Genomic DNA, 144,179 nt, shown 5'->3' with positions numbered 1-144,179 from the left:
CCTGCTGTAAAATTGTGTCCTGCTCTCGACTCCTCTCTATTCAACTACAAATTCCAGACAACAGACATTGGAATCAACTGGCTGAATGCTAATTTTGCTGCCACTGTTAAATTTGCTATTTGCTAACAGAGAGAATTGGCCCTCTATTTGAATTTTGACGAACACAACCTGTTGGTTTGTGAAGGAATTCCGCTGCATATTTCCCTTACTTCAATCAACGGGCATGTTAGAGTACACCATCCTATAAACAAAAGGGATGTGAATGTACAACTCTGCCTATTGAGACAGGAAAACAACACTTTTACCTGATTTGAAGGAGTCAGAACAGATCTGCTTAACTCCCATTTGAAACCCCGTGGGCAGTCTGGGCTCATTTAACTCTAGACAGCAGCTTCTCATCTAATGTATGAGGATGTACCAACCTCCCGTTAACCTCCATCTTACTGTTACTTTTCATTTAGATAGGAAAACAGACCTAATTGAACCTCCAGGCTGCAGTCAGTACAAATCAATGAATTGTTTAATAGGCAAACAGAGATCACTGATACCGCTCTTAATGGTGTGTGTTGCAACAATACGGTGGGAAACGACATTGACGGTTGAGGTGCAAGTCAATCCAGCAGATAAGTGAGTAAAACAAACAAAGAAAATGTTTTCTACTTTATCTGAGATGCAAAAACCTGCCTCTGAAATTGCATAAATAAATCAGTGTTGTACTACACAAATGTATCCTTCATGACAGCCCTGCATGTTGAACACTCCACCCACCAATATTTCATAGCAGCTCGGTAGGTTGTAACAGATGTTTACATTATTCTCAGATTAACACAGACTGGTTCCAAAAGGGCTCAGGTCCCACCCTCTGCAGTATCTCAACTGAAGCGAAATAGTCTCAGTTCTTTGGCCACACAGCATTTGTGAGTTATATTCTTCGAGAATAGATGCAATGTAACTTAAAGCAGGAAAACTTTCAGACGTATGAACAACTGACTTGATCCACCCATTCAAAATTGACGTGAATTATTTAAAAGTTCTGGTTGTCATGTTGTCTGGTAACCTTTGTGTTGACTTGGCGCAGTCTTAAGCAATGACAACATTCTCAACTGTTGGTCTCACCATTGTGCACATGAGATGAATGTTGTTACCTGGTTCCATCGAATGCCACCTGGCTGAGTTCCCTGGGGACAGTGAACAGAGGGGCTTTTAATACTTGAGCAATTCGCTGAGAGCACAGTCAATTGAAAAATGATTATGTCCCAGCATCTGCAACTTGCTGTCACCATTCAAACAGCGTTACAGCAGCTGGCACGAGGACACCTTGTTTTACAGCTGTGCTTGGAACTCAGAAAGCATTGCTGTCTTTTTGTGTGCATTTGATGAACAAAATACATCTGTAGTCCTCAGCAAATTAACCAGCATATTTGATTACACAACAATCAGCCCTGCATGTTGTAGACATTACATTTGAGTTGTTTTTTGGTGAGACATAAAGCCCTTCTAGTGCCTATTACAAATATTAAGCAGAAATACATTCAAGGTAATGCGATGATGGCGGGGCAACTTTCCCAATGGGCACAGACGTCATTTCAACATCTATTCCACGTTGGTTCAACGTAATTTCATTGAAATGACATGGAAACAACATTGATTCAACCAGTGTGTGCCCAGTGGGTTAGCTCACCTAAGCAAGGTCACCCTTTCCACCAGTCAAAGGGGAGGGAGTGTTCACACGTCTCCTAGGGACATTTCAAACTGCATTTTTGTTTAAAATACAACACAGAGTGGACAACAAAACAGGATCCGGAGGACATCTCTCATTTCCTTCCTAAGTAAAATGAAAGCCTGACGTACCAGCATTATAGGGCAAGCACTGAGATCTGCTTTAAATGTCAAGAATGATCTGTTTGAAATGGTTTGGAGATGGTTTGGAGCCCTTTGTATCTTCTAATCGAAGGACTTGTATTGCTCCCCTATGGCTGTCCTTCCACTACAGCTTTATCATTGTGAGTGACAGGGAAATTATTACACGGTACATAAAAGTGTCTTATCAAGACCTGAGAACAATTGCCTGCCGAAGAAATATCTTATTTCACGGGAGGAAAGTCGCATGTGATCTCACTTCCATCGTTGAACTTAAACTTGAGGAGATGTAACTCCTGAGCCCTCTGTCACCCTTTTTTCATGGCACCTGCAGCTGGGGCCCTGAAATTACTCCTATGTCTTTAGCAGCTCAGGAAGTATATTCTGCGTGAACACAGCAATCAAGAGCAGAGTCATTTCCATCCCAGGGTTCTCTATCAATCAACAATTCTACCTGATTACTATTGTGGGTTTTTTCCATTGCATTTCAACGTGTTCTTTTGTGGAGTCTGCAGCAACGGAGAATCATTTGACACAATTCTGAAGATTTCTATGGGTGTCTGCATGTAGCTGATTCTCATGTCATTTCAGTTTAAGATGCACCAAGTGTCTCTGTATTGTACATCTTGCCAGTCTTCTGTTCAAGTCATCAGGACACTGACACATCATAATGGCATGACAATGGGGCTGCTTTTGCTTAAATAAGATCTACTCAATTCACTGTTACTTATCCCAGGTCTCCACAAAGCAGGCCTTGAACATTGGTTTTGAGTTGTGAATAACAAACGCTCATATTTGTATTTTAGGCAGGTGGAAATAAAGGACCAATCTGAATTTTGGTGTCAGAATAATGATTATATAACACATTTGTCTGTCATGCGTCATACTTCAGGACAGGAGTGGTAAATTAAAACCCATCAAGCATTGCAGCAATATGACAGACAACCACCTCTTGAAGAGCTTAAGTGCTCAATGCAATATGTATGGAAAATATTTTCCACCAGAAGAACATGATGAGCTTTTAAGCAATGGAAAGACATTGAGAAAGTATTAGTGGTTTATGAAATGAGTTTTATAACTGAATACATTATTATGTTTATAGGGAGCAGATGTGGGGATGAATCCTTAACTGACATCCTCATGTCCTCCATCCGCCATGATGTCACTCTGGCATAAGAATAAAGGGAGCCAAGTACTAAGTGTTGACCTCTCTCAGTAACAACATGTACTAAGTGTTGACCTCTCTCAGTAACAACATGTACTAAGCGTTGACCTCTCTCAGTAACAACATGTACTAAGTGTTGACCTCTCTCAGTAACAACATATACTAAGTGTTGACCTCTCTCAGTAACAACATGTACTAAGTGTTGACCTCTCTCAGTAACAACATATACTAAGTGTTGACCTCTCTCAGTAACAACATGTACTAAGTGTTGACCTCTCTCAGTAACAACATGTACTAAGTGTTGACCTCTCTCAGTAACAACACATTCCCCGACCACAACAGCTCTCTCATCAACCTGTACAAAATAATGGACAAATACAGACCTAATTTCTCTGCAACACATTATTATTCTGTAAAACACATTTCCTTAATGTTTCCAGGAACATGACAATATCTCCAACCCTGAAGGAAAGGCATAGACAGTTTTACAGATGGTTCAATAGCCATGTAACAGAGGGGATCGGTGGTGTTAAAATGCATCCATATTAACATTCTGGCTTCTGTACATCCTTCTTTGAGGCATAGAATCTATTTTCTATTCTGTAGCTTTCTCACAGGCACAGCACAACATACTTGTAAATGCATTATCCTGCCAACAACAATAACATGCAAGATGGGAACATTATACACCAGGCCAACAGCCTAAATTCTTGTGCTGACTCACTGTCTATTAACACCTTCTAGGTACTAAACCTCTTTTTACACCTAGTTAGTACTGGACCATTTGGAATCGACAGCGATTGGGCAATAGTTGCTGCATTCTCAAACTATATTCAGCTAAAATTATAATAATTAAATACAGTGTGCAATTTTCTAAAAATATATTTTTTAAGAAATATGTTTCATGAAATACAAGATGCATTTTCATACTGAAAAAAAGGTGTGCACTTTTTTTAAATTAACCTTTATTTAACTAGAAAAGTGAGTTAAGAACAAATTCTTATTTACAATGACGTCCTACACCATCCAAACCCTAACTCGGATGACACTGGGCCAATTGTGCACCGCCCTATGGGATTCCGTCCGGATGTGATACAGCCAGGGTCTGTAGTGATGCCCCTAGCACTGAGATGCAGTGCCTTGGACCACCGCGCCACTCAGCAGCCCCCAATGTCCACTGTGCTCTGTCCACATGTACATTTCAAGTGCTAATTTGTTTTTTATTCCAGTCTGTATCTTCCCTTTCATTTCTCTGTGTACATGTTCAGAAGAGGAACGACAGAGAAAATATATACAAACAGAAGTCAGTGGTGTCTGGTTGCTTCCGATGTGTATTAGCTTAAGCCCATCTGATTGGAATGGAAGACACACCACGTAGGAAGAGGCATGGGAAAGATGTGGGCTATGCCGGTGGTGGGCGGTTGTCAGAAGATATAAATGGTAGTGCGAGTAAGAACCCTTAAACCCTGTGCACACTGGCGGCAGTGGAGCACAAATATAATATATGCAATTCAATGGATACACTTCCACTGACAGAGGGATTACACCGCAGACAAGCCCAGCAGATAGCCTGGAGAGCAGTACTTTCACAGTATTGACCAGTGGCTCTCTCTGTTAGCTCTGTCAGTCACCGGGCAGCTTTGCCAGGCATGTGACATCAGTTATAAATTGTGTGACGAGGCATCCTCATGCTAGATTCTATGCCAGATGTAGCATGGTAGAATGTCAAGTGACGTGACTTCAAATGTGTTTTATGAAGTATGACCTTTGTGTGGTTTTGCATTGCAACTCTTCATTTTCACTCAGGCTGTAAAAAAGGATGTCAATACCTTCTCAATATACACAAAATTCCAATCACATATTATAAGTTTACAGGTATGTAGCTAAATGCTTTTGCTGTCAGATATTAATCACATTTAGAGAAATAGACTTACCTGACTAATTAATAGAAGTCTTATTGGAACAGACACGTATACAACTGAGCTTCACAGCCAATATACAGAAAATACAACTTGAGGTTCACCTTGAAATCCTGACAGATAATTAAGAGTTGTCTCATGTTATTAAAGGTCCAAAGCAGCTGTCTTCATCTGAATATCAAATCATTTCTGGGTAACGATTAAGTATCTTAATGTGATTCTTTCAATTAAAATGGTCAAAAATAAAGAAAAATAGCAATTTATCAAACCCTCCCGGGTGGCGCAGTGGTCTAACTGATGTCACATGCTGTGCCACCAGAGACTCTGGGTTCGAGCCCAGGCTCTGTCGCAGCCAGCCACCACTGGGAGGTCCATGGGGCGACGCACAATTGGCCTAGAGTTGTCCGGGTTAGGGAGGGTTTGGCCGGTAGGGATATCCTTGTCTCATTGCACACCAGCGACTCCTATGGCGGGCCGGGTGCAGTGCACGCTAACCAGGTCGCCAGGTGCACGGTGTTTCCTCCGACACATTGGTGCAGCTGGCTTCCGGGTTGGATGTGCGCTGTGTTAAGAAGCAGTGCAGCTTGGTTGGGTTGTGTTTCGGAGGACGCATGGCTTTCGACCTTCATTTCTCCCGAGCCTGTACGGGAGTTGTAGCAATGACACAAGATAGTAACTACTAACAATTGGATACCATGAAATTAGGGAGAAAAGGGGGTAAAATTTAAATAATAATAATAATTTAGCTAGGACTGGTCTGGACCACTGGAGTGGTCTGAGTGGGAGTCTGAAAACTAGCTGTTATTGACAGGGAGGTTTGGTACGCTTTGTTATTGGTCTATTAACTAATTTATCGCTTGGTGATGTCACCAGGCAGACAAACTCCATCCCATCCCTGTTATGACAGGCTGAAATTCCAGGTGTTTTTTCAAACAGCTCTCACACTAAAAGGGCATTATCATAATTGTCACGTTATTATTCCAACCTAGTGTGCAAATGTAGAGTTGAAGTCGTAAGTTTACATACACTTTAGCCAAATACGTTTAATCTCAGGTTTTCACAATTCCTGACATTTAATCCGTGTAAAAATTCCGTCTTAGGCCAGTTAGGATCACCACTTTATTTTAAGAATGTGAAATGTCAGAATAATAGTAGAGAGAATGATTTATTTCAGCTTATATTTCTTTCATCACATTCCCAGTGGGTCAGAAGTTTACATACACTCAATAAGTATTTGGTAGCATTGCCTTTAAATTGTTTGACTTGGGTCAAATGTTTCAGGTAGCCTTCCACAAGCTTCCCACAATAAGTTGAAAGAATTTTGTCCAATTCCTCCTGACAGAGCTGGTGTAACTGAGACAGGTTTGTAGGCCTCCTTGCTCGCACACGCTTTTTCAGTTCTACCCACATATTTTCCATAGGATTGAGGTCAGGGTTTTGCGATGGCCATACAATACCTTGACTTTGTTGTCCTTAAGCCATTTTGCCACAACTTTGGAAGTGTGCTTGGGATCATTGTCCATTTGGAAGACCCATTTGCGACCAAGCTTTAACTGATGTCTTGAGATGTTGCTTCAATATATCCACATAATGTTCCTTCCTCTTGATACCATCTATTTTGTGAAGTGCACCAGTCCCTCCTGCAGCAAAGCACACCCACAACATGATGCTGCCACCCCCGTGCTTCACAGTTGGGATGGTGTTCTTCGGCTTGCAAGCCTCCCCTTTTCCTCCAAACATAACGATGGTCATTATGGCCAAACAGTTCCATTTTTGTTACATCAGACCCATGTGTAATTGCAAATGGTAGTCTGGCTTTTTTTAACGGCGGTTTTGGAGCAGTGGCTTCTTCTTACTGAGCGGCCTTTCAGGTTATGTCAATATACAGTGGGGCAAAAAAGTATTTAGTCAGCCACCAATTGTGCTAGTTCTCCCACATAAAAAGAAAGAGGCCTGTAATTTTCATCATAGGTACACTTCAACTATGACATACAAAATGAGAAAAACAATCCAGAAAATCACATTGTAGGATTTTTAATGAATTTATTTGCAAATTATGGTGGAAAATAAGTATTTGGTCACCTACAAACAAGCAAGATTTCTGGCTCTCACAGACCTGTAACTTTTTCTTTAAGAGGCTCCTCTGTCCTCCACTCGTTACCTGTATTAATGGCACCTGTTTGATCTTGTTATCAGTATAAAAGACACCTGTCCACAACCTCAAACAGTCACACTCCAAACTCCACTATGGCCAAGACCAAAAAGCTGTCAAAGGACACCAGAAACAAAATTGTAGGCCTGCACCCGGCTGGGAAGACTGAATCTGCAATAGGTAAGCAGCTTGATTTGAAGAAATCAACTGTGGGAGCAATTATTAGGAAATAGAAGATATACAAGACTACTGATAATCTCCCTCGATCTGGGGCTCCACGCAAGATCTCACCCCGTGGGGTCAAAATGATCACAAGAACGGTGAGCAAAAATCCCAGAACCACACGGGGGGACCTAGTGAATGACCTGCAGAGAGCTGGGACCAAAGTAACAAAGCCTACCATCAGTAACACACTACGCCGCCAGGGACTCAAATCCTGCAGTGCCAGACGTGTCCCCTTGCTTAAGCCAGTACATGTCCAGGCCCGTCTGAAGTTAGCTAGAGAGCATTTGGATCATCCAGAAGAAGATTGGGAGAATGTCATATGGTCAGGTGAAACCAAAATATAACTTTTTGATAAAAACTCAACTCCTCGTGTTTGGAGGACAAAGAATGCTGAGTTGCATCCAGAGAACACCATACCTACTGTGAAGCATGGGGGTGGAAACATCATGCTTTGGGGCTGTTTTCTGCAAAGGGACCAGGACGACTGATCCATGTAAAGGAAAGAATGAATGGGGCCATGTATCGTGAGATTTTGAGTGAAAACCTCCTTCCATCAGCAAGGGCATTGAAGATGAAACGTGGCTGGGTCTTTCAGCATGACAAACACACCGCCCGGGCAATGAAGGTGTGGCTTCGTAAGAAACCTTTCAAGGTCCTGGAGTGGCCTAGCCATTCTCTAGATCTCAACCCCATAGAAAATCTTTGGAGGGAGTTGAAAGTCTGTGTTGCCCAGCAACAGCCCCAAAACATCACTGCTCTGGAGGAGATCTGCATGGAGGAATGGGCCAAAATACCAGCAACAGTGTGTGAAAACCTTGTGAAGACTTACAGAAAACGTTTGACCTCTGTTATATACCCTTTGTTGGCAATGACAAAGTATTGAGAAACTTTTGTTATTGACTAAATACTTATTTTCCACCATAATTTGCAAATAAATCAATTAAAAATCCTACAATGTTATTTTCTGGATATATTTTTCTCATTTTGTCTGTCATAGTTGAAGTGTACCTATGATGAAAATGACAGGCCTCTCTCATCTTTTTAAGTGGGAGAACTTGCACAATTGGTGGCTGACTAAATACTTTTTTGCCCCACTGTAGGACTCGTTTTACTGTGGATACAGATACTTTTGTACCGGTTCCCTCCAGCATCTTCACAAGGTCCTTTGCTGTTTTTCTGTGATTGATTTGCAGTTTTCGCACCAAAGTACGTACATCTCTAGGAGACAGAATGCGTCTCCTTCCTGAGCGATATGATGGCTGAGTGGTCTCATGGTGTTTATACTTGCGTTCTATTGTTTGTACAGATGAACGTGGTACCTTCAGGCATTTGGAAATTGCTCCCAAGGATGAACCAGACTTGCGGAGGTCTACAATATTTTTTCTGAGGTCGTGGCTGATTTCCTTTGATTTTCCCATGATGTCAAGCAAGGAGGCACTGAGTTTGAATGTAGGCCTTGAAATACATCCACAGGTACACCTCCAATTGACTCAAATTATGTCAGTTAGCCAGAAGCTTGTAAAGCTATGACATAATTTTCTGGAATTCTCCAAGCTGTTTAAAGGCACAGTCCTTAGTGTATGTAAACTTCTGACCCACTGGAATTGTGATACAATGAATTATAAGTGAAATAATCTGTCTGTAAACAATTGTTGGAAAGAAATTACTTGTGTCATTCACACAGTAGATGTCCTAACTGACTTGCCAAAACTATAATTTAGGGATAGCCCCCTTTTAATTTTTTTTTTTTAATCCTAAATGACATTCCCAAATCTAACTGCCTGTGGCTCAGGCCCTGAAGCAAGGATATGCATATTCTTGGTACCATTTGAAAGGAAACACTTTGGAGTTTGTGCAAATGTGAATTGATTGTAGGAGAATATAACACAATAGATCTGGTATAAGAAAATACAAAGAAAAAACCAACCGGTCTTTTTCTACCACCATTTTTGAAAGGCAAGAGAAAGGTCATAGTTCTAGTCATTACTCTGGTTGTAACTCCGATAGTGTCCACAAGATGGCAGTAGTGTATGTGCAAAGTTTCAGATGGATAACTTGAAGAATGAGTAAACAAATAGACTTTCAGTATAATGTCCCAAGGTACATTTGGGCAAATCGTGAAGGAGACATTCACATTCATATTCAGTATCGTCAAATCTGTATACTTGGACTTTGATTTAGCTTTCCAAGTATTAGTAGCCATATTATAAGTACAACATTTGCAAAATATCCAGTTTTCATTTATAACTCTGAATTTCCTTATAATTTTTGTCCAAAATGAAAAGTCGTACAAGTTAGTAGCTACATTTTACGGCATAAACATGGTTTACTGATACTCCCGTCAAGCCCAGCTCATTGGCTAAAGCTAGCTAGCTTTGTTTGACCCCGATTGATGCTTATTCGACAAAGATACAGTTGTTCAAGTGATGGTCGCCCGTGTCATCGACATGCCATGAAGGCGTCGCTCTCTGACCAAATATCGTGTCCTATAGGATATACTACACCCCTAATGAAATAGTGAAGTCTTGTTACATTCTAGATACTCTGAGGAATAGATACAAACATCATTTGACTTGTTGAAACAACGTTTAGGGTGAGATTTTCACAGATTCCTTTCTTTGCAAATTGAACGAGTGGAAATACAAAATCGATAATGCATGCTATATGGACCTTTTTAGGATAGGAAAAAGGATTTTATCTAACAAAACGACTCTTCATGTTATCTCTGGGACCCTTTGGGTGATAAATAAGAGAAAGATTTCAGAATGTAAGTACACATTTCACCTTCAGATGTGAATTTATCAAACCTATCGCGATGAAAAAGTATTTTGTTAAGAGCTCTCCTCAAACAATAGCATGGCATTTTTTTCGCAGTAATAGCTCCTGTAAATTGGACAGTGCAGTTATATTAACAAGAGTTTAAGCTTTCAGCCGATATAAGACACTTATATGTACCGACATTTGTTATTTCTCTAAAAATCTGCAATCTTGACAACGCGCTGCATGATTTACAACTGTCCCGTTGACGGAACGCCGATCCTTAAGAAGTTTTAACAAGAAATTTGTGGAGTTGTTGAAAAATGAGTTTTAATACACAACTTATGTGTATGTAAACTTCCAACTTCAACTGTATATGAAATACAGGGAAATCACGTTTTTGACTGAACTGGGCCTTTAAGCTTTGTCGTTAGTTGAGTAGATACTCAGAGGGATCTTAGCAAATGTCAATTTGCTGCTAATGTTAGACTTCAAGATCAATTAGAAACTTAAACAGATTCTGTTAGTGTCGGTGTTACGGATACAGGTATCCTGTGGGTGTGTGTGTGTGTGTGTATGTATCCTGTGTTCTTTTCTCTCCTTCTCCCCTCACAGGTGAAAATCATCACTCCCCAATCAGTCACCAATCGATCATCAATCAGAAGACACACCTCCTCCTGTTTCCTACCCAATCACAGTTCCTTTCAGTCCTTTGCTCTAGAGCTTAATCTCTCTGTAAATGCCATATGTCTGTAGATCGCTCTGTTTCATTCTCTCCTACTATGTCTCTCTATCGCTCTTTATGTATTGAGCACCTCCATATCACTTTGTCCTCACCTGTGAGTATTGTTTTTGGTTATGGTGTTTGTTTGCTGGTGGGCAAAGGGGGTACCAAGACAAGTCGCCCATGGGCATACACTACCCGTAGGTAAACTTTGTTAAAAACACTAGTTAGAACTGGACGGACCACCCACTGTATTTTTGGTTAGTTAGTTAGCTGTTGTTGAAATAGGCTAGTCTAGCTCAGGGGTGTTTTGGATGCTTGTTGTTTCTTTCCTTGGGTCCAGCTCAGCCCCTTTTCCTGCTCCCCCCCCCCCCCCCCATTACCGTGTTTTCTAATAAACCATGTGTTTGACGGTAATTTAGTTGTCTGTGGTTATTTCGTTCTCACTTTTACTTTTTCACTATTATAATTTGCATGAGTTATGTTACGGGTCTCGTTACCATCCCCCCCTAGACTGTCGGCCCAAAAGGGATTCGTAACAGTCGGCATTAATAACCAGGATCAAGATGTCTGTGGCCAGAACATGTGATATTTTCTTGGCAAAAAATAACAAGTAAAAGTTTGTAAAACATTGAAGGAAACCGCATATCAACTAATCAACTAAAGGACAGGCAACCTTATAATACGTCAATCATCAATAATAGTTTATTCATACTTACATTAGTGGAAATACAAGTTATTGAAATGAATTCAACCATGTCAAAGTATCTTGTGACTTGATGAAATATAGTAGATGGCAGTGCACCATAACGCCCGTTGTAAAATGAAGTGTTTTGGCTAAGATGCACATGAGTATTTGTAAATGGTCTAATAGGTGTTTTAAAAAAAAAACGGCAATAGCTGGAACAGTTAATTTTTTTATAAACCATGTCTCTCATAGTGAGTTTCTGATTTTCTTAGATTCTCTGGGGAAGGGTCAATCAAAGCAACTTCAATCTTCATATATGAATGTTCTGCATGAGCTGTGCCTATTAAAAGTCATACATAATGCATTGAAAATATAGCTGCAAAATTCTGAGAAATAACATTTGAAAATTAGACCGAAGGTCAAAATGGTAACATTGATATAATTTGATGCAGAAATGCTTAACTTCAATTTGAAATGGGAAATATCCGACTGAATATTTTGCTTGTGCGTATGCATATGCTGAATAGAAAATCAAAGGGTGCAGTAAGCATGATGAATATAGAAGAGATGTATATATGCCTGACTATTTTCCACCCCCTATTTGTGAATGACCTTTTTTGAACTTGTTTTTCATTTCGTTAAAGAATAGGTCACCATATTCAAAGGGTAGAGACCCCGTTTAAATTAATAATAGCTTTGGTATATTGTAGTTCAGTACAAACTCCTCATTCCACCTTTTTTGACACTTTTCATTTTGTCTTGTTAGAAGGTAGCACAGGTGCATACAAAGCTTTATACTATTTTATTGGTTGGTCATCTTCATCGTTGCTCAGTCTCAACTAAAGGCTCTTCAAAATGAACATTTTGGATTTGGTTCATGGTAGCCTAAATGACCCATTGGGGGCTGGCATAATAGACACTGTATAATATTAGATGATGTCAATCCTGTCAACTGAATCATAATAGTTTTCAAGTTCGCTATGTCACTTTCAATTGCCTTGCACCTCACTGCACAACTGTGATTGTCTTGGATGGGAAAGTACTGTTTCATCACCTAGACCGAGAGACGGATTGTTCCCAGCAGGGTATGCAGTCCTTTTGCTCTTACCAGCCACAGGGAGAACTAGGCTTTGGTAAAGGGACTAGGATACTACCCTGACAAAACCTCTGATTTTATCCGCACAATTATTGACAGTTATTTATTAAATATGTTTTGTTTCTCTCTGTGTACTCCCCCCCCCCCCCTACCCCTCGAGACATTAATCCATCCTAGAATAGACAGTCAAATGTTAGATGAGAAAGTTCTCCAGTAACCTAAATGTCAGGCCACCAGTGGTCTAGTTTATTCTGTGTGATATCCTAAAGCATAAAGGAATATAGACTTTAAAATTGAGGTCAAAGTGTCTCCAACTACTCTCAAAGAGGAACTTGGATATATTCTTATCTCAGAGGAGGAGTAGCTTGCACAGCCAAAGTAATGGGGGAAATGATGAAGATAAACTACAGCTTGTGACCAAAATATACTGTAGAGGTGAGACATTTTCATTAAGATTGGTGTTTTTCATTTTAAAACCACGTAACCACATCCTCTTAAAACAATGGCAGTGCATCGGGAAGATACAGCATTTAGTGTTCCTTCATAAAGTTGACAATATAACAAACATTTATCCTAATGTTCTAGGAATGCCATTTTTTTTCACTTTTGTAATCTTTTACGTCTGCATTCCTCTTTATCCGAAAAGAAGAATCTGTCCCTGTCTGACGCATTATCTCATATACAATATGTAATTTATTACGGGTTACATCACACCATAAGAAAACAGGCAACAATGTGCCATCAGCTATAACCATTTTCCCTAAAGTTAATCTTCCAAAGGACATGTTACATTTGAGTTGAGACATAAATTAATGTGGTCCTAATTTAGGAACAAAAGCAGCGTAAACTGCTGTAGGACACATTGTTTCGGTCAGCTCATTAATTGGCTGGCAATTAAGGGAACAATTCCCCCCAGGAAGTTTTTTTCTTCAGCAAATGTACAGTATTTCTGCGTCATACTGCACTCTTTGATCTATTAGTCAGTGTTGTGTCAAACCAAAAAAAAAATGGCTTTAGCTTGAAGACTTTGTGATAAGTCAGTCATCATTTCAATTCATGCAAGTAAATTGGAGGCACTTTTGTGGATTGAGCCAGCTAATGTGTGCAGTGTTCCTCCACTGAGAAATAAACAGAACCAAAAAAAAGGTGAGGCGTATCATACTATATGATTACTAATACGAGCTCCCTTTGGCGATGAACTCTTATATCGATGCCAACATGAACAACAGTATCCAATTAACACCAAGACAGCAAGCACAGGGAACGAGATGGCATTGGCAGGAGAGTATTGAGTGTCCAATGGATCACATTGTTTTTCATTTTAGGCTTTCATTCGGAGCCAATTGGACTTTAATAACAGGGTTTCATTGCAGGGAAATTAAACCCGAAAGCACTAGAGGAGTGGAGTCTGAAAAATGATGAAATTAAATCTGTGAAATTGGTTGACAATTAAAGTAAACAGTGAGCCAAGTCCCACTCAGGCCTTGTTATGAGGAAAGGGCAGTTTGTTATGTGGAATTATATTCCACATTATAGGGAGGCAACTTAAAATCAAAGTGTTCATTCTATACAAAACACCACTAATTGACTACTCTGTGGTGTTGGAATATGACAATAGTAGCATGTCAGTTCTTTCTGCAGCGATCTTCAGAGGTGTCTATCGCCATTTTTGTTTCAGACTCCCTCGACGGGACTTTTCTATGTTGATCCCACATTTTAGTTACGACCGCCTCGGTATTCACTCTGTATTTACTCCTTAAGTGAAAAGTGAAGGTGTGTCAAAACTCTAAATGTGTATGATAAACTTCAAACCTGTGGTTCTAAATCTCGAAAGACTAAGAAAACAAATACGGCTGCAACCCAACTCTTAATGAGAATAGTTTTACAATAAGCATGCACTTTCACATACTGTAGTAAATGACAATATGACACACGATTTTAATACAGTTCCATGTTTCACATTTGACTATAACTGCGATCCATTGGAGGTACTGTATCACCCTCAGCCCCCTCTCAGTCAATGCCTCAGCATTAGTATGGAAATAGTGAGAGGATCCAAGGATATGACAAGCAGGAACGTCCCTGTAATTAACTCTAATCCGCTTTAGACCTGCTCGCCAATCTGTTCCCCAAGTCTGGTTGGTACATCCGGCATACAAGCTAGTCACAGCAACCTGCACATTTCAACAATGATTTGAGCATGATTCATACAACACAGAAAGCTGCGGACAAATTGTAAACATGGGCGACTTGTTCACCCTTCGTATCTGTGGTGTGGAGTCTGCAATAACCAGCTCCTAGGCTTAATGAGAACAATAGCAGGATGTTCAAGATTGCACCATATATATATTACCTTGGCAACATTGAGTTCCACTGATGATTGTTCGTACATAACACTTCTGAAACGCAAAATGTTTGTAATTAGCTGTTGTTGACAGTGACAATGGCTGCTATTTTTTTCTTCATAATATTTTTAACACTGGCACTCAAAAGACTTGTTTGTGGCATTTGAAAGTACCCAGGACATGGACCTTCTCAAAGCCATATTTATATTTAATCATAGGGTTCCGTTAGAGGTGAAGGTGTGTAGAAATGCCTAGCTCCTAATTACAGACTGTGAAAGCCCCGTAGCACCTAGATAACACTAGTATCGTTGACTGTTAGACATTTTTTTCAAATTTAGCAAAGGCAATAAAGAGGGCCTGTAAGTCTGCCCAAGTTTCATTTGTTTTGAGAAAACATGGTTGGGTTCACAAACCCAACACGTTTAAATAAAATATTCCATCCCTGTTTCCTTTTTGCATTCTACAGACTAAACATCATCATCATCATCATTATCATCATCAGTGCCTGCAGGCCATTGTTTATTTCAACCACTCTCTTGTGTGCCATCGCTGTATTAATTATGTTTTTAGGTCAACTACTGTCGTAGTGTCTGTGTGCTTTATTTTAGGACAAAGGTGACCACAACCTCTACTTTGACAGGGTGAAGAGTGCAGTGCTTGTTGGCCCACTTGGTCCTCTGAGCCCGAACAAAGTGCATGGCTGTGGAGCCTGAGATGTAGTTCCTGGATGATACATACACAGGGCGATGCAGGCATTCATTATAAACAACCTGCTGTATTTATATTCAGCAACAGAACATTATTCACTCATTGTTTCCTCTCAAATCACATTCATGCGCTATCTTCAAAATCAGATATTGACAATTGTTTCAGGAATATTGACATTTCTTTTTTTCACACACCCTTAGGCATTAACGCACAGGGCTGCAGTTACAGAAAAACAAAGCGAGTGTGCTGCGACGAGCATGCAATTCACGCAGTCAAACATCACTTCCTCCTCAGGAAAATCAAATGGATACATATTGACAGAAGGGAAATGTGTCCAGATTGAGTGAAGGAAGTGAAAATGAACTCCCATGCCACATGCTGCATCTGAACAAATTCAATGTGAAGGCCAACAAACACTTCTCACATTTACTGCATACTCTTCTCAGAAACATGGGTATTTTACAACAATGGGGAAGTACAGCTTACAATTCGCAAAGTGAAATATCTTTTATACACGTTTAAATGCAAATCAGGATATCAGCCACAAGACGGTTTTCAGCCATAGTATAGAAAAGTAGCTATATCCAGCTATATGCAAGTCATCCAACCAGAAGGGATTTGTTTGTGTTTGGCTGTCTATTTTAAACCAGCATCCTGATGATTCGTTATTCATCCATTTCCACTGTGATTGCACATCCTGTGCGACAATATAGACTGAGCTCATTTCAATTTTGTCATGGATAATGCTACTTCAATTTCTGTCGCTGAATCACAACAAAACATCCATCAAACTACCCTCATAATATCATCCCTGACAAGGCATTTAAAAACAAATGCAGAAAACACAGGATAACTCTCAATGCTTTGGAAGTGCATTTGACTCAATCTCAGCATCAGTTATTGGACATTAAATTCACATTCAGCACCAGCTATTCTCCAAATGTATCTCCATCATTACCCAAGATTATACTGATTAACACTGACATTTCATTTCGGTTCTGTAGATGACTTGCAATTGCAATGTTTCTGTGTAACTAAACAAATGTGCACAGTACAATAAAGAGCACAGACAGGATCATTGTGTCATAAAAATCCATATCTTGGGTCTTTGTGCATGCGTGTGTCACTAGCTGACAACTGAGTACCATTGGTGCATTTTTGACACAGCAAGCAAGGATTTGGAAAAGATTTTGCAACGCTATCTGGTTCTAGAGACCAGAATGAGAAACCACCCTCAGCTTTATGGGCCATGTTTGGATGAATATGTAGAATCATTGTTTCGATAAAGACTGATGCAGCCATGCCTTGCATACAGATTTGCTGTGCTTCTTGTCTGAGAAAGCCATGGCCTCTGTGTACGCATAAATCAATAAATCTGAACTAACAACTACTCCTGAAACAAACCTGAATGACTTGGAATAATGCAGACGCCCTGACAAGAAGTAAGAGCAGTACACTGCCTTAGAAGACACACACAGATAAATGCTCAATGCCTGTCTTGTAGCGAAAACAAGATAATAAGGACGCTGTAACGTATACACTAGGACTCATTTAATAATGAGTATAAGCAGCTAAACAAACCAGGAGACGCGCACTGATGTAAAACTGAGGGCTAAATAAAGGGGAAGTAATCAAGGTGATGATGAATTCCAGGTGTGCATAACGATGGGGAACAGGTGTGCGTAAATTGGGTTGCCTGGACCAGTGGTTAGTAGACCGCGAAGTCAAGTGCCGGAGAGATGGACCTGGAGTAGGCCTGACAGAAACTCAGCCTATTGACATAATTAATAATGTACAGTACAGCAAGCACATACTCTACTCTACAGATATATGTCATGGTAAACAAGCAGCACCATCAATTGTTTCCCATGTATATCTATCTATCTAATAGAGCAGGTGTTGTGCCTGATAAGAAAATGAAATATTAGCCAATAACTCACGATATTGGCAACCAAAACTGGAGGCTTTTTATTTTTGATTGTATAAAATGTATATTTATAACTGAGGCCTAATATGGACAAAGGCCCAGCGGTTATCATTTGAGGAAAACCGCTCTCTTCTTGTACCTACTTGTCTCCCCTCCACCATGTATTAATAGATCACGATAAAGTGCTTTGGCTCTCTGCTGATCCCTTAGATATCAATAATAGGCATTTTAAAGTCAAATCAATAACTTAGAGCAAAAGGAATATAATTGCCTCCATGTTATCATGTAAAACAGACCCTTGAGTCCAGCTACATAATTCAGCTCAAACAAACAGTGTCCAGTTCTGTACAGTGTAGAGATAATATAGCTAATCAAGAGGTTATTGAGGGACATAAATTAAGAACGGTACGTCTTTGTCTCGTTGCCCATTCGATCTTGAGCTTTAGCTACAATCATTTTCTACTAAGAGAGGAAAAACGAACAACCAAATTACCAGATCCTGTTAAAGGACTAGTTCACTATTTTACAATTTGATGTTAGATGGTTCCTTAACCTGAAAGTAGTCTATGGACCAGGAGAAACTGTCATCCATGGTTAAGTTATCTTTAAACAGCCATTATGAACTTTAGCCACCGCTAAAAATCTATGGAAGTGATGGGGGTATATGAGCATGTTTAGAAAAACAATGCTCAAATCAACTCCATATTTGGTTTGATGTTACTTAATTAAAGTTGATTTGGCCATAAACAAACAAACAACATGCTCACAAGCCTCCCATCACTTCCATTGATTGTTAGTTAATGCTGGCTAAAGTTAACTCAAGTTTGTAATATATAAAGAAAACTGTACCCTGGATTACAGTTACTCCCGCTCCCTCCCTCCAGTGCTCGACGTCGCAAGTCTACTAACCACCGGTCCTGGCAACCCACATTGCGCACACCTGGCAACAATCATTGCCGCACACCTGCTCCCATCACTACGCACACCTTCTCATAATTTTCTCCTTGATTACTCCCCCTTTATTTAGCCCTCAGTTGGTATTGTTCTCTCTCACGTTCAGTACACTTCTTATGTTTGTTCTTGTTTATCCTTTCATTATTAAACTCACCTGCTTCCTGGTTATACATAGACTACGTTCAGGGTGAGGAATCATCTAACATCAAGTTGTAAAATAGTGAACTACTCCTTGAACAATAGCACCATAGGCTAATAGTGGAAATGACTACCCTGTGAAAACAGGGGTGCCCTGTCAAAATGTAAAATATGTGCCTCTTATTTATGGAACATCGATAATATGGACGTTCTGTCTGCAACTTGGCCCTTTGATTAACTCACTTCATTTGGATCATCTCTCTGGGGCTTGCCCTCCGACCCCAGCTTCAGAATGCACTGCAAGCTGGCTATTTGTGGCTTTGCCCGTAATAATCACTTTTGCAATGGCATCGGTTAGAGCTACATAATGCACATCATTAACTTATTGTAGGCATTTATGAGAATCAAATCTCCTAAAAATATGAAACAATCTCATACAAAACGTTTTAACCATTTGTTATTCTTCTTGAACTCACAATGCCTGATGTTGTTGGGCCAGACGACCAACAAGGGCAACGACATTACAATGGCAGTTTCAAGGGTAACTTCAATAACAGAACCAATGAAAGTATAAAGCAAAATGTCTCCTTACTCAGAACGTGTAACAGAAAAATGCAGCAGATTCCAAAGTAGAGAACGTAATAGACCTTCAATCTTCTCTCTACAGAGGCAACCCTAATGACTCCTCATCGATACGAGGGAGGATCCTCTGAAGCAAAATAGAGTAATTACTAAGAGACGTTCTCATCATTAAAATAGCTACCTTTGACATGGGTACCTACTTTATTGATCCCCTGGACTTGCAGACTGAACCACTTCAAAGTCTAGGCCTGGTGAAAAAGCAAGATGTGTCAATATTGTCGCTTATGGAATATTTTGGGGGATTTTTCAATGAGAATTCCTGTCTCCTTGTTTAACTTTATCACGTTTATGCAAGACTAATTATCTTTTACTTTCATGCATCGACAGGGAGAGAGCCTTTGAATTACTTGCTCAACTCTTGTCAAGTTCGGCCTATCAAGAGGCAACAGCATGCATTATTCATCTCTACAAAACTCCCTGTGCCGTGTCAGAAACTACATCAACAGCCATGACTAGTCCTCTGATAGCTACAGTGCCTTCAGAAAGTATTCATACCTCTTCACTTTTTCCACATTTTGTTGTGTTACTACCTGAATTGAAAATGGATTCAATTGAGATTTTGTGTCACTGGCCTACACACAATACCCCATAATGTCAAAGTGGAATGATGTTTGTAGACATTTTTACAAATGAATTTAAAATGAAAAGCTGAAATGTCTTGAGTCAATAAATATTCAACCCCTTTGTTATGGCAAGTTTAAATAAATCACATAATAAGTTGCATGGACTCACTCTTTGTGCAATAACAGTGTTTGATTGTTATGATCATTATTTTTGAATGACTACCTCATCTCTGTACCCCACACATACAATTATCTGTAAGGTCCCTCAGTCAAGCAGTGAATTTCAAACACAGATTCAACCCGGAGGCGCCTCTTCACTGTTGATGTTGAGACTGGTGTTTTGCGGGTACTTGGATTAGCTAACACAACGTGCCATTGGAATACAGGAGTGATGGTTGCTGATAATGGGCCTCTCTACGCCTATGGAGATATTCCATCAGAAATTAGCAGTTTCCAGCTACAATAGTCATTTACAACATTAACAATGTCTACACTGTATTTCGGATCAATTTTATGTTATTTTAATGGACCAAATATGTGTTTTTCTTTCAAAAACAAGGATATTTCTAAGTGACCCCAAACTTTTGAACTGTAGATTTGACAAAAATGCTTTATAATTTTGACAAAAATTGTACAAAAAAAACCCCCATCTACATAACGACACTATAGGTCTATATCTATTCAGCATTCATCTTAAAAACACAACACTTATACAATTCAACATACTTTGCTTGTATCAAAAACGTTTTTCCGGCCCTCTTTCTCTTGTTGTTTCATTGTAAATGTGTTGAGGTCTCTAGACATTGATGCTCACATAATGTTCTTATGTGTTTAATGTTGCTTTGCTCCTAACGTTGTGTGTTTGCCATCGTAACCATGCAAATAGTTTTTTATTCAATGAAGATGGTCTTGTATAATTAACGGGCATATATTCTGTGGAACTGAATGTATTATGATGACTTGGCCAGTAGAGCCTGGGTCTTTTACATTAGAAGGTGCAAGCTTTTCCCAAGTCATCTGACTGTCAGCTCAGCTGTTGTTACCATGGCACCCCTGGCTGGTATAGGAGGAACCACAAACTGATGCAGACAGCAAATGCAAGAATAGAATAAGAATAGAGAAGAATGGTTGTGTTCTTTGCATAATTTGGAGGCCATTTTGTGAAGACTCTCAAGAGTACAATGTGCCAAGTCCAGTTAAGTGAATTCACCTCAATATGTGAATATGAAATAAATTGACATGCCATATCTTTGAGACAGAACTGTTCAAATGATGTACATTACACAGTTATCGTATCCAACTTTGCCACATCATTTGGATAATTGTGTCAAGATAAAGAGAGTATATAGTAGATAATTAAGTTCCGAGAAGGGCAGGATATGAATTGAAACAGGCTATCATAGAGAAACCTTGCACAATAAAGTAAATGGAACTTAAGAAGAATAGAACAAAATAATAACTGGCTTATTTCATTAAAAATAATGCATTAACAATTATTTATTTCTGTTGAGTAATTTTCATAAATGTTTTTCCTTTTGCTAAAATTCATTAAGGGAATACAATTCAATTACAGCTGTAAACAGTTTAGAATCACAAAGGACAACAATAAAACAGAATTATCTCAGAACCCAAAGTCTTTGAGAATACTGCTGAAACGAGAGATTCTCCAAGCCCACTTTCTTCGTCACATGTGTCTTTGATAGACATGGTGCTGGATCCAAAGAGTTAGGGAGCTTTTCACCGGAGTTTGAGGCAGCTTGTGGAAACCATTTGTTGTGTGGAAAGTATTGGCAGCTCCCCCCCCCCCCCCCCCCCCCCCCCCCCCCTCGAGGACTCAGCAAACTCCTCCTTAATGAAGGGAAATATCAAACACCATTCCCAGTGGTACTCATTGCCTGTAGAGGCTTTCACTTGTTGTTTCACAGCAGTAGAATTACAGTGGAGCTTTTTAGTCTCTTACCACCAGTTAGCAGTGTGCATTGCACAGCGCAGAGTGTAACACGCCTGCGGGGTCGAATTGAAGTCCGAACAACAGATTGTCTTTGCTCATCCTTCCAGGTGGAGTGAAGTACGCAGCGATCTCAATGTCAGTCGCTGGAGCCAAAACCTTTGTCTAATCAAAAAGTCGACCTAACGACACCTCTCACAATGGAGGAAAACCAAGCGATGGCTTTCTGGCATCAGAACATACATACTAATTGTGCCCCCTGGACTCAGACAAATAGTGACATAACTAAAAACATTAGTTTCAAGTTTTAATGTCACATGGACAAGTACAGTGAAATGCCTTTCTCGCAAACCCCAAAACGCAATAATCAATAACAATGTAATACTAGAAAAAGAACATAAGAAATAAGAAGAAATATGAAGAACACAATAAGTAAGTAAGTAAGTAAGCATACTATATACAGGGTCAGTTCCAGTACCATATTTACAATGTGCAGGGATACTGGAGTGATAGAGGTAGATATGTATAGAGGTAAGGTGTGTAGGGCCCTGTGAATGTGTATAGAGACAGTGCAAAAATAAAAGGTCAATAAGGATACAAGGTTAACTCAGTCTGTGTAGCTATTTTGTTAGCTATTTATCAGTCTTACTACTTGGGGATAGAAGCTGTTCAGGAGCCTGTATCTGCTTGCCATGCGGAAGCATAGAGAATAGTCTATGGCTTGGTGGTTGGAGTCTTTAACGATTTTCCGGGCCTTCCTACCACACCGCCTGATATAAATGTCCTGGATGGCGGGGAGCACAGCCCTGTGATGTACTGGGCTGTCTGCATCACCCTCTGTAGCGCCGTGCAATCAAGTGCGGTGCTATTGCCATACCAGGCAGTGATGCAGCCAAATGCTCTCAAAGGTACAGTTGTAGAACTTGTTGAGAATATGAGGGCCCAAGCCAAACTTTTCCAACCTCCTGAGGTGGAACAGGCGCTGTCGCACCTTCTTCATGACTGTGCGCGCTTTTGGACCATTTTAAGTCTAGTGATTTGGACACAGAGGAACTTGAAGTTCTCAACCTGCTCCACTGTTGCCCCATCGATGTAGTCCACGATCAGCTAATTGGTCTTACTGACATTGAGGGAGAGGTTGTTGTTCTGGCACCACACTGCCAGGCCACTGACCTCCTCCCTATAGGCTGACTCATCATCTCCAGTGATCAGGCCTACCACCGTCGTGTCGTCAGCAAACTTGATAATGGTGTTGGAGTCGTGCGTGGCCAATCAGTCCTGGGCGAACAGCCAGGGACTAAGCACACAGCCCTGTAGGGCCCCTGAGTTGAGAGTCAGCGTGGTGGAGGTGATGTTGCCGACCCTCACCACCTGGGGTAGGCCCCTCAGGAAGTCTAGGATCCAGTTGCAGAGGGAGGTGTTCAGACCCTGAGTCCTAAGCTTGGTAATGAGCTTGGAGGGGACAATAGTGTTGAATGCTAAGCTTTAGTCAATGCACAGCATTCTCACATAGGTGTTCCTCTTGTCCAGGTGGGAGAGGGCAGTGTGGAGAGCAATTGAGATTGCGTCGTCTATGGATCTGTTGGGGCAGGATGCAAATTGGAGTGTGTCTAGGGTGTTTGTGATGGTGGAGTTAATGTGTGCCATAACCAGCCTCTCAAAGCACTTGATTACATGAATACAGAAGTGAGGCCAGTAGTCATTGTAGCATGAAGTCTTAGAGTTCTTAGGGACAGGAATGATGGAGGTCATCTTAAAACATGGGGATTACAGACTGGGACAAGGAGAAAATTGAAAATGACCGTGAATATGCCTGCCAGCTGTTCTGCGCATGCTCTGAGATCGCACCCTGGAACACCGTCAGGCCCTGCGGCCTTGCGGCTGTTGACCTGATTAGAGACCTTTCTCACATCGGCCTCGGAGAGCGAGATCACCCAATCCTCTGGGTCGGCGACGGCCCTCACACACAGCACGATGCCATCGTTGTCAAAGCATGCATAACATGCACTGGTTGGTCTGGTAGAGAGGCATCGTTAGGCAGATCACAGTTGGGTTTTGGTTTGTAACCCGTATTAGCTGTAGCCCCTGCCACATGCGGCGGGCATCGGAGCCCGTGTAATATGATTCAACCGCATTCCTATATTGTCCTTTTGTTTGTTATACCTCAGATTCACATCACTCTATGTCATCCATAGGTTCATATCCATACGCATTAATGAATGACTTGCCTCGTAAATAATGCAGCAATATGGTTAATGCCCTGAATGTTAATAATGTTCACAACTTTATAACTCTCATGTGCGACGCAAAGGCAAGCTCATTTGACTTGCCAGTTGTCATCGACTATCACCAACAGTGTTCTGTTAAGCTGTGATTTAAAGGCCCAATCTGTAAGATTTCCCACTGTTCAATGGCGACTTAATGATATATATATATATATATATATATATATATATATATATACACCAGCAGGATCAACCTGCTGAAATAACAGATTGTGCCTTTAGGAGGGATATCTGGATTCCTCAGTAAGGGCTTCAGGGTGATTCCCTTGAGTGAGAGACTCTGGTTTGATTCTCATCCAGCTCATTCCTGGCATTTCTGAGTGTTCGGCAGCCCCTTATGCCTGTCACCCATCCATCATTTCTCGACAATCGATTACAGTTAAAGTTCAATGTAATTAGTAATTATTCTTAACGTTTGAGCTGAGAATAATAGTGCATCTTAACCCTAATGGAAGAATGTACCATCTCAGACAACCTTTCCTGAGTGAATGCATGCGTTATTCTCACTAATGTAGGATAAAAGGAAACGGTCATTTGTCCACTCAACTTGTTTTGTTAAAAAAAAGTAACACACCCCCCCCCCCCCCGATCCAGATAGTCCCTTGTCAAATAGATGTTGGATTGAACACTCATCAGAGCTGTCTAAATTAAAGAGTTGCTTTGAGGGCATCAATTACATGATACACCTATCGTGGCCTCTTGATTTCTATACTCCCAGTGCCACGCGATAACAATTCAATGTCAACTATCTTCAAAGCTATGGCTGAAATGGAAAGGCTATTTAGCCAATTTCCATTGAAAAGATGAAAAGACAGTCAGTGTCTGTTTATCCTGACATTTTAAACCCCTTCTTCTCACTATATGATTGGCAGCAATAAACAAAATATATGGTGCCGGATGCTGCAGTATGGTGCTGGATGCTGTAGAGCAGATATATGATTTTTATGGGATGAAAAAGTTTTCAAAGATTTCATGAACATTAAGATCATGCCTTAGATTGTTAGCAAGTGAACTTCAAAGCCAAACCCGAATGCCTTTTTTTGTAAGTTCCTGTGGCAATTAGACAAAACAAGAAACATCCCTGAGCAAATCATGTTTATGCCACTCTGTATACACACACACTTTCAGAATATCTTATTAAACACCAGTTGATTCTTTTCCCGAGGATAAAACGGGTTTGAAATGGAATTTCTCTGCATGTTTTATTTATTTTACTGCACATATACATTAAGATTACGTAGTAATTTGCAGTTATCCCCTTTTCCTCTTTGCAAATGAATCAAAATATCCGTGGCAGAGGCAATGCAACAGACAGATTAAGTTTAATTAAATGCTCCATTTGGTTAAACATCGGGTGAATAAAGTAGCGATATGCAACTTGTTTTTTTTTTTTACTTCTTCATATTGAGCCATATGCAGTGATGACAAACTGGTACTGCATATCCTATGGTGTTGGCACATTCTGACACATTCGGATTCTGAAGAAAAATCGGTCACGCCATGTTTAAATTCAATTCTGATTCAAGTGAAGTGCTGTACCTCAGAAATGCAAATCTTAAAAATAAAAAAAATCACAGCTAAACAAGACCAAAGTGTCATTTAAAACAGGTCACATGTATAATTCAAAGCTCTTGTGTAACAGCAAGAAGAGTCGTTTTCCCCCTTCATTTGTAGACCTCCCGCTGCTTTCCCTTCTGAGAGAAATGTTAGATGTCTTAACAAAAAGTCTTGTCTCCTGCTGCTAGCCTGAGAACTATCACCAAAGGTGAGTCAACAGGAATGACCAGCAGAGCACCGTGGGAGCTCTCTGGTTCTCTAGACAGCCAGTCAGAATGGTTTAGCAACCAACACCCCTCCATAAACACAGGGGAGGCTGTTACAACATACACTCTGTACTGATTCAGGCCATATAGTGGAACTTACTGTAGTGCTGTGTCAAGTTCTGCCTTCACCATCCTTAGAGAGATGAATGGCTACATGTAGTCCAAAAGACTCCCTAGTTTACACTGTGAGTTTCAAAGTAATCCAGGAGAGCATCCAGCTATAACCAGAGACGCAAAGTGAGGGAATTTCTCTTCAAAAGGGTTTGGATTTGATAGGCAGAGATCATTTAAAGCAATTAAGACTTGGCATGAAGGTCTGAAGGGGATGAACATTTGTACGCTTCAGTGATTTGTCAATAATATTATTTGGGGGGAAAATGAGTTCTCTTAACCACCAGTGAATTTTAAACAGGAACATTTTCAACTGTACATTTACTTACAAATCAGTCAGGGTTAGAATAAATTATCTGTTCAAATATTTTTCTTGCCCTGAGAGGTCTGTTCTATATCATGTTCAAATGACATGCCATGGGCTAATTTGTAGGAGATAGTTAGAAAGTGCAGATAATAAATGTACTTGGTCCGTTTTTGTGAATAAATCATCAACACCTCCCATGTTTTCCTTGTAGTGGGACCCAACTAATTTCCCCTGTCTTGACAGGTAACGAAGCAAGATGCCCCAGAACTAGCCCTTGCACCATCTGTCTCACCACACGCTCCATTCCAGCAGTAACTTCTCATTTACACTGTCCACCAGCCTGCGATCCAGCCCTGCAACCCCAGAAACCAGTTACACACCTGTCCCTTGACAAGTTAATTAAATGAAAGGAATAATTGGTCCATGGCAGAGGATCCTAATAGCTCTGTCAAACTGTCATGCAATTAAAAGAGAAACTTCTAATGGGGACTGTATGGAGGTCCATGTGGCGTATAGGTACTTTATACAGTAAGAACATATGGGGTTTCAGATACTACCTGAATTAAAGAAGAAACTGCCCTCCATCTCTCTATCTCCTCTCTCTCTCCAAAGATGGAATTCAATTGATCTGCCAGACTAGCTGATGAGGAAAGCTAACCCTTGAGTACTCCCGGACGGGTGTAATTGTGAACATTTATGCTAGAAAGAGAAATGTCTAATTGAAGAGTGAAGTCTGGACACCTGTCTGAAGTCTTTTGCCTGATTTCAAGACTTCATGGTGTAGAGAAAGCTACTTAAGCACCTACTGTTGTATATTGGCAACCTAATGCCTGAACAGGTATAAATATTCAATTGCATGCCTCATTGTACCCTCCCGCATCCTTCAGGAGGGCCTGCACCTAGATTTTGCAGACAAGTCTCTCAGTGTGTCCGTGCCCAAATGGTGTAGCTGAACCATCAAAACTATGAACTGTGTCATTGATAACACAAAGAAAGACAAACATACAGTGCCTTGCGAAAGTATTCGGCCCCCTTGAACTTTGCGACCTTTTGCCACATTTCAGGCTTCAAACATAAAGATATAAAACTGTATTTTTTTGTGAAGAATCAACAACAAGTGGGACACAATCATGAAGTGGAACGACATTTATTGGATATTTCAAACTTTTTTAACAAATCAAAAACTGAAAAATTGGGCGTGCAAAATTATTCAGCCCCTTTACTTTCAGTGCAGCAAACTCTCTCCAGAAGTTCAGTGAGGATCTCTGAATGATCCAGTGTTGACCTAAATGACTAATGATGATAAATACAATCCACCTGTGTGTAATCAAGTCTCCGTATAAATGCACCTGCACTGTGATAGTCTCAGAGGTCCGTTAAAAGCGCAGAGAGCATCATGAAGAACAAGGAACACACCAGGCAGGTCCGAGATACTGTTGTGAAGAAGTTTAAAGCCGGATTTGGATACAAAAAGATTTCCCAAGCTTTAAACATCCCAAGGAGCACTGTGCAAGCGATAATATTGAAATGGAAGGAGTATCAGACCACTGCAAATCTACCAAGACCTGGCCGTCCCTCTAACCTTTCAGCTCATACAAGGAGAAGACTGATCAGAGATGCAGCCAAGAGGCCCATGATCACTCTGGATGAACTGCAGAGATCTACAGCTGAGGTGGGAGACTCTGTCCATAGGACAACAATCAGTCGTATATTGCACAAATCTGGCCTTTATGGAAGCGTGGCAAGAAGAAAGCCATTTCTTAAAGATATCCATAAAAAGTGTTGTTTAAAGTTTGCCACAAGCCACCTGGGAGACACACCAAACATGTGGAAGAAGGTGCTCTGGTCAGATGAAACCAAAATTGAACTTTTTGGCAACAATGCAAAACGTAATGTTTGGCATAAAAGCAACACAGCTCATCACCCTGAACACACCATAACCACTGTCAAACATGGTGGTGGCAGCATCATGGTTTGGGCCTGCTTTTCTTCAGCAGGGACAGGGAAGATGGTTAAAATTGATGGGAAGATGGATGGAGCCAAATACAGGACCATTCTGGAAGAAAACCTGATGGAGTCTGCAAAAGACCTGAGACTGGGACGGAGATTTGTCTTCCAACAAGACAATGATCCAAAACATAAAGCAAAATCTACAATGGAATGGTTCAAAAATAAATATATCCAGGTGTTAGAATGGCCAAGTCAAAGTCCAGACCTGAATCCAATCGAGAATCTGTGGAAAGAACTGAAAACTGCTGTTCACAAATGCTCTCCATCCAACCTCACTGAGCTCGAGCTGTTTTGCAAGGAGGAATGGGAAAAAATTTCAGTCTCTCGGTGTGCAAAACTGATAGACATACCCCAAGCGACTTACAGCTGTAATCGCAGCAAAAGGTGGCGCTACAAAGTATTAACTTCAGGGGGCTGAATAATTTTGCACGCCCAATTTTTCAGTTTTTGATTTGTTAAAAAAGTTTGAAATATCCAATAAATGTCGTTCCACTTCATGATTGTGTCCCACTTGTTGTTGATTCTTCACAAAAAAATACAGTTTTATATCTTTATGTTTGAAGCCTGAAATGTGGCAAAAGGTCGCAAAGTTCAAAGGGGCCGAATACTTTCGCAAGGCACTGTACATCAAGAGATTTCTGGATAAGCGCATCTGATAAATGTGTCAAATGTCAATTCAAGTTCATTTAACTGTCAGTGCAGTTATGAATGCTTGGCCAGTCAACCATAATTTGTGCTTGCTTATAAAATTGGATAAGTGGATAATGGCCTAAAAGTCTATTCAACAAGCTAGGGGGTGTGTGTTGGTAATGTCGTTTAACTTCATCCATTTCTTCTTCCAAGAAGTGAATGCAGCGTCCTGATGCAGTGAACTGATTATTGAGTCAACTGTGTTGCTCTAATGCAGTCACATTTGATCTTATGCTTTCTTTGATGTCATACAGATGTGAGCACTGGGATTCAATGCTCTAAAGAAAGTTTTTTTTCTGCTGTGTCAAAGCAAGATGAGGTGACTAGAAAATAAATACCTTTTCCAGATTTTGTATTTTTATTTTTTTTACTGTTTGCACATTAGAAGTTTCACATTTTGTTAAGCAAAGGTAATCCTTTAACAAATAATAGCCACGTGTCAGGATCTGCATGCAATGCTTGGTTGGCAACTTTCTTCGTCCTTCTCTAAAGGCCGAATCCTAACTTGACAAGCACCAATTTCTCATGTGTCATCCAACTCTGAACTCAAATGACTGCAGACAACATCACTTTACGTTCAGGCCCAAGCCACTTCCTGAATTTAACCACTAAAAGAGAGGCTCCTAATCTCCCGGATACAGGCTTTTAGCATGAAAGCAAATTAACTCATTGCTGACGGAGCCAGGTAGCTACATCTATTAGCAATCCCCGTGGGAATACATTTCCACCACAATCCATGAGAAAGTTTATTGGAAATCCCTAGTGCTGGCTGAAAGAAAGGAAACACATTAGAAAGTTAACTTCAAACAGTTCCTCTAAAGCAGTGGAAGTCTGTTCACAAGCCAGATGATTAAAGAGGTGATCTCATTTCCATAATTGAATTTGAAGGAATTTATAGTGCCTCCAAATGATTCTTATTTTTGTTTCGCTAAATTGGCTACTATTTACGTACAAGCCACCAGCTGTCTCCACAAAGGTAAATTAACCCGCAAGGCATTATGCCTAGCCCTTTCAGCAACAGCAGTAACAAGTGCAAAGGGATTGTAGGATTGCATCTAAATACGTGTCAGCAGCACACAGCGTTTAGGGAATAATATTAAAATGTGATCTGAATACCAAAAGAAGTGGATGATCAACAAGTAAGGAGGAGAAAACAAAAAATGGGTCAGCTTTTCACATTTCTCTCCATCAACGGAAGAAACAATTGGGATTCAAGAAGGTTTCTTCTTTATTAACGTCATTTCAGCATGGCCAGAAATGTGTTCAACAAAGTATACTCAGTCATCACTCCTAAATAAAAAGTGACATGTTGCCTAAAGGAAACCAAATAAGCAGATGTAATTAATACATTAACATGAACTATCTATTTCATTGGTGCCATAAATACATGCAAATCAAGTCATAATTAGGTTTAAAAATTCCATTTCATGGGATAATCAGACTTCAAAAAACTCAATTTTAGGTATTAATCAGATTTCAACAAGGATATTAACTCGGTGGTAATTTGAAGGGCATTTATTCATGTAGAGTATATTCAGCCTAAGCCTGAGAGCAGTTGATTAATTAAATAAAATTAAACCGTTGAGAGCTTTTATTCAGTAGAAATGTTAAAACACTGTTAGGCACTACGCTAAAAGAAATATGTTTTGTTTCACCAATTTAGTATGAACAACCCCAATTGAAAGTAAAATGTCTGATTTTTCAAATAATTTGAAAAGAATAGGAATTTAAGAGGTTATCTTCTGTTGTGACCCATAAAATACTTATATCTCTCATTCTTTTGCAATTTGTAAAGGCTGTATAATTCTGAAAAGCAGCTGGTAGACATTATACTTGGGGATGGCTGAACACAAAGGCTGGCATCAGAAGTCGTGTCGTGTATCTATTGAATAGCAGGACTATCTTTACATCAGGGTTTGTAAAGATAGCAAAATGCCCATTTATAAACTGGGAGGTTTGAGCTCTGAATGCTGATTGGCTGACAGCTGTGGTATATCAGATCGTATACCACGGGTATGACAAAACATTTATTTTTACTGATCTAATTATGTTGGTAACCAGTTTATAATAGCAATAAGGCACCTCGGGTGTTTGTGGTATATGGCCAATATAGCACGGCTAAGGGTTGTGTCAATGCATCGTGCATAATTTTATAATTGGGATAAAAAAAATAAAATATAGGACAAAACACACATCACGACAAAGAGCGACAACACAACACTACATAAAGAGAGACCTAAGACAACAACATAGTAAGGCAGCAACACAGCATGATAGCAACACAACGTGGTAGAGACACATGGTAGGAGCACAAAACATGGTACAAACATGATTGGGCACAGACAACAGGACAAAGGGCAAGAAGGTAAAGACAATAATGCATCACACAAAGCAGACACAACTGTCAGGAAGTGTCCATGATTGAGTCTTTGAATGAAGAGATTGAGATAAAAACTGTCCAACTTTTATTAAGAACAGCCCTTAGCCATGGTATACTGGCCATATACAGTGGGGCAAAAAGGTATTTAGTCAGCCACCAATTGTGCAAGTTCTCCCACTTAAAAATATGAGAGAGGCCTGTAATTTTTATCATAGGTACACTTCAACTATGACAGACAAAATTTTAAGAAAAAAAATCCAGAAAATCACATTGTAGGATTTTTAATGAATTTATTATTTGCAAATTACGTTGGAAAATAAGTATTTAGTAAATAACAAAAGTTCCTCAATACTTTCACACACTGTTGCTGGTATTTTGGCCCATTCCTCAATGCAGATCTCCTCTAGAGCAGTGATGCTTTGGGGCTGTTGCTGGGCAACACGGACTTTCACCTCCCTCCAAAGATTTTCTATGGGGTTGAGATCTGGAGACTGGCTAGGCCACTCCAGGACCTTGAAATGCTTCTTACGAAGCCACTCCTTCGTTGCCCGGACGGTGTGTTTGGGATCATTGTCATGCTGAAAGACCCAGCCACGTTTCATCTTCAATGCCCTTGCTGATGGAAGGAGGCTTTCACTCAAAATCTCACGATACATGGCCCCATTCATTCTTTCCTTTACACGGATCAGTCGTCCTGGTCCCTTTGCAGAAAAACAGCCTCAAAGCATGATGTTTTCACCCCCATGATTCACAGTAGGTATGGTGTTTTTTGGATGCAAATCAGCATTCGTTGTCCTCCAAACACGACGACTTTAGTTTTTACCAAAACGTTCTAGTTTGGTTTCATCTGACCATATGACATTCTCCCAATCTTCTTCTGGATCATCCAAATGCTCTCTAGCAAACTTCAGACGGGCCTGGACATGTACTGGCTTAAGCAGGGGGACACGTCTGGCACTACAGGATTTGAGTCCCTGGCGGCGTAGTGTGTTACTGATGGTAGGCTTTGTTACTTTGGTCCCAGCTCTCTGCAGGTCATTCACTAGGTCCCCCCGTGTGGTTCTGAGAATTGAACCCTGTGGCACCCCCATAGAGACTGCCAGAGGTCCGGACAACAGGCCCTCCGATTTGACACACTGAACGCTATCGGAGAAGTAGTTGGTGAACCAAACGAGGCAATCATTTGAGAAACCAAGGCTGTTGAGTCTGCCAATAAGAATGTTGTGATTGACAAAGTTGAAAGCCTTGGCCAGATCGATGAATACGGCTGCACAGTAATATCTCTTATCGATGGCGGTTATGATATCGTTTAGGACCTTGAGCGTGGCTGAGGTGCACCCATGACCAGCTCTGAAACCAGATTGAATAGCGGAGAAGATACAGTGAGATTCGAAATGGTCAGTAATCTGTTTGTTAACTTGACTTTTAAAGACCTTAGAAAGGCAGGGTAGAATAGATATAGGTCTGTAGCAGTTTGGGTCTAGAGTGTCTCCCACTTTGAAGAGGGGGATGACCGTGGCAGCTTTCCAATCTATGGGAATCTCAGACGATACGAAAGAGAGGTTGAACAGGCTAGTAATAGGGGTTGCAACAATTTCGGCAGATCATTTTAGAAAGAGAGGGTCCAGATTGTCTAGCCCGGTTGATTTGTAGGGGTCCAGCTTTTGCAGCTCTTTCAGAACATCAGCTATCTGAATTTGGGTGAAGGAGAAGTGGGGGAGGTTTGGACGAGTTGCTGTGGGGAGCGCAGGGCTGTTGACCAGGGTAGGGGTAGCCATGGCCAGCCGTAGAAAAATACTTATTGAAATGTTTAATTATTGTGGATTTATCAGTAGTGACAGTGTTTCCTAGCCTCAGTGCAGTTGGGAGGTGCTCTTATTCTCCATGGACTTTACAGTGTCCCAGAACTTTTTTGAGTTTGTACTACAGGATGCAAATTTCTGTTTGAAAAAAGCTAGCCTTAGCTTTCCTAACTGACAGTGTATATTGGTTCCTAACATCCCTGAAAAGTTGCATATCACAGGGGCTATTCGATGCTAATGCAGAACACCACTGGATGTTGTTGTGCTGGTCAAGGGCAGACAGGTCTGGAGTGAACCAAGGGCTATATCTACTCCTGGTTGTACATTTTTTGAATGGAGCATGCTTGTGGTGAGGAAGGCACTTTCAAAGAACAACCAGGCATCCTCTACTGACGGAATGAGGTCAATGTCATTCCAGGATACCCCAGCCAGGTCGATTTACCAGAGCCCTATCAGCGCTCTGGTGAAACTCCAGGCACTTCATTTACACTACATTACAGAAACTAGTGAAACGCAGCATGTCCCTGAAGCTGGAAATTGAGGACTCTTCAAAGACAAGAATGGGAGGGCAAATTATTAGACACAAGGTAGCCTTAACTACATGGAGACTAGGAGAAAGATCTGGATCTTCTTACCAAGGCAATGCACCAATATTGGAACACGGAATGCCAAAACAATGCATTTATTCACGATTGTGTTAGGCCTCTAAACATTTCTAGTTTACTTCAGAACTTCCTTGCACACTTTCCTGCTGGAGCAGGTGAAACCTTCACACGTGCTGTGGTTAATCGTACCACAATGACCTCTGCGTCAGCAGCAATAACAAATCGAACTTGAGGTTACCACGGCGGTGGAAAGAAATCTGGACAGCATATCAGCTCACACAGTGTGCAACATAATCTATTATGTCCCCTCCTACCTACACACAATGCTTGATGGTAAAGGTGACTGGCTCCAAACCACTCTATGGTGGAACTTGTATAGCCGGTGCTAGTCTCATTTATGGCAGTGCGGTTGAAGGACTATTGAATAGAAATGCCTTGCTCATTCAGTCGGTTTAACTGGGAAATATTTGTGTCTTTGGTCTTCAATGATTTGTGAAAAGTCGAGGCATTTGAAAAACATAATTCAAGGTAGAGTTCAGTGGTCGATACCATGTAGACAACGTTTAAAATGAGGTTGATTTGTCACGCACGTACCTAATATTTTTGTGCAGGCTCAGATGTCCACATTACTATTCATTCTATGTGCTGTGTAACACAAGTCATGTGGAACTCAATACGCCAACAATGAACCCTTTACAATCTAGCTGCTGATCACTTATATAACTGAGGAGATAACAGGGAGGTATCGATGGCTTGAAAGTCACAGCTCACTGGCTAATTGTATGAAGGTTTATAATAGCGTCATGGAGACAGGGCCCCTCCACCAATGTATGGTATCAAATATATGAAACCTTCCATGTGCTTCTTTATGGTGAGGTTATTTTCATCATATTCTCTATTTTAAGAAACATTTGTATCTGTTTCTCCTTTCCCCATCACATTTAATTGTGTTCTCAGTCTATTGCACAGTTCTGATACATTTGTTTCTTTGTTCCTGGTAAAATCAGCAGAGTACTTTCAAACCCTGAGAGCCACATAATTACAGAAAGTAGTCAGTGACAAGAGAGACAAACAGGCAAAGTAAATAGTGCCAAATCAACACTACTGTGGGCCTTCATCCCAAGGTATTTAGCTCTGTATCTGAGGGAAATCTCAATCAGTGGCAGTCCACTTGGCAAAAATAATTCAAAACCACATCATTTCAAGCAGAGCATTCAAATGCCAGCCTGATGATGTATTGAAGAGCACATCCCCGCTCTCTGAGAGCGAAGACCAACACTATTTATAATGCACGGCTTCAGTGGCATCAGCCTTTTCATTAGTCATGCTGTCCATGGCTCTTTCATCCAGCCCGTTTTCCCTTTATAAGCCCTAAATGAGAGAATGATTACATGTTACTACATGGCTGGCAAAACAGATTATAAGCATTACAAATGGCAAACTGGAATACTTATTATCTCACAAATACCAAATGTACTTTGTACTACTTCAAACATGCCTGACAAAGGAAAAAGAATAGTTCTGACGGGCACAGAAATTTACTTGAGGAACACGGTGGCTCTGATGACAAGGGCTTGATACATACAATACATTCTGGCCCGTAGATGTTGATATCACCGTGTCTGTGGGCAAAGATGAAAACAGCCAGTACGGAGAAATTGTTGGCCTGCAAATGCACAGCTTATTGATACCTCAAGGGTGCCATCTTCTGGTAGGCTAAATATTTCAGCTCGAGTGAGAAATGAATGATGCATGCTTGATCCAAATTTCTTGTTGGATTTACAGATGTGGTATGGATGGGACTTGTACTTATAAAGTATGTCTAAAATATTTTAGGGAAGGTTTCAAGAATTGTAGATGTTGACTAATGTTAATCATTGTAGAATATCCATCGATTTTAATGAGTTGGGTAAAGATATCATAGCACACTATAGATTTTTTTTACAAAAAGTACATTCAGGAAGGAGAAATAGAGGGGCTCCTCAAGTGCTTTAGCACCTCAAGCCGTTCTTTGCAGGTGAACAAAGCTTACAACACGCATTAAAATATACAGTCAGACTATTTTATTTTCTCTGTACGACCGGGCAAGGAAAAACAACTCCGACGACTCCTTTCGGCTGGCTTTTGGTTTGACTGTCCTGACGTCACGGAACACAGCTGAAAGCTTCTGTTGAAGCTGGTGCGCCAATGCCCCGTCCCAATACTTACAAATGAGAGAGCCACCGGTCTGCAACACCTTCGCAGCCAAGTCAATCAATGACAATGACATTGTGATGAGTTTTTCATGGTCCATCTCCTTGAAACCACTGGCATTGGGTGCCATATCACTCATGATGACATGAGCCTGGGCACCAGGGAGAAGTTCAAGCAGCTTGGCATGTGTGACTGGGTCGGTGATGTCATGATTGGACAGGAAGTGAGCTCCATCTAGAGGTGCTATACGCAGAAGGTCAATTCCAACCACAGTGCCACGGGGGAATTCTCCATCTGGAAGAAACAAAACATGCAAGAGGTCATGAAGTGTGGAACTACCGTCATAACTCATTTTCACAGCTTCTTGTGCTAAAAGGACATTGGGATAACACTGTCGAGCCTTGACAATTAATTTCACTGATGTCAAACTGATGTTCTACAGATGATCCGAATGCTTGTCACACAGCTCTCCACAAGACCAACAATGAACTTAAAATGTCAGAAAAGAAAACAGTGAGGCATCTGTACATTGATTCCACCACCAAAAGTAACATTCAAATTTACTATAACGGTACTGAGACGGTTCAAGGTTCAGTGGCCAGTTTGGATCAATTTGTCCACTACTTCGACCAAATAAAACCTCTTGTTGCTAAACTTACAACCTCTCCACTGTCACTACCGACAACAGCCTCCACTCCCTCTGTGCCCTAGTATGTAGTCCCCAGTGTCGCTGTTCCTCCCTCGCCTGCAGCAGACACAGCCCTGAGCATGAATCTCTAACGCGTGACACCAGCAGTACCACAGCATCTTCTAGAGGAGAAGATCAGCCTGGTGCTTCAGCATCGGGATGAGGTTTGGGAGCCGCAGTGTGCAATGAATAATGTTGAGGAGGAAAACCAGGCTCTCAGGATGGAAGTGTGTAGACTGCCCAGCACAGTCAACACCAGCCACATGCACGACCTGCAGAAGGAGCTACATGAGCTAAGGCAGGAATTTCTCAGCCACAACCATCCACTCTACAAAGAGTCCGACAAAAACCAGGACAACAGCTGAATCAGAACCCACCAACCCAACTGACCACTCCATCCCCAACTCACAGCCTGTAATTCTCCAATCACTCCTGCCATCCTCCACAGACCTGACAAAAAAACAGACATTATATTAATCATGGACTCAAATGGAAAATGTATATGAGAGAAAAAACTTTCCCCAGATAAAGACTTGTCAAAGTTATGGTGCCCCACAACAGAGAGAGCTTTGGAGATAATGACTGTGGCCCAGCTTGTCTCCCCCAGCCATATCATCATTCACACGGGGACCAATGACCTGTGTGCCCAACAGGAGGGGGTGACCACATCACTAAGGGGAGTGATAGAAAGGGCCTCCACCATCTTCCCCTTTGTGACTATAGTAATATCTACCCTGCTCCAGAGGAGAGATTTCCACCCACCACCATCCAGAGGGTAAATGGCAGCCTCTCTCAGGACTGTGTGCTAAGGCCCAACGTCAGACGTTCCATTAGACCTGCATCTGGTGGCACCTCAGAGATTGGAGAACAGGCAGCAACACTGACCCCGCCAACACCACCCTCTACCACTTCTCTCCAAGGAACTGCATACAGATACACTGAGCTATGCCCAAGCCGTACGCAGTCAAAGAGGCCCCATGCAGAGTTTGGAGCATCGCCGGCCACACTGCCCTCCACACCACCCTCTTCAATTCCCCCTACAATCTCCCTCCCATGTTACCAGACCATGCCTGCCTCAGCACAGCTCAACCAGACCCATCACAGCACAGCTCAACCAGACCTGGCCCATTACAGCACAGCTCTACCAGACCCATCACAGCACAGCACAGCACTACACTGCACCGACCACTACCCTAGGGTCTAGCAAAACACTGTTGAGGGTAGGTAGTGCACCACATGATGCAGTCCACACCATGTATCATTCACATAATCAGCCACACTGTCCTCCATACCACCCTCCTCAATTCCCCCACAACCTCCTTCCCAGGCTCGTTTTGGTTACACTCCCTACTCCCATCCCCGGGACAGGCCTGGGACACTCCTGCTCCCCATAGCAGCTCCAGCCCTGCAAGAGGAGCCACACCAAGGCCTCCTGTGCACACCCAGAATGCAGCATTGGCAGCCGCCTCCTTTGGCAGGAGCTTCATCAGGGTGGACTGAGCTCTGCCAACACTGCTCTCCCAGACCCCCCCCCATCCCCTGCATCCAGCAACTTGAGGGAGGTCTGTCAAATGCTGTCTACTCTGCTCTCATGTGGGTTGGCCAGAGACCATGGCTAAGTCTCAGCTCACTCAACAAATAGCTGCAGATGACCCTGTGCCTGTTAGCTCTTATGGGACTGAGGTGAATACCCCCTCTGACTTTAAATCCCAAGGGTCTTGGGCTGATGCACCTAATTGTGGGAAGTATGATTTTTTAACATTTGGGTGCAGGACTCGTGTCCGGACATTCTGGTTCACTCGGAAACATGGTTAAATGGTTCTGTATCTGATAAAGACATTGAAGTAAATTATTATAAATGTATTTAGATGTGACAGATTACAGAAAGGGGGAGGAGTGGCCATATATGTCAAATCTAATTTCATGGTGTCCCAATCTTTAAATATTTATATTCCCAATACATTTTAGCTCCTGGTTGTAGATGTGCCCATTAAACCAGAATACACACTTATTTGTTTCTGGGATTTACCGCTGCCATGGCGGATGTTATTGGTGTTATATCTGAGAGTTTTTCCACGGAGTTGGTCATTTTATGGGATTTTAATCTGGATTGGCTATCCCCGGCCTCAAATCAATTTAAGAGCATATACATAGACATCTGACTCAATTCATCTCAAAACCCACACGACTAAATGTGAAAAACCCTGTTAACTCCTCATTGATTAATTTAATTCTCACTAATAACCCCGAAAATATATATTTTTGTATTTGCGTATGATCTCAGTGAAAATTGTTCCATAGTATGTATTAGAGATACAAAACAGCAAAATACTAATCGGTGTTTAATTAAGAAGAGACATTAAAACATTTTCTCCAGAAGGGTTTTTAAATGACATGTTCTACTCTGATTTAGCCACTATCTCCCGCATTTTTGGATCTACTGCAATTTCAGAGCACACTTGTCTGGGTGTGCCAGAGCACACTTGTCTGAGTGTGCCAGAACACACTTGTCTGAGTGTGCCAGAACACACTTGTCTGAGTGTGCCAGAACACACTTGTCTGGGTGTGCCAGAACACACTTGTCTGGGTGTGCCAGAACACACTTGTCTGAGTGTGCCAGAGCACACTTGTCTGAGTGTGCCAGAGCACACTTGTCTGAGTGTGCCAGAGCACACTTGTCTGAGTGAGCCAGAGCACACTTGTCTGAGTGAGCCAGAGCACAGAATAACTGATTAATTTTCAAACACTCAACACCCGTTGAATATGGCAGGTGTCAGTAAACCTCAGCAAAAAGTTGTATTTAAAATTGTTGCCAGCAGCACAGTTACAGTCACCAACCCTCTGAATAACCAGCTCTGCTAGGGCAAGAAAAATGGTCTGAGTGAGGTTCTTTCATTTCTGCCTGGAAGTAGCTAGCCTGCTAGCTAACTTAACCAGTGAGCTTGGGTGCTTGACTGCCGTTGTGAGGTCAGAACACTCGGATCAACCCTACTCCTCAGCCAGAGCGTCCAGTGTGCACTCCGAATGCGCCGAATTTACAAAACGGACAACGCTCTGAATTTATGAACGCCCAGAGCGCACTCTGAGCTCTGTCTGGCAATCCAGAATGAATTTATGAACGCACCCCTAGTGAATCTTTGTTTTAAATTTTAAAATGCACTATCTGTGATGTGATGTGCTAGATGCCTTGCCTAAGATTGGGCTGATATGCTTGATATATTTTTGCTGCAGCTCTCTGCCCCCCTGATTGCTAAATCATTAACCCATTTGTTTAACCTGATGATTATATCTGCTGCTATTCCCAAGGTTTGGAAGGCAGCCCATGTACTCCCCCCTTCACCAAGGTGGTGACCCTTGTGACCTAAATAATTATCAGCCTATTTCTAAAAACTTTCTTGCCTAGCTAAAATATTACAATCCTTGATTAATTCTCAGCTAAGAATCTTTGAAATGTATTCTAAATGTGCATCAGTCGGGTTTTAGACCAGGTCATAGCACTATCTCTGCTGCATCTCTAGTTATAAATGATGTGGTTAACTATATGGATAAAAGGCAACATTGAGCTGCTCTCTACATTGACCTTTTGATACTGTTTATAATTCACTGCTAATTCAGAGGCTTTCCTCAATTGGTCTAGACCAGGCTGAATGTAACTGGTTTAAAAATGACTTGACAGATTGAACTCAATGTGTATCTACTGATGGTGTTAAATCAGGTTTCCTGGATACTATGAAAGGTGTCCCACAGGGGTCGATTCTGGGTCCTGTACTTTTTACATTAACAATATCGACTTGTCTGTAAAAAAATATTTTACCTGCACTTGTACACCGATGATACTGTTGTGTATGCTATTGCCCCCATGGGTGACCAGGCTCTATCTGAGCTACAGTCTTTTTTTATTTATTTCACCTTTAGTTAACCAGGTAGGCTAGTTGAGAACAAGTTTTCATTTGCAACAGCCACCTGGCCAAGATGAAGCAAAGCAGTTCGACACGTACAACAACAACAGAGTTACACATGGAATAAACAAACATACAATTAATAATACAGTAGAAAAATATATATATGGCATGTGCAAATGAGGTAGGATAAGAGAGGTAAGGCAATAAATAGGCCATGGTGGCAAAGTAATTACAATATAGCAATTAAACACTGGAATGGTAGAATGTGCAGAAGATGAATGTGCAAGTAGAGATACTGGGGTGCAATGGAGCAAGATAAATAAATAAATACAGTATGGGGATTAAGTAGATTGGATGGGCTATTTACAGATGAGCCATGTACAGGTGCAGTGATATGTGAGCTGCTCTGACAACTGGTGCTTAAAGCTAGTGAGGGAGCTAAGAGTCTCCAGCTTCAATGATTTTTGCAGTTCATTCCAGTCATTGGCAGCAGAGAACTGGAAGGAGAGGCGGCCAAAGGAATAATTGGCTTTGGGGGTGACCAGTGAGATATACGTGCTGGAGCATGTGCTACGGGTGGGTGCTGCTATGGTGACCAGTGAGCTGAGATAAGGCGCGGCTTTCCCTAATAGAGACTTGTAGATGACCTGGGTTTGGCGACGAGTATGAAGCAAGGGCCAGCCAACGAGGGCGTACAGGTCACAGTAGTGGGTAGTATATGGGGCTTTGGTGACAAAACGGATGGCACTGTGATAGACTGCATCCAATTTGTTGAGTAGAGTGTTGGAGGCTATTTTGTAAATGACATCGCCGAAGTCGAGGATCGGTAGGATGGTCAGTTTTACAAGGGTATGTTTGGCAGCATGAGTAAAGGATGCTTTGTTGCGAAATAGGAAGCCGATTCTAGATTTAATTTTGGATTGGAGATGTTTAATGTGAGTCTGGAAGGAGAGTTTACAGTCTAACCAGACACCTAGGTATTTGTAGTTGTCCACATATTCTAAGTCAGAACCGTCCAGAGTAGTGATGCTGGACGGGTGGGCAGGTGCGGGCAGCGATGAAATGAGTAGCCTACTGAATGCAGGTAAAACTAAGTACATGTTGTTCTCTAGAGCACATAAAAATAACTGATGATTTAAGCATATGTCCTTGGGATGGTGTTCATATTGATCTTGTCCCTGCTTACAGGGACATATGAAAACTGTCTTTAAAAAGTATAATTGATGAGTTAGTAAGAAGCTTCTTCTATATAAATATAATGAGCTTCTTCTATATAAATATCATGGGCTTCTTCTATAGAAATAGGTCCTGCCTCTCGCTAAATAGTAGAAAGCAGATTATTCAGTTGACGTTCCTATCGGTCCTAGACTATGGCGGCCTCATCTATATGAACGCAGCTGCCACTTCATTAAAGGCAGTTTTACAGTTTAACTTAGCGTACTGTGTTTTATTAAGGGCGACAATTTTAGTACTCATCACTTCATTCTCTATCAGAAAGTTGGTTGTCCCTCTTTGATGTCACATTGCTATGTTTTCATTTATAAAGCCCTTTTTGTAAAACTCCCACTGTACCTAACATCATGACTAAACTTTAGACATAGGCGTTACCACACCCGATCTCAGGGATGGTTAACTCTGGAAAGTAACTAAAAGTTAACTAAATGCTGATTTACCTTTCGTGCACATGATTTGTGGAATAATCTTCAAAATGTTCTTAAATGTGATGTTCTGGTGCCTCTAGGGCAATGCAGAAAGCTGATTGAGGACCATATTACTGATGAATGGGTTTGTTTTGTTATGACCATGTCGTTCTTTCCGCTTGCATTTGTTTTATTTCTATTGTGCGTATTTCCAGGGCTCATCTCTAAAAGAGACCTTGGTCTCAGTATGACTCCCTAACAAATTAAAGGTTAGATAAATACATGTAAATAAACATGGCAGTCAGAACAATGTCAGATGCAGGAAAATGTATATTTGGCCTGGCTGGTCGATTAATTATAACAGCATGTCATGTGCTAATCTGCCAGTTGGGTAAATACAAGACGTACTCACTAGCCCCAGTTGAGTTGACCCTGTGAACAGCTATCTGGCTCCAAGCACCCGGTGCAGCACCACAATCTATTACGTTGAATCCGGGTTTTAAAAGTTTATATTTGTCATCAATCTCCAGCAGTTTGAAGGCGCTTCTACACCGGTAGTTGTGCACATGGGCAGCCTTCACAAAGGGGTCATTAAGCTGCCGAACTATCCAACGCTGATCGGCAGTACTCTTTCCTTTCAGATTATGCGCAGCCTTTTTTAGGACATGTACAGAGGTATGTAGATATGATTTTTGTAACACTGAGTACCACATTATTTAGCTAAATGTAATGGCAAAAATTTTCTAATCTGTGCTAATGCTGCTGGCAGACAGCGTTTCGTTCGAATTTGTAGTTGCACTTCCTGGTCACGTGAATGTGTTGGACACGCTCGATTTAGTCAGACAGCCGACACCGCAATTTAGGGCTCCCGGTAGTCCTGCAGGGCGACATTAGAATCATACGTGATCCGCCAACCCGGCGCGCTGTGCGAGCTAAATTGATCGCAATTAATTAATCTGTCCGAGAACGTCAATAATGCACATAATCCGCGCAGATCTACTTGTTATAACGCGTGGCAATAATTTTTTTTCAAACATGTTAAATTATATGAGGATGCGTAATTAAATATGTTACCGTAATACTACAGCAACTGCTATCACTAGCTATGGATTTTTTTAATGGTTTGGCATTATACTTCTGTTTCCAGTCGACAATATTTGAGGGTAACACATTTTCACAGATCTTTAACTAAAACGACCAATTTTATCCTTTACCCATGTCGAATGTTACAGGCCTGACACATTGAATACGATCACATGGCAGGCCTTGCCACTGTCAACGCGGGACTGGAGAAATTCGTTATTCATTCTGGATAACTCTAATCTATGAAAACCATTTAAGGACTAGATTGACAACCTAAAAGTTGCTATAAAGGAAAGTTACTTGCATGGAGTTTTACTTCTAGTCTACTTGAAGAATGCAATAAAAGGCTACTTGTCCAAGTTTGCTGCTGTGCACTGCTGTGATGTCTTGCATACCAGAACTTTTACAATAGTGTTTTGTCAGAAAATAACTTTACAGAATACTTCTCAATAATCTGCAATGTATCATCTCTAGAGATACTGTAGCTTCGATGCAACCAAGAGAGTGAGGTCATCCACGGATTGTGGTCTACTGATTATTACACACCGATTATGTATATTACAGGTACAATGTTTACCAACAAGCTGCTGACCCTGGTGCTGGTGGTGCAGCCTGGACGGGTGCTGCTGGGCATGAAGAAGAGATGGTTCGGAGCAGGGAAGTGGAATGGGTTTGGTGGCAAAGTCCAACCTGGGGAGACTATTGAAGAGGCTGCCAGGCGGTGAGATTGTTTGCAGTCCTCTGTAGATGTCTTGAAAGGTTTCCCTACAGTTTGGCTTAACAATCTGCATGTAAAAATCATGTTAACAGATTTCAGCACTGGGCAGCATCTGATACTACATACCCCCATACATGTCATATTGTGATGTTACAGTAGGCATGGTCTGATTATTGGCTGTTATCTGAGGCCTACTATCTATTTTTTTTCCTACTCTGGTCTGAAAGTGACACACTTTCCTGCTACTTTCTCTCTACTTACAAACAGTTTGTTTCTTCCAGAGAACTGCAGGAGGAAAGTGGCCTCACAGTGGATGCATAAGATTGGAAATATCACATTTGAATTCATCGGAGAAACAGAGCTGCTTGATACCCATGTTTTCCGAGCTGACAACTACAACGGGGAGCCAACAGAGTCGGATGGTATTCATTCTCAATCTCATGCATTCTATTTAGGGCCTGGTTTGTGACCAGGATAAACTCAGCCCAATAGGCTATAATCATAGACCCCATAGTTTTCCTGGAAAAAAACTGCTGCCCTATACCACATGCCTTTTTTATAGACATTTTAGACTGATGTCTGACGAAGTTCACTAACTTATACCCTTTCTCTTATAGAGATGAGGCCGCAGTGGTTCGACTCGGACAAGATACCCTTTGGTCAAATGTGGGTTGACGATATTCTGTGGTTTCCACTGATGCTTCAAAAGAAGTTCTTTGGCTACTTCAAATTTCAGGGTCATGACTTGATCATCGATCACAAGTTAGAGGAGGTAGAAAAGCTTTACGACCGACTACTGGCCTCGGACTCATTCATACTGTATCAAAGAGCATTCCCACATTGTTGCCTACCTGAAACATCCCTGGAGAAATACTGCAGGATTCCTACTGATTCCAGCTACCCTTGTTCATATTCAGTGCCAAGAAATCCCCAGGTCTTTGTCAATTTACAAACCCTTTGTTGCCAGTGACCATATGCCTGTGAATCAGTCAAATTAATTCCCACTGAGCCAAAACAAAATACTGGATGTGTAAATGTTGCTGACACATGTATCCCATTCCACTGTGTTTATATTACATTTCTAATGTATGTGCGAATGCAGTGTGCTCTTTAGTAAAGAATGCACCTCTTTTTTGTTACTTAATTTTTTGTTACTTAATTATTTTTTCTTGGGCCTCTATAACTATATCTATTGTTTGTTTTTTTGCGAATTGGATTGATCCCCCCTACCACACGGAACCCAACTAATCCTACCGACGGAAATGCACGAGGTGGCTAAAAACAGACCTCCATCCTATGCTAGCTTGCTACCGATGGCCTGGCTAGCTGTCTGAATCGCCGTGACCCTAACCAACCTCACTACTCACTGGACCCTTTTGATCACTTGACTAAGCATGCCTCTCCTTAATGTCAATATGCCTTGTCCATTGCTGTTCTGGTTAGTGTTTATTGGCTTATTTCACTGTAGAGCCTCTAGTCCTGCTCACTATACCTTATCCAACCTATTAGTTCCACCACCCACACATGCGATGAAATCTCCTGGTTTCAATGATGTTTCTAGAGACAATATCTCTCTCATCATCACTCAATACCTAGGTTTACCTCCACTGTATTCACATCCTACCATACCTTTGTCTGTACATTATACCTTGAAGCTATTTTATCGCCCCCCAGAAACCTCCTTTTACTCTCTGTTCCAGACGTTCTAGACGACCAATTCTTATTGCTTTTAGCCGTATCCTTATCCTACTCCTCCTCTGTTCCTCTGGCGATGTAGAGGTAAATCCAGGCCCTGCAGTGCCTAGCTCCACTCCTATTCCCCAGGCGCTCTCTTTTGATGACTTCTGTAACCGTAATAGCCTTGGTTTCATGCATGTTAACATTAGAAGCCTCCTCCCTAAGTTTGTTTTATTCACTGCTTTAGCACACTCTGCCAACCCAGATGTTCTAGCTGTGTCTGAATCCTGGCTTAGGAAGACCACCAAAAATTCTGAAATGTTCATCCCAAACTACAACATTTTCAGACAGATAGAACTGCCAAACTGTTGCAATCTACTGCAAAGATAGCCTGCAGAGTTCTGTCCTACTATCCAGGTCTGTACCCAAACAATTTGAACTTCTACTTTTAAAAATCCACCTCTCTAAAAACAAGTCTCTCACTGTTGCCACCTGCTATAGACCACCCTCTGCCCCCAGCTGTGCTCTGGACACCATATGTGAACTGATTGCTCCCCATCTATCTTCAGAGCTCGTGCTGCTAGGCGACCTAAACTGGAACATGCTTAACACCCCAGCCATCCTACAATCTAAGCTTGATGCCCTCAATCTCACACAAATTATCAATGAACCTACCAGGTACCTCCCCAAAGCCTTAAACACAGGCACCCTCATAGATATCATCCTAACCAACTTGCCCTCTTTATTTATTTATTTATTTAACCTTTATGCCTTACCAGGTAGGCAAGTTGAGAACAAGTTCTCATTTACAATTGCGACCTGGCCAAGATAAAGCAAAGCAGTTCGACAGATACAACGACACAGAGTTACACATGGAGTAAAACAAACATACAGTCAATAATACAGTATAAACAAGTCTATATACAATGTGAGCAAATGAGGTGAGAAGGGAGGTAAAGGCAAAAAAGGCCATGGTGGCAAGGTAAATACAATATAGCAGGTAAAACACTGGAATGGTAGTTTTGCAATGGAAGAATGTGCAAAGTAGAAATAAAAATAATGTGGTGCAAAGGAGCAAAATAAATAAATAAATTAAATACAGTTGGGAAAGAGGTAGTTGTTTGGGCTAAATTATAGGTGGGCTATGTACAGGTGCAGTAATCTGTGAGCTGCTCTGACAGTTGGTGCTTAAAGCTAGTGAGGGAGATAAGTGTTTCCAGTTTCAGAGATTTTTGTAGTTCGTTCCAGTCATTGGCAGCAGAGAACTGGAGGATATTGATCTCATCCCGTCAGTAGAGGATGCCTGGTTATTGTTTTTAACTGCCTTCCTAACCATCTTAAATAAGCATGCCCCATTCAAGAAATTTAGAACCAGGAACAGATATAGCCCTTGGTTCTCCCCAGACCTGACTGCCCTTAACCAACACAAAAACATCCTATGGCGTTCTGCATTAGTATCGAACAGCCCCCCTGATATGCAGCTGTTCAGGGAAGCTAGAAACCATTATACACAGGCAGTTAGAAAAGCCAAGGCTAGCTTTTTCAAGCAGAAATTTGCTTCCTGCAACACTAACTCAAAAAAGTTCTGGGACACTGTAAAGTCCATGGAGAATAAGAACACCTCCTCCCAGCTGCCAACTGCACTGAAGATAGGAAACACTGTCACCACTGATAAATCCACTATAATTGAGAATTTCAATAAGCATTTTTCTACGGCTGGCCATGCTTTCCACCTGGCTACTCCTACCCCGGTCAACAGCACTGCACCCCCCACAGCAACTCACCCAAGCCTTCCCCATTTCTCCTCCCAAATCCAGTCAGCTGATGTTCTGAAAGAGCTGCAAAATCTGGACCCCTACAAATCAGCCGGGCTAGACAATCTGGACCCCTTCTTTCTAAAATGATCTGCCGAAATTGTTGCCACCCCTATTACTAGCCTGTTCAACCTCTCTTTCGTGTCGTCTGAGATTCCCAAAGATTGGAAAGCAGCTGAGGTCATCCCCCTGTTCAAAGGGGGGGACACTCTTGACCCAAACTGCTACAGACCTATATCTATCCTACCCTGCCTTTCTAAGGTCTTCGAAAGCCAAGTCAACAAACAGATTACCGACCATTTTGAATCTCACCATACCTTCTCTGCTATGCAATCTGGTTTCAGAGCTGGTCATGGGTGCACCTCAGCCATGCTCAAGGTCCTAAACAATATCTTAACCACCATCGATAAGAAACATTACTGTGCAGCTGTATTCATTGATCTGGCCAAGGTTTTCGACTCTGTCAATCACCACATCCTCATCGGCAGACTCGACAGCCTTGGTTTCTCAAATGATTGCCTCGCCTGGTTCACCAACTACTTCTCTGATAGAGTTCAGTGTGTCAAATCGGAGGGTCTGCTGTCCGGACCTCTGGCAGTCTCTATGGGGGTGCCACAGGGTTCAATTCTTGCACCGACTCTCTTCTCTGTATACATCAATGATGTCGCTCTTGCTGCTGGTGAGTCTCTGATCCACCTCTACGCAGACGACACCATTCTGTATACTTCTGGCCCTTCTTTGGACACTGTCTTAACCACCCTCCAGGCAAGCTTCAATGCCATACAACTCTCCTTCCGTGGCCTCCAATTGCTCTTAAATACAAGTAAAACTAAATGCATGTTCTTCAACCGATCGCTGCCTGCACCTGCTTGCCTGTACAACATCACTACTCTGACTTAGAATACGTGGACAACTACAAATACCTAGGTGTCTGGTTAGACTGTAAACTCTCATTCCAGACCCACATCAAACTTCTCCAATCCAAACTTACATCTAGAATTGGCTTCCTATTTCGCAACAAAGCATCCTTCACTCATGCTGCCAAACATACCCTCGTAAAACTGACCATCCTACCAATCCTCGACTTCGGCGATGTCATTTACAAAATAGCGTCCAATACCCTACTCAACAAATTGGATGCAGTCTATCACAGTGCAATCCGTTTTGTCACCAAAGCACCATATACTACCCACCATTGCGACCTGTACGCTCTTGTTAGCTGGCCCTCGCTTCATACTCGTCGCCAAACCCACTGGCTCCATGTCATCTACAAGACCCTGCTAGGTAAAGTCCCCCCTTATCTCAGCTCGCTGGTCACCATAACATCACCCACCTGTAGCACGCACTCCAGCAGGTATATCTCTCTGGTCACCCCCAAAACCAATTCTTTCTTTGGCCGCCTCTCCTTCCAGTTCTCTGCTGCCAATGACTGAACGAACTACAAAAATCTCTGAAACTGGAAACACTTATCTCCCTCACTAGCTTTAAGCACCAACTGTCAGAGCAGCTCACAGATTACTGCACCTGTACATAGCCCACCTATAATTTAGCCCAAACTACTACCTCTTTCCCTACTGTATTTATTTTATTGATTTATTTTGCTCCTTTGCACCCCATTCTTTTTATTTCTACTTTGCACATTCTTCCACTGCAAATCTACCATTCCAGTGTTTTACTTGGCCACCATGGCCTTTTTTTGCCTTTACCTCCCTTATCTGACATCGTATATAGACTTGTTTATACTGTATTATTGACTGTATGTTTGTTTTACTCCATGTGTAACTCTGTGTCGTTGTATGTGTCGAACTGCTTTGCTTTATCTTGGCCAGGTCGCAATTGTAAATGAGAACTTGTTCTCAACTTGCCTACCTGGTTAAATAAAGGTGAAATAAAATAAAAAGGTGGAATGACAATGATTTTGTTCAACATCCTGTTTAATTCAATTTAGTATCAGGGTAATTTTTTATATTTCTTTAACCTTTAACTAGGCAAGTCAGTTAATACATTTTTATTTACAATGACGGCCTGCTCCGGACGACACTGGAACAATTGTGCGCCGCTCAATCACAGTTGAGACGGGTATCTGATACTTTTTATTTAACATTAAGTGAGATTCAACATAAAACTGTACAATAGTTAAACGTTCCTTTATCTACATCCTTCACCTAATTCAAATTCTTTCTCAAAGATCATAAAGCATTTGTTACTCTTAATTTTTAAGACTTTCCCAAAAAAATAAGGTTATGACAATATCGCATGTTGACACAATAATAAGGACTTGTGAGGAACCAATTAACAGTTCCACAGAGAAGACAATACTGCATTGAATAACAAAACGTCTAATATTACTCAGTTCTAATTGGGAGACAACATTTTATTACACAGCCTCATTCATGTACTTTAATTACATGTAAAACACATGCAATTTGCACATCCTGCAAGAAGAGGGTGAATTTTGCAAGAACAGGTTACGTAAACCTTAAATTGTGAGTGAAAAAATAAATGTTTCATCAGATCAAATAATGAGAAACTTTATCAACATACTCTTATGCTTTAGACATGAAATCAATGTATACTGTTGAATAAGAGGACAATAAATCATTGGGTATATTCTTGAATATTACATACACAGAAAAATATTCCATCTAGTTTTCTTCAAATCTACATTAAGTAAACACTGAACCACCATTATTGCATCTTAAATTGAAACAAACATTGCAAACAGGTCAAAAGCATTAACACAGAGCACATTTCATTTCTACCTGAAATTGCACTAATGACTATGTGGCATTGTAGCATGTTTCTTTGGTATGTTCACCATTGGTCACGTGGAGTGTTATATCAGCCATAAATCATTAATTATTTTAATTTGATCAAACTTCTTCCTCTTGATAGCTTGCTTGGGCTCAGGCGTAGAAACTGAAGCAGCTTTTCACAGTATTGCAACGAAGATTCGATTGAAGCAAGGAATCTGAAGGCCTTTGCCCGAATATCAACACAAGCTAGCAAGCCCAGTTGCACAAGTGTGGTCAGTAGGATGATTAATACTTACATTGTACTTCCCAACAAATCATTGAATAGCATGCTGCTACTACATTTACTTTAATATATATTGGTTTGCCTGTCTTTTTTCAGAAATGAGCCCGTGCCCTGATTAGAATCTTTCTAAACATCTTAAACATTTACACTAGTCATTTTAAACACAAAAGGTTATGTTGCCACAACCTGGCTGCGGCAAGGAAACGTATCTTCCCTGTGTGGCAACATCTTCAATCAGCTTAATTAGTGTATTCTTACACGCAAATACATTCTTACATGGGTCAGCCTGCAATAAGACACTACATTATCCCTCGACATAGGCGAATGATCCTCCAAGAAGTGTAGGTAAGAAGTCCCTCATATGGTAAAGGCATTGAGCTACAAAATAACACAAAGGGTCCAGCTTTTCAACAAAATGTTCCCTATATATCAATTATGAAATCCATATTTTCCTCTTCTCATACAGAAAGGCAGCAGTACACATTCTTCAAAGCACTCTTCCACTTCCCAATGAGCTCCTTTGATCAACCTCTGACATCCCTAGTGAGGATGCACGTACGGTATAATATATCTCGAGCTGCAGACCACATCCATTCATTGAAATCAGCGATGTAGTGGTAAAAAAAAAAAAAAAGTGGGTAAACTGTTCGCCGAGTAGCAGAGAAAAAAAGTAGCGCTCCCTATACGTCAATGCATTTTTCCGCAAAAGGTGGATGAACTGTCCCACAAAGAAAATGAAAAAAAGGTGAGTAAACTGCATTTACTCACCACTGACTTATACTTAAGGCACAGTTTGTAGTGTTTTTCAAGGTTTTATGAAAACAGTTCACCATCAGTCCCTTCTGAGAGTGACTGTCTTCTTGGCTTGCAAAGCAGCAGATTCGTCGCTTGTTGAGAGAGAAGGGGACATGGGTGTCTACTTTGGTGTAAGAGGAGGGGATTGCATTTCATCGACACCGAAGAGACACCCAAGCTTCTGCTGGAGATCATTCCACACTGCACCCATCTAGTTATCGAACAAACAAAGTAGTCTGTTACAGTGAAAGCATCCTCTGACCAAAATTCTATAGACGATCATCTTATAATTGTATTATCTATTAAAGATTAGAATCAACACACACACACATCAACCTAATGAACTGTGTGCTCCACTACTTCAATTCAATCCTGACACTGTATATTTCCAGGTGAGTCTCACCTCTTGGTGACCTTGGACCTGTGAGTTGACGAAGGCTCCCAGGATGTGAGAGGTGATGGGCAGGTATGTGAAGATGAGCTGAGTCTCTTGGTGAAGGCAGAACAGGGAGAAGTAGTTCCGCAGTTCCATGGTCTGAATGGCGTTCTCCTGCTGTTGGGGGAGGATAGAAACCATTGCTTCACAAACCACAACCATATGATGGTTATCAAGAGGAACAACCTCATTGATCATAAGACCATGCTGTCATGGCCTTGTCTGTAGGAGTCAGTGTTGAAAAACATGACATATGAGATCCATTCTAAAGGCTGAAATGCCCAACTGTCAAATGCAATATCTTCCTAAGATGGTTTAGTATGAGAAATGCTGTAGGACCTACAAGGATATCAATCCTTATACCAGGGTATCAATCAACTCCCCAATGATGGCATCTAGGAAAATGCTGTTCCCTCCTTCCTCTCAATGTCAGAGAGGACACAGTCTCTCCGAGGGAGGGAGGGTGGGTTGGCCTGTGATGACCTTATTTCATCTTCATTATCCTGACAACAGTGTTGATTTGACGTGTGACAACCCTGAGTAAATGAGGAAGGAAGAGCGCTTTTCAAGCATGGAGAGAGAGAGAGAGGGAGGAAGAGAAGGAGATAGAATGAATGAGAAAGAGAACCTGCACAATGCGAGACTCCAGTTGCTCCACTGACACCTGCTCTTTGGGCTGCACTGTGGCACTCATCATCTGCCTCTTCATCATACCGTACTTCTGCAGCGCTCTCTGGTGCTCGTGCAATACTCCCTTCTCATGCCGCTCACACAGATCCTATGGGACACAACCACACGGTAAGAAATAACTACCCTATTTTTACATTATAGTATTTAGCAGACACTTGTCCAGAACCACTTACAGTAAGTAGTACTTATTTATACTGGTCCCACGTGGGAAACCCACAACCCTGGCGTTGCAAGCACCGTGCTCTACCAAGTGAGCCACACGGGTCAAATATATATTGTTAACACTCGAAATGAAGTTGCTGTTATACCAGTGTAGTGCATTTGTAATAACACTAGTAACATTGCATTAACTTGATACAGAGTTCTTCAGTAAATAGATTTTTTACATTTCTCAAACTCACTCTGTATGATTGTAGCAAATCCAAGAATAGATTCAGTTTTTCCACGACATCATCCTCTTCTCTCCTCCCCTTAAGATATCAATGAATAAATGATTATGAGTTTGGCAATACCACAGGAGAGCAGGTGGTACGTATACAGTGAGCTGGATTGTACCTGCTGAGCACCTTTGTCGGCTAGCAGAGCAAACTCCACGGAAAGGCCTTTCAGAGACTGACGAAGAATGCCCCAGGTGCTTTGGGATGAGGCCAGAGAGGGAATGGGTGAACCATCAGAGCCCAGTGTACTGCAACAGAAAGCATAACTAAAGAAGCTGGACCAGTACGGTGTCTTGGCTTACAAAAACGATTTGAAGTGAAAACCCTGAAAAGGAAAAGAAAACAAATCCTTTACAATTGCCAATATTTTCTTCCCCAAAACTGTTGTATGGGTGGGGTAGCTAGCATAATACGTTTCCCTGGGCTAAAACACTTGTGTAGAGAGGGGCGATAGAGAAAGAGAGTTTTATGCCCTGTAAATGCTGAGTTCTGTACCTGAGCTCCCTTCCAAACATTAGCAAATCAGTGGCATTTTCCTTGGAGCGCTCGGCCATCTTCTCTGCCCGGTCCCGCAGCTTGTGAAAGCTGTTGTGGATATTCCTGATCAGTTCCCTGCTTGATGAAAACTGGGCCTGGATATCAGCTGGGAGATAATCCTACAGCACAGATGTACCAAGACTCACACTGCTGCGTCTCAGTAGGATATCAAATAGTCATTTGATGCACTATTTCATAATAGAAACAATACAAACCTTTGCCAGAGTTGCCATTGTATTAGTCATGAATTCATCTCCCATTTTCTTGCAAGCATCACGCATTTTCACCTGAACGTCCTGAGAGTAAGCGAGAGAGAGTAAAGTTGTGTGAGCAGTACAGTCATTATCCGTGGCAAGCCAAAGAACAATGTGATCTTGGGGTAGACGACTAGCAGAGATGGAGGAAGGTGGTCTTTTCAGTAGCAGAGACGTACCGAGCCGTTGAAGGTGAGAAAGGTCTTGACCAGTTCATCCTCGGAGAAGAAGGGGTGTCGTGCCACTAGGTTGATGAACCGGCCCAGAGCACGCCGCCTTCCCTCTATAAAGTCCCTCTCAGACATGGAGGTCAGGACTGTAGACAGAGGTCAGTTAAAGAGCCAGCATATTCAGTTGTTCTGCTTCCGTAAAACAGAAGAGATCATACCATTTTATGTAATACAGTCAGCCCTTGAAGTAACTAATCAACCTGGATTACTAAAATAAAAAAAAAGTGTAATCGGATTACTTACATTCTTAAAAACAGCTAATTACTTTCGGGATTACGTTATCATCTATACTTCGACTTGATAAAACTTTGACATCATTGCTGTCATTTAGCGCACCATCGGCACTTCTCACATGCTCTCAGAGATTATATTATTCTGCTGATTGCCCATTAAGGGTGGATGGCTTCTTTTGTGGTTGAATGAATTGGTAAAGCTTCCAAAACATTGACACCTGGCTCACTGGTCAATTCAAATCATCTGGACTACAGAGTTCCTGCTTGCTGCTTTGAAGCAGTGCAGTTTCAATCTCTCTTTCCTTCGTGAAATGCTTTTAGAATGCACAATATTTCAAAATGTAGGCCTAATCATGGGGAAAACACTACTGAATGCAACCAATGTGGTTACTGTTTAAGAGAAAAGGGTCTACATTTTCTGGTCTGAAATTGTGTTTTAATATCCAACAAAGGGCACTCACGTTGGGCATTAAAGGTAGGTGCATAGGCATATATATTAAATGTACTGTTAGATATACATTTCACGGCTAACTATCAGTAATAGGCTATATTTTGAGTTAGCGATCTAGCTAACCACTTCCTCATCTGGTGAATTAGCCCCAAATAAATTAGCCTCAAAATATAAATTATTGCCCAAAAAGATGTCGACAAATGAATATCTGTTGATCAAAAAATATATAAAAATTCTGTAAGCTTATTTTCATAGTAAAATAATAACAATTGCCTAGTTGCCAAACCCCAAGTCCATGACAATCACCGGTTTAGGTTGCAATTCAAAATAGCTGGAATCATGCAGTTGTACTTGAACATGATGTTAGAATAAACCATGTATTTCTTGAATCATACCGTGCTAGTAGTCTAGTACACCTCTGAATAAAAATGTTGAATTACTTTATAAGATGATAAGGCTACCATTTTTTTCTATTGCATGACCCCACAGCAATTGTGGTGCAACCAAATCATGGGCTGGTGCCAACAAGTGAAAATGCTAGTATGGAACACTGTGATTATGCTCTTACACATAGAATATAACATGAATTATAGGATCTTTAAGCTATGCTCTCACCCCATTTGGAAATAGTCATGTTACTAAATCAAAAAATACTATATAAAATCAACATTTTTAAGCATTTTCACATATGTCTGAGCGCTAGAAGTTAAAGTAATGCAAAAGTAATCCAAATGTAATCAGATACTTATTTGGAGTAATCCAAAAGATTATTTATCATGTAACTGTAATCAGTAACGGATTACATTTTTCAAGTTATCCGCCCAACCCTGAATAAAGTAATAACATTGGTATCTAATAATGGTAATATAAAGACAGAGTTCATGTCTGGATGTGAGAACACGGGTGAAGTTGGATTAATACAATTGGAGTTCCTCTGGATCAGTGGGACCCCAGCTCTGATGCAGAGTGGAACACTTATTTACAGATCAAAGCCTCACTCTCCTCCTAATAATCAAACGTTCTGACTGACATCCTCCATATACCTCCTTTCAGCATTCTCTTAGGCGGCAACGCAGGCACCATTCTGTAGGCAAACCTCTGCAGCAAGAGCTCGTGGAAGACATCGAAATCACTGTACCGCCGGTAAACAGATATCTTAAAATGCTGAAAAGGTTCAAACAAATATTACATCTGTGAATAACCGAGATGTGCAAAATAACATAATGCTTTGGGGTTGTGAATTCAACAAATATATTGACAATGGATGTGTTTGTCATGTGTTGGCTTTAGTTCATACTAATTGTAAATGCTCACGGCACAGAAACAACACCAGCTCTGTTCAGCTTAGGCATCCAGTGTAAACGATGCAATGTACTGTATGTATACATTCATTCTTAGATGGACAAGCATTAAAGCCATTCGTTTCACCAAGCCAAAAATGCAGAAATAATTGAGAAGCCAGGAATAGAGCCAGAGGGAATTACAGAATTTTTGGAGTTATGATCAAAATTCCTATTAATAAATGTTGCTTGTAATGCACAAAAGTGACCTATTTGAAGTAAAAAGGAAAATGCATGGTAAAGTGTGTGCCTTACCTTTCCTATTAATAACTTCCTTGACTGTTCATCTAACAAAGCCCATTTATGTTACAATCATATGTAATTAATTGCAGCCTTCACCTGGCTGGTGATCTGGTACTCCACGTGTTTGAGGAACAGACCCTTCTTTTCAGGAATTAGCTCCACCTGGACTGTATCCCTGGCAAGCAGCTTGCCCAGGGTCTGGGGCACCGTGAGGGGGCTCTCCTGAGTTGGCTGCATCCTCAGAGTCTGGAGGTCCTTGAACTCACCAAGTTGGGGCTTAGGGAACTCTGTCAAACAAACACCAAGTCAAACATGAGTTAACAATGCTCTCATCGACTCATTTATCTAGAAGGCAATCAGCACATCTATGCTCACAGACAAAGTGTAAACATCCAGCTCTATTGAACTAATAGACATAATTTATGATTTCCTGTAGTGCGGGTTTGAATATAAAACATTTTCCTACACACATCCATGTTGTGTGGGAAAAGCAATCATGTGCCAGTGTACATTTGACATTTCACCTCCCTTAGTGGCCCTCTGATCCTTCAGACACTTGAATTCTCCCATTCACATTTTTTTGCCTACTTTTATTTAATCAAGGGAGCCCAATTGAGACCAGTGTCTCATTTGCAATGGTGCCCTGAGGACAAAAACGGCATCAATACAACAAAATATAAAAAATAAAACTACAATTCAGCTATAAATACATTATAACAAGTTATAATAGTCAATTGAAACAATTGCACACTTCTGTGAACTCATTTACAACAGAGTTTTAAAACTGCCCTATCGACACCAGGGAATCCAGGTGGAAATTGATCATCAGGTATTCCAGAACTGTGGTGCGTTAAAACGAAAGGCAAATTTACCAAACTTGGTGGAGACAACCGGGACCTCAAGAGTTAAGAAAACCTCGGAGCGGGATTGGTATCTCATATTGAAATATTTCAACAGGGAAGTGAGGCATATTGGAATCTTGTGGAGCAGAGCTTTGTAAACAAGGAGTAATAAAGTAATCTACAGGATTTTAGTGAGGTCCAGCCAACCTTCTGATACATGACGCAGTGATGAGTACTAAAACTGTCAGTGAAGTGCACTACGGTAGATGGCTTCCAACAGTTTAAGAGTAGTGGCTTGCTGCGGTCTGATAAAAGTATTTTCCCCCTTTCAGATTTTGCCAATTTTTTGCATATTTTTGATACTGAATGTTATCAGATCTTCAACCAAAAACTAATATTAGATCAAGGGAACCTGAGTTTACAAATAACTTTTTTTTAAAACGTATTTTATTTAATTCACACAGTTATGCAACACCCAATTCCCCTGTGTGAAAAATGAATTGCCCCTTACACTCAATAACTGGTTGTGCCACCTTCAGCTGCAATGACTGCAACCAAATGCTTCCTGTAGTTGTTGATCAGTATCTCACATCGCCCGAGGCAGCAAAGCATCCCCAAACCATCACCATGATTGACTGTTGTCATGAGGTTCTTACTGTGGAATGCAGACTCTTGGAAGAACGTTCTATGATTGATTCAAAAGTATAACTTTTTGGATGACATGGGTCCCATTATGCCTGACGAAAACCAAATGCTGCATTCCACAGTAAGAACCTCATTACCAACAGACAAGCATGGTGGTGGTAGTGTGATGGTTTGCCTCAGGGCCTGGACGACTTGTCTTAATAGAAGGAACCATGAATTCTGCATCAGATAATTCTACAGGAGAATGTTAGGCCATCCGTCTGTGAGCTGAAGCTGAAGCGCAGCTGGGTACTGCATCAAGACAATGATCCAAAACACACATTCAAGTCTATATGAAAATGGCAAAGAAGCAATACATTTGAAGTTTTGGAATGGCCTAGTCAAAGTCCAGACCTCATCCCAATTGAGATGTTGTGGCAGGACTTGAAACAAGCAGCTCATGCTTGAAAACCCACAGATGTTGCTGAGTTTTAACAGTTCATGAAAGAGTGGTACAAAATTCCTCCACAGTGACGCGAGACTGATAAACCACTACAGGAAGTGTTTAGTTTGAGTCATTGCAGCTGAAGGTGGCACAACCAGTTATTGAGTGTAAGTTGGCAACTGCTTTTTCACACAGGAGCATTGGGTGTGGCATAACTTTGATTATAAAATAAATTGTTGTGTTATTTGTTCACTCAGTTTCCCTTTATTTAATATTAGGATTTGGTTGAAGATCTGATAACATTCAGTATAAAAAATATGCAAAAGTAGAGACAATTAGAAAGGGGGCAAATACTTTTTCACGGCACTGTATATAAATAGTAAAGAGCACAGATCCCAATACCAACCCCTGCGGTATACCTTTTGTAATTTTGAGGAAACTAGACTTGACACCATTAGAAAGCTCACATGACTCTCCCTAAACTCAAATGTCTCTTAAGTCTTTCAAACAATTATGATGGTGTGATTCATGTGACCCTGAATTTAACCCTCCTTGACATTCCACAGAGATATGAGTTAATCGTCCTCCTACAACAACCAGGAAACCAGCTCTACCATAGCTCAGCAGAGAAAACGTGACATCAGTTTCACATAAAGCAGTCAGCTGCCATATTGGCAGCACTGAAATAACACAGAGGGCCCTAAATTTTATTTTATTTATTTTATTTCACCTTTATTTAACCAGGTAGGCAAGTTGAGAACAAGTTCTCATTTACAATTGCGACCTGGCCAAGATAAAGCAAAGCAGTTCGACACATACAACGACACAGAGTTACACATGGAGTAAAACAAACATACAGTCAATAATACAGTATAAACAAGTCTATACACGATGTGAGCAAATGAGGTGAGATAAGGGAGATAAAGGCAAAAAGGCCATGGTGGCAAAGTAAATACAATATAGCAAGTAAAACACTGGAATGGTAGATTTGCAATGGGAGAATGTGCAAAGTAGAAATAAAAATAATGGGGTGCAAAGGAGCAAAATAAATAAATAAATAAAATACAGTAGGGAAAGAGGTAGTTGTTTGGGCTAAATTATAGGTGGGCTATGTACAGGTGCAGTAATCTGTGAGCTGCTCTGACAGTTGGTGCTTAAAGCTAGTGAGGGAGATAAGTGTTTCCAGTTTCAGAGATTTTTGTAGTTCGTTCCAGTCATTGGCAGCAGAGAACTGGAAGGAGAGGCGGCCAAAGAAATAATTGGTTTTGGGGGTGACTAGAGAGATATACCTGCTGGAGCGTGTGCTACAGGTGGGAGATGCAATGGTGACCAGCGAGCTGAGATAAGGGGGGACTTTACCTAGCAGGGTCTTGTAGATGACATGGAGCCAGTGGGTTTGGCGACGAGTATGAAGCGAGGGCCAGCCAACGAGAGCGTACAGGTCGCAATGGTGGGTAGTATATGGGGCTTTGGTGACAAAACGGATTGCACTGTGATAGACTGCATCCATATTGTTGAGTAGGGTATTGGAGGCTATTTTGTAAATTACATCGCCAAAGTCGAGGATTGGTAGGATGGTCAGTTTTACAAGGGTATGTTTGGCAGCATGAGTGAAGGATGCTTTGTTGCGAAATAGGAAGCCAATTCTAGATTTAACTTTGGATTGGAGATGTTTGATATGGGTCTGGAAGGGGAGTTTACAGTCTAACCAGACACCTAAGTATTTGTAGTTGTCCACGTATTCTAAGTCAGAGCCGTCCAGAGTAGTAATGTTGGACAGGCGGGTAGGTACAGGTAGCGATCGGTTGAAGAGCATGCATTTAGTTTTACTTGTATTTAAGAGCAATTGGAGGCCACGGAAGGAGAGTTGTATGGCATTGAAGCTTGCCTGGAGGGTTGTTAACACAGTGTCCAAAGAAGGGCCAGAAGTATACAGAATGGTGTCGTCTGCGTAGAGGTGGATCAGAGACTCACCAGCAGCAAGAGCGACCTCATTGATGTATACAGAGAAGAGAGTCGGTCCAAGAATTGAACCCTGTGGCACCCCCATAGAGACTGCCAGAGGTCCGGACAGCAGACCCTCAGATTTGACACACTGAACTCTAGCAGAGAAGTAGTTGGTGAACCAGGCGAGGCAATCATTTGAGAAACCAAGGCTGTCGAGTCTGCCGATGAGGATGTGGTGATTGACAGAGTCGAAAGCCTTGGCCAGATCAATGAATACGGCTGCACAGTAATGTTTCTTATCGATGGCGGTTAAGATATAATTTAGGACCTTGAGCGTGGCTGAGGTGCACCCATGACCAGCTCTGAAACCAGATTGCATAGCAGAGAAGGTATGGTGAGATTCGAAATGGTCGGTAATCTGTTTGTTGACTTGGCTTTCGAAGACCTTAGAAAGGCATGGTAGGATAGATATAGGTCTGTAGCAGTTTGGGTGAAGAGTGTCACCCCCTTTGAAGAGGGGGATGACCTGAGCTGCTTTCCAATCTTTGGGAATCTCAGACGACACGAAAGAGAGGTTGAACAGGCTAGTAATAGGGGTGGCAACAATTTTGGCAGATCATTTTAGAAAGAAAGGGTCCAGATTGTCTAGCCCGGCTGATTTGTAGGGGTCCAGATTTTGCAGCTCATTCAGAACATCAGCTGAGCAGATTTGGGAGAAGGAGAAATGGGGAAGGCTTGGGCGAGTTGTTGTGGGGGGTGCAGTGCTGTTGACCGGGGTAGGAGTAGCCAGGTGGAAAGCATGGCCAGCCGTAGAAAAATGCTTATTGAAATTCTCAATTATAGTGGATTTATCAGTGGTGACAGTATTTCCTATCTTCAGTGCAGTGGGCAGCTGGGAGGAGGTGTTCTTATTCTCCATGGACTTTACAGTGTCCCAGAACTTTTTTGAGTTAGTGTTGCAGGAAGCAAATTTCTGCTTGAAAAAGCTAGCCTTGGCTTTTCTAACTGCCTGTGTATAATGGTTTCTAGCTTCCCTGAACAGCTGCATATCACGGGGGCTGTTCGATGCTAATGCAGAACGCCATAGGATGTTTTTGTGTTGGTTAAGGGCAGTCAGGTCTGGGGAGAACCAAGGGCTATATCTGTTCCTGGTTCTAAATTTCTTGAATGGGGCATGTTTATTTAAGATGGTTAGGAAGGCATTTAAAAAAAATAATCATATGAGCTTTGGAACAGAGCTCTAACTCAGGGCTGTGTTTGGAGTAATGGCTACCTCTGAAAAACCAAAGATGACGACTCCTCTCCAACTTAATGGTACTGTACACTTTAACACTCATGCTTTTCTTCACAAAAACCTAGCCACAGAATGTGAAAGTAAACTGATTCATATAATCAAGAAAAACAAGTGTACTTAAGAGAGAGGGAAGAGTTCTTCCTGTAACTTTCATTATGATTTTCACAGAGCTGTTCCAGAGGAAAAAAGGGCAGGGAAAGGTTGTGTGTCTTTTACAGAGACATGGGAAGGGAGTTGGTGTATTCCCGGACGCAATGCCCAGAGGTTAGAGGAAACCGGCCAACAAATACAACACACTCTGATAAAACTAGGACCAGCTTTTAAGCACAGTACACCTGCTTGTTTTGTGTGCAAATGCAATGTGTACTTTAGCTTGTCACATGCATATTCAACTTCACACAATATATAGCGAAGTGAACTTTATCACACAAGCTGTTCATAGGGGTCACAAAGGTTTTTGACCTTAGATACTTAACAGTCAAGCCACTGATTAAGCTGCACATTTACTGCTGTGTCCTCCCTTGAAAACAACTCGTTAAAAGGCTTACCTTGTATGCAGTTCTCTAAGAGTTTTGGGCTTGGTTGCTTTCCTTGCTGAGCAAGGGCGATCAACGCCAGTGCTTTATATAGGGACAACTTGCTTAAGAATCCATCAGTGTAGTCAACATGCTCAGCAATCTGAAAAAGACAAGGACATTACAGGACTCTCTTAACAGGTCATTGCTCAATCCAAGGCCTAATTTCAAGCAGTGGTTGACAAGAAAATGCAGAGAACACTTTAGTAATGATCTAATACAGTAAGAACCATCAAACTGAACCATGAGGTCTAAGCTGAAATACACATTGAAGATGGAAACGCTTCATTGATGTAACACGTTGTATTTTTCATGTCCCATGTGCTCTTGAATAACACAACTTTTAAACGCCATCCCCTCAAATAGCATCACTTTTGTGTAAGCTTTACTGAAGCAAATACCACTAATTAAATGGCAGCAAGGAGATAGTTTGCAGGAACCACCCTTTCTAATAACTGGTGCTGGAACTAGTATTGTAATTACCCCCTTAGTACTTAGTGGTAAAACAAATATAGGCTTGAGAGGGTCTTTGAATAGAGGTGAATAGTTTGTATCAAAGAGCGCGAGATGTTTTTCAAGTCTTTTCTGTTAAGTGTCTACTTCCTATTCTGCAGAATTTCTTCCAAGAAGGGAAGAGGATAGAAAACCCATAGGTCTAATACATAACAAACCAGCCTGTGCTTCTGTTTCATAACAACAAAAACTTGAGCCTAAAAAAAAACCCACAAACAGCCAGAACGTCCTTTCCACATTTGGCGGCCATTCTAAATCATAGATGTGACAACAAGTAAAGAAGATGTTGTGTTCACCTGGCCCTGCACAGCAGTGGGAAGATCTGTTCTGCTGAGCAACCTCTGGAAGACCTCCACCTGCACTCGTTCCTCTATCTTACTCCGGATGGCCTCATACACCTCCCTGTAGTATGGAGGCACTGATCCTGAGAGAAGAGGTGCACAAACCATTAGGCATGGATTTATGTGGATGAAGACATTTCTATTAAATTGCATGATTTGTGGTTAGACATCATGGCAAAATCTGTTTCATTTAACCGAAACAAATCAAATGTATTGGTCGCCTACACATATTTTGCAAATGTTATCACAGGTTTCTAGCTCCAACAGTGCAGTAATACTTAACAATACAGAAACACACAAACTCCAAAATAAATAAATACATATCAGAATGAGCAATGTCAGAGTACGGATACATAGATATTTTACACAGTGTACAAAACATTAAGAACACCTGCTCTATCCATGACAGACTGACCAGGTGAATCCATGTGAAATCTATGATCCCTTATTGATGTCACTTGTTAAATCCACTTAAAATCAGTGTAGATGAAGGGGAGGAGACAGGTTAAAGAAGGATTTCCAAGCCTTGAGACAATTGAGATGTGGATTGTGTGCGTGTGCCATTCAGACGGTGAATGAGCAAGACAAAAGAGTTAAGTGCCTTTGAACAGGGTATGGTAGTAGGTGTCAGGCACACCGGTTTATGTCAAGAACTGCAACGCTGCTGGGTTTTTCACACTGAACCGTTTCTGTGTGTATCAAGAATGGTCCACCACCCAAAGGACATCCAGTCAACTTGACACAACTATGTGAAGCATTGGAGTCAAGAAGGCCCAGCATCCCTTTTGACACCTTTTAGCGTCCATTCCCCGTCAAATTGAGGCTGTTCCGCTCAATATTAGGAAGGTGTTCCTAATGTTTGGTATACTCAGTGTATATGCATAATGGTTGTGAAAATATGGACAGTATATAAATATAAAAGGTGTGTACAGCAGTAGTTATATAGGATGAGCCTTGACTAGGATAGAGTATATACATACGAAGTGGGTAAAACAGTATGTGAATATAATTAAAGTGGCCAGTGTTCAATGACTATGTACACAGGGCAGCAGTCTCTAAGGTGTAGGTAGGGCTGAATTCAGGGCTTGTAAAATTATTCCGTAGGTTAAAAATAAGCCTTCAGCATATGAGCCACTAATTATATAATTATTTTATCAAAATAGATTAACCTGCATTTTTGCAAAAATCACTGATCTGGCCTTCAAATCAGTCTACAAAAATGACCTTTTTGTTATAATATCATTTTTTACCATAACCATGCACATCCACTAATAATGACCAACTTATGGTAACAGGCATTATAGAAAATTAAAGGTGTCAAATGTAACTTTTGGGCGACCAAGCATATTCACATAGAAATGTGTGTTATAGATCTGTCATTCTCACCAAACGCAAGTCTAAGAAGCTGTAGATCTGTTTTATTTGTGCTATTTCTATGCTTCCTGTACTTAAGTTTTGTTTTTGTGTTTTTTTACTTTCGGTTTTGTACATCAGCAAACAGCTGAAAATACTATATTTTTTCTAATGTAAAATATATTTCACAGTGGTTTAGATGGTACAATGATGCTCTACACTATATTTGCTTGTTTTGTCACAAACTGAAATTAGGCAAACTATTCACATTTTAGTAACCAGGAAATGGCGGAGCGATTTCTGCATAGTGCATCTTTAACACAGATCTCAAACAATCTCAAGCACAAGCCCACCTGCTAGTGAGTAGCCAGCTAATCTATATACTTAAAGTCTAGCTAACTTGGATCTACAGTGCATTTTGTTGTGTTACAGCCTTAATTTAACATGTATTAAATTGAGATTTTGTGTCACTTGTCCACACACACACACAGAACCCCATAATGTCAAATTGGAATTATGTTTTTAGAAATGTTAACTAATTAAAAATGAAAAGCTGAAATGTCTTGAGTGAGTAAGTATTCAACCCCTGTTATTGCAAGCCTAAATAGGTTCAGTAGTAAAGATTTTCTTAACAAGTCACATAATAAGTTGCATGGACTCACTCTGTGTGCAATAATAGTGTTTAACATTAGTTTTTAATGACTACCTCATCTCTGTACCCCACACACTCTGTAAAGTCCCTCAGTCGAACACTTAATTTCAAACTCAGATTCCACCACAAAGACCAGGGAGATTTTCCAATGTTTCTCAAAGAAGGGCACCTATTGGTAGATGGGTAAAAAAAACTAAACAGACATTGAATATCCCTTTGAGCATGGTGAAGTTATTAATTACACTTTGGATGGTGTGTCAATACACTCAGTCACTACAAAGATACAGGCGTCCTTCCTAACTCAGTTGCCAGGGAGGAAGGAAACAGCTCAGGGATTTCACCATGAGCCCAATGGTGATTTTTAAACAGTTAAAGAGTTTTTTATTTTTTTTTTATTTTTTTTTATTTTACCTTTATTTAACCAGGTAGGCAAGTTGAGAACAAGTTCTCATTTACAATTGCGACCTGGCCAAGATAAAGCAAAGCAGTTTGACAGATACAACAACACAGAGTTACACATGGAGTAAAACAAACATACAGTCAATAATAAAGTATAAACAAGTCTATATACAATGTGAGCAAATGAGGTGAGAAGGGAGGTAAAGGCAAAAAAGGCCTTGGTGGCAAGGTAAATACAATATAGCAAGTAAAACACTGGAATGGTAGTTTTGCAATGGAAGAATGTGCAAAGTAGAAATAAAAATAATGGGGTGCAAAGGAGCAAAATAAATAAATAAATTAAATACAGTTGGGAAAGAGGTAGTTGATAGGGCTAAATTATAGGTGGGCTATGTACAGGTGCAGTAATCTGTGAGCTGCTCTGACAGTTGGTGCTTAAAGCTAGTGAGGGAGATAAGTGTTTCCAGTTTCAGAGATTTTTGTAGTTCGTTCCAGTCATTGGCAGCAGAGAACTGGAAAGAGAGACGGCCAAAGAAAGAATTGGTTTTGGGGGTGACTAGAGAGATATACCTGCTGGAGCGTGTGCTACAGGTGGGAGATGCTATGGTGACCAGCGAGCTGAGATAAGGGGGGACTTTACCTAGCAGGGTCTTGTAGATGACATGGAGCCAGTGGGTTTTGCGACGAGTATGAAGCGAGGGCCAGCCAACGAGAGCGTACAGGTCGCAATGGTGGGTAGTATATGGGGCTTTGGTGACAAAACGGATTGCACTGTGATAGACTGCATCCAATTTGTTGAGTAGGGTATTGGAGGCTATTTTGTAAATTACATCGCCAAAGTCGAGGATTGGTAGGATGGTCAGTTTTACAAGGGTATGTTTGGCAGCATGAGTGAAGGATGCTTTGTTGCGAAATAGGAAGCCAATTCTAGATTTAACTTTGGATTGGAGATGTTTGATATGGGTCTGGAAGGAGAGTTTACAGTCTAACCAGACACCTAAGTATTTGTAGTTGTCCACGTATTCTAAGTCAGAGCCGTCCAGAGTAGTGATGTTGGACAGGCGGGTAGGTGCAGGTAGTGATCGGTTGAAGAGCATGCATTTAGTTTTACTTGTATTTAAGAGCAATTGGAGGCCACGGAAGGAGAGTTGTATGGCATTGAAGCTTGCCTGGAGGGTTGTTAACACAGTGTCCAAAGAAGGGCCGGAAGTATACAGAATGGTGTCGTCTGCGTAGAGGTGGATCAGAGACTCACCAGCAGCAAGAGCGACCTCATTGATGTATACAGAGAAGAGAGTCGGTCCAAGAATTGAACCCTGTGGCACCCCCATAGAGACTGCCAGAGGTCCAGTTTAATGGCTGTGATAAGACAAAACTGAGGATGAATCAACAACAATGTTGTTACTCCACAATACTAACCTAAATGAGAGTTAAAAGAAGGAAGCCTGTACCGAATAAAATATTCAAAAATATGCATCCTGTTTGCAATAAGGCACTAAAGTAGAACTGCAAAAAATGTGTTAAAGAAACACTTTATGTCCTGAATACAAAACAATGTTTGGGACAAATCCAACACAACAGATCACTGAGTACAACTCTTCATATTATCAAGCATGATGTTGGCTGCATCATGTTGAGGGTATGCTTGTCATCAGCAAGGACTAGGGAGTTTCTTAGGATAATAGAAAACACAATATAGCTACAGTATGCACAGGCAAAATCCTAGAGGAAAACCTGGTTCAGTCTGCTTTCCAACAGCAAAGCAATGTTGCAACAAAAATAATCGTTGCGACATGTGTCATGGAAACGGCAGATATAGGAGAAACTTTCTCAAGATCGACAACATTTTTTTGTTCGACAGGTGGATTTTTACTTTGTCTAACTTTCTGTATTTTGACAAAATTAATGATGATTGAAACTGTTTTTTTTAGAATAAATTATGATTTCCTAATCATTTTGAAGGTACATGTGATGTCACTGCATAATTATAAAGCTCCACTCCAAGTTTAATTCTAAATGCCTATTGCTTACAAAATACATTTTTTCCACAAACAAAATATATTATGTTTCTTTGCAGAACAAGGATTGTCCTGACTTTCAAGAATGCATGAATTGCTTCGCCTTGCTTGTCTGGTTGGCAAGTTTCACCATGAAATTCTTTCAGGTCTACAGGGTTGCAAGTTTTACCATGGCACCGACTGCAGCGATACGCTGGCACGTGACTTATTAGAATATGGCAAATATGAGTAAATGATTGCATTCTACACGTTGGCTTTTGTGGGCTACCTGAGACATGCAACAGATGGGTGGGTTGGGCATTCAGGTTGTCGCCAAAAATGTGCCTAAATGGGTAATGGAAACACTTCATCCACTACATTTTTACATCGACACTGTCATTTTTTTGTGTGTGATGTCATTACGTCCAGGTGTTTTTATTGAAACGACATAGTTCAATGGAAACGCACTCTAGCAGGTAATTGTCACATATATTTTCTAAATGTTGACCAAAAAAATAAAATCACCGGACAAGTTAATGGAAACATTTCTAGTGAATGTTCCTGAGTGGCTTAGTTACAGTTTTGACTTAAATTGGCTTGAAAACCTATGCCAAGAAAATGGCTATCTAGCAATGATCAACAACCAACTTTACTGAGCTTGAAGAATTTTTTTCAAGAATAATGTGAAAATATTGTACAATCCAGGTGTGCTCTTAGATACTTACTCAGAAAGACTCACAGCTGTAATCGCTGCCAAAGGTGATTCTCACATGTATTGTGTCAGGGGGTTGAATACTTTTAATCAAGATATATCAGTGTTTTATTTTTTAAATAAATTCTTTACCAAATGTTAGATTTTTTCTTCCAATTTGACAGAGTATTTTGTGTAGATCGTTGACAATTAAATGCATTTTAATCTCACCTTGTAACACAACAAATTGTGGAAAAGGTCAAGGGGTGTGAATACTTTCTGAAGGCACTGTACATACAGGTAACTGTCAAAATAAAGGAAATGCCAACATAAAGAGTCTTAATAGGGTGCTGGGGCCCCACGATCCAGAGCAGCATTACTGCACCTTGGTTAAGATTCTACAAGCGTCTGGAACTCTACTGGAGGAATGCGACAAACACCATTCGTTTGCAAGAAATTCCATTTGATATTTTGTTGATGGTGGTGGAAAACACAGTCTCAGACACCACTCCAGAATCTCCCATAAGTGTACAATTGTTCAACCACGGCATATGGTTTACATCGTTTTCATGCTCATCAAACCAATCAGTGGCCACTCGTGCCCTGTGGGATAGGGGCATTGTAATCCATAGCATAGCCACGGTAGCCAAAATAATGGCCTGCCCAGCATTTTTATACATGACCCTAAGCATGATAGGATATTAATTGCCTAATTAACTCAGAAACCACCTGCTTTCATTATACTTTGTATCCCTCATTTCCATTATTCTGGCAGTTACAAGTATGGGCAAACCAGTGCTTAAAATAATCTATTTATGTATTTTGGCAAACATGTTTACAAAGTAAATTTAATCATATGTCATTTTCATAATGAAAGAAAATAAAAAATAAACTAGCGACAATTTTCCTATGGTAGTCTGGGTAACGTTACCAACTAACTTTCCACTCCTGTCATTTGCCAAGACGCTGGTAAAAAAAAAAGAAAGCTAAACGTAATCCTCTGCTCTCCCCACACCCAATGTTATGTTTACAATGACATGCATTACGTCAGAATACCCAATGTTAGAATGTTTCTAATCATTTGTTTCTAATCAAATGTTTAATGTTTTTCTATCAGTCTAATTTGCATAAATATTGTGATTGGATGATAGCTGTGAGGGTTATCGAATCAGGATGAAATCTTAACGATAGAATGTTCACATGAAGATTTCCTAAAGTCTCTTAGGCAAATGACAGGAGGAAAGTAGTGGAATATAATAGCTAAACAGAAGACAACCAGGCTAGTCTTATGCTATGGAACGTTGAATTCGTGATTTGGACAGGTCATAGAAATATAATCTAGATTGTAAATCTATGGGACAGGTAACATCCACAACAGATGAGAACATGACAATGAGCAGACCAATGCAAGAGTACAGCAGCCTACCCTACTGTATAAAATACCCCTACAGTTATCTGTCAAATCACCCTTAATTACACCCATCTTATGTTCTTGTCTATTACGGTTCTGAACTTCTATGTATTTGTAGGTTTTATGTGAACCCCAGGAAGAGTAGCTGCTGCATGTGCAGTAGCTAATAGGGATCCTAATAAATTAAACACCCTTGCTAAACGTGTAATCTAATGCTCAGATGAGTAGCCTGTATTTTACAATTCGCAGTAAACCAACTATATTACTGTTTATGTTAAAGTTGACAGGTTTTGTAGTTACATCACGAATCGTAGGCTACACTATTTAGCTCTGAACACTTCACACCGCGTTCTCTGAATTCAATCACAAACATAATCCCCCCCCAAAAAAACATTATTTCCCCTGTCGCCACGTAGAACGTTTACAAAAAGTCGAAAACACATTCTTAATTACAACATAAAGATGTGGAACATAACATGTATTTAGCAAATTACCTTCATTGAGCTCGCCTGCCATAGTTCAGATTGTCATGTGAGCACGACAGCACCTCCATGTGATTTCCTGATGAAAAAACCCCCCGAAGAATGAACTATTTCTTAAAGTTGTAGTGAACTTTGGACATTTTCCAGATTTCAGACCTGTCCAAACATTATTGTAGGCACTAAACAAGACCTGGATTACTGCAAACTGGATATTAGGAATCCAGAACATAGGAGCATAGGTGAACAAGTGTTATTGTATATGGATCCTCCCCCACAAAGGATTGAAAAATCTCAAATATGCCTCTGCCCTCGAAAAAATTGCTTTCCCACTCTCAGTCCAACTTTGGAAACCGAACAATTATGACATAGCCTAACCGCAGTGGTGTAAAGTACATGATAAAAAAAAATACGTTTTAGTACTACTTAAGTAGTTTTGGGGGGGTATCTGTTCTTTACTGTACTATTTATATTGTTGACCACTTTTACTTTTACTTCACTACATTCCGAAAGAAAATTGGGTACTTTTTACTCCATACATTTTCCCTGACAGCCAACAGTACTAGTTACAATTTGAATGCTTAGCAGTACAGGAAAAAGGTCAAATTCACACACTTATCAAGAGAAAGTCCCTGGTCATCTCTACTGCCTCGGATCTGGTGGACTCACTAAACATAAATGCTTCCTTTGTAAATTATGTCTGAGTGTTGGAGCGTGCCCCTGGCTCTCAAAAAAAGTAATAAAAAATGAAATTGTGCCGTCTGGTTTGCTAAATATAAGGAATTTCAAATCAAATCCAAATCAAATGTATTTATATAGCCCTTCGTACATCAGCTGATATCTCAAAGTGCTGTACAGAAATCCAGCCTAAAACCCCAAACAGCAAGCAATGCAGGTGTTGAAGCACGTTGGCTAGGAAAAACTCCCTAGAAAGGCCAAAACCTAGGAAGAAACCTAGAGAAGAACCAGGCTATGAGGGGTGACCAGTCCTCTTCTGGCTGTGCCGGGTGGAGATTATAACAGAACATGGCCAAGATGTTCAAATGTTCATAAATGACCAGCATGGACAAATAATAGGTCTGTGACAGGTAGCACGTCCGGTGAACAGGTCAGGATTCCATAGCCGCAGGCAGAACAGTTCAAACTGGAGCAGCAGCATGGCCAGGTGGACTGGGGACAGCAAGGAGTCATCATGCCAGGTAGTTCTGAGGCATGGTCCTAGGGCTCAGGTCATCTGACATAGAGAAAGAAAGAGAGAAAGAGAGAATTAGAGAGAGCATACTTAAATTCACACAGGACACCGGATAAGACAGGAGAAGTACTCCAGATATAACAAACTGACCCTAGCCCCCCGACACATAAACTACTGCAGCATAAATACTGGAGGCTGAGACAGGAGGGGTCAGGAGACACTGTGGCCCCATCCGATGATACCCCCGGACAGGGCCAAACAGGAAGGATATAACCCCACCCACTTTGCCAAAGCACAGCCCCCACATCACTAGAGGGATATCTTCAACCACCAACTTACCATCCTGAGACAAGGCCGAGTATAGCCCACAAAGATCTCCACCACGGCACAACCCAAGGGGGAGCGCCAACCCAGACAGGAAGATCACATCAGTGACATTTACTTTTACTTTGTACTTTTACTCAAGTAGTATTTTACTGGGTTACATTCACTTTTACTTGAGCCATTTTATATTAAGGTAGCTTTACTTTTACAATCGAGGACTTTTTCCACCTCTGCCTAACCATAACTTGATTTGAAAAAAAGAACTAGCCAAATCAAAGAACATCTCTTTGAGGACCAGTGCACCAAATATGTTTATTGGATATTGATATACAAATGTGTATATGATTATATTATAACCAATTTTAACTTGTTGTTCGTTCAATGGGTTCAGAAGGTCTAAAGGTTTGAAGGGTGATTTGTCTCCTCCAATAGATCCTGAAGGAGAGAAAAAACAGTCAAGTAACAGTCAGGGACCCTAAATTGATCATTACAAACATGTTGTTATTGTACAGTGTGTGTGTCAAAATGATTTCCTGGATAGAGCCCAATAGTTTGTTCATTTATCCCTTTACTAAGCAGGTCGACTCGACAACTCGCTCTTACTTAAAATATGCCTGGGTGTGTGCAGCTTCACCATCTTGCCACCAGAGGCCACTAAGACACAAATCATTTGCAACGAGATAGCGGCGCTGCGTAAGGAGTGGGGTTGTTGTGGGTGCGAGCGGGACTGCAATCTGCATCGGATGGTGTGGAGGTTGCAGCGTCGTAGTCCCCTGAACACTTCACCGGATTGTTGTTCATCTTTAGTGAATGAACAGGAATAGTTTACTTTAAACAATTTAGCAATACAGTAAAAGACTTGGTAGTCATCAAAGCATTAAGGAAAATTGAAGAAAAGACAAAGAGCGCAAATGGAACTGGAGCAACCACGGATATATCCGCTAAGCTCGTTAGCAAGCCAACTAGCCCGCTGCTAACTTGATACACGAGTAACAATCAACTGGCTATGACTGATAACGAGGAAAGGACAGTCAAATTGTAATCCAGAATGAATTATTGAGAATCAAATCAAATGTTTTAGCTACGCATTTTTTCTTACGAAAGTATTTGAATGGATTGGATGCGTTCTGTAGAATTGCTCAACAACAATAGTTAGCCGGCTAGCTAGCCAAGGTTACTTGCATGTTGAGTTGGGAAGCTATCCCGTTAGCCAAATAACGTTACGTCATCTGTACAGTAGTTAATAACTAGACGGCCAGGCAACTACAAGGTGGATGGACGGTCATCTGCGTGGGTGTGTTCGTTAAGTTAACGTTAGTTGACTGGGCAGCCCATTATTCCTCCTTCGGCTTTTTTCGACACAGTTTAGTATTACACATGACAGAAGTGAACATGTGAGTGTTATAGGGCAATGGATATAGTTAACTGCCGGTTTGTTAGTACCGTAGGGAAGAAGTGACAACCGATATCTCAGGTACAGTTTAACGGTGGACCACAATGAATTAGGTCTGACGTTCTGCTTTCGGACATAGGACTCTCTGGTTTGCTGGACCGCTTGCTAACAAGAACTTTATGACGTGGGCTCAGTCCTTTATTTAATTATTGACTGACCACACAGGTCACCGTTAACCTAAAGCGTCCACAGCCCTCATACCATGGCAGCGGTTGTCAACTACTCACCGCCGTGGTGGGTCAACCTGCTACACCGACTCCCTCATTTCAACCTTCAATTCGAACAAACAAGCAGCGATTTTCGCCCGGAGGACTCGTCCTATCAACAGGTAACTTTATGACATACACTTACTTGAACTGTGCATTGTGAATCAGAAACAATAAATGGCTGTCAAACATTATACGTTTGTAAACAAGGGAGTTGCCAGTGGGTTGCTGGTGTTTGAGGTATGATAATATTCTGGGGTGATGCAATTGATTGTGGATTTTGGGACAGTCATCAGGACAGACCAATGCAATGTTATACCCCTGTGCACTGACAATGCAATGTTATATCCCTGTGCACTGACAATGCAATGTTATACCCCCGTGTACTGGCAATGCAATGTTATACCCCTGTGCACTGGCAATGCCTATTCAACTTGTTTGGGTCAGAGCCTTTGTAAGAGTACTCAAGACTCCTTATTAACTGTGGTTCCCTAGGCGGTGTACAGTACATAGACCTAGACCCTACTGAGACTGGGGGGTGACGGACAACTACTCTTGCAGGCTATATTTCTCAAACTGTTATCATGTTGAGTTCCCATTGCAGAAACAGCCACTGTTACCTTCTGACAAGACATGACATGTTTGGATTCCAGGGATGGGTGGAGATGGACTAAAGACAGTGGTCTTTAAATCGAGTCATAAATTGCCACATAATCATAGCTACTCATCTAGGCCGGTTGTCCTAATTAAGTGTGTGTGAGGGGCAGCATAATGCCCATTTACTGTGTGGCCGTTATGGCTTTGGCCTGTGCAACAGCAAACAGAAACTATGGACATTTTTAAGTTCGCTAATCACAGGAGATGGGGATTTCCAAAATGAGCTTGTCTACTTCCAAAGTGTATGGAGGAGGACAGGATTAACAGATGGCTTCCCCTTCCCTGTCAGCTGCTGTGGGTATCACGACGACAGTTGTCTCAACAGGCTCTAAAAAGAGGGCTGTATTTTCTGGCACAGGGTGTGACTGTCAGTTGAGTGCTCAGGCAGAAGGGAAAGGGAGATTGCCAGAGCTGCTCATTCACAGCTTCTAGGACCAAGATAACCTGTCTGTTATCAGACTTAATACTGGGCCATGCATGGGCCTGCAGTCCAAACGCTTCATCCAGCCGACACTTCATCCAGCCGACACATCTCAAGATAACCCCAGATTAAGTCATGCTGAAGGAATTTAATGTACTATCCCTGACCTACATAGTTATTTCTCAAATTTACGGGATAACTCTGTCCTGACCAAAGCAAGCTGTGGGCCATGTCATTGTGAATGAGACTCAGTTATGTCTGTAATGTGCCATGTGTTAGCTGATGATTAGTATGTTAGGCATTATTTGCATTCTTTTCTGCATTCTTGTCATACTGTAACTCTGTTCCTCGGGTGACAGAGCCCAGCACCAATATGTCATTGAGACCTTGAGGTATGACCTTTGACCTGAGGTTGTGACCCCAAGGTCGTCTGGCTGCCTGATTTTTTTCATTTTAGTCACTTAGCAGGCACTCTTATCCAGAGTGAATTAAAATTAATGCATTCATCTTGAAGGGGAATTTCACTATTTAGGACCCTAATCTGTATTTTTAGGTTCCAGACAGTTTTATTTGCAATTTCACTTGATTTGGAGAAACTTATCCCACCAGCAATTGACTTCCTGAGCCTTCTGGGATTACAAGGCATCCAGAAAACATGAACTGATGCTCCAAATACGTCCTTTTACAAACGGCAAAGCTCTCATTATCCTGATGCAGGTTTTTAGATGTTGTACACATTACATTTTGTCATACTGAACTTTATCCACAGCTTTATAATATATATTTTTTTTAACTCAAGCGGTAATTTCTAGTGTGCAATATTGGCGTGCATGCGTCTACTTCCTTGTTCCTCTTGCTTCTGCCTATACCTCAGTGACTACTGTGTGTGTATAAGTTGGGGCGGGGGGAGCGTGTTTCATAAACACCCTAGCCAGTCCACAACAACGTGTCCACTGTAAACGCAGAGCTGCTAGCTAGCTGCCGGTCGCTAATCTACCAAGCAAGCTAATTATATATATTTTTTTACTATGCTACCAACATGTCTGACTAGAAAATACGAGGAGGAAATGTTCGAATTTTCAGGTGAGCCTTATTTACTTGAACCGGCATACACAGACGATCTTCAACAGATGGAGGATGACCGAGAAAGGAGAGGGCGGGACGGAGCAGGCAGGGGCTCAGGCAGATATTCAACCAGCAGCTGAGATGCGACTCAGGACCTCTGGAAACTGGTGGTATACCTGTGGGCAATGCCAAGCGATGCCGACTGTTGACAAGTGTCTTTGCTGCGCAGAGTTGGACCTGCTTATACCAGCTTTGGAAAATCTATACTGAACAACAATATAAACGCAACAATTTGCGTTACAGTTCATATAAGGGAATCAGTCAATTTAAATAAGTTAATTAAGCCCTAATCTATGGATTTCACATGACTGGGCAGCGGCACAGCCATGGGTGGGCCTGGAAGGGCATATGCCCACCCACTGGGGTGCCAGACCCAGCCAATCAGAATGAGTTTTTCCCCACAAAGGGACTTTATTAAAGACAGAAACACTCCTCAGTTTCATCAGCTGTCTGGGTGGCTGGTCTCAGATGATCCCGCAGGTAAAGAAGCTGGATGTGGAGGTCCTGGGCTGGCGTGGTTACACGTGGTCTGCGGTTGTGAGGCCAGTTGGACGTGCGGCCAATGTTGGGGGTAGCTTATGGTAGAGAAATAAACATTAAATTCTCTGGCAACAGCTCTGGTGGACATTACTGCAGTCAGCATGCCAATTGCACACTCCCTCAATACTTGAGATGTGGCATTGTGTGACAAAACTGCACATTTTAGAGTGGCCTTTTATTTTCCCCAGCACAAGGGGCACCTGTTACATTTTTCATATGCAAAAAAATATAATTTCTCTCAAATTCTGCCCACAAATTTGGTTACATCCCTGTTAGTGGGCATTTCTCCTTTGCCAAGATCATCCATCGACCTGACAGGTGTGGCATATCAAGAAGCTGATTAAACAGCATGATCATTACACAGGTGCACCTTGACGGGATCCTGAGGCCCATTGTCGTGCCATTCATCTGCCGCCATCACCTCATGTATCCGCATGATAGTGCACGGACCCATGTCGAAAGGATTTGTACACAATTCCAGTTCTTCTATGGCCTGCATACTCACCAGACATGTCACCCGTTGCAATGTTTTGGATCGAGGTGTATGACATCGTGTTCCAGTTCACACCAATATCCAGCAACTTCAATGGCTACAGCCATTGAAGAGGAGTGGGACAGCATTCCACAGGCCACAATCAACAGCCTGATCAACTCTATGCGAAAGGAGATGTCACGCTGCATGAGGCAAATGGTGGTCACACCAGATACGGACTGGTTTTCTGATCCACGCCCCTACCTTGTTTTTAAGGTATCTGTGACCAACAGAGCTCTGTATTCCCAGTCATGTGAAATCCACAGATTAGTGCCTAATTTATTTATTTCAATTGACTGGTTTCTTTATATGTACTGTAATTCATGAAAATCTTAGAAATTGTTACATGTTGCTTTTATATTTGTGTTCAGTATACATCTCTGTCTTAATGTCCTTATGTGCTGGTGCAGCTAATTGCTAGATGCGCGGGAGTGTAGAGCGCTGTAGGCTATGCCATTAGTAAAAATCATGTTTCATCTGTGGACTTTCTTTTATACAATTCATGTTTTCATTGCTTGCTAGTCATTTATATAAATCAATCTTTAAAAAAAGGGTTAGATGTGTCTAATTCATTATTTGACAGCAGTCAACAAGGTTGTTCTGGCTCTGAGGCCTAATGTTGTCTAATGTGTTGTGGCGAAGCTGACTTAGTAGCTCTGAACGATTATCATTTATTTCCCCTTCTAAATTGTTTAGGGCGTTCATGTTTCCACGTATATCTAGTAATTAATTTATTCTAAATGTGTATACTGTTTCCTCTTTTGCCAGTGTCGTGGTATTTACCGTGTGCAAGGCTAATTATGTGTTGAGGGAATGTTTGGTCGAGTTGCATTGTGACTCGTTTCATATTTAAATGCAGTTATTAACCATTTTTGCAATCCTCCCAGTGGATGCGATGTTCAGGTGCCCACGAACACTTGCTACACTGGCGAGAAATTGGAAAGTATGGAAAGTTTCTTTCCAAATTAATGTGTCCTGTGTTTTGAGGTTATGCGTGTCTCGGAACTCCATGTCTTGTTGGTTTTCTCCATGCATAATGGGAGTGTAACTCCTAAAGTAATGTTTTGCCTCCTGTCGGCCTGCAGAACTATTGTTATGAATTGTGTATTCATTAATGGACAGTATTCCCGCATATTATTTTGATGTAGGTATAATGAGGATGTCTGTTACATGATTTAATATGCCATATTTGGGTTAATGGTAAGGTTCATAGGAGGGGCCAAAGGTGTAAAGGTACCTATTTCACCTGTGAGCTTCAGTTATGTTGTAGCTCTGCTATGTGAGCTGTGTGGGGAGGCTGTCCATACACCCCAACCTGCTATAGTTGGTTTGACAGGGTAGGCCTGATTTGAGGCTTAGGTTTTTGATTCATATTCAAAACTGTATTTTGAGTCTGTTCACTTTGTAAATATCTTTTGTACGTTATGTACATTTTCATTGCATTTCGTCATTCACCGGAAATGACCTGTCACTGTTACAAAACTGGACACTTTTTTGCACTTGATCCTGCTACTGACTGCCCTCAACGCTGCTCCAACATGTGCCTAACGTTGTGTCAAATGGACAAAGAATGCACCAATCCTCTCCAACTTGGCATGGTGAAGTTTGATATGGAATATTTTCTTAATTTATAGACTAATCAACGGTGGTCAGGCCCGGTCCTGGCCGATATGTCGCCCTAGGCGGAACAGCAACAAAAACTACCTCCCTCCTATCCCCGCAGAGTAGAATAGTAGCCTAGGCTATACTGTCGGCCTGCATTTCACTTTTTTGATTGTCCGTGTAGCATACCGTTTGTAAAACAGGCAATTTACCATTAATTTATGTTAATACATGTATTAATACATTTTGTTTGCCGAGTTCAAAACCTCCTACACTTGTGAGAAACAACTTTTGGTTTATTTCATAACATTATTGACATGCTCCATATGAGCATGTGTCTGGTTTCTCTGTCCTGTTAATGTTGACGGAGCACGCATAGAAGTACCTGGCTTGCTTCTGGCAAATGTAAAATGTAGGAAAGTGCCCAGCTGGGCTTTTCAGTTTTTCTTCACCTCACACAGTAAGTCAACAAAGTCTGTTTTTTAAATGTATTTTAACATCCATTCAAATTTATAGTAGTTCCTCACTGCATTCGAAAACTCCAACACTCTCCCGCTCGATAATCAGCATCGCTGATAATAAGCTATGGACGTTGGATGTATTTGTTTCTATTTTAATGATGGTCAATTTAATCTTCGTACTATAGCAGAGATGTCGCCATTCATACGCTAATTGTCAATTCATTATCTTAGTCTACTTTCTAGAAAGCCTAAGGTAGGCCTAGGTTTTTTAAGACGTTTTAAGGAAAGGATATATATTTGCTCTTGTGCCTGACATACGCCAGTGGCTTTGATTGACGGGTACTTTTACGGGGGTGTGTGAGTACGCTGATTCTCTCTATAGGCCTTTATGTCCATTCAGAAAGTTTCCTAAAATAGCCTGTCTGGACTCCATCTCTTTATTAAGAGTCAAATGCTCCCGTCTTGATTGAATCTTGTAAATGGCCTGCTTCCGTTAACTTAGGCTACATTATTTCTCTCATTACAGCGTCCTCTCATTGAAGAACGTATGCCACTGCCATCGAATGACAGCAGAAGCAGGGTTTGTGACGTTATGTAACTATTACGGGAAAGGTGGGAGAAAAACCTTCGGACTTCGCTTGAATGTTTTTGTGCATCGAAATAGGATCCGTATTAGGAAATGTTATATGCAGAAAAGCCAACAGACAAGGCAGGCATAGATCTTTATTTTGACTTAAATTTTAAATTTAAATTTGTGTCAATGTCCTCTCCAACCTGGCATTTCTTAATTTGTTGATTTAATATTTCTAAGTAATAGCCTGAAATAATAATTAAAATGACATGATAATAACAAAGTCTCAATTAGGTTTTTATTAAGATGCATATCTATGTCATCAAGTGTACAAACAATTGTTACCTCTCCTTTTTTTTATTACAATTTGTGTGGTGGCTGAGTTGGCACCAGAGTGGTTCATTTTGTCCTTTTGGAGCGACGGTGGTAAGGGGCAGGAGTCCGCTACAATCTGGGCCTTGTCTGGTCTTGGAACACTAGCTATGTTCTTGGGTGGTTGTTTTGGAAGTTGTACATTGGAAAGTGGGACCTTGTACACCACTGTCTTGTGGCACAGCTCTACCAGGTCCATCCGGAAGGTCTGTTTTGTTGGCTCGTAAATGTTGAGCAACCCATGCTTTGTTTTTTGGGGGGAGAACCTTACTGTACCTGGGTCTGCCTGAGGAGAAATGAAACCCCAATTAGCAATTTTCTCACTTCCGCATAAGATTTACACACTAGTCTGCCTGGTGTGTAATTTCCTGAAAATAAGATTATAAAGTATGCACAATGACAGTAACAAGCATTACTGGAAAGAGTGACATTGTGTAACTTTCAAGTCTACAAAGACATGAAAACAATGACAATGTGATTAGCTTCTCCCTAACCCTAGACCGTGTCTCCAGTGACCATGGCCTTGTATAGAATCCATGACCTCTCCATTACAGAATCCATGATCTGTCCATTGAAAAAGCATCACATTTTACCTGCAGCAGTGGTTACCTGTCAGGTGTTTTTGTCCGGGGCTGCATTAAAAATGTTTGGTGTGGGGGGTTACGTGTGACCAGAGTTGGGGAAACATTGATGTAAGGTGCAAATTAGAACATGTGTTAAAATCCGAAAAGCTTGTCTGAGTACAATGTAATCCACTGACTTGTGGTGCAACTTAATGGGTTGGTTCTGGATGACATGGAGCAGTGGTCAATAAACGTGAAGTTTCCTGTGACATAAAACCCCCTATAAACAACAAGACAACAATGCCAAATCAGTCTTTTATACATAAACTCAGCAAAAAAAGAAACTTCCTCTCACTGTCAACTGCATTTGCTGAAAATAAACTTAACATGTGTAAATATTTGAATGAAGGTAACAAGATTCAACTACTGAGACAAACTGAACAAGTTCCACAGACATGTCACTAGCAGAAATTGAATACTGTGTCCCTGAACAAAGGGGGGGTCCACATCAAAAGTAACAGTCAGTATCTGGTGTGGCCACCAGCTGCATTAAGTACTGCAGTGCATCTCTACCTCATGGACTGCACCAGATTTGCCAGTTCTTGCTGTGGGATGTTACCCTACTCTTCCACCAAGGCACCTGCAAGTTCCTGGACATTTCTGGGGGGAATGGCCCTAGCCCTCACCCTCCGATCCAACAAGTCCCAGGCGTGCTCAATGGGATTGAGATCCAGGCTCTTCGCTGGCCATGGCAGAACATTGACATTCCTGTCTTGCAGGAAATCACACACAGAACGAGCAGTATGGCTGGTGGCATTGTCATGCTGGAGGGTCATGTCAGGATGAGCCTGCAGGAAGGGTACCACATAAGGGAGGAGGATGTGTTCTGTATTCTGAAAAATGAGGGGGTAAGCAGCGTTCTGAATAAGATGATGTCGTACTCTATGGATGCTGTAGAGCATGCAGGAGCAAGTTACTGGTTGGATATTTGCAGAGAACAGTGTCCAGGGTCACACCAAGGTTATTTGCACTCTGAGAGGGGGGCACCATGGAGTTGTCAACTGTGATGGAGAGGTCTTGAAGCAGGCAGGCCCTCCCCGGGAGGAACAGCAGCTCCGCCTTGTCAACGTGGTGCGTGGACATCCACGTTGAGATATCTGTCAGGCATGAAGAGACGCGTGTTGCCACCTGAGTGTCAGAAGGGGTTAAGGAAAAAAGTAGTTGAGTGTCGTCCGCACAAGGTGCACCTGTGTAATGATCATGCTGTTTAATCAGCTTCTTGATATGCCACACCTGTCAGGTGGATGGATTATCTTGGCAAAGGAGAAATGCTCACTAACAGGGATGTGCACAACATTTTTTAGAAATTAGCTTTACATGTTGCATTTACATTTTTGTTCAGTATTGTAAATTACAGATATCCCCAAAAACAACTCAATTAGTGCTTTAAAGTATTTTTACTTATGTGCTTTACACCACTGGATGTTAGACAGTGTTAGCAGGCCTGGCTTCATGCTGTCCAGCACACTCTTCACTAGGCTAAAATGTACTTTCAGTCTTCAAATGTCTTTCAGGGTTATGGGACAGCTTTTGTCTTGGGCCAAGTATGTCAGGGAGTAATTAGACAGTCGGACAGATTATTGATGCTGACATTCTTGCTGTCCCTGGTGACTAAGGTCTTACCCTCTCCAACATCCCTCTCTCCAGTCTTTCTTGACGCCTCCTAAAAATATTCTACCCATCTTCTACTCTCCAACCCAACTCTTATCTATACTTACATATGCCATACCTCACACCTGTAAACGTGATTTAAACATACAGTATATGACCATCAGTATCCTACCTAATTTCTGCACCGGCAGAGTTCTCTCTAGTTCAAGCAAGGTAATGGCAACGAGGCATACTACTGTAACGGGTAAATCCAGATTTTTGTTGAATACAGTGTGGGTGTAATGCTTTAGTTGATAAATGTACTAATAGGAATATAATTTAAATTTTCGACTTTCAAATGTTACCACATAGCTTATTGGAGATCCACACATCAGACAATGTTTACTTGAATGGATATAATAAATATATATATCCTCTGTAGGAAATCATAGAAATATAGATACTACACACAATAGGCATGATCATTTAAATTGACATTGCACAGTGGGTGGACCGATGGCCATCTTTGTGGCACTAATTAGAAGTTAAAATTGCAATTCACTTAAAATGTCAAAGGTGTTGCAGTGGTCTGAAGGGATAGGTCCATTCTATGAATTCTATTTCTAGGATTGAAATGACTCCCACCCTGTATTCAACAGCATGTTGTGTCTCAACCGATGACCGGCACAACACTAAAACCTCAGAGAATCTAAAGTAGAGTTCAAGCTAAAAACGTATGCGAATATTTGAAAAATCTGACATGATCCGTTTTTAGATCAATTACATTAAAAGTTAAAAATGTAATACATTTTATTCAACAACAAATAGCAAATGTAGAATTTCTGAAAGTTTGACAAACCTGTTTTGTAAGCTTTTAAACAATATCAAACTCAAGTATTTATATTTTCCAGTGAGGAATACATGGATCTCATGATATGGTGGGGTATGCAGAACTTTGAGTACCTCGATCTCCTGGATGTGTTGGCCTTCAGGTCCAAAAAGTAACTTCTTCCATGGGCAAACATGTATGGAAAGTTTTTTTGTTTTGAATCAAAAGAGATGCTGTCAAAAAGTGATTGAATTTATATGGATTTACCCTAAGGTCATTTGCATGCACGAACTGCCCTGGCTATTGCCCATCACCAAGTCCCACTACCATAGATTTAGAGGTTAAGCCAATGAGTGTGTAGTAGAAGATGAGTGAGTGCAGCAGCCCAGTGCAAGCGAGCTGCACAGCTGAAGATTGGGGAGGGGAGAACCCCTCCTGCACTCTGCAGCACGGCACTTGTTCAGAAGGTCAGAATTAATGGATATTCTCAGCTCATTTAGTTGAGGGTTTCACTCAACCCTCCCTGAAGTAAAATCCACTGTGTCCTTGATGCACTGATCAGTGAACTTTTTCCCATTTTCTCTTTTTAACGGCAAGTGCTAAGAATTTAGTGTTGAAGTGGATTTCAAAATGAGAGATAATTGCCAGTCTGTCGACAGGGTACGACAAGAGCCAGGATTTGTTTTACCCCCCCTTCAAGTGTCCACAAAATTTGAGTAGGCCTATGTTGCCAAGTACGTCAATTTTCCCCTTAACCTCTGATTTGGCCCACAAAGGAGATCTATAGGCCTAACCAGGCATATATGCAACATTTGTCCTGAGGCATACATACAGTAATCACACCTTTCATTCTGATATCCAATTATGTCTTAATGATGACAGACAGTCATCCAGTTTCTTCATTGGTGCTTTATAAAGGAGTTTGAAACGTTTTGGCAATAGTGAGAAACGAGTGAAGATGGCTGTTGGAGGGGGGGTTGTCAAGGGGCAGCTTTTGTAAGTTGTGGACCAGAGCCAGGGTTGGCGAGGTGGAAGAAGAGAGGCAGTCTGTTGCCATTGTGATGGATGGGAGTGGGACTGGAGCTGGGTTTGTTTGGGTGTGGGCAGACTGGGGTGAGGAGAGTAGACAGAGCCAGCATGTTTTCAGCCTCCTACCTGGGTCAGAGAACCAGGAGAGAGCCCATGCTAGCCTGAGGAGTGGGACAATATATATTCTTTAGATGTAGACCATACTTAGCCATAAATATATTTTTTAAAGTAGGCTACTTTGGTTAGGGCAAATATGTTGACATCCACACTGCCGATAGCACAGTGAGATATAGGTGTACGGGAGAACCGATTTTTTTATGTACCTGGTGTGGTGGAGTGTGTTGCACATTAGCCAAAAATGTTCATCAAGCAGTTAATTTTGAATGTGGGGAATTTGACCTGGAAGTGAAACCTGATTGTAAAGGACAAAGTGGACAGTTGAGTCAGCATGTGTTACTTCCTCTCCTCTCTTCCCTTCTTGTCTTGTGATTTGGGTCTGCTATTCTTTCATGGCAATGTGTCTAATTCAAAGCCATACTTAAGTGCCCTTTAATGGAACACAGATGTACCACGATTTGCTCTTTTGACTACCGGTATGTGAAAAACGTAACTCCCATTCCTGATATTTGAATCGCAACATAAAACAAGGACCATTTCCTTTTCTTGACAATGGGGAGTGAAAATTAAAGAAATCTAAAAGGTAGAGAAGGACTTTTAAATTCAAGGTCGTTATTAGTCAGCATTGAATTCCCATTGTCTTGGATCAGAAGCTGGGAAGATGAGAAGGGGTTGTAACAATGCCAGCATCCTGTTCACAGGATGGTACGGCTCCTCTCCAGCCCCTTTGAACTTCACTTAGTCAGACAGTGACATTGCCTATTTTCCATTTATTTAACCACTCACTGTATGAATTTTCCATACTTGCATTTCAGCATATGTACAATTTTTAAAATGTTTGCACAGTGTGTCCATGAAATAGTGGTATAATATCACTAGGTAACACAGATGGCTGCCCAGGAGATGGAGCTCAGTGAGATACTGTAATTTGAGTTCAGATTTTGTTTCTCCAGGGTGGGGAAACTGTCTCGATAAAGCGCTTCAATGGAGAGGCCTCTATTCACCAAGAGCCCAGGGGCAGCCTGTTAGGCTGATCTTACTGAAAAATGCATCTGTTTAGAGAACCAGGGTGCCGGTATTTTCCTGTTTTAATATATCCGCTTCTAGGGGAAGAAAAACGGTCTGGATTGAAATCTGTGTAATTACAATGAACTCCCAGCCTGTGTGAACTACATATGAAGTGCCTGCCCTCTCCCTATGTGCTGCAGGTTGAAGTATGGGACTGGTGCTGGACCTACAGTACTCAGCAATAGACCCGTTTCTTTAGCACAATACCTAACAGGCCGTGAGATGCATTTGATAATGTGTTATGCTGTTTCTGTTTGATCATATTTAGCCTAAGCTGGGTCACTTAAGCTATTCATTTTGTTAGTTCACTCACTGACACGCCTTTTCATTACTTAAACACCTCGCATTTTCACGTGCTCGTGCTCTCTCTTCACCTCTCTTTCTTTTTCTTTCTTTCTAGCCTAGTGGTTAGAGCGTTGGACGAGTAACCGAAAGGTTGCAAGATCGAATCCCCGAGCTGACAAGGTAAAAAATCTGCCGTTATGAACCTGGCAGTTAACCCACTGTTCCTAGGCCGTCATTGGAAATAAGAACTTGTTCTTAACTGACCTGCCTAGTTAAATAAAGGTCAAATAAAAAAATTCAATTTGAGAGGCTTCATTGGCATGGAAAACATATGTTAACATTGCCAAAGCAAGTGAAGTAGATAATATACAAAAGTGAAATAAACAATTCAAATGAACAGTAAACATTACACTCACAGAAGTTCCAAAATAATAAAGACATTACAAATGTCATGCTATGTGTATATATACAGTATTGTAACGATGTACAAATGGTTAAAGTACAAAAGGGAAAATAAATCTCTTTGAAACACACACACGTTCACCCTAAGACTTCCAAGGTTCAGCAGATGGGTGCCTTTTCACATCAAAGCTCTATATCGTAAGATCTGATCCCAGACCATATGACATCTATCTACCTTGCAGCCTAGCCAGAACTTTATGTCAGTATTGAACCCGCTTTCTTATCATTTTGATCCACTTTACCTGTGGGTGAATAAAGTGTCCTACTCCTACATTAATTGTCTTGCTGATATGATTTTACACTCCGAGTAGAGAAAGCTACACTGCCAATAGAGAAGACAAGCTCTTGCTATTCTTTCGACATTAGGCTAAATCAGGGGAGCAGGCATATCTTCATTGACACTGGCCGTGCTCCCAGATTGGCTTGTTTTAGCTGCATTCCTGCTCAGTTGCAGCTTTCCGTTTCCCGTTCACTTTTGCCTTACTTTTAAACCAGTTGGCAGTTTCCACATAGAACCTTGTTTTCTTTTCCTTGTTCTGAGATGAGGCGATGTGAGAGAGGTTCATTTGCCACTATAGCACACTCCAAATCATGTCTTGATGGTTGATTCATGCTTTATAAAGCTCATAACTAGCTCTGCTCAGTTGGTTACAATTATCAAATCTAACTTTATTTGTCACATGCTTCGTAAACAACCGTGAAATGCTTACAACAACGCAGAGAAAGTAAAAAGAGACATTATAGGAAAACTTGGTTGTATACACTGGGTGAATGTGCAGGGATACGATGTAACTGAGGTAGATATGTACATATACGTATGGGTAAAGTGACTAGGCAGCCGGATAGATAATAAACAGTAACCCGAAACTCATTTAACACCATCCAAAATCATTTGTTAATTTAAGCAGCAAGGCACAGGGGGGTGGGGTATATGGCCAATATACCACGGCTAATGGCTGTTCTTAAGCACGACACAATACGGAGTGCCTGCCAATCAGCTGTCAGCCAATCAGCATTCAGGGCTCAAACCACCCAGTTTATAAAAACGGATAGTTACCAGCTTCTGTGAATATCCTTTTTCATTTAAGGACTGTGAATTATTTGTTTTCCAAACAATCTTTACTTGGCATACAGTTGGCAGTATAAAGTCTCTTGTTTTTCCTGTGCAAGAATGAATGCCTTTTTGCCTGAGATTTGCTAGATGCATCTAAAAACTCATTAAAGTTAAGAAGTCTTAATGGATTTACTTCGAGAGCCTTCATTTCCCTTTATCTACTGTTCCATTTTAGGGAGAATGCTTTTTTTTGTTCGCTTTTCACTGTCCGCACGCATGAACAGCAGACTGGAGCCCAGGCAGCGCCTAAAATTAGATCCTTATTTAGCATTTGCCCAAAGGAGCTGGGCTGTCTTGCATTTTGGAAATAATTTCCTATCTCAAAGGAGCTCAGAGCGGCTGTTGTTGAGGGAACGTGCGGTAATACTGGATTAATTCTCATTTTAAGGCGTTACAACAACAGGAAAAGGTGGAGAAGAACAAACCAAAAGACCATTTCCTATGCACATTTATTCTCAACTTGATATCCATGAGTAGTGAAGCCAAATAATTACCACTGCTATCTGGGCATTTTAATCATATACAGTATTGTAATGGGCGATTCACTGCAAATGTACATCTGACAGCAGTAAAGAGCGAGTGAGCGGTGCTAAGCCCAAACAACAGTTGCTTTCCCCTCAGTCACACCAGGGCCCTGGTCACTCAAGACTTTGACTGTGTCACTCCACTCCAGACATTTCTCTCTTCCCTCTGGTGAAGTACTCTGCCTCCTCACACGAACCCTGACTATCTTTTACCCCACTTCCTATAAAGTCACAAGCTCTCTGATCTGGCCTGAGCCGACACGACGCTCTCTCCAGCACCCCGTACTGGATGCCCACACAGAGTAGGTGAGACGAACTTTGCACACGCTGCAAGGGAAACGATGGCACCTTGTGAGCGTCAAAAGATTCCAGTCATTTTGAAGTGCTCACATGGAAACAGGAGTTCACTGGGTCCACAAAAAATCAAGTTATTTGATATCGAGCCCAAATTTCGTACAGGATATATCCATTACGATGAATCATGAGACTGAAGTTACTGTACAGCAGACAGATTGGGAGCATAATCTGCTTTACAGTAACTTCTGTTTTTATGATTCATCGTAATGGATATATCCTGTATGAAATTTGGGCTTGATTTGAAATAATTGTGGCCTTCCCCTATATTATGAGAACTGGCTTTAAGTGAAACTTCAAAATGAGGCCAGGGAAACACACACTTTATTCATGTGTGATGACGTTCGGGACTAGGATTATATGGTTTCTATGCGTTTCAGTAGGCTTTGTCAGAGTATGCGTCTTGTGGTGGTGTGTTTATGCTTGTTCATGATGGGGAGTTTTAATGAGGCTTGAGGTTTTTCTCCTCTGCCTTCTACGTTATTCTCAAAGTTATGACGATAACCCTTAATTAACTGTGATCTGGTGTAAATGAGCTATGACGAGCCAAAGGGCATAGCTAATAAACAGAGAGACCATCTCATTACCATGTGATTCCTCTGGGTGGTCAGAGTGTGTATCTGCTTTAATAGCCTCTCATTCCTTGCAGACTGGATGCGCAAGATAGCCTAGCGGTTAGAGAGTTGGGCCAGTAACCAAAAGGTTGCTGGTTTGAAGCCCCGAGCCGGCAAGGTGGAAAAATCTGCCGTTCTGCCTTTGATCAAGGCAGTTAACCCCCAACAACAAATGCTCCCTGGGCTCTGATGATGTGGACGTCCCCTGCACTTCTCTGATTCAGAGGGGTTGCGTTAAATCGGAAGACACATTTCGGTTGAATGCATTGTTGTGCAACTGACTAGGTATGCCCTTTCCCCCAATATCATTCCAACAGGCAACAGCTATGCAGTACAAATAATAATAATAAAATGGTCTAAATTAGTTCTAGGACCACAAAATGGATCCTGGATGCTTGGCTCCTGTATCTCTACATTCTACATAGTCTCTCTGAAAGCTTACACACAAACAACAGCGGTTGTATGTGTGTAATAACCACAAAGCGTTCCGTTGCTATGAGTCATTATGTGTGTGAGATGACGTGTCATCGCCCTCTTGTTCCCCCCCCAGTCCATCCTGCTGCTGGGAGGCGTGGCTCTAGCCTGCCTGGCCCTGGACCTCCTCTTCCTGCTCTTCTACTCCTTCTGGCTGTGCTGCCGGCGGAAGAAGAGCGAGGAGCAGCCCAACGCCGACTGCTGCTGCACCGCCTGGTGTGTCATCATCGCCACGCTTGTCTGCAGGTGAGTCCCGCGTGGAAAGACGTAAGGCTCTGATCACTCATTGGTTCACTACCCAAAATACAGGCCTCGCTGTAATGAGGTGGGTCATCTCTAATTTCAACATGTAAAGCCTGGGACTGCAGATAACAATGCAAGGATTAGCCATGTTCACCATTACCCCTTAACCTCCTCGGAATAACCATGTTCACCAGCACCCCTTAACCTCCTCGGATTAGCCATGTTCACCATCACCCCTTAACCTCCTCGGATTAGCCATGTTCACCATTACCCCTTAACCTCCTCGATTGGCCCTGTTCACCATTACCCCTTAACCTCCTCGATTGGCCCTGTAAGCGCATTTCATGCATGATGGAGCAGTTTGTGCCTTTTTAATCTCCTTGATGCCTTTATCTAACACATTGCCAGCAGTCTTGCTCTGAGATGAATGAGCTCCACCCACAGTGTCATACGTGACTGGTTTTAAGACCTCACGCATAGACTGCTGGAGGGAATTTATTAAGGGTTTAACGGTACATGTATTCGTACCGAACCGACCTACGTCTCTTGAGTACATTTCAGGCTATTCCGTTAAAACAGCTAGAGCCTTTGCTCACGTGTTAATCAACATTTTAATTTTAATTGGCGCATATCGAACTGTCCTTTTGTGAGGCGCTTAACCTTTCTGATCTCCCCATCCCGGATCCGGGTTCGTGAATACAGACTCAAGCTCATTACCATAACGCAACGTTAACTATTCATGAAAATCGCAAATGAAATGAAATAAATATGCTAGCTCTCAAGCTTAGCCTTTTGTTAACAACACTGTCATCTCAGATTTTCAAAATATGCTTCTCAACCATTGCAAAACAATCATTTGTGTAACAGTATTGATGGCTAACGTAGCATTTAGCATTAGCATTCAGCTGGCAACATTTACACAAAAAAACAGAAAAGCATTCAAAAAAATCATTTACCTTTGAAGAACTTCAGATGTTTTCATTGAGGAGACTCTCAGATAGCAAATGTTCAGTTTTTCCTGAAAGATTATTTGTTTAGGACAAATCGCTCCGTTTTCTGCGTCACGTTTAGCTATGAAAAAACCCCTGTATCCAGGATTGTGTAAATCTATCAGCAAGCTCATTAGCATAACACAACGTTAACTATTTATGAAAATCGCAAATGAAATGAAATAAATATGCCATCTCTCAAGCTTAGCCTTTTGTAAACAACACTGTCATCTCAGATTTTCAAAATATGCTTCTCAACCATAGGAAAACAATCATTTGTGTAAAAGTAGCTAGCTAGAGTTAGCATTTCGCGTTAGCATTTAGCGTTAGCATTAGCGTTAGCATCCAGCACGCAACATTAACAAAAACATAAAAGCCTTCAAATAAAATCATTTACCTTTGAAGAACTTCTGATGTTTTCAATGAGGATACTCTCAGTTAGATAGCAGATGCTCAGTTTTTCCAAAAAGATTCCTTGTGTATTAGAAATAGCTCCGTTTTATACATCACATTTGGCTACCAAAAAAAATCCATAAATTCAGTCCTCAAAACGCAAACTTTTTTCCAAATTAACTCCATAATATCGACTGAAAACATGGCCAACGTTGTTTAGAATCAATACTCAAGGTGTTTTTCACATATCTCTTCATTGATACATCGTTCTTGGAAACATGCTTTCTCTCCTGAATCCCAGGAGAAATGCCTGCACCTGAAGATTACGCACAAATTTAGACAAAGGACACCGGGCGGACCTCTGGAAAATGTAGTCTCTTATGGCCAATCTTCCAATGATATGCCTACAAATACGTCACAATGCTGCTAAGACCTTGGGCGAACGACAGAAAGTGTAGGCTCATTCCTTGCGCAAACACAGCCATATAAGGAGAGAATGGAAAACAGAGCTTCAGAAATTCTGCTAATTCCTGGGTGATGCATCATCTTGGTTTCGCCTGTAGAATGAGTTCTGGGGCACTTACAGACAAAATCTTTGCAGATTCTGAAACTTCAGAGTGTTTTCTTTCCAAAACTGTCAAGAATATGCATAGTCGAGCATCTTTTCGTGACAAAATATCGCGCTTAAAACGGGAACGTTTTTTATCCAAAAATGAAATAGCGCCCCTAGAGCTCTAAGAGGTTAAGTTAATTATTTTTGTATGATGGCGAGTGGTGGGGTTGATTAACCAGAATTGGAGGATCTTCATTCGTTGTTTAAATCTCCAGTTTGGGAACATTTTGGCTTCCCAGTAGATTCCAGCGCCGATGGACAGAGAGTTGTAGATAAATGCTTAACAGTATGTCATTCTGCTCAAGGAGAATAGCCTATGCAGTTGCCAACACCTCATGTTGACACCCCAGTATACCGGAGCAAGACTGAAATGCTAAGAAACAACAACAACATCGTCTCCCCTCTGCATTCAAGCATTTGGCAGCTGATTCTGACCTGGCCAAAGAAATTCCCAGAACGATTGGTAGACTGTTTTATTTTTTGCTGTCTTCGGTTTATAACCCCGGACATGCGCCCATTCACGGTGGTTGAGAATGGGGGGTTTTCAGCCCCTCTTAAAAAATGCTCGAGCAACTATCATGGTGCGTTCATAACCAAGAGGGAAGGGTATATTTTATATTTACTGCGAAGAATCTACTTGAAGGGCCCTCCAACTGGTAATTAGTAGTTGGAACATTGTGAATGCTGAACATTGTGAATAGCATTTAATGTTCCCGCTGTACCGAAACCAAACTTAAACGTGACTCCAAAACCTCAATACGTACCGAACCGTGGGTTTGGGGGACCGTTAGACCCCTAGAATTTATGGATAGTTTACTCTGCCGGAGGCTGAGCTCTAAGGAGAGCAGAGCTGTGACATTGACATTGGACTTCACAAACCATGGGTTGCATGCTGTGGTCTGGGGTTGACAGACAGGACCCCCACAATTCTTCTGAACTTTGACCTGTAAACTTAATCCCATTGAGAAATGATTCTGTCTTTGTGTAGGCAAACAACTTCTCTGCAGTGGAAGGGATGTAGTGTTTAAGTTTGTGGTAGAGTGTAGCGTCTGAAAGCTGCTGGTTTAGTGTCTAACTACTGTGGTGAGATGGTATTCTCCTTACTTCATTGGAGCTCTCAATTGGAGGGTACTTGGGCACTTGCTGCTTTTCTTTAACCCCTTCCTTATCTGGTGTTCGCATTTTTTTAAAACAATCTTGCATCTGTAAAATCTGCTGAAGCAGAGAATGAGAGGTGCACAGGGTTAAAAGGCTTGAAACCACAAATCCCTCTAGGTACTTTCTGCAGTCTGCCTCAAATGAAATAACCCTCAGTCACGGATACTTTTTTATGTCTAGGCTATTAGCTTTCCTTTCTTAGTCTAGGTTATCTAACTATTATACTTATATATTATATATCAACAGACAACGCTGCAAAAAATCACATATGTTTAGTCTAACTAGGCCTAATCAAGGATAAGCCAGGTCTTTCTGGGATTCTCAATGAGTTTCTTGTGACTTCCTGGATTAACATATGTGGATTAATTATAGTGGGAGTGGTATTGATTTGTTTAAAGCTGATGAAGTGGTTGTTGTCTGACTGAGAGACGCTGTTATGAAGATGAGGACATATTTGATTCTATTTCTGGAGTAAGTTGATGCCACAGAACACTGAATAAGTGGAACGAGGAAGTTGGAGAGGCATTGTTGTGTCATGTAATCTGTATGATTATGAACAGTGAAGAGTTCACAGAACATTTTTTGTGGTCATGTGATGGGTCTCAGCTGTTGAACGGGTCTCAGCTGTTATTTTTATTTATTTAATTTAACTAGGCAAGTCAACTGTTGAACAGCTCTAGACTGAACCACAACTTGTTTTAATGGCCAGCCATCCATATTTAGGCTTTAGTTTGCGTCATTGGTATACGCACGTTCCTGTGCTGCACTGCAGTCAAAATTGCCATAGAATCATGCCAGTTTTCAGCGTCTGTCTGAAATGTTTGTTCCTTACCAAACACCATGCCAACGTCCCTATGCTCTGGGATAGACATGATAGCCATGAGCTTGTGAGGCCTCGTCTCTGCAGGTAGTCCTCAAGCAATGTACTGGAAAGTCATGAAAAAGTTAGGAAAACAAAGGATTTCCCACATTCAAACTGAAATCATGTGACAAATGAGGCCCCACCGTAGTTTCCATGGCAACATTCTCTCCGGGGCCAACTCAGGACACAGAAGAAGACCCAGAGGACTGGCTCAGAGCAGGCAGAGGGATACTCAAGGACTCTGGTGGTTTGGAGTTAGAACCCTTTGAATGACAATAAAGTGGTGGTGTATTTTCAGGAATTAGGCTACTCCAAGAATTCTGCAAAAGTGTCAATCTTGCAGAGCTAATCACACTAGATGACCTATATAGTATACAAGATCCCAGACATATTCCATACGCACAAAAAGCTTATTTCTCTCAAATATTGTGCAGAAATTTGTGTACATCCCTGTTAGTGAGCATTTCTCCTTTGTCATGTCAAGAAGCTGATTTAACCGGCATGATCATTACACAGGTGCGCCTTGTGCTAAGGACAATAAAATGTGCAGTGTTGTGTCACAACACAATGCCACAGATGTCTAAAGTTTTGATGGAGCATGCAATTGGCATGCTGACTGCAGGAATGTCCAACGGAGCTGTTGCAGGATAATTTAATGTTAATTTCTCTACCACAAGCCACCTCCAACATTTTATAGAATTTTTCAGTACTGTGCTGAGGATTATTTATGTCTGTAATAAAGCCCTTTTGTAGGGAAAAACTCATTCTGATTGGCTGACCATGGCTCCCATGGCTGCGACCCTGCCCAGTCATGTGAAATCTATAGATTATTTATTTATTTATTTCAATTGACTGATTTCCTTCTATGAACTGTAACCCAGTAAAATCTTTGAAATGTTGCATGTTGCGTTTTATATTTTTGTACAGGATACTTCAATGGGATGGCAAAGTACCACATTAGGGTAAATGCTAAGGACAGTATGCCCTTTCACTATCAAAGAGTAGCTCTGTGTCTAGTACAGTGGGAAACCAGACCAAACTGTTGTCTGTTTCTGAGTCCTTCCTTCCAGAGTCCCCAACCAATGATTTACACGGCTGTCTGGAAGAACGACAGGCGAGTCCACCCACAGTCACACAGACAAGCTTTGGAATCCCTGGGTCTCACAAAGGGTCATGTTCTGAGTGGCAGTGACAGATAAGGGAATGAACAGTGCTGTCTGTCAAAATAATGGACCTAGAATTCCTAGAAAAACCTTCCTTTTTTTATTATGCAGCCCCTTTGTGAGTGATCTCTGAAGACAAAGCTATTGGCCAGAATGGAGTGGCTGAGGTCTGGGGCACAGCCCCGTATTTATGACTGATGAAGGGTTTTTCGTCTTCTCACCTCAGGCCCATCCGTCTGTGGGATAGGCACTTCCCAGCCTTCTGTTTCAAGGTGCTGGGACCCAGATGGAGGATGGTACCTCTCCCTGAACTGTAATTGCATCTCTGGCTGAATCTGAATGATGGATATCTCGCCTCCCTGAACCCCCAGTGAGTAATGACAGTCTGCACCTGCTGCTGCCATAACAGTGAGCTTCTGGAGTCTCTCTGCCTGCCTCTCTGGCCCTGCCCCTCCTGTGAGAACGAATCCATCCACATGATGCAAGTCTCTGCAAGCCCAGGCAGCTGAAAATATTTCTTCCCGGCTGTGGGAGTCTTATCGACTCCCATCTATGCTTGTAGGGAGATTTACCGAAAACTCACTTCGCCCTGCCCTCCTTTCACAGGCTGAGAGGGTCTCTCCCCATTGGGAAGGAGCACAACCCATAATAAGCAGCAGAGGTATCATGAATTGAGCAAGACTACGCTCTGTGCTTAATGCTATTGTATAATTCATGTGGTCTGTGCTAGGGAAGGGCCCGATTTAATCGCTCAAACGTTAGTTTTTGATTATTTGTGAGTGTACATTTTTTGCTGCAAAAAAGGTATAGGCCTATTTTAACATTGAAAAGGCTTTGCCTGAATTAACTCAAATGATCCATGATGTGACATTCCTACATACAAGTATATACCGTGACATTCGACATTCTTCATTTAATAAAACAAACTTTTGAATATAGTTTTTATGATGTGTGCACTATAAAAAAAGAAACCCCGGTAGCCTTCACACATTTCACACGTGTAAATCGGTAGCCGATATGAACAAAACCTTTTAAACAGGTCATCATTCACAAAGCTGCTGGGCCAGACGGATTACCAGGAAGTGTACCCCGTTCCGCTAGCGGAACCCCTCGCCAACAGCCAATGAAATTGCAGGGCACCAAATTCAATCAACAGAAATCTCATAATTCAAATTTCTCAAACATACATCTCATAATTCAAATTTCTCAAACATACAAGTATTAGACACCATTTTAAAGATACAATTCTCCTTAATCCAACCACAGTGTCCGATTTCAAAAAAGCTTTTCGGCGAAAGGTCAGCAACTAGTCACAGAAAGCATACAGCGATTTCACTGTAAAGTCTAAATTGTTTAGTCAGCCACCAGTATTTAGTCAGCCACCAATTGTGCAAGTTCTCCCACTTAAAAAGATGAGAGGACTGTAATTTTCAAAAAAAAATCCAGAAAATCACATTGTAGGATTTTTTATGATTTTATTTGCAAATTATGGTGGAAAATAAGTATTTGGTCACCTACAAACAAGCAAGATGTCTGGCTCTCACAGACCTGTAACTTCTTCTTTAAGAGGCTTAAGAGGCTCCTCTGTACTGCACTCGTTACCTGTATTAATGGCACCTGTTTGAACTTGTTATCAGTATAAAAGACACCTGTCCACAACCTCAAACAGTCACACTCCAAACTCCACTATGGCCAAGACCAAAGAGCTGTCAAAGGACACCAGAAACTAAATTGTAGACCTGCACCAGGCTGGGAAGACTGAATCTGCAATAGGTAAGCAGCTTGGTTTGAAGAAATCAACTGTGGGAGCAATTATTAGGAAATGGAAGACATACAAGACCACTGATAATCTCCCTCGATCTGGGGCTCCACACATGATCTCACCCCGTGGGGTCAAAATGATCACAAGAACGGTGAGCAAAAATCCCAGAACCACACGGGGGGACCTAGTGAATGACCTGCAGAGAGCTGGGACCAAAGTAACAAAGCCTACCATCAGTAACACACTACGCCGCCAGGGACTCAAATCCTGCAGTGCCAGACGTGTCCCCCTGCTTAAGCCAGTACATGTCCAGGCCCATCTGAAGTTTGCTAGAGAGCATTTGGATGATCCAGAAGAAGATTGGGAGAATATCATATGGTCAGATGAAACCAAAATAGAACTTTTTGGTAAAAACTCAACTCGAAGTGTCTGGAGGACAAAGAATGCTGAGTTGCATCCAAAGAACACCATACCTACTGTGAAAAGCATGGGGTGGAAACATCATGCTTTGGGGCTGTTTTTCTGCAAAGGGACCAGGACGACTCATCCGTGTAAAGGAAAGAATGAATGGGGCCATGTATCGTGAGATTTTGAGTGAAAACCTCCTTCCATCAGCAAGGGCATTGAATATGAAACGTGGCTGGGTCTTTCAGCATGACAATGAGCCCAAACACACCGCCCGGGCAACGAAGGAGTGGCTTCGTAAGAAGCATTTCAAGGTCCTGGAGTGGCCTAGCCAGTCTCCAGATCTCAACCCCATTATAAATCTTTGGAGGGAGGTGAAAGTCTGTGTTGCCCAGCAACAGCCCCAAAACATCACTGCTCTAGAGGAGATCTGCAGTGAGGAATGGGGCAAAATACCAGCAACAGTGTGTGAAAACCTTGTGAAGACTTACAGAAAACGTTTGACCTCTGTCATTGTCAACAAAGGGTATATAACAAAGGATTGAGAAACTTTTGTTATTGACCAAATACTTATTTTCCACCATAATTTGCAAATACATTTATTAAAAATCCTACAATGTGATTTTCTGCATTTTTTTTCTCATTTTTCTCTTTCTTCATATTTGAAGTGTACCTATGATGAAAATTACAGGCCTCTCTCATCTTTTTAAGTGGGAGAACTTGCACAATTGGTGGCTGACTAAATACTTTTTTGCCCCACTGTATATATATTATATTAATTGAATAGTGAAAATATCCATCCCTAGTCTGTGTACATGGAATCCTTTTTGGAAGGGGAGAAAACAAATCCATTCTTCCATTAATTATAGAAACAGTAACCAAAGTAGTGGGTGGTTTTGTAACAGAGACCCACTGTGGAGCCAAAGTGAATCTTAACTGTCATATGCACTTTGTGTTGTGTGTTTAATAATCTGCCAATAAAGATTTGGGAGGATGAGGAAACGGCTCCTTCAGCTTTAATTTAGAAGAGCTTTGTGTTGTGGGTTCAGCCCCCAGACCACCCAAACAAGTAAACAGTTTAGTCTTTTTCCTATTTGTTTAGTACTTCTCAGGTCATGGCATCATTGTCTACACAGCCAGGAGTCTCAAGGCGCTGAAATGGAAGTCGTTCTGCTCATCTAGGGACGCACAGACGGACACACAGACAGCAAAATGTAGACAGTCACTGTCTGTAGCTCGTACATAGATGATCAAAGCGGAAATAGGAAAGCAAACGCAGAGAAAAATGGCCTCGTGGCAGGAGAAGGAAGGAAGGACAGACAGACGGAGAGATATTAAAAAGGGCCGATATCTTCTGCTCATGATCTTAGTCAGTGTTTTCCTGTTCGTCTGTTGACCACATGGAAAAAGAGGCCTCGGCTCTTCACGGATCCACCCAAATAAATGCAATGAGTCAGTTTAATGTATTGCGCTGCGTTCAAGGACACCTTTTTCAGAATCCAACCATCTGCTTTGTGCAGTTTATGTTCAGCATTGTGGAGGTGTGAAAACACAGCCTTAAAAAAAAAATCCACTACAAATCTGCCTGGAAACAAAGCCTATTCTCTCATGTATAGATGAGACCATCATTGTAAATAAGAATTTGTTCTTAACTGACTTGCCTAGTTAAATTAAGTTAAAATAAATAAAAAATATCTATAATAATTACTATTTAAGTAATCCTCTGGAATTTGACTGTTAGGCCAGATACTTGTATAAGCATGCAGTCTCAGAGGAGTCATGAGAAAGGGAAGAACAACATGAGAGCAGAGCGAAGAACTCCCACGCATACAGAAAACTGAAAAATGTGGAGGATGCCCAAGAGAGAGAGACATTAAAAGCTTCCAAATCCCCAATAAGGAGTTAATTTTAAATGGGAGAGCTTGTGAAATCCAAGCATGAGCTTCTTTGCTGACTCAATTGTGGAATCTTCCTGTTTTTGTCACTGTAACACTGGGCTTCGCAACTGAAAAATGTGGAGGATGCCCAAGAGAGAGAGACATTAAAAGCTTCCAAATCCCCAATAAAGAGTTAATTTATATGGGAGAGCTTGTGAAATCCAAGCATGAGCTTCTTTGCTGACTCAATTGTGGAATCTTCCTGTTTTTGTCACTGTAACACTGGGCTTCGCCGACTCCTGTTTTTACTTCCCCTGAGTTGGATCAGTTCAGAGCCATCTTGTTGGATTCAACTGAAATCACTGCAGAGCGGCGCACAAAAGCATGGAGACTTGATGAGCATGTGGGCTGCATGACAATTACTCTCTCCGTGTGTGTGTGTGTGTGTGTGTGTGTGTGTGTGTGTGTGTGTGTGTGTGTGGTGAGAGCGCGAGCAAAGTGGGATTAGAGCAGTGAGTAAAAATGCCCCGTGCGGTATGTCAATTCAGTTTAATGCAACATGAATGACAGGCAGTGTAAATTTATGGTCCAACTGTCAAGAAACCTGAGAGAATCTTGATGCATTTTTTAAATCTTTTTTTCTGAAGTCTTGCACAAAGCTCATGATTTGAGGGAGTCCTCACAGTCACATGCCCATCCTCTCTCACTCCTGTTACGTTTTGGCTGCGTAACTTGAGGTTGTTGAGATTAAAGGAGTTGTTGCTGCTTGCCTAATTTAAGATGATGGAAAACCCAGGCAATAGCCTAGGAAGCAGAACTGCCTTTCATGTAAATCCGTTTTTAGGCTTGACATTGAGTATGCGATACCATCTCTCTGGTTTGTCTTCAGCCTACTGTAAACGCACTGTGCTGGTCGATGACAGGGAGATGGAACTCAGATATGTCATTTCTGGCATTGTCATTTTGAACACCCAAACGTAAAGCACTTAAAAAGTCATGTTACAAGCTCAAACTATCAGGGCTAGAAGTCGACCGATTAATCGGAATGGCCGATTAATTAGGGCCGATTTCAAGTTTACATAACAATTGGAAATCTGTATTTTTGGACACTGATTTGGCCTAATTAAATTTTTTTTTTTTTTTAAATGTATTTAACTAGGCAAGTCAGTTAAGAACACATTATTATTTTCAATGGCGGCCTAGGAACGGTGGGTTAACTGCCTTGTTCAGGGACAGAACGACAGATTTTCACCTTGTCAGCTCGTGGGATCCAATCTTGCAACCTTACAGTTAACTAGTCCAACGCTATAACCACCTGCCTCTCGTTGCACTCCACGAGGAGACTGCCTGTTACGCGAATGCAGTAAGCCAAGGTAAGTTGCTAGCTAGCATTAAACTTATCTTATAAAAAAACCAATCAATCAATCATAATCACTAGTTAACTACATATGGTTGATGATATTACTAGTTTATCTAGCGTGTCCTGCTTTGCATATAATCTGACTGAGCATACATGTATCTGACTGAGCGGTGGAAGGCAGCAGCAGGATCGTAAGCATTCATTCAAACAGCACCTTCGTGCATTTTGCCAGCAGCTCTTTGTTGTGCCTCAAGCATTGCGCTATTTATGACTTCAAGCCTATCAACTCCCGAGATGAGGCTGGTGTCGCCGATGTGAAATGGCTAGCTAGTTAGCGTGGTGCGCGCTAATAGCGTTTCAACCGTCACTCGCTCTGAGACTTGGGAGTGGTTGTTCCCCTTACTCTGCATGGGTAACGCTGCTTCGAGGTTGGCTGTTGTCGTTGTGTTCCTGGTTCGAGCCCAGGGAGGAGTGAGGAGAGGGACGGAAGCTATACTGTTACCCTGGCAATACTAAAGTGCCTATAAGAACATCCAATAGTCAAAGGTTAACCTCTAGTGACACCCGTGAACGGGACCGGTGTCATTATCTGACACTAATTAGCATAACGCAACGGACATACATCTTCCTAGAAAATATTCCTATTCATGTAAATCACAAGTGAAATATATTGGAACACAGCTTAGCCTTTTGTTAATCACCCTGTCATCTCAGATTTTCAAAATATGCTTTACAGCCAAAGCTAGACAAGCATTTGTGTAAGTTTATCGATAGCCTAGCATAGCATTATGCCTTGCTAGCAGCAGGCAACCTTGTCACAAATCAGAAAAGAAATCAAATTAAATAGTTTACCTTTGAACTTCGGATGTTTTCACTCACGAGACTCCCAGGTAGATAGCCAAAGTAAAAAAATTTCCCAAAATAATATTTTTGTAGGCGAAATAGCCCTGTTTGTTCTTCACGTTTGGCTGAGAAATCGACCGGAAATTGCGGTCACGACAACACCGAAAAATATTCCAAATTAGCTCCATAATATCGACAGAAACATGGCAAACGTTGTTTATAATCAATCCTCAAGGTGTTTTTCAAATATCTATTCGATAATATATCAACCGGGACAATTGGTTTCTCAGTAGAAGCGATTGGAATAATGGCTACCTCTGTATTTTACGCAATAATTTATCTTGGAGCATCAGGCTCAATGAAGCCGCCTACGGGTATTCTTCAACATAAATGCGTAAAACTACGTCACAATGCTGTAGACACCTTGGGGAATACGTAGAAAGCGTAATCTGGTTGATAGGGCATTCACAGCTCAATAGGCACGCATCGGAACGCAGGGCTTTCAAAAGATGAGTCACTTCCGGATTGGATATTTCTCAGGCTTTCGCCTGCAACATCAGTTCTGTTATACTCATACTCTTCTGTAGACTATATTTTTACAGTTTTGGAAACTTTCGAGTGTTTTCTATCCTAAGCTGTCAATTATATGCATATTCTAGCATCTTGTCCTGACAAAATATCCTGTTTAATTTGGGAACATTATTTTTCCAAAAATGAAATACTGCCCCCTAGTACCAACAGGTTAATGAAATACAAATGGTATAGAGGGAAATAGTCCTATAATTCCTATAATAACTACAACCTAAAACTTCTTACCTGGGAATATTGAAGACTCATGTTAAAAGGAACCACCAGCTTTCATATGTTCTCATGTTCTGAGCAAGGAACTTAAACATTAGCTTTCTTACATGGCAGATATTGCACTTTTATGTTCTCCAAAACTTTGTTTTTGCATTATTTAAACCAAATTGAACATGTTTCTTTATTTATTTGAGGCTAATTGATTTTATTTATGTATTATATTAAGTTAAAATAAGTGTTCATTCAGTATTGTTGTAATTGTCATTATTACAAATAAAAAATGGCAGATTAATCGGTATCGGCTTTTTTTGGTCCTCCAATAATCGGTATCGGCTTTTTTTGGTCCTCCAATAATCGGTATCGGCGTTGAAAAATCATAATCGGTCGACCTCTAATCAGGGCGGTCGAAGAGAACACTAAACCAACAAACTAGTGGGGCTGTTGTGTATTTAATCCCTGTCTGTTTTTCCTGTTTGAAGTTTCCACCACAGTTTACCAGTCCCCAGAGGGAGATGTGCTTTGTTTGCCCTGATCACAAACCCATAGCTCCAGCTCACCTTTCCATCCTTCAGAGTATGAGAGGAAGAGATTGCCCTAGTTAGCAGCAGATCAGGAAATTGCCAATCCCATCCACTCATTGGATGCAGGGTGAAGAGGAGTGGACTGGCTCCCATTTTAACAGGAGGTGTTTCCCTGGTCAACATGCCATTTGATTTAATCCCCTCTGACGTCAGATGCTCTTGTGTAAAGAGGACTGGGAGAGGGACTGGGGATGTTATGTCACAGGCATGAAGGGGGGTGGTTAAAATCTATAGATTTTATGCAGGGGGTGATTTAAAAGTCTTTCTCCAGGTTTGTTCTGAGGTAGTTTACCTTGCCTTATGTCTATAATGATTGACTCTGCTTCTTTCTCTCCTCCCTGAGGTAATTGTCGTATTGTACAGCTTTAACTTTGCTCAAAAGTGGTTGCCATGGCAATGTCATAAGTCATTGATGGTGCGTCAATGTGATATCACTGTTGCTGTGGCTGAATTGTAGAATTCAGTTCGACTCTGTGTTTAGAGATATTCTCCTCATCCGTCCTTGAAGATTCTCTACTTCAACTGAGACATTATGTTGAGTAAGCCTAGTGTCTGTTGATGTAGCCTAGATATTGCTGCAGCCTTAAATGCATGACACTCAAACTTCTCTTTTGAAATGTTCAAGGTTTTGTTCAGCACCATTGGTGCTGAACAAGCTAGATGTTTATCAATGCCAGAGGAACCCTTTGTTTGGCCTTACCCCAGATTCACACCCTATACAGATCATCCTGGCAGATGTACTGCCTTGCAGGAATGATGGGAACTCTGCTACGGCTGCAGGAAACCATGTAACCATAGCCTTAGGAAGATCAACTGAACGTACCTGCTGTTAACATACTGTAGGATAATGACAGTGAAGCTTTGAAATCCTGCAATACAATGTTAAAAGCCAGTCTGTTTGACCAGAACGTCTCTCTTGATACATTGCCCTCAGACCTTCCATCTTGCTTGTACAGTCCCTCCAACTGCCGTATAATGATGTCATCATGATATCGGCCTATTTGCTTTAGTTTATAGCGCTGAAGGACTCTCTGTATGGAGCCTGTCCTCCATCTGATGTCACGTGTGTGAACTGTAAATGGACTGTCCTTCACATGGAACTCTCCTCCAGTTTGCATGTGTTCAGCTGAGAGTGACCATATGGTCAATAGGCTATTGTTTGGGCTGGCTGTGTGGCTCGGCAGTCTCTCAGTTAGCAGGGAGGCAGGGATTGTGACGCCTATTCAACTGCTCACAATGGGACGGAATTAAAGAATATTGATTATTTTATTTATGTTAATATTGTAAATCTCCAAAGTAAGCTTTGGCAATATGTGCATTTTTACGTCATGCCGATAAAGCAAATTGAATTGAGAGAGAGATATAGTGACCCCTGGTGGTGAGGTATTTGTTTCCCAAAGGGGAAAGAGGTTAAAAGTAGTGACAACTCCTCCTTAGACAAGGATACCCCCTGATATCATTCTCATTATTGATTCAAATAATTACCCCCCACACATGTATTGAGCAACAGTCTCACTCTCACCAGGTCTTCAGTTCCTTACGAGTTTCTTGGGTTGCATTCTAATCTAAAGGACAACACAGACTTCTAAAAGCCTACTGGTAGTAGTTTTTAGTAGGTAGCTAATATTTGGAATGTTAATGTAAGTAATTAGATATTCGGCGTTGGATATTGCCACCTCTAATGCATTTGATTCCACTTGTTTATAGGTTAGCTCATTGGTCCCCATGCCTGTCTTGACCAGTGGTTCCCGACCTTTTTTGGCTACGGTACCACCATCTGAATTTTGCTCTGCCCAGAGTACCCCTGAAGTATCCCCTCATGTGCATTTTACCAGTAGACCTATGGTCTCACGAGTCTTCTCAAGTACCCTCTGTGGATAGAGCAAGTACCCCCAGGGCTCCTGGTAATCCTGGTTGGGAACCACTGGTCTAGCACTAGCTGGGAGGCAGTAGGTCTTTGTGATTGCCAGGGCGGCTCCCCCTATAATCTCCGGCCTCCATGAATGGGCAAGGGTTGATCTCCTGTGTCAGTACAGCCTTTGTCAGCTCTATGGTGGGGCTCTGGGCATTGCTGACCCATTCCTCTTGGTTGCTATGGATTCTGTATAGAGAGGCTTTCTGCTGGAGCTCAATGCTGCCTGTTCAGTGGCATCTATCCCTGGCAGGAGTTGACGCAGGGTTCACATGCCTACCCGCTTCGTCTGTCTGTCTGCCATGCTATGCCGACCTCTCTTCCTCCTCCTAACCGCTTTCTCTCCTCCCCTTTGTCTCCCTTCAGCGCCGGCATTGCTGTTGGTTTCTATGGGAACGGTGAGACCTGTGATGGAGTGAACAGGCTGACGTACTCCCTGCGCCACGCCAACCGCACGGTGGCAGGAGTGCAGAAACTGGTAATACTCAGAACTCTGATTGAAACAATGACACCCCAGCAAAATCTCTAGTGTCACAGCCATAACATGGGCTGGGTCCACCATTCACAGTCATCATACTGTTGGTCACTATAAGGAGCAGTGATTCCCCTGCTAACCCCACGTAGATACGATATAATAAACACTATTGATTTTGTCTATCCCCATAAGGAGTGGGTTGTTTGTGACTTTGGGTGTCCCTCCCTGTGCCTACTACCTAGGTATCAGACGGCACGGGCTCCCTGAAGCAGACGGTGGATGGCAGTCTGGGGCAGCTGGAGGGCCAGTACGCCAAGCACACAGACTATCTGTCTATCATCCAGAAGCTGCAGGGCCAGCTGGACGAGCTGGTGAGGCAGATGGTGGAGATCCCCTTCTGGGGCAACAGAGAAATCTCCCTGGAGGAGCTGGCCGTCAACATCGAGCTCTACGACTGGTACAGGTGAGAGATGGACAGACTTGGGAGGCTCAATATATGACATCTCAGGACATACAATTTCTATTGTTCACCAAAATAGTTACCAGAACTGGGGCCTGTTTGTTTTAGAACATCGTTTGTCTATTGTAGATGAATGTAGTTGGAGTTTGTTTTCCTGTCTTATTGTATTATACATTGTTTGTATTTCACGTTGGGGATGAGGGAGTTTTTATTATTAGCTACTTTTGCTGCTGCCTCATTTACATACAGGAGCTCACAGCAACCTGGGTTTAATGGAGTGTGAACAGAACTACACAGCTTCCACTCTGAGAGGAATCCTGCACTATAGGATTAGCAATTTACGCAACCAGTACGTCATCCCTCATAGATGTATGTTTATGCTGGTGTCGTGCTGCAGAATTCCACTGCTAGGCCTTTTAGAGAGAGAATCATCTCAGTTGATACTCAGAAAAAGCTAATATGAACCAGATCAGAGCTCTGATTTTTCTGAGAAAACCCTTTGAATGAACCACGTAGTGGGAGGAGACACTGGAAGAAACACACAACACAGTCCTCCCTCCTGTAACTCGTGTTAACAACCCTGCAGTGTAAGATAGTTTATATATCCTCAGTACATTTCACAGTTAGATAGTTCATCTCTCTCCTGGTGAGGCCGTCCAGCCAGCCAGTCAGTGATGGTTGGATCTGTATGAATGTAGTTAACGGAGACGGCTGCAGTCAACTGTGGAAACGCCTTTACAGTTAAATCAGTCTGATTCAGCAGCCGGCCCTCCCTGCTACTTCCTCTCGACATCTCAAACACTTCCTCCCTCAGCATCTCGCAGGGGAAGTGGTCTTCAGATCACATGTTTTTGTTTGATGTATGTTTAAAGCCATCCCCATGTTTGTATCCTTTTGATTTCTTTAGCAGTACCGATGTAATTTGTACACTGGTCATAGATCATTTTTTCTTGCTGTACTGTGCTGCGTTTGTCAGCAGGTGTTGGGGTTTCTTCAGTCAGTCTGTCTATAGTTCCGTTGTGTTTGTGGTTGAGTGTTGGTTTCGTGACTGTTGTTGTTTTCCACCTCAGGTGGCTGGGCTACTTAGGCCTGCTGCTTTTCAACATCCTCATCTGCCTGCTGGTGCTGTTTGGCCTCATTCGCAACTCCAAGGGAACACTTATTGGGTGAGTCCTACCATGTGAGGGAGTGAACCAAAAAGAACTGTGGGGAGCGGGACCATATTCTGCTAGGCCATATATTTATAGCAATTGTCATGCTATTGAATTATTTAAATAAAATGAAAGCCTCCAATGTGTCAGAGGTTTTATCTCATGTATCACTTTGTACGCCCGTTGCAAATTACGTTTGACTGTATGCTGAATAACCTTGTCATTGCGATTATGTGAGACGAATTCACGCTTCATAAAGTGTCAGCCAGTCACAGTCCATTTGGCACGTGCTTTAAAACTAACCTCTCAGAAAACTCTGCAGGACCGTATGTTAGATCCTTTTTGAAAGGCATCAAGGACACAAGCTCAGCGCTGCCTGCCCTCCTCTTCAGTCCCTCCCCTTCTATTTCATTTAATGATCTGTGTCTGTGGATACAGTGGGGTCAGTTTGGGTGGCTCATTGTCATGTGAGTCAGTTCCAGAGCATTGGGCTTCATGGTTACCCCAGCCAGGTCCCCCTCTCCTATCCCTCCTATGTCCTTTCATCTCACACATCCTCAGTGAATCAGACCCAGGTCATCCTCAAGCCCTGCCCAGAGACCAATGAAGGGGTACTTCCTCTGACATAATTAACCCTAACTCTCCTTGTGAGATGAGGGAAACATTATCCCAAGTCCCTGTGGGTGTTTAGGGTTGAAATCAAGGTTTCCTTTTTTATAGCTCAACATTAAACCCACCAGCATTTTATTTAGATCAGTCAAAATGTGTAATAGCCTTCGTTTGGGGTTAAGGCTAAGCAACTCCCAGTCTCATGGAATGAAGGCCTGTATGATAGAACAGGTATTTCAATTGTTATTCCATGCTAAAATGTGGCCTTAATGGAAGGCCAACATTATGATCAAACAGCCACAGTAGGCCACAAGTAGCCCACTTGGCCACAAGTAGCCCACTTTTTTTTGCGGCATTGAGAACATTTTTGTCTCCTTGGTGCAAACTTGAATGTTTTGAAAATTCTGTGCAACTTCCAGTGTGTTTTTACTGTGTGAACTGAGGCTGTACCCAGTTTTTTGGTTAATTTTAACAGTGGCCAAGTGGGCTACTTGTGGGCTACTTGTGGCCTACTGTGGCTGTTTGATCATAATATTGGCCTACCATTAAAAAGAACTATGGAGAAAATGTGTCCAAAAACATTTTAGCATGGAATAACAATTGAAATACCTGTTCTATCATACAGGCCTACATTCCACTTTTGAAAACATGCAGGGCTTGACATTAACCTGTTTTGGTTACTTGTCCTTCAGACAAGGAGGTGACTGAAACTGTTGTTGTATTGTGTTTGATGCAAAAGGCCACTTTACAAAATAAAATGGATTATTATTCCCATAACATTATTATTGTTATTATTTCAGAGGATCAGACAAATATGTATGCTACCCTCTGCAATATTGCCTACTTAGCTTATTCAAGCCTGTCTTAAAATACAATATTGAAGACTTGCTTTTCAAAGAGTGCTAGAAATGTACACATTTTGTGAAGGCTGGGAATTGCCAAGGACCTCACGATACAATGTTTCATGGTTAGGTGCCTATATGATATGTATTGCGATTCTCACGATTCTATATGTATTAGTGATTCGATACTGTCATTTTATTGCGTTCAGAACATATTGCTCACAAGGGAGAGCCATGAGAAAATGAGTTTTGAACAGTCATGGAAATAAAAGTGCATAAAACAAATGGGCTCCCTGTTAATAAAGAAGATGGATAATCAGCTATGAAGGACAAGTACTGGAGTTGTGCAGGTACAGCCAACTAGCGCAAAAAGAATAATTGCGATTGTCAAAACGATACGAAATATCATAAATAATATATCGGTTATGTAACTCTTATCGTTTTTTTTTTTTTTTTTTTTTCCCCCATCAATAGTTTTGTGCTCTTGTAGGAAACAATCACTCCTTCATTGCTTACCAAAAATGTGCTACAGTATAATTTGGCAAAAAAACTCACTAACTATCAAAGTATAGGCCTATGAACAAATGTGCTAGAGCTATCCCCAAAGGGGGAAAAAAAATAAAAAATTATTATAAAACTTTGTTGCCCGAGAGTCGTCTGTTCTTTCGACCAATCTATTGGTCAGAATATTTAAACATGTATTTTTCATAAATAGACACATCCTATGTGTGTTAATCAAATCAACGATATGCACTGAGCTTGTCTGATGCTTTAAGCACACTGTTTCATTAAATAATTAAGACACACAAATGACTAGAGGGAGTCCGACCGCAATTGATTTGATTGTGCCAGACTTGCTGCTCTAACATCAACAGAGTTTATCGATCTGTCCATGTTGTTGAAGATGCAACATAATTACAACCATTTCTGACTGAAAAGTTCTGTTACCTAAATCCCTAATTTGTTTCGGAAAAACATTCCCTACTTGCTTGACCCTTGCTCTTAACGTGACACGTGTATGCATCGGATGCATGTGACCAATAGGGCCTAACCTATAGCATATCATAATTACATCAATCAATTAGTTATAACAAACTCCGAACACCGTAACACGTGACAGCAAAAGGGATGCAGAGGACGTGACAAATAAGCTTGAAACAGGAATGTTTACTGGTTGCTCAGGAGGTAAAGGGGAAGTCAGATGTGTGGAATAAATGTGACTAGTTGTGGAAAATACTAGAGATCAAGAAAAAGAAGGTAAGGAGCAAGCACTGAGTGCTTTTATTTAATTTTTTAACTCAAATGCTTGATTGCATTTCAAATAATTAATGACCTGTATGCTGTGCGATGACATGAACAGCTGAATGATTGATTGATTGATTGATACAGTACTGTAGCCTATTTAACTATTGAAATATAGTCCTAAGTAAGTTACGGTATTAAGACTAAACAGGAGGTGCTCTTAGGCAAGCATTCTAATGACATTACTTATTATTATTATTATTATAATGATGATCATAATAGTAATAATAACAGGGAGATCAAGAAAAGGGATGGTTGTTATTATTATGATTATAAATGTGATTTTCCTGACAATTTGGAACTGTGTAAACACTAAATAAATGATAAATAATACCAGAGAGGCTGTTCTAACGGAAAAAAATATGTAAAGACTTTATTACAGCATAGCAAAGATTAAAAAACAGCCGGATCTGTGAAATTGTTTATCCGACTTGTTGTGGTTGCGTGAGGCTTGGTGCTAACGGAATCAGTAGGCTATTAAGCAAACACTCAAACAGGCAACAGAAACAGGATCTGTCTTATTTATGTGTGTGTGTGTGTGTGTGTGTATATATATATATATATATATATATATATATATATATATATATATATATATATATATATATATGTGTATATATATATATATGTGTATATATATATATATATATATATATATATGTGTATATATATATATATATATATATATATATATATATATATATATATATATATATATATATATATATATATATATATATATATATATATATATATATATATATATATATATATTGTGTGTGTATATATATATATATATATATTGTGTGTATATATATATATATATATATATATGGATGATTTATAAAGCCTTTAACATTTAGGGCTATTGATTATAGACCTAATTAAGTTTCCTCTCTCCTCACTTTTCTTAGTCAATTAAGGCAAGAGCTGTTTTCTCGTCTCCAGACTCTGCTGCTGCCTCCCACATATGCTGGCTAACTTTGCTATTATGCACATAGCAACAGGGTTTAGGAAAAGCACCAATTCAACAGCGTACTATTTCAGAACCACGGACAGCAACCACTATCCAACGCGGGAGAAAGAGCATTTGTTATAAAGTAATATTATTTTTATTAGTGTTGCATCATTGTTCTTAGGTAATATAACCATATACAATTTCAGTAGCACGTCTTAGTGATGGACTGTGCCATCCCCACTGATTCCACAATGGATTAGTCCACACAGACAGGTGCCAATCAGACAGATGTCTTGTAGACAATGATGATAAATAAAAATGAAAGACATCTCGAAAGAAATCCCGAAAATGTGAATGCGGATACATGCGATTCTTCACTTTGATCTCAAAAGTGCATCAACTTGAGGTCGCTGGTGCCTGTCAATGCAATAGAATCCTCCTCCGATGCGCTCTGCCTATAACAAAATCTCACTTTTTTTCCTGGTATGTTGCATTGAAAGGGACATATTATGTTGATTCGATCACAATTCCCACAGTAGAGGGAAACGTTGCAATTGTAAACTAACGGGGTGATTCTGTCGTAAAGTTGAGTGAAGTTGAATCTCGTGCTCCTCTGTGCGGGCTGGTATGTCTTCTGGGCAGCAGTCCTGTTCTAACCTCTGTCCTCCCTCTCTCTGTCTCCTTCCCCAGAGTGTGTCTTCTTGGCATCCTGGCTCTGGTTATCAGCTGGGCCTCCCTGGGTCTGGAGTTGGCTGTGTCTGCCGTGAGTGTCTCCATGGGAACATGGCTCTATATCTCTATGTTGAGGCTTGGAACCCAGAGCTCAGTCCAAGTAGTGTGGGAGTTAGAACCTGTACAACCCTTTACCTGAGTCACTGCAGTGGGCCAGCTGACACTGAACAAAAAATAATGTTTGGCATGAGGTACTATTATCAGTATGATTCATGGAGTTAGGTTTGTTAACACTTGCCAAGTTTATCTAGGGACAATTGCGAGGCAGACTAGCTACTACAATTTATAGCTGGTACAGTGTGCCGTTCATTGTGCGCGGCATGCCTTTATCAAATATTTAGGACCCAGTGGGATCTGTCTTTATGCAAATCCCCCTCCCACACCATTTCAAATGGATAATTCCCTCCCCTGCATATGAATCAGAGATGACCCCCTGCCTCGTCTTCCTTCCGGGACACAATGGTGCATGTGATCTTTATTATCTCCTAATGGAATCCTCCAGTGAGACTGATTATCCTACAAACTGAGCATTCTCATTATTCTAACTACTGTGTTGTTGGGGAATGTCCTGTTGTGCTTTCTGACTGTTTGGTTTTTCCTACCGTGTGACTGTGTTTTACTCCCTCTCTGCAGACCTCCAGTGACTTCTGCGTTGCTCCAGACATGTTCGTCACCCAAATGACCGAACAGTATGGAGTGCTCAATAAAGGTATAGATTCATTAAGAGGAATCGCCAGTGTCTTAGATTTGTCACGTTTATTGTGAGATCGATCATAAAGTGAAATACAGACACTGCTCTCTGTGAGATTCACATCTTACGCTACTTTTTAAGTTGTTTGTGCAAGAACGCTGAGAGGCAAGTGTTTGTTAAATTTCTCGGTAACAAGCTTTCATGTCCTGTTTGTTTTGGAGGAGAACCGTCTGCTGACTATGAATTGCGTTCTCTCTTCAACTTGACAGAACACTACAGCAGTTGTAGTAAATCGTTGGAGGGGGAAATGCATAACACCAATGACAAGTCTGGCTCTAACACTCTGTCTGTCTGTGATAAAATATAAGTGTTTATTTTTGTCGTGGGGTACTGTCATCTGGATGTTTTTGATAGCTCTGACAAATGATTGGATTCATTCCCTTCAGTAGCATACACACTGGGATATGATGCGGAAATAATGACAGAGCAACGACACAAATGCCAAAAGCGCTTTAATATGTGCCAGACAAGCCCAATCACTGTGATGCTCAATCAATCCCCCATCCCACCCTGGGGAGAGAGATAAACCTGTTTCTATTCTCTGGCCAGTGGTGAAATGTATTGCTTTCAGATTTATGGACCTGGGCTGGGGTGCATGAGCTACCTCCTCAAACCTGTAATAGGACTCAATAAATTACCTCCAGAGCATCTGTGGCCGGGCAGACAAGCTAGGGGTGACGGGCTGCGCTGCGTTTTAAGTGTCTAATACGGCCCGTGGCGTAATTGGCCAATCTGGTCCCATGATGAGGAGAGAGAGATGGAGCCAAGGGTGTGTGAAGTAGTGTGTGTGTGTGTGAATGAGGTAAGACCAGTGGAGGAGGGGGGTGAGGAGAGACATGTTATGGTGCGAGAGGAAGGCCGGCAGTGTGCGCGTGTGTGTGTGTGTGTGTGTTTCTACTGCAGTCGACGGTATCTGTGGATAAGTACTGCATAATTTAACACAGTCACCAGTAGGGCTGGGAATTGCCAGGGACGATATAATCACGATACTTAGGTGCCTTGCGATTCTCACAAGGGAGCCATGAGAAAACAAGTTTTTATCAGTCATGGAAATAAAATGTGCTGAAAACATGTTGGCTACATTTTTCATATAAGAAGCTATGAAGGAAAAATACTATAGTTTTGGTGCAGGTACAGCCAACTAGCGCAAAAATAATAATTGCCATATTGTCAAAACGATACATGGTTAAAAATACCCTGATATGTAACTGTATCGATTAACAATGTTTTTCCCCCGACACTAGTGTCCAGTTAGTGTCATCCTCTTTCTAAATCACCACTCCATTGTCAAGTCATTGCTGGAGAGAATAGAGCTCTCTACCCTGTCATTGTGAATGCCTCTCTGTCTACTCTCAATAGGAATACTAGAGGAGGGAGCTGAACATTTATATGGCATTGCGAGATTTTAAATTGTCTCTCTCTCTCTTCAACATGGTGTCCAGTACATGTTTGTGACCCCTAAGAATGACCTTGCCTTCCGCCCCTAAGGTTGTTGTTCTCAATTCGCAAACGGCAGCCTTTGAAAAGGTCCCCCTTTTCGTTACCTTTATTCCGTTCTGTCCTTATTTCAAACCTGAAAGTGTCCGTCCTGGACAAGCCGTTGGTTTTATTACTGCACGCGAATTCCTGTTTTATTTTACCCTGGTAAATGAACCCTACAGGTTATACTTCACTCTGCAGCAGCTCGGGTTCCATTCTTCATCTTATCTGTTGTTCCTCGCTGGCTGTAATATGTCTGTCTTTACTGCCCTGTCTGAGCCCCAACAGAAAGGCTGTTCTATTCTCCCGCTTTCTGCTTAATGTTTTCGCCCGTTGTTTCTCTTATACATCACTCTGCCGTTATGGTAGTAAAATCCCGAACCAAATTATTGAATCTTCCACAAAGATAAGTTATGAGTCTGTCGTCTCTGACTGGCTGCTTTAAACACTATTACAAGCCGTAAATGAGAGGTCTTCTATTCAGCCTGTTGTATCTGGCCATCCAAGGATATCATTGAACGAGCAGTTCATTTCCTTCGTCAGTGCCATAATTACACTGTTTATGAGTTTAGAGGAGCTATGGCAGATAGCTGGCGCATCCATAACCAGAGCAGACTTGTTCTTCTCTCTACCACTCTGTGTGCCCACTTGACTGTGTGGTAATCAGTGAACGTCACAGGCCAGTGTGGCATCAGAAATAGGATGCCATGTTGGTGATGCTGGTGCTATTCTCTGTGATTAATACTGGGGACCAGAAGGAGAGCCACTCTGATTCAAACCTCTGCTGTGCTGTGTTTGAGTCACACACTCCCAAATATCATTATTTATTAAATAGCATGAGTGTGTGTGAGAATACATGTCTCCTTCTCACACCGTCCCAGATTGAGTTCCCTAAAGCAGGATACTGTTAATCCTACTGGTACAGTGTGCCTGAGCGTGCTGCTAGCTAACCCATTAGCATTGTTTACGGAGCTCTGAACTGTCTCCATCGACCCAGGTTCTGTCCCAAATGGCACCCTATTCCCTATATAGTGCTCTACTACTATTGACCAGGGTGAAGGGTAGGGTGCCATTAGAGACGCAGCCCCAATCTCCTCTCCTCACGAGCCCCCGGTCTCCTCTCCTCACCAGCCCCCGGTCTCCTCACTAGCCCCCGGTCTCCTCTCCTCACTAGCCCCCGGTCTCCTCTCCTCACAAGCCCCCGGTCTCCTCTCCTCACAAGCCCCCAGCTAATCAGCAGCCATTGATTACTCTGCAGGCCCTCCCAAAGATCATTATTCACCCTCCTTCAGAAAAGCAACCCCAAAAAATAACCCAATCTCTGTCCGTCTCTCTCTGTCTCTGGGGAAGCTGACCTGAGATGATACCACATCACTGTAGGTTATGGGGTTCACCAGCTGACATTCAGTAGCCTGGGCACTGCTTCAGGCAGTGGCATATAAAGGCTATGGGATGTCAAGGTCAGGGAATAGAAATACCATCCAGTAAGTCACCATGGTGGTGAATGACAGCTCCCACATACTGCAGCTTCTAAAGGACCTGCTTTCACAGGGGAAATGGTTGGAGAGAGAACATGATGGCCCCTGTGAGAATGTGTTCATGCAATTCACCTTGTAGCAGTGACTGTCACCGTACTACAAGAATTAACTAGACTGAGGTTGTCTGTGGTACTTTTCACATCATCTGATCCAGGCCTGTTGTGTGTGTTTTTCCACAGACATTTTGCAGTACTACATGACGTGCAGTGTGGGCCAAACCAACCCATTCCAACAGGTAGGCTACTTCAAACAGACTTTTTACTGGCCATCATATTTTAGCGAAGCGCTTTCATATAGGCCTCACAGACACCAGGGATGTGTTGTTTTTCTAACATGTTTAGTATTCATATCTTTTTCAGTATACAGTACATGCGTGATTCAAGCTAGCCTGTACCTTTGATGCAGGTTATATAATTTATCTGATCTAATGAGGCTGAACCGTGAGGTGACTCATCTAGCTGATGCGTCTCCCCACGTGCGTACATTTGTATAATGTATGCACATATCTTCTCTCTCATCTATGACCTCCGAATGACCTCTGCGTGTAAATGAGGCGATCCCATTGGACGAAAGGAAGGGTGATGGTGATCATGCGCAGCCTTTATAGATTCCTCTGTGGACTTCCGTCCCAGATTAGCATTTCACACCAACACCTCGGACCCAGCGGGCGAAGTTGGTGGAAATGACGTCATTAGAACCTGTTCTGGCTGAAAATACAGTCTTAAGAGGAGTAAGACTAGTCAACAACCGCTATTTCAGAGGGAAAATATTGTCTTTCCACTTAGACTTTGTAGCTTTTTATTGGCTAATTAAAGTGTCGCAAAACGTAGATCTTAGTGAATAAACATATCTCCCAGAAAAGCTTTTTGTCCAAAGAATACTGGTCAAGGCTGCAAGACTGTTTTTTTGGAGGGGTCACAAAAAGCATATTATGACATACACTCACTCTACCAGTCCAACTAGAGAGGAGCAGTCTTGCTGGGAGAGAGAGAACACACTCCCTGTTCCTTTCATCTTTTATGTCAGCTTTTCCTGGAGGTTTAAATGTACAACTGTGAAACTGCCACTAAGGCCATTGCCAGTGTCAAATATTAACGTGATTTGAAGACCCTGCCCATAAGACCCTATCCGTGACCTGCTTTTAATGGACTGTAGTATTTCTGTCCTCTTCTCAGTGCAGCACAAGCCCAGCCTAGCTATCACAGGCACGTCTGTTAAGAAAAAGGGTTGATACGTAATGAATGTAATATATCTGACGGGTACCAGGGTGTGAATGTGCCGACATTGGGTTGAGTGTAAAGGGACATATTTGACTATCAGAAAGGACTAGAGTTTGCTAGCAGGGTTGTTTTTTTACATTTTCTGTGTTAGGGTCAGGAGTTTTTCTTACCGAAGACATTGAACAAGTAGCGCAGTACTCGGTGCCATGTCTGAAACAGGCGGTCGTGTTTCCCCTCTTGTGTTATAGAAGTTGTCCGGGAGCCACAAAGCCTTAGTGGAGATGCAGGACGACGTGTCTGAGCTGCTCCGCTCGGCCACCAGAGAGTACCCCCAAACTAAGGTGAGCGTCCTGACTCCTGACATCCGTCACTTTACTTCCTGCTGTGAACGCCACCTGCCAGAGTACTGATACTGCTGTATAACCTGCTGGCTCAGTCACGCCACACAAACACACCCAGCCTTTTCCCCCTGGTCTGAATACACCGGCTGTACCATTGTAGCAGTTCTAAGGGTTGAACAGTCCACTGAATGGAACCAGTGGACCAAGAGGCAGAGAGAGGGAGGAGACGAGTGCACCTGGCCACAAAAGGTCTACTGGCACTTCACCTTTGCGTTATGCTCATGTTACTTTCACTGTCGTCCTCTGTGTACAGCCCTGTGTTGTATTGTCCAGCGCTGATCTTTCCGCTGTGTGGAAAGAGCAACAAATGGGGCCTGACATTTGGGACGTGTTGGAAAATCGAGGCCTACTTCAGTGGCAGAGTGAAGAGAGAAAATGCTGAGTTCATGGGAACATTTCACATACTGTTGGGCTACCAGAGATGGAGAACTCCATCAACACTCATCAGCCCTCGTGTCCCATTTAGTCATTTAAAATAGACGTCTGGACAGACGCTGTTCTCTGCCGGCCGTTACAGTCCATAGGAGAATCCGGACGTGGTTTGTTATTACACCTCGTGCAGACAGACGGCGGTATAGGCTAAGTTTGAGGTTTCGGAGGAAGTACCCTCATTTCAATGGAAAAACCTGGAGTCTGTCTGCACAAGGCTTCAGGGTTGCTGACTCTGTTCTGGTTTGGGAGTTTCCTCAAAGTTTCGCCGACTCTCTACTTTTGTTAACGTCATACCAACCTTTACTAGTTTAAGTAGGACACAAAAATGAAGTACTGCCAGTATCTCTCTCATACACTCGCACACACGCTCACTGAGACAGTGGTCTGGCCTAATTTGCTGTGTTAAATGTCGACTTGGCCTTGTTTTAAAGCGTTTGTGTGTTTGTGTGTGTCTTGCAGGGGAATCTAGAACAGATCCAGGGGGTGCTGAACACCACAGAGATCGGCCTGCATCAGCTCACTGCCCTGGTGGACTGCCGAAGCCTTCACATGGTGAGCTGCCTTCCTGCCTCGGACACCAAGGGGCCCATGGCTAACATCCTTACTCCATAGGGGATGTCGTATGGTCTCGGTGTTGCGTGGTCACGGTCTACATGTGTACGTATCCCTCTCTGGGATGTGGTTGTTAGTATGTACGGTACATTGTGCGGTACATTCGGTGCATGTCCAGTCCGATGATGTTTGCAAGCTGTGTCTAAACGGTCCAGTGAGTCGTTGTGTGACCCGCAGTTGGCTTTCCCTCTGCCTGTGTGATGGAGAGGACCACGTTCACGGTTCACACTCCTGTGCACGTGCGTTTGTGCTCCGCTCAGCTGAGCTCAACTCTGCTCCACTGCTCTTGGTTCAACCCTGTATTCAGACCTGCTCCTCTCTGCCTGCAGTGCATCCGCCGCCCTGGGCTGAGCTGCATATCTCTCTGATCTGTAGTAGCAGCCCTCCCTGACAGCTCTTCACGTCCTCCTCTGTTAACCCCTATGTGGCCGGTGCCCTGGGCTGAGCTACATATCTCTCTGATCTGTAGTAGCAGCCCTCCCTGACAGCTCTTCACGTCCTCCTCTGTTAACCCCTATGTGGCCGGTGCCCTGGGCTGAGCTGCATATCTCTCTGATCTGTAGTAGCAGCCCTCCCTGACAGCTCTTCACGTCCTCCTCTGTTAACCCCTATGTGGCCGGTGCCCTGGGCTGAGCTGCATATCTCTCTGATCTGTAGTAGCAGCCCTCCCTGTTAACCCCTATGTGGCCGGTGCCCTGGGCTGAGCTGCATATCTCTCTGATCTGTAGTAGCAGCCCTCCCTGACAGCTCTTCACGTCCTCCTCTGTTAACCCCTATGTGGCCGGTGCCCTGGGCTGAGCTGCATATCTCTCTGATCTGTAGTAGCAGCCCTCCCTGACAGCTCTTCACGTCCTCCTCTGTTAACCCCTATGTGGCCGGTGCCCTGGGCTGAGCTGCATATCTCTCTGATCTGTAGTAGCAGCCCTCCCTGACAGCTCTTCACGTCCTCCTCTGTTAACCCCTATGTGGCCGGTGCCCTGGGCTGAGCTGCATATCTCTCTGATCTGTAGTAGCAGCCCTCCCTGTTAACCCCTATGTGGCCGGTGCCCTGGGCTGAGCTGCATATCTCTCTGATCTGTAGTAGCAGCCCTCCCTGTTAACCCCTATGTGGCCGGTGCCCTGGGCTGAGCTGCATATCTCTCTGATCTGTAGTAGCAGCCCCCCTGTTAACCCCTATGTGGCCGGTGCCCTGTCTGGATCTCACTGTTCCTACTGTCACTCCCACTCTCACCCCCACCACTCACAGCGGAGGGCAGGAGAACCTGAGCCAATCAAGCAGTAGCCCAGGAGCTTACATTCGGCCTAAACCAGGGCCACTTTCAGTAGCACATAGAAATGTCATGACGTGAATAGAGCTGACATGGCTTGTTCTTCTACAGAGAGGGATGTTTGTTCTGCATCGTATATTTCTTTCTGAACATTGTGCTGAGCGTGGAGGATGGTGTAACGCGCCTGCCTCTACATCACATGTAAACATGCTGTACCTAGAGGGAACAACCAAGACGTCTCTCAGTGCAAATGTAGGAAGCAGAAGCGGTCGTCATGAAATGTTTTCATTAAAAGCTGGACAATATTATTCCCAACTTACTCTGCTTTGGTCATGTTGAATAGCACTCCCGGGTATTGCGCATGTTGTCGCGCTACTTCCTCTCGATAATGACTGTACTTTGCTTGGCTCTGAAGCAGCACCGTCTTGGCCTGCTTTCTCACTCCTCCACGCCATGTATCATTAAATAGTCATGTCTAACCTCCCTCCCCCCAGCATGTGTGTCAGATAGGGCGCTGTGTACAGTAACCCTGTGTGGCAGGCAGGCAAAATGTAGCATCTGTTTGGTAGGTTAGTTGTGTCTCTATGACGTGATGTGAACCTCTAGCCTGTGCACTAGTTGTCATGGATACATGTATATGACATGGCAACCAGACGGCAGTGATGAGAGGAAAGTTCCATGTAGTTACATAACGGGTTATTATTGTTTGAAGGTATAGCTCATAGTTTTCACAATATCGCAATATTATTTTTGCGCTAGTTGGCTGTACCTGCACCAAAACAAACTCCAGTATAGCTTGTTCTCCATCTTCTTTTTAAATAGAGAGCCCATTTTCTTTTCAACTTTTTTAAGTGACTTGTGATCAATTCATTTTCTCATGGCTCTGTCTTGTCCCTCTGCAGCAGCAATATTTTTGAAGGATCGACTCGCAATAAAGTCACAGTATCGAACCGCAGTACAGATTAGAATTGTGAGAATCGCAATACATATCGTATCGGCACCTAAGTAACGCCCTACTAGACAGTGGAGTGTACTATGTGCAGACAGATCTGTGACCGTGTTAGTGGTATTGTATCCAGGCATTGCAAAACTTCACATTTGCTCATGCACAATTGCATCACTGTCCTGTCATACAGGCCTACTATATATGTATGTGTGTGTGTGTGTGTGTGTGTGTGTATGTACATTTCAAATACATTTCAACTAATTTTTTCTGACTCACAATTCCTGACAAGGCGTCATGAGGAAGGAAAATAATGTGGATGTATTCGCATTCGTATTGTGCCGCTAGAGGTGAAATTCTTGGACCAGTGCAAGACGGACGAGAGCGAAAGCATTTGCCAAGAATGTTTTCATTAATCTGTACGTACAGTTGAAGTCGGAAGTTTATATACACCTTAGCCAAATACATTTCAACTCATTTTTTCACAATTCCTGACAAGGCGTCATGAGGAAGGAAAATAATGTGGATATATTGAAGCAACATCTCAAGACATGTCAGAAAGTTAAAGCTTGGTCACAAATGGGTCTCCTGACAAATGTCAGGAATTGTGAAAAACTGAGTTTAAATGTATTTGACTACGGTGTATGTAAACTTCCGACTTCAACATGTCTGTTTGTATGACATCTACTAATGATCTAACGTCATGCACCATCACATAATTGAAGAGACTGATGCACTGTACCACCCTGTGCATACCGTGATCATAAATAATGTCAGGTATCATTATAAATTACTTGTCTGTTGCTGTGTTCCAGGCTATAACAGGCTTGTGTTGTGTTCCAGGACTATGTCCAGGCTATAACAGGCTTGTGTTGTGTTCCAGGACTATGTCCAGGCTATAACAGGGTTGTGTTGTGTTCCAGGACTATGTCCAGGCTATAACAGGGTTGTGTTGTGTTCCAGGACTATGTCCAGGCTATAACAGGGTTGTGTTATTAACTGTGTTATTGTGTTCCAGGACTATGTCCAGGCTATAACAGGCTTGTGTTGTGTTCCAGGACTATGTCCAGGCTATAACAGGCTTGTGTTATTAACTGTGTTGCTGTGTTGTGTTCCAGGACTATGTCCAGGCTATAACAGGCTTGTGTTATGATGGACTGGAGGGCCTGATCTACCTGGTGCTCTTCTCCTTCATCACGGCCCTCATGTTCAGCTCCATCGTCTGCAGCCTACCTCACACCTGGAACAACAAGAGGTCAGAACCCTTCTCCCGTACACACCACTATCCTCCAGTACCACATACAGTCCGTCCAATTGGACCTCGATGCTATTTCTGTTTCTATGTTAGTGTTCCATGTCTATGAGCAAAATGGTTCAGAAAATAAACTGTTTTAAGTATTTCATGGTTAGAGAAACTATTTAGAATTGCTTCCAATAGAACTCATACATTAGTTAATAGAGCTTTTGCCTGAACCACGGACTGTAGCCTCTTGAGTCCCATTTTTACATTACACAGAAATGACTCAAATGATAATGATTTGCCTGTAGACAGACAGAGACAATACTATTATAGAATTTAATCGTTTTTTTTCTGAAGAGTTTCTAAACCCCTGACTAAATGTGTTCGCTGCTTTAAGTCTTCCGTTGCTAGTGTGTAGAACACTGACAGTGTGTTCCATCAGACCTGGCCAGGAGGGCCCAGCTGCTTCCCCAAAAATATCACTTCCTGTTATCCCCCTCTCCCTAATCGTGCAAAGCTTTGCCTAAATCTATTGCAACCATTGCATGGAGTGGTGTAATTTTGGAGGTTGACGTTGTACTTTATGAAATCCATCTGATTTCCCTCCGCTGGGTGCCCCTATCAGCAGCAGATGGATAGGATGAATCATAATGCCTTGTAAGAGAGATGAGTTAGCTGTCCCAGGCCACGCCTCCAGTTTAACTCCACTATGTAATTAGCAGAGTTCTGAGGATACTGGCGGATATGTTATGTGCTGCAGTTTGATCTCAGCTCGCTGTTCCTGTTATACAACAAAGGGTTTTGCATAGGAATGCATCTCCTAAATGACATAGTTGTTTGAGTAATAACTCATTGTTTTAATGACGCATGTAGTTCTTAATAACCCAACATTAAGCTGTACTGCTTTTAATGCCATAAGCCATTCCATTGGTATGTTTTATATATGAACACCCCCCCCCCCCCCCCCTACATACTCTGTTTTTGTAATGTTCTGTATGGGTGAATGCGTGCTGCCCTGAATGGGATGATGTCATTAATTAGCTGTGTGGAGGAGAACGCTGTGGGTGGTGTGTTGAACACTAGAGGGAGACAAGCACCACCATGTCATCATCATCATCAGCGCTATTCACTGCAGCGCCACAAGGGCTATTTTTTTTGTCTTCTTTTGTGGTCCATGTTTTATACCCTGACCGTTGTGCTACAGGGGGAAATGTCTTTGTTTGTTGGAAATGTGACGATGTGGGCTTTCAGTGGTGCCCTTGCGCTAGTCACGATCACAGCTCCTGTTTGAACAGAAATGGCGAAGTAAAACCAAATCCATATTGTAGCAGATCAATCTGTAATATTTGTGTGGAAACTGAATACATGTTTATCTTAGTGGAGCGTGATTTTATTCTTTAAGCTCAGTGGGGATTTGCTCATTTCCCTTTCTCAAAGAGAACACACTTTCGTCTCCCCTTGGGCAGTGAAGAAATTGACTAGAAACGTGGCTGTGGATGAATGCAAAACGTGACTGTGAATGTGCCTGTTATTGTGCTGCTGCTGCTCTCCCCGTCAGTGGGAGAGGGGCTCCACCTTGTGGCCGTTTGTCACTCTGCAGGGTTGAAGTCAATTCCATTGCAATTTGGAAATAAACTGTCATTCCAATTTTTGTCCCCCACGATGAAATTGAGAATGGGACTGTGGATGTGTCCTTGTCTGTTTGTACGTTTGTCACATGCAATAGCCCGAGTTTGACAATTTGGGTGAATGATGCGTCTTTCCATAGAGATCTGACATTTACAAAATGACACTGATTTGCCCAAGGCCTGAGCTATAGTAATTAACTGAAATGTGTTAGTCACATGTAATATCTCAATTGGTCCAAGCAGGGGGTGCTGCATCCTTAGGGTATGACATGTTTTCTGTTGCCTTTTCCTCAATGATTTTCTATGAGAAAATGTGGAAGTCAGATTGGAATTTCTGTTTTATTCCTGAATTGAAATGGAATTGACGCCAACCCTGGTAGTATGTGTCCTGGTGGATGTGTGACTCAGCAGTGTCTCTCTCTGTGTCTCTATAGGAACGAGGCGGACAGCGAGGACGAGTCCGTGTCCCACGGCGGCAGACTGCAGAACCATGACAACCTGTACCGCGTCCACATGCCCAGCCTGTACAGCTGTGGCAGCAGCTACGGCAGCGAGACCAGCATCCCTGCTGCAGCACACACCGTCAGCAACGCCCCCGTCACAGAGTACATGTGAGTACAGTAACACCAGTCCCGTGGAACACTCGTCTCAAAGAGAATCGCTGGGCAACAGTGGGTGCACTTCCCCTCCACTTTCTCAGTGTTGAAAGGTTCAAAGCAGGCTGTGGTGGTGAGGGTTGAGGAATGTGAGATACCATGTGACCCAGGGCTGTACTAGCACAGCCTCCACGTTTAGGGCACTGCTGAGAAAGAGAGGAGCGGTGCTCTGCTCCCCCGTAGAGGGTCACATTCTGGCGGCCATGAGTGATGCAGCTGTTGCTCTCCAGCTGTGGTTCTTTGAAACCCAACAGCCTTATGAATGGACCTCTTAGGATTTAGGATGGGGCCTGGGGGAGGGGATTTGTTGGTACTTCTGGTTTTGGTGGATTGTACAGTACAGTACAGCCCAATGGATGTTCTGTGGGGATCTGTGTCTGTGGTGCCTGTAGCGGTTTAAATGGTATCATGAACTATTTGTATATGTGGGTGTACGTGCTTCTGTGGCATGGAAAGTATATTTTGAGGGTCAGTAAGTCATGTACGTGTTTGTGCACCTGTTTCTGTGCGTGTGTGTGTGCGTGCGCACAGGTCCTGCAGCTGTAGTTCCATCCCCGCCTGTGTTTAACCTTGGGAGTGTGTGTTTGTTCTGTTACACAGGACCCAGAATGCCAATGCCTTCCAGAACCCGCGGTGTGAGAACACCCCACTGATAGAGAGAGAGTCCCCTCCTCCCTCGGTAAGTGTCCCAATGTCTACGTTATACACTGATGGACAGAACACCTCCACTGACTGGGTCATTTGGCAGCCATTGTGTAGGACACGATAATGATGATAATGAAAGATCTTTCCGACGAGATCTTGTTTTAAAGTAAACCGTCTGCCAACGGGGCCTGGTTTTGGAACTGATGTCTCGGTGTAGTCGGCGTTTTGTTTTTGCCTCTTATTTTGACATATTCAAGTGAGTTTGGCTCACAGTAAGAGCTAGAATCAACATGACGATCCTAGCTACCAGTCTCCACAGGTTGTGTGTTGTAAGTCAACCTGAATCCCTCTGTCAGTGGTCCCTGGTCCTCCCTGGCCGGTCGCCCTCCTGTCCTGGAGGCTGAGCCCCTCCTTGGTGTCCGTGTGTCTGCTTGGGCCTAGACTCTGCGCTGTGTATCTTCTCTATACTGTCTTGTCGCTGTTGTTTTCTTTCCTGCAAACCCACACAGTTGTATTTGACTGCCGACATGGACAGTTACAGCCGCAACAGCTGGCAGTTAAAGCCCTCGGCGAGTGAGAGATCGTTTTGGTAACCTCCTCCGGTATGCTAACAGGTACAGACAATGCCCACCCCTCCCACCCACCCACCCACCTTCACTTACTGGCCTGTGTTCCCCCCAAACCAAGTCTACTCCCCCCCAACCCCAACCACCCACGCCCTATCCAGAGTTACCTGCCACCCCACTGCCCTCCTGTGTCTTGCTAGTGTGACCCCTCACCTAACGCGTGTCCCCTGACTGTGGCCTTGGGCAGCATGCCTTCCTATCCCCCAGCACTGCAGCTGTTTTAGGTGGTACACGTCACGTTCTTGTCCTGCCTCCAGGCCCACCATGGCCTTTCTTTCAGGAACATTTAAGCCTACGTCCGATAGAAAACGGCATTCACTTAACTGCGTTGCAGTCTGCCGAGCCCTTCAGACTGTTGCATTCCACTTTCCACCGGAACCAGGGAGGGTCTGGTAAGGAGTGGACACTGTGAATGACCTCTGAGTGGACTTTTTTTAGGGATTGACGGTTTTGAAAACGGAACGAGTTAATTACTATAGAAGAGAACAACTTTATCCATTTTGTTGCCAGGAGATTCCCCTGGTCCAGGACTTGTACTGGTTCATTTTGGAAGTCTTGAGTTCTTCTGTGAGCCAGTACATCTTTCTGCTATTGTCAGGTTGTTCCACCTATGTGTCCGTCTCTCTCCTGGCCTTCAGAGCTCATAGATTAACACTATAAAGGGTAGAATGGCTACTGAGTGTGGAGTGGGATGATCTCCACCTCACTTTACCTCTAAGTCTAAGAGACTCCCATTGAAAGTCACAATGATCTGGCAAGGCCACTTTTCAGTACAACCGTGTGCAGGATATAACGTCTGGTTCTATCCAGTTGGCCGAGCATGGCGCTGGCAACGCTGATGATCATAGGCGCACACATGACTGCAAGTCGCTTTGGATAAAAGCTGAATGGCATGTATATTCTATAGGAGTTATAGGCAAGTGGAATAAGTCCTGTTTGTTCTGTAAACCTGTCACATCCTTTCACAGAGTATGTACTGCAAGTGCACCTGGTTTTGTGTCTGCTCCTTCCTTTGCAATAAATACATTGTAATGTACACCGATGTGACAACCCAACCCAATTCCAGTATGGTTTATTATCTCTAAGTACAGTATGATAAGCCCTTACTTTCCCATGTAGAAACATACTATATATACACTGGATAGATGGGTGGGTAGGTAGGTGCGGTAGATACGGTAGATAGGTACAGTTGAAGTCGGAAGTTTACATACACTTAGGTTAGAATCATTCAAACTCGTTTTTCAACCACTCCACAAATGTCTTGTTAACAAACTATTGTTTTGGCATGTCGGTTAGGACATCTACTTTGTGCATGACACAAGTAATTTTTCCAACAATTGTTTACAGACTGATTATTTCACTTATAATTCACTGTATCATAATTCCAGTGGGTCAGAAGTTTACATACACTAAGTTGACTGTGCCTTTAAACAGCTTGGTAAATTCCAGAAAATGATGCCATGGCTTTAGAAGCTTCTGATAGGCTAATTGACATCATTTGAGTCAATTGGAGGTGTACCTGTGGATGTATTTAAAGGCCTACCTTCAAACTCAGTGCCTCTTTCCTTGACATCATGGGAAAATCAAAAGAAATTAGCCAAGACTTCAGGAAAATAAATTGTAGACCTCCACAAGTCTGGTTCATCATTGGGAGCAATTTCAAACGCCAGAAGGTACCACGTTCATCTGTATAAACAATAGTATGCAAGTATAATCACCATGGTACCACACAGCCGTCATATCAGGAAGGAGATGCGTTCTGTCTCCTATAGATGAACGTACTTTGGTGCGAAAAGTGCAAATCAATCCCAGAACAACAGCAAAGGACCTTGTGAAGATGCTGGAGGAAACAGGTACAAAAGTATCTATATCCACAGAAAAACGAGTCCTATATCAACATAACCTGAAAGGCTACTCAGCAAGGAAGAAGCCACTGCTACAAAACAGCGATAAAAAAGCCAGACAATGGTTTGCAACTGCACATGGGGACAAAGATACTTTTTGCAGAAATGTCCTCTGGTCTGATGAAACAAAAATACAACTGTTTGGCCATAATGACCATCGTTATGTTTGGAAGAAGAAGGGGGAGACTTGCAAGCCAAAGAACACCATCCCAACCGTGAAGCACAGGGGTGTCGGCAGCATGTTTGGGGGGTGCTTTGCTACAGGAGGGACTGGTACACTTCACAAAAAATATGGCATATTGAGGAAAGAAAATTACGTGGATATATTGAAGCAACATCTCAAGCCATCAGTAAGTTAAAGCTTGGTCGCAAATGGGTCTTCCAAATGGACAATGACAACAAGCATACTTCCAAATTTGTGGCAAAATGGCTTAAGTACAACAAAATCAAGGTATTGGAATGGCCATCACAAAGCCCTGACCTCAATCCTATAGAACATTTGTGGGCAGAACTGAAAAAGCATGTGCGATCAAGGAGGCCTACAAACCTGACTCAGTTACACCAACTCTGTCAGGAGGAATGGGCCAAAATTCACCCAACTTATTGTGGGAAGCTTGTGGAAGGCTACCCAAAACGTTTGACCCATGTTAAACAATTTAAAGGCAATGCTACCAAATACTAATTGAGTGCATGTAAACTTCTGACCCCCTGGGAATGTGATGAAAGAAATACATTCTGAAATCAATCATTCTCTCTACTATTATTCTGACATTTCACATTCTTAAAATAAAGTGGTGATCTTAACTGACCTAAGACAGGGAATTTTTACCAGGATTAAATGTCAGGAATTTAGTTTAAATGTATCTACCTACAGTATCTACCACTAGTATCTACCTACAGTATCTACCACTAGTATCTACATACAGTATCTGCCACGAGTATCTACCACGAGTATCTACCACAAGTATCTACCACTAGTATCTACCACTAGTATCTACCTACAGTATCTACCTACAGTATCTACCTACAGTATCTACCACTAGTATCTACCACTAGTATCTACCACTAGTATCTCCCACTAGTATCTCCCACTAGTATCTCCCACTAGTATCTCCCACTAGTATCTACCTCTAGTATCTACCTCTAGTATCTACCTACAGTATCTACCACTAGTATCTACCACTAGTATCTACCAATAGTATCTACCAATAGTATCTACCAATAGTATCTACCACTAGTATCTACCTACATTATCTACCACTAGTATCTACCTATAGTATCTACCACCAGTATCTACCACCAGTATCTACCTACAGTATCTACCACTAGTGTATATACCACTAGTATTTACCACTAGTATCTACCACTAGTATCTACCTACAGTATCTACCACTAGTATCTACCTACAATATCTACCACTAGTATCTACCTACAGTATCTACCACTATTATCTACCACTAGTATCTACCTATAGTTTCTACCTATAGTATATTAGATACTGTAGGTAGATTTCTGATCTCACACAGACTGTTCAGAGCCAAATCTGAGGGTAGGGGAATCAGCGATATTCTGAACATATTGCTGATCCTAGGTTTCCACAATAGGCTGTCCAAATGACTCCCAGGGTGACATTCCCACAATGCAAAGCCCCGGTGCTGTATCGCTAATGTACTCTGCTCAGTGACTCAATTTCAAATGAATTAATGGAGACTGAATGTTTTCTCTGTTGGTGGTGTGATGTGTGGAGCTTGTTCATTTCTCCAGCCCTCACAGCCAACCCCTCTCTATTGATTTGTTAAGGTGACCTGTTGTTCTCAGCTTGTTACATTAGTCATGCTTTTTTGATGTCAGGGAAAATACCTGCACTTTCAAACATAGAACATATCAAATATACACCCCTGAGGCAGAGGCAACATGTAAAGACTACGGTCTTCATTACAATGTTTTCCCGGAGGCCCTTTCATGACTTTTCCATTTTTTACAGTTCTTTATTGGATGAAAATGTTTTATCTGTGAATACACGGGTCATCCCATGCTGTTTTTGTTACGCCTACATGTCTCTTTCTCTCAACAGTACACCTCCAGCATGAGGGCCAAGTACCTGGCCAACAGCGGACCGGGTCCCAGTACCTCCACCCCCGTTCCTGCACAGCACCCATCACAGCACCAAGAACACGACTCTGCACACCACTCACGACAGCACACTCCACACCGCCCACCACATCACCCAGCGGCGCAGCTCTAGACAACACCGAGGGGCGTGACCCACCAACAGACACACCAGTCTGGAACCACCTAGCCTCTGGAAACTCTTCTCCAATGCCCCTCAACATCTCTGTGACGTCATCGCCATCCTCATCCAGGCTACAGTCCCCATCTCCTTTCCTCTTCACTCTTACTAGCCCTCTCCCCCAGCAACAACTTCAAACATCTGAGCCAAATATGTCTTTTGAAGTGTGCTTGATGGCAGAGCAAAGAAAGGAACGCGAGGCAGACGCATCGTGTAAATAGTTCTGTCGTCATTACAATGTTTTCCGTAGGACCTTTCATGATGTTTCCAGATGGCCAGTCTGAGCTGGGCCACAGCGGAGCAGCTAGCCAGTGCAGGGTGAGGGCCAATGGGAGGTTATTTCCAGCATTGTGTGATCTCTGTCATCTTCTTCATGGGCTGCCACTGAGTGGTGGCCCTTGTTCCCCTGCTACCCCCTACCACCGCCTCGCCTCAGTGCTGGGCCATCCTCGTGGCCCAGGGACAATACAGACTAATGAGGCAACTGGCCTCCAGCTCTTCGTGAAACTTCTCTGCTCCTTTTCCACTCCTCTGTCTGCTCAGTCCACCAAATATCATCTTGAACGGAGTGATATTGTCTTCCGTGAGGATATGTTGCTCAAACAACATCTTTTGGTTTTATTTGTCTGCCACTTGTGGGGTCTTCCTGTATTTGATATTGTATGAAAGAGACATCCACCATCAAATGGTCTCCATGTTACCCACTGCAAAAACCACTGGTTATGGTGCTGTGAAGGAGAGAACACCTGAGATAATGAAACTAAACCCCCATTGCTTTGGTGAGGACTGAGACAGTTATGGGAATATCTAGCACTGATTACTATTGATAGTGATTTTGTTCAATATGTTGCTACGTACTGTTCTCTCTCTCTCTCATTGCTGTAGGAGATGTTGAGCAATGCCTTACACAGAGAGCTGTGGAAAGGCCTAGAAACTACTGTTCTCTCACACCTTTTTACAGAACTTGGCCTCTGTCATAGCAAGTTGGGATCCAGGCACGGTTCCTCAACGGCCGGATGTACCTCAACAATACTATGGCCCTGATATGTCTGAACGACAAAGACCAGTGTTTCTCAAGCATTCCGTGTTCCGGGTTCTTCATAATAGTGAATCATCTCAGTTCCTCATGTAATCCTGTTATCTGGAGGACTTGCAACACGACCAGTAGAACGCCGGATCGAGGAAAGGGCATTAACATCAGTGGTATTATCCGTTCTCTCAATCCATGTGTCTGACGAGATCACACTGATATATCGTTACTACTGTCTAACCAGCTGAGACTGCTGATTTCTTATCCACGTAGACATCAGCTTGTTATTGCATTTGTCTCAGACTGTGAGTGGGACCAGTTATCTCATTTCATAATGTCTTATAGTAGTAGGTCTATGACTGGAAAAGACTGGGACCTCTTAACTCTTACATTAGTCCTGACCTGCATGTTTGTGGCTGTTGTCCCCCCTCCCCCAGGGGGAGTGATATAGTATGCCACAATTCCTGAAAAATGACTGAAGCTACATGGATTTTGAACTGGAGAGTTTTGCTGTGGAAAACGAGTTTATTTTCGATTCCAGCGTCGGCTCTTGGATGGTGTGAACTGAAAAGACGGATGGCGCTCACTAAAGAAGAAGAGCTGTGAACGGTGGGACCCGCTGTCCTCTCATCAATACCACAGACTGCTGGTATCAGAACTGCAATTCTCATTACATCCAAGAGTTTGGTCAATTTGAGGATATGCTTAATAAAAGGTTCACACTTCTATTGTAAGGTTTTGTTCCCAAACCGGAAGACTATTCAGACCAGGAAAGGAAACATTTTGAAACTAACAGAAGCACAAGCTTTTTTTTGTTCAACACACAGATATGAGGACTGGTTCCAGGTTGCTGAGAGACCAAACAAAATAGGAGTTTACCTCCACCATTATAAGACTCATTTAAAAGAGCATTTGCAGTAGTCTTCTGTTAGCCAGGTATCTTGTGTTGGTGTTCGTCTGCGTACAGTGGTCGGTGTGTTTGCTTGCCCAGTCTCCTGTCCTCCCAACAGATCTCTGACCGCCTCGCACAGTTCTCCTCTGCTGAACCCTATGGATATAGTCACAGACTGTAACATCACGTTCCATCCAGTGTCTGGAGGCTGTGTACATGTATTAGTCTGTATTTCTTCTAAAGAGGGGTAGAATACATGTGTTCTAGTATACGGTTATGCATGTTACAACAGCCAAGACAACTGCAAGATGGACGTCCTAATGCACCAGCATTTCATGGTCACAAAGATGTGTTTTAGCATAAAGAATGATTTTGGAGAGAGGAAAAAAAATACAACTGCGGTAGTTGTTTCACAATGGGTGAATTGAAGGAATGCTGTGGTGACGCGGGTTCACTTGTACCATTTACCTTTTCAGCAAGAGCATCCTACTTCCCTGTGGACTCTTAAAGCATGGTGCCCCTTCAAACGTAGAGTGAAATATTGTTGTACGTTGTTGCTACCGACGCTTCTCTTGGCGCCCCTTCGTCCTGCGGTGTGATCAATATGAGAGGTGTGGTCCTTTCTTCAGACTGTGCCAATAACCAAACACAACACCTTACCTTTACAAGGATCTTTTTAAATGTCTCACGTAGGCCTGTTTGTACAGTTCACAGCACTGCGGTTGCCTGAGCAACCAAACGAGGAGAATGAGCCCTACATTTTGAACTGAAAATGAATTGTTCTTTTATTCCCTGTGTGAAAGACCATTTATTATAGTAACAATGCATTTTTACTGTGTTTAGAGTAGTCATATTCTCTTTGTTAATGTTGTAATGCTAGACCAATGTACAGACTTTAAAGGGATACTTCGGGATTTTGGCTATTTAGCCCTTTATCTACTTCCCCAGAGTCAGATGAACTAATAGACCACCGTCTCTGCATCCAGTATGAGTTAGAGGTAGATCTGCGAGCCAATGCTAACTAGCGATAGCTGAATGAGTGGAAGTGTATGGTATCTACTAGCAAATGCACTAACGCTAGTTAGAAACTTCCTTCAAACTGCACGCAGAGACAAAAAAATTGAATATACCAGTGCATCGGACTATGGGGCAGTAGATAAAGGGATTGATTGCAAAAATGCTGTAGTATCCCTTTAAAACATGTTTGCTAAATGAGCTGGTGAAGTTGACATTTCCTTTGTCATTGTGATAATCTTTTTTGCTTCATTAAAAAAAAGGTAATTTACCATTGATTATTTTTAGTGTTCATTGCATATATTACAATGTGTAGCAAGCAGAACATTTTTGTTGCTTTTATGGGAATACGATATAGTTTTTGTCTTTCATTGCTTTGTTTTGATAACATTTCCCTGTTGATTTACTCATTTGTTTTCATATTATTTTAAAGCAATTACTAAAATATTGTACATGTTAAACCTGTGGTTTTATTGAGCTTGAAATCAGTGTTTTGAAATTAAACCAACCTTAACTGTTGAACCCTGACTTGTCTTTACATGTAGTGAAGAATAGACCATGTTGATCGTAACTGTTTTCAAATGGACAAATGCATGATTTATATGAGAGTTTGATTTTAACTCAGGCTTCCACTGTAAAATAATGTAGCCTATGGGCAGCTACCAATGGTGAACAAAGATAAGATTTCTTGCTCCACTTGGCTGACATTGTGACTAGTAGCACTAGGTAGCAGCAGAACTGCACAGTGTCTCAGTAAATATATCTGCGCTATAGTACTCTGAGGTGATGGTTGTTTGTTGATACAAGTATTTTGATATACCAACACAGCAGGCTTTGTTACAGGCAGTAATATAGCTCAAATGTATTTCTGGGCTGTGCTATTGTTCTCTGTAGTGTGCAGATTGAAAGGCTATAGGCCTGGATGTCCTGTTGACTGGAGGAGAAAGGCTGTGTTGTCTGTGTAACCTCACTGGGCCGACGGCAGGCGAGAGGCCAGTGTCACAAACAGGACAGACGTCCAGCATTGTCTCCTTCCTGTAGGGCAGAACGTCAGGCAGCTGCTGTCTCTACAAGACTGGCGTCTTGTCTAGTCTAAGGGGGGTTGGAGGGATGGGAACGGGGATGGATGAGTGAATGGTCCCTCAATCCTGAATGATCATGAGCCAAAGTACTTTAATCCTAGTATTTTGTTCATACCATTTTACTACAAATGTGACGTTAGGGACTCAGCCTTTACGATACATGAATTTAACAAACATGACAGAAATGTCCAACAAATCCTTTTAAATCAAATCGGTTTTGTCACGTGTTCTTCCAACATAGTATGAACAAAGAGAACTGGTCAACACTTCTTCCTGGGTCGTAGGATGATGATAAGTGAACAGCTGGAGAAGTAGATGAACTCAGCAGCTGTCCATTCCTTCTGGCCACTCACTGCACTGTCATCAGTTTGGAAGGTCCATTTAGTATCTCGCACCAGATGTGAACTTTGGTAACTCTTTAGGGTATACGTTAAGTATGCATGGAGACAACGATGCATATCAGATTATCTTATTTTGGTCTTACATGTAAATGGTCAATGATGCTTACGATATTCGATACTTTTTTTTAATGACTTTTTCTAATTCTTGTCTGAATATGCAGCAATCACATCTACCTCCTTCCTTCCCTGCTTCTCAAACGTTTCAGTTTGACTGAGAAGTAAAGAAACTAAGCAGAACGGTGTTTAAATAGTCTTGTTTCTCCTGAAGAGGCAGCCAAGTTTTTCACAAATGCACCGGAAATGTATTCAGCGAGAAAGAGCGCGCTAATGAAATTTCACACAGTCTTACTCTTGAGGAAATTGAATTACTCCCCATTGTTGAATTGGAGGAATGCATTGCTAATGCATTGAGGTGGAGGGCTGAATGACGGAGCTGGGCGAGATGGTGCCAGGGCCCTCTGACCCCCAGCAGATACTTCCTGAGTCGGGCCTGGGCGCGCAGCCAGATGCTCCTACACTAGCACAGCTCTCTCTCCTCTGGAGGATTCTAACCCCAGCTATCTCTCCTCTGGAGGATTCTAACCTCAGCTATCTCTCTAGGACTCCGAGCAGCTGCATGACAGACCAGACAGAAGAAGCCTATTAGTGTAGATGCCTCTCTAAATTGTCATCCATTTTAGCTTGAATTAGAAAAGTCTAATTCTAGAGGATGTCTCGGTGTATTCTGATTCACTCTTTTTTTAACACAATGTACAGTAGTGTCCTGTGGGACTGAGCCAGGCAGAGAGCAGTGAATGCAGGTCCCAGGCATCTGACTGGAGGGACGTCCTACCAGGCACATTGTAGTTGGAGTCATGGGAGGGCCTGGGAGTCAGGGAGACAGGGTGTGTTGCTTGTCCCTCCTTTGTGGCTGGACTCAAAAGAGAGAGGCATCTGTATCCTGGGGGGGGGGTGTCTGTGTTACTCGCATCCCAGCAGCTCTTTTACACACATCCCCCACACACCAGGAGGGAGAATGAGGGATCGCTAGAGCTACCCTGTTGCCCCCTCCCTAACCTTTTATTCCATGGCTGTGCTCAAAGCCAGTCATTTTGAAAAGCAAGCATTGGTATTGGTGCAGGGTAGTTATCTTCTCAAGCAAATCTCCTCCTCCCTCTCACTGTCCTACTTTTTACATTGATCTAAACCGTATCCCTCTTCGTTCCTAGGCTTTGAGGAGAGTCTGTCTTGAACCAATGTTTTTCCACCACCTCCGGTTTAACAGGTTTAACAAGGTACATTTTCACATTAGTTTGCCACACTTGCTGTGAATGTGGCCACATTCCTCCTGTAGAAGCAACAATGGCTGGAAATGGCATTTACAGAACGAGCTATTGTGTTAGACGGCAGGGTGACTTGTATATCGCTACAAAGAACTGGTCTTCCTCTGTGATGACGATTGTCTTTTTGCTGGTTGGTTGCTGGTTGGCTCTTAGGCCTAATACATAAATACTGCAATGGAATGATTGAACTGAGCCCCATTTGAAGTGTGGGCACACCCATAACAGTAATCCTAGATTACAGATGCATTAGTTGGATTTGGTATACAGTAGGTTATGAATAAACAGCATTATGCAATAGCTGTAATATACTGTATTTAACTGAAAATCTCCGGACCTAGCCAGTGGCTATGAGGCATACATGGCAGTAATCAAGCTTCAGTCAACACTCGTAGCTTAGAGTCATATTTTCGAGTGTCTGCCGGGGCAGAGGCCTGGAGAAGGTCCTGTCTGTCCGGAGAATAAATTTTCCTCCTGATTTGCATTCCATGCAAAAGCTTGTGTCTCGCACACCCCTAAGACACTTACACAAGAAAAAACGATTTCTTCAGTTCGATATGTGCTTGAGTCCCTAAGTTAGGACTGTTTTTCCCTAAATGTTTTCAGGAAATGTTCTATTTTGTTGCATCCACTATCAAATTGACCTTACCTGCATATCTCTGCTGAAGATCTCTTTGGTGTTCCACAGTAAGAACAGGCCTTCTTCCTTGTGTACACTTCAGAATGTGTTGTAATGGGGGTCAAATTACTTTAGGCGTGTCAACCTAGTGTCCAACTGGTAAAGATGATGGGTCTTCATCTCGCCAACATCCAGCATGTCTTACGCGACACAACCTGGGGTGTAAGAGCTGACGGTGATATTTGCATATCTGAGAGTAGCATCAATATTGAAATGCTGATCTCCTCTGGTGCTACTGTTATGATGTTAACGCTGAGGGTGTGGGCCCACGTGTCACTCAACAGCCCTGCAGGTGCCAATGTTGTCACTGTAGATCACTGGACTGGGAAGAGTATTAGACCCCAGGGCATACAGTACGAGATGATCCTTCACGAGATGATCCTTGTTCCCCAAGTATAATGGAGTTAAGTGTTCCTGCCTCACAGTGGAGTTCCCTTGTACACAGAGTATACCAGACATTAGGAACACCTTGAGTTGTACCCCTCCCCCTTTGCCCTCAGAACAGCCTCAATTTCGTCGGTGAATGGACTCCACAAGGTGTCAAGCGTTCCAAAGTGGATGCTGGCCCATGTTGACTCCAATGCTTCCCACAGTTGTGCCAAGTTTGCTGGATGTCCTTTGGGGTGGTGGACCATTCATGATACACATGAGAAACTGTTGAGCGTGGTAAAAACACAGCAGCGTTGCAGTTCTTGACACAAACCGGTGTGCCTGGCACCTACTACCATACCCCGTTCAAAGGCACTTCAATCTTTTGTCTTGCCCTTTCACCCTCTGAATGACGCAATCCTTCTTTAACCTATCAAATCAAATTGTATTGGTCACATACACACGGTTAGCAGATGCTTGTGCTTTTAGTTCCCACCATGCCGTAATATCTAACAAGTCATCTAACCTAACAATTTCACAACAACTACCTTATACACACAGGTGTAAAGGAATGAATAAGAATGTGTACATATAAATATATGGATGAGCGATGGCCGAACAGCATAGGCAACATGCAGTAGATGGTATAGAGTACAGTATATACATATGAGATGATTAATGTAGGGTATGTAAATATTATATAAAGTGGCATTGTTTAAAGTGACTAGTGATACATGTATTACATCCTCCCATTCCTCTACAGTGATTGAAGTGGATTTAACAAGTGACATTAATAAGGGATCGTAGCTTTCACCTGGATTCACCTGGTCAGTCTATGTCATGGAAAGAGAAGATGTTCCTCATGTTTTGTGTACTCTGTGTATGTTTCTTTAAGTGTAGGAAAGTACTTTGGGCCTTGGGCAGCGATGGTATATGAGTGAGGAATGGGCGGGGCAGCCTTCCATGTCTTTGATGAAATAATGGGATGTTTTCAGATAATTCAAATGATTAAATTAGGACAATGTCATGGAAAGTGTTTGAGTACATTATCATTGTCACTCTTAAGACTGTTGGTGGATAATTCAATTACAGCTTGTGCCAACAGGAATGAATTGCCCAGCACTCAGATCAAATAATTCTATAATCATGAGTTACAGGCACAGCCTTTCCGAGTCAATGTGGGATGGATGTGAGATCAAGCTATTGGCTGAACACACAGGAACTGTTTTTGCCTGCTGTGGGACACTGTAGAAGGTCCCTAATGTATTACCTTACCCAATGGACCTTTCAAGAGGCTATTGTATATGGATGGATCGGTCTGGGAGGAGCCTGCAGCACTCCTCTGAGGCTGGATCTTCACTATAGTCTGTTCAAGGACACTGTCTTCACAAGTAATAGCCACTCTGAAGTTCAAGCAAGCCTTCACTTCTAGAGATATTATGACACCTGGATTATGGTAAAGACAGCTTTTGAGTATATGTTGAGAAAGTGGATTAAGCCCTCAGCCAGTTGCTGTGAGTGCTCCCTCCCAGTGGGGCTATACAGAACTGTCCTGCCACTCCAGCCGCTCCTAATCCCACAGACACTGTGGGCTGTTAATTGGCTAGGTGGGTGATCTGCAGGGGAAAGCCACGGTGACAGCGTGCGAGTCACCAGCGTCTCCGCAATCCCCGGCACGCTGTGGAATGTTTGTCTCCTGGCAGTTGTTCCCATGTTGGACACCTTCCATACCTCGCCAGATTTTAGCCTTGTGCCAGGATTCACCATGAACATCACTGCAGGAGTTTCCTAATCCACACCACCACTGCCCCACCATTGGCCCAGCGTCGTCCGGGTTTGGCCAGTGTATGCCGTCATTATAAATGAGAATTTGTTCTTAACTGACTTGCCTAGTGAAATAAAGGTTCAATTCAAAAAATATATTTAAAAAATGGAATTGAAATGATGTGGAAACAGCGTTGATTCAACCAGTGTGTGCCCAGTGGGTATGAGTGAAAACGAGGCAGACCTCCCTAATAAAACATACTTTTTGTGTGTGCTTTGACACATCTGAACCAACAGCAAGCAGGGAGGTGCGAGATGTAACACCTATGAGGCTATAGATTCTCCGAGGTGTTAAAGTGTCTTGTCAGCACCGTACAGACAGTTCCAGATCATCACCATCTATAGCCATCTCTGACACTTCTCTGTAGATAAAATGATCGTTGGATTAACTGATGAATGTGTCCACCAAATGAGTCCGAGTGAGTGTTTAACAGGTTTGCTTTCACATTTCATTATCAAGCCACCAGTTGTTCTGGCCTTTACATTGCACATTTGTGGGGGGGGGGGGGATTTCATGATTTAAATATAGTTATAGTTGTAATGTTTGGAACCCTACTCACTCTATTATTGGCCTACACATTCTCAAGTAGGTTGTGAGCTTTTTTAGACAGGAAGCACCCATTGAATGGACCGTCTGGGAAAAGGCGGAACTCAGACCGTCTGTAGCGTCTGAAGTGGAGGGGACCAGTCAAAACAAATAGGAAACCTTTAAGTCCATGTGTGTTTAAAGTACTTATGAATTCATGTCAACTGCCACATGGGAATTCTCAGGACTAACTATCATTAAAAGGGTGGCACAGCAGACAGACAGAGTCTAGATACATCAGCTATTCATGATGACTGACGCCCAGGGTTAAAGCCACAAGTACGGCGAGGGTGAGAGCAGACAGTTTGACTGACACGATTCTGGAGATGATAACACAAGGAAGACTGGAGATCGAGTGTCGACTGGCATCAGTGTGTGGGGAAACAACAACTATGCGGATAATTCATCATTTAAAAACGGAATTTGGATAGAGGACTGGTTTGGTTCCTAAAGCCTTTATCAGTGATAACAGGATGTGGCACAACAACACCCCCGGTTCTATTTCAACATTATGTCTCGTCACCAGAAGAGATGAGGTTACAGGGCTGTAGCATCCTGTTGTTGCTCTCTGATAACCCTCTCACCAGTTACATGTCTTTCTGTTTGTCATCTGTCACCGTCTGTTGTGTCTGTAACTACACGTCTATGGTTGTCTGTCTCTTACACTCAGGCTACAGTCCCACTGAATGGAAGTCCTCTCTCTCTCAAAGCATATTTTAATCTTTTGATTTACAGTCATTTGTCCATTTAGAAAACATTTCATGTGAAGGGATGAAGGACCCGTCAGTGAAGCTGAGCATGTGAGACAAATTACCAGAGAAAACATCCAGACCACAAAGCCATAATCGTAGCTTGGCTTGGTGATATGTAGTGGGAAAAGTTACAGGCCCTTAATGTGTCGGAAGCTCAGTTTCAAACAGACATCTGTCATCAAGCTCTCTCTCTCTGTTCTCTCCTTTCCAGTGACACATGAAATAACTGCCCCCCACCCCCAATCTTTATGGAGGTGTGAAATGTATTATATGACCCAGGCATGTTAAAGCCATCACTAGTAACCGTATCCATTTAACCAGTGGTGGTAACCATTGGTTGGGTTAAACTTTATCCAGACTAACCCAGAAGAAGGAACGGGTTTCTTTACTGGCACTGGACCCATGTGAACAGCATCAAAATGGCTAAAGTATATGAACTCTTGTACAATTAAGGGGTAAGTCGCGGATGTGTCCTCGTAATAACGCGTCTTCTTTGGCACCGAGAGTGGTTTGATATTTCACTTAGAAAAACCAAGGTTTTACATGAATAACAAATCCTTAATTGAAGAGTAATGTGATCTCCTACAGCTTTTGGGCTCTAAAGTCTGGTCTGACTCACAGGGTTACAGAAACGTTACCTTGGTCAGTCGTTTCTAAACCTAGAGGGATGGAAACTTCTGAGAAGCTTTTCTGCGCTATAGGTGAGACCGCATTGGTTGAGTGATGGACGTTGGGTCTAATATCTTTCAGATCAGGCAGGGCTGTTTATGTACTGTAAGAGGGGTACAATGCATTACCCACAATTCCTCATTGCCAAACTGTTTTCCCACACTGTATGATTTCCTCCATCTTTTGCATAGAATTCTAATGTCTGAAGAAAAGCAGTGGCTCCGTCTGTCAGAAACACAGGAATGTCACGTCTGATCACAACCAGTGGAATTAGGATTGTGACACATGGAGAACGGTGGTTCCACACTGCGGGTCTGTTTATTTCCTCACAATCCTTTGTGACCGCAACAATGTCCTTTCCCATACCCAGTGTTATAGACTAATAAATAAAGTCTGTGTTGTGGCTTTTAAGTGTGTCCCATTAGCATTGTAATTTACACGCTGGGCCTCAGCCAACATTCAGACTCACTGGGAGAGGTTGTTTGCCTAAATGCTTTATTTAGTGAGACAAGCACAGAGCTTTAGACAGAGTACATACGAATTTGGGCATTGCCATTTCTATACAGCCCTTTTCTATGGCATGGTTGTGAGAGATGACTGAGTTTACAGTGATGGTTTTTAATCTTCATGCCTGGGTGTGCCTTCTAACAGACGGTTACATACAAAACCATAGCAAGGTATGTATATTTCATCCCTTCTAAATAATGACGTGATTGAATAGGCTGATTTTGGTCACACACACACACACACACACACTAAAAATTACAAGGATGGTTTATTCCATTCGAACCTTTTATGTAGAAGTCGATCTGTAATCTCATGCTATGAATGAAAACAAAATACGAAACAAAAATAGTTTCTCAGTGGTTATCCAACTTTATTTCAAAGCGTCATGTTCAGGCACCACAGTGGTGGCTTCCCTGAGAAGCAAACAGACCCATCCAGACACTGGAGGATAAATAACAGCCCTTTAGCGCAGTTACAACAAGCAGTAAAAAACATGTCCAGGTCATCAAAATCATTTACATTCTAATCCGCAATATACACATTTAGCATTTCAACAGAAAAAGCCACAGTACACAAGTACTGCTTTATAATCAACATATACAAGCCTACCCAATATGGGTCATTTACAGAGGAAGAGCACCTCTGTGTGTGTAAACACTGGTGTTGCTCTTGCAAAGCTCAATACCAAACCAACTCGCATACTCACTGAGGAATAAATTACACTAGTGTACATGGCTCTCCGTCAATCCATTTTGTGCAAAAAATTATCAGAGTATTACATGTGTAGATGGTAATCTAAAAAGTAAATAAACTCTCAGTGGAAGACTTGGAGGTAATTTAGCTACTTCACAAGAGCAAGCAAAAGTTCATTTGAAACCCAGCTGTGCAATTTTTAAAGAAGACCATCTTCAAACAAATCAACAGTTGATTGTAACAGAAAAAAAATCTATAGCAAAGATATATATTATTTTCCCTGATTCTATCAAATGCAAGGAATGTTCTTAAATACAATCAAATCTAGAGATATTGATATTTTGGGGGTTATATCATTACATTGTTGTTTTTGACACAGCTGTGAAACATATCTGAGGACGTCAATTCATTCATTTCAAACTATCAATAAGGGAGAAAGTGCTTATTCCGGATATACCTCAGATTTTATAACCTGACGGCACATTCGGAAAACTGCCTTCTGCCAGCTCAAATCATATTAGTAATAACACTGACAAATCATTAACAAAAAGCACCAAAATATCTTCATATTATTGTTTTTGTCCGGAGTCTGAGATGAACAAAAATAAAATAAAACTACAACCAAAAATCCCAAAATGAAAACCATTTCCTCCACAATCTCAGAAATTCTGACCGTCTGATTATTTCTATAGAACTTAAAAGGATTGCCTTGAATGGCTTCCAAAACCCAGAAGAAACTAAAAGAAATTGAGCAATAAGGGAAATAATTCTGCGGAAATTCAACAAATGAATCATGTAAAGCTGGCAAAAGGCTTGGATATATAGGTAGTATATTCTATAAGAATTGCAAATACATTTACAAGCAACATTTAAAACAAAGCACTGATTGCCTGCAAAGCCATAATGCTGAAAGCTCCTTCCCACTAAGTGCCTGCCTGGCTCCTCTGCCCCTATGCCAGGGGAGGAAGCCGAGACACCACACAGGAAAAGGAAATGTCCCAAGGCGGGCCGCACAGCAGCCCAGTAAAACTATCAGAGTCCGTGTGCCACTGAAACAAAAATACAGTGACATCACAGTCCGATACCAAACACGGGTCCCCACCAGCCTTTCAGATACCGAGGCACGGCGAGGACGAGGATACCAAAGGAGCCGGTCACCTAGTAGGCAACCTGAAGCGGGCACCAAGGGGTGTCTGGGTACAGCAAACAGTGCACAGACTTAAACCTGGAACACAAGGAGAGAGAGACATGGAGGTTAGATTAACAGAGAAAAAAAATATATACCCTCCTTACAGTCAAGATAGTTAGAGTTGGATCGCCATTTGTGTATTAGTTGTCATGCAGAGGTCATGTCTCACCTTGATGGGTCTTCCTCCACTGGGAAAGCCCCTTTCATATTGATGATGTTCCTCTTGTTCTCAAACATTCCATAACTCAATGTGATCTGGAATAAGCAAATACAAGAAAGAAATTAGCACCCCTGCCCAATAAGTTCAGATAAATGCTGAAACTCTATTCTCACAGAAACAACAGACGGACACACATGCCCATCTCACCTGTTTGTGAAGCTCAGATCTGGACACCTGTTGCAGGTTCTCCAGATGGGAGTGGAAGAAGTTGCTGCGGGTCAGAGGCACCCCCAACACCGACTCGATGATGTAGCCGATGGTGCAGTCGTCAGGCAGACGAATCTTCTCTGCCGTGTTCATAAAATGGCCGCCACTGGCCCATGGGCTCATCTTCAAAGCCAGGCCTCGACTCACACAGAAGCCGGCTCCCCCAGTAGCAAACCAGAAGTTTACTGGTCGCTGGGGAATAAAAGAAGAAAAAAGACAACGAGCATGTTAAGTTGTTGTTATGCAACCCTTCTGAAGCATCTCAAACTTTGAATAACCAATTGAAAAGTTGTTATAAGTTGTTATAAGCCAGGAGGGCTAAGTCCACCTACCATCTTGTTGTCTCCTAGCCTCTCTGTGGCCTCGATGGGCCGGTCCAGGCTGGGCTTGCCAATGTACATGTCCTGGGTGTGGGGGTAGTGGGACAGCAGCTTCACCAGAGTCCTCGTGTTAACGTAGTTATCATCATCCACGTGACAGAACCACCTAAGAGGGGAAAACACTGTTCAAGCGTTCTAATATTTCAATTAGAACAATAATCACTATCAAATCTAGAATGACATACAGCCTGGGTAAATGCAGCACTTTAAATAGACACTTACTTTTTCCCAGACTCAATGAACTTGTCGTACTCCACAGCCATCTTGCAGGATAGAGCTTGGCGGCTGTGTGCTGCTGAACAGTTGGTGTTGATGGCGTGACTCCCTGTAGGAACAATGAGGGAGGTGAGTTAATAGTGAGGGAGGTGATAGTGAGTTACAAACTAGTACCTTACAAGCTAGCTAATGCAAGTAATTGTAGCTATAGCGCTGTTAGAGCCTTAACCCCATCTGCCACTAAGACTACATGCCCCAGGAGCTCAAAGCAACAAATTCCATGGGGATTAAAATAGGGGCTTGGTTTCTCACTATCAAATCTGGACATTTAATGGTGAACTAATCCCAGCTACTGTTCAGGTTAAGACAAATATAAAATGATTACTAAAATGTTTCTAAAAAAAAAATCTAAAACTCACCCATTTTCTTCTTCAGCTCCTCATCTTCTCCGTCTGTGAAGATATATGTCTGAAAAGGAGGGAAAATACATCAGATCACGTTGTGGGAGTGGAAATCCATGAAATCAAAGCCCCTCACAGAACAAGTGGTGGCACAAGAGTCCGTTGGATTCCAAACTACAGTATATGTCTGATGTCCTTGTTCACCATACTGCGAATTCAGTGTGATGACCATCTATCAGCAGTCTTTTATGCATGTGGAAAACACATGGCGTTAAACAAGCCCCATTCTAATAAAGACAGCAGCCAAAGAATAAAGCTGTCAAGGGTAGAACGCTGCAGGCTGGTGTTTAGTTAACAACAAAAGGCAGCCTCAGTGGCACACTTAAAAGAGCAGGTAGGGATTAGGAGTTGTTTTATGGTGGGTAGGGCTTAGCAGGTGCTAGGCAGCCCTCCCCCAGGCAGACAGGGCTGATGAAAGGGCCCCCATGGCCTGTTTGTGTCTGCCGTTGCCTGTTTGTGTGCGTGTGTGTGTCTGCCCGTTGCCCGTTTACTTTTCGTGCCCCAACACGCCAGGTAGCAGCGCCCACTCAGCCCCACTCCCTCCTTCCCTTTCTCGCTGCTCGCGACCTCCCAACAGCTAATGACAACTGAACCAACCCCACATTCCCACTAATTGATTGCTGCCTCTGACTGTTGAGCAGCAACAGCCATCTGAGATCTGTATCTTAACCGTGGGGCTGGCTGAGTTCGTGCCAGAGGGCGATAAGGCAAAGACATTCACTTTTCTAATAACTCCCCTCCCATTTCTACACTTCAGTACTATCTGCCCTCGGTGCCAAAGCTTTATCTGATTGGTTTGCACAACAAACTGGGAGCAGATGTTGTGCGATGGATGCTGCAAGGCCCTGGGCCTGTGTTTGTTTAAGGAAGGGTGGTGGTTTCACTGGTAAAGGGATCAGAGGCTGGCGCTGCTTGCTTTAAGTTCCTTCTGAATGGACAGCCTAATCACTGAAGTAGCTGCCAGAGCGGCCCGGGTACTGACAGAAAGGGGTCGAGAGGGGCTGATGGAGGTGGGGGGGGGGGGGGGTCTCACTGCTGATTAGTAAAATCGAAATCTGTGTGTGGTCATTCACCCCCACTTCAAGCCCCTACCCACCCCCCGTTCTCACCACCCCATACGCTGCCCCTCTTCAATAGAACAATGCCGGGTGTTTTCATGCTGGTTAAAGTCCTCCACTGGGTAAATTCTAACCATGTTTGCTTGTATTTGCATACAGCTGCAGCAGTTAACTAAAAGAGAAGTCTCCAAAGGGCTAAATGGCTTTTGTCTTAACTGAAACATTAAAGAAAAGTTATCACTCAAACGGAATACTAATTAATTTACCCCCGTAGTTTGATGAATCCTGTCCCGTGAGGAGAATAGAACATTTATTATGATGACTATCTGAACCACAGATGAGGGCTGGGGTTGGGGGGGGGGGGGGGGGGACTGCACTCTTCCCCACTAAAGAAAGGCCTGGCACGGCCCAGTCTGAGCATGGTGCCTGGCTGGCTGTCTCAAGATCCCCGGGAAGGAAGGGCACGGACTACACCCCCCTCCACTCATCTCCCTCCAACAACCACCTACACCCCCCCCCCCACCCCCCTCACTCAACCATGCCGCTTTCTCCCTTCCCTTTAGCACAGCACTAAAGTCACTGGAGTGTGGACTACAGTACTGGACAGAGAACAGGCCACCTACAGACACACAATGACACTTTCCCACTCTGACCAGCTGGACATTCACACACTCATTCCTTCATACTGTGCAGGGCTATTTGATTAACTCAACAACGGAGCCAAGTCTTCTCTTCTCTTCTACCAGACGTACAGACGCTCGTTTTGCGAGTGCTGGCGAATTAATATAATCTCAATTAAAAATGGAATGCATATCAAACCACTATGCCAGGCTACCAGCTGTCCTGTCCAGACACAACCAAAGTCAATACCTTTATAATGCCCATTGATGTGTAGTTTAGAGCTAGATTTCAACCTGTGTTTGGTTGCTAGTTATATACTGCAGAGCCCAGAGTACTACTAGCCAGAGAATGCTGTTGCTGCACAGTTTGTTCTCTCATTGTTTTGAGGCTCACTCACTAGGGAAGCTGCATTGTTCCAGGGGGGAAATCTGCTGAAACACCGGAAACAAGGGCCTACTATTTGAACATAATAGCAAGTTGTAAAAAAAAAAAAAAACATTGTATTTATCATGTTATGTCACAGTACTTTTGCTTACTCACTAACTTATGACTCATTAAAA

The 144,179-nt window shown here is 42.2% G+C and overlaps 4 protein-coding genes and 1 pseudogene across 11 annotated transcripts in view; 2 read left to right on the top strand and 3 right to left on the bottom strand.

Moving 5' to 3' along the window:
* Nucleotides 1-35,701: 35,701 nt before the first annotated feature.
* Nucleotides 35,702-43,030, bottom strand: rrmj2 (ribosomal RNA methyltransferase 2). The gene is given in 2 exon segments (NM_001165200.2): nucleotides 35,702-36,311; nucleotides 42,660-43,030. Coding segments are annotated over 2 exon segments (735 nt in total). The 5' UTR covers nucleotides 42,961-43,030; the 3' UTR covers nucleotides 35,702-35,877.
* On the top strand, nucleotides 42,806-45,198 carry LOC110486299 (oxidized purine nucleoside triphosphate hydrolase-like; annotated as a pseudogene). Its single transcript, XR_016485946.1, has 4 exons — nucleotides 42,806-42,922; nucleotides 43,895-44,051; nucleotides 44,330-44,470; nucleotides 44,666-45,198. The product of XR_016485946.1 is annotated as an oxidized purine nucleoside triphosphate hydrolase-like (transcript).
* Nucleotides 45,199-49,615: 4,417 nt separating this feature from the next.
* LOC110486298 (sorting nexin-8) lies at nucleotides 49,616-70,376 on the bottom strand. 3 transcript variants are annotated; one of them, XR_016485945.1, is made up of 13 exons: nucleotides 69,803-70,376; nucleotides 62,761-62,888; nucleotides 61,925-62,054; nucleotides 56,321-56,511; nucleotides 55,685-55,805; nucleotides 53,907-54,043; nucleotides 53,689-53,769; nucleotides 53,432-53,592; nucleotides 53,055-53,261; nucleotides 52,901-52,969; nucleotides 52,438-52,587; nucleotides 51,777-51,926; nucleotides 49,616-51,584 (listed from the first exon to the last, which is right to left on the bottom strand). XR_016485945.1 is itself a non-coding variant. In XM_021557781.3 (13 exons), the coding sequence occupies exons 1-13, from the start codon at nucleotides 69,822-69,824 to the stop codon at nucleotides 51,495-51,497; spliced, it is 1,560 nt and encodes a 519-aa protein (XP_021413456.2). In that variant the 5' UTR covers nucleotides 69,825-70,376; the 3' UTR covers nucleotides 49,616-51,494. The 3 variants fall into 3 exon arrangements, 2 of the variants coding, with proteins under 2 accessions (XP_021413456.2, XP_090052512.1); XM_021557781.3 differs by having other exon boundaries at nucleotides 53,055-53,184; XM_090196386.1 differs by lacking the exon at nucleotides 69,803-70,376 and adding an exon at nucleotides 64,865-64,981 and having other exon boundaries at nucleotides 53,055-53,184.
* Nucleotides 70,377-71,975: 1,599 nt separating this feature from the next.
* Nucleotides 71,976-130,905, top strand: LOC110486297 (protein tweety homolog 3). Of its 5 annotated transcripts, XM_090196384.1 has the most exons (15): nucleotides 72,005-73,084; nucleotides 84,900-84,964; nucleotides 88,403-88,572; nucleotides 103,655-103,766; nucleotides 104,006-104,226; nucleotides 105,294-105,389; nucleotides 109,776-109,848; nucleotides 110,451-110,526; nucleotides 113,765-113,820; nucleotides 115,054-115,146; nucleotides 116,098-116,190; nucleotides 119,580-119,716; nucleotides 121,764-121,940; nucleotides 122,586-122,664; nucleotides 127,235-130,905. In XM_090196384.1, exons 5-15 carry the CDS (start codon nucleotides 104,144-104,146, stop codon nucleotides 127,403-127,405), a joined length of 1,134 nt encoding a protein of 377 aa, XP_090052510.1. In that variant the 5' UTR covers nucleotides 72,005-73,084; nucleotides 84,900-84,964; nucleotides 88,403-88,572; nucleotides 103,655-103,766; nucleotides 104,006-104,143; the 3' UTR covers nucleotides 127,406-130,905. The 5 variants fall into 5 exon arrangements, with proteins under 5 accessions (XP_021413454.3, XP_021413455.3, XP_090052509.1 ...); XM_021557779.3 differs by lacking the exon at nucleotides 84,900-84,964 and having other exon boundaries at nucleotides 71,976-73,084; XM_021557780.3 differs by lacking the exons at nucleotides 84,900-84,964; nucleotides 127,235-130,905 and adding an exon at nucleotides 123,140-125,200 and having other exon boundaries at nucleotides 71,976-73,084.
* An 8,018-nt stretch (nucleotides 130,906-138,923) lies between these two features.
* LOC110486296 (beta-1,3-N-acetylglucosaminyltransferase lunatic fringe) overlaps nucleotides 138,924-144,179 on the bottom strand; it is a 7,770-nt gene continuing 2,514 nt past the window's right edge. The window contains exons 2-7 of the mRNA XM_021557778.3: nucleotides 141,899-141,947; nucleotides 141,486-141,588; nucleotides 141,216-141,369; nucleotides 140,824-141,075; nucleotides 140,626-140,711; nucleotides 138,924-140,492 (exon numbers count right to left, since the gene is read on the bottom strand). Coding sequence (XP_021413453.2) covers nucleotides 140,426-140,492; nucleotides 140,626-140,711; nucleotides 140,824-141,075; nucleotides 141,216-141,369; nucleotides 141,486-141,588; nucleotides 141,899-141,947 — 711 coding nt within the window. The 3' untranslated portion in view covers nucleotides 138,924-140,425. The remainder of the gene's footprint in view (nucleotides 140,493-140,625; nucleotides 140,712-140,823; nucleotides 141,076-141,215; nucleotides 141,370-141,485; nucleotides 141,589-141,898; nucleotides 141,948-144,179) is intronic.

This window comes from Oncorhynchus mykiss, chromosome 13 (genome assembly GCF_057628025.1).
Source record: "Oncorhynchus mykiss isolate SJ-2025 chromosome 13, ASM5762802v1, whole genome shotgun sequence".
Classification (NCBI taxonomy): Eukaryota; Metazoa; Chordata; class Actinopteri; order Salmoniformes; family Salmonidae; genus Oncorhynchus; species Oncorhynchus mykiss.
This window is presented reverse-complemented; position numbering and strand designations above follow the sequence as displayed.

Bases quoted from the DNA above. Each gene is read 5' to 3' on its own strand.
- LOC110486298 (XM_021557781.3), bottom strand. From the start codon at position 69,824: ATGGCAGGCGAGCTCAATGAAG. The intron at 55,806-56,320 runs GTGAAGGCTGCA...GAACCTTTTCAG, and splicing joins AGTACCAGATCACCAGCCAG to CATTTTAAGATATCTGTTTA. The intron at 52,970-53,054 runs GTACAATCCAGC...TGATATCTTAAG, and splicing joins CCGACAAAGGTGCTCAGCAG to GGGAGGAGAGAAGAGGATGA.
- LOC110486297 (XM_021557779.3), top strand. From the start codon at position 72,959: ATGGCAGCGGTTGTCAACTACTCACCGCCGTGGTGGGTCAACCTGCTA. The intron at 109,849-110,450 runs GTGAGTGTCTCC...CCCTCTCTGCAG, and splicing joins TGGAGTTGGCTGTGTCTGCC to ACCTCCAGTGACTTCTGCGT. The intron at 113,821-115,053 runs GTAGGCTACTTC...CTTGTGTTATAG, and splicing joins AAACCAACCCATTCCAACAG to AAGTTGTCCGGGAGCCACAA.